This window comes from Loxodonta africana, chromosome 18 (assembly GCF_030014295.1).
Source record: "Loxodonta africana isolate mLoxAfr1 chromosome 18, mLoxAfr1.hap2, whole genome shotgun sequence".
Classification (NCBI taxonomy): Eukaryota; Metazoa; Chordata; class Mammalia; order Proboscidea; family Elephantidae; genus Loxodonta; species Loxodonta africana.
The window spans coordinates 51046130-51188988 of record NC_087359.1 but is presented as its reverse complement, the minus strand read 5'-3'; the positions used below and the strand labels follow the sequence as shown (position 1 = coordinate 51188988).

Sequence of the window (142859 nt, the reverse complement as noted above, 5' to 3'; positions counted from 1 at the left end):
CCACATTTGTCCTCCCTGACCCCCTCCTTCCACACTTTCCTTGGCCTGGCTGTGAATTCTGATGAGTCCATCAGAGTAATTATTAATTGGATTATTTTATTACTTTTTATTTGACTTTTTTTTTTTTCTTTTTGGTCTTTCCATATTTGCCTTTTATGAGGACGGAGATGGGGTGGAAATGAGGTATCTCTGTATTCAGGGACTCCACCCTCTGCCTTTCTTCTGAGAGGCTGGGGTATGAGAAGTGAAATGATGGGGATTTGGCTGGACCACCTGGATCTGTTAGAGTCCAGGGGCAGAGGGAAGCAGGGGCCATGAATGGCTTTCCTGGGAGATTCAAACCGGTAGTGGAGAGATAGGAAGAAGGAAGTGCTGGGCACAGAGTGATTTCCTGACCTTGAGGTGGCATGGGAAGGAGCCCGTCAGGGTCTCTGACAGAAGCCGGTGTGTGCGCACACAGATGCCCACAAGCCCTCACACAGTTCAAGATTGGGGCAGGGGGACATCTGCCATCACATACAGATGCAGGCCTGGCCCCACCCAGGAGGTAAGCAGAGCAGCCAGGGCTTAGAGGAGGCTGTTCCTCTCCCTGCCGGGCCCCCAAGGAGATATGAATACTAAGATGACCCCTTGCTCCCACTCACACTCGCTTGCACAAACACACACAGACACACACACACCTAGGACTTCAGGGAGACCTGTCACCCTTCCGATCACGCTGACCCCAAGAAGAAGCCTTGACCTTCCCTACCCTGGAGTGTGGGGACGGGGGGAGGTGAGGGAAGTGTCCCCCGTCTGCAGAGTCGGGCGGCGCGGGGGCAGTGAGGGAGGCGCGGACGCGCACACAAGACGCCTCTGTGAGGAGCTGCCGACGCATGGGGGAGACAGATCCTTATGCAGGAACGTGTGAGGCAGGCTCTCACCGCCTTTCACATACCCCGCCCACCCTTCAAGGCCCAGTCCCTATAGACGGAGGGACAAGCACACATAGAAGGGCCGGCGGCTGGATTCCAGCCCAGCGCAGGGGCGGCTTTAGGGGTGCGCGCCCGCGCTCCTGCTGTGTGGCTGCTGGTCGTGGTGCTGAAACTGGGGCTTTCTAGGCACTGAGGAAAAGGGGCTGCGGAGCTTCCAGCCTGGCGTGACTGGTTCAGCCCACTTGGGTGGGCTTGTGTTTATTTCTTCCCAGCTAAGCTGAATGATTTGTGCTTCTCCTCCTTTGGGGTTTCTGAAGTTTGCCTGTCTCGATTCTCCCTGCCATCCCTGTCAGGTCGAAGCTGCCCCAGAGTGAGTACCATGCCTCCTTAATAAAACTGGAGGATCTGTCACGCTGATCACACTGGCATTCCCTGAGGCCAAGGAGTCTGTCTCCTCCAGCAGTTCTGGTGCTCCCTGGGGGTAAGGTCTGGCCATTCCCATCAGAGGGGCCTTCTTCAGACCACGCTGTTACTCTCATCAGACCGAAATCTCTCCCAAGGCAGACTTTGTCTCCATTAGACCTGGAGTTTACTTACAACAGGGGTTATGTATCCCTTACCAGATTTAGAGCTGTCCTGGGTCAACAGTTTGTCTCCACCATCAAACTGGGAGCCCCCCACCCCCCAGGACAAAGACTGTGTCTCTTCTATCAGATTGGAGTTTCCTCCAGGGCAGGGGCTCAGTCTTCCCAACCAGACTAGAAGCCTTCCCCACCCCCATCAGAGACTAGGTTTCTCCCATAAGACTGAAATACCTCCCAGACCAGGGACTGAACCCTGTCATTAAACTGGGGGTCCCTATAGTAATGAATATGACTCTTCCATCAGATGGGGGGCCTAAAGGACAGTGGTTCCCCCACCAGGCCAGACTGTAAGCTCCTCTCAGATGATGAGCCAAGTCTCTCCATAAGACTGGGGGCAGGGACTTGATTCCTTCATCAGATTGGGGGTTCCTCAAGGGCAGAAGTTTCCTCTACACTCCTATACACCAGGTTCCCCCTGGGCAGAAAGTATGTATCCTTTGTTCAGCCCCAGTGGCTTTGCACCACGGAGAGGTGCCTGATTCCTGCTATGGCTGAATCTGACTGCACCATCTGTGAACTGGACAAAGGGGACTAACATTATCAGTCCCTCCATTTGCCATCTACAGCCCAGGCCCTTCACACCCATTATCTCATGGCCTCACCCCCATCCTGCAAGGCAGATATAGTTATCCCCTTTCTGCACATGAGATGAGACTGACCCAGCAGTCCCCCTTCAGCTCCCTCACTCCAAGCCCTGGTCTTTCATGCCACCCCCTTCCCCATGGCTCCTTCCCAACCCTGCAGATCCATTCTTATAAAAGCAGTCATGCAGGCCAACTCAAGGCCAGAACCTCAGGGCTTGAAAGAAATCAGACTTCATTAAAAGGAAAGGCTGTACACCAAGGGATATTTTCCCCTCTTCTTGGGTATTCAGGACAGTCGGCATGGGGGACAGGCATGCAGGTCACCAGGGGACTCCCATTCTCTCTAGAAGCCCCCATTAGTTCTGTGATTGTGTATGCACTGGGAAAGGAGAGGTGGATGGACAAGGAGGGTCACTGGGATAATCTTTGTAAATCAGGTTTTCTGATTCTGCTTTTCCTTTTTTTTTTCCACCAAATGACAATTTAAGACCTCTCCTCCCCCCTCCCCAAACCCAACACAGTATCTCAACATGTTGGGGTGGGAGCAGCTATTATTATGTCTGTATTATGCATTGTTTTCTGTGTTTGTAAAAAAAGAAAAACAGGTGCACCTCCTCTTCTAAAACAGAAGTAAAAATAGAGAGGGAGGGGGTGATAAACACCCTCCTCCCCCAAAAGGAAAAGCATCAACTAATTTGAAAAATATTTAAGAAACTCTGGGTCATCATCCACTCGCCTCTCCCTGCTCCATAATTACACTGCAGTGCCTGATATTTTCATGGGACATTAAACCAGGAGTCAGGTGATGGGTTCTTTCCGTCTACGCCTATCCGTTAGCCGCCAGGCCCCCGCGGACCTTGACATTATTAATAGTCCTATTCATTAAGTATTACTCTTGTAGAATGAGTAGCATAATATTGGCCTGGAGATAGGAACAGGCAGAAGGAATAAGTCAAATTAATTTTCCGGAGCAAACGCCCCGGTTCTGTAAATGACATTCTGTACTGTTAGCATTTTAAATGTGGCACGAATGGCAGGAGACACAATTTGAAAGCAAAATACTAGAAGACATGGCTCAGGGTGGAACGTGGCAGCAGGAAAATCTAAGAGCGTTGGAGACTTGGGGGTGTGAGGGTATGGCCTGTGCAGTGATGGGGAGAGGAGGATTTTTTTTTTAATGGGCATTTATTTAAAATACAGTTGAGGGAGGAGGAGAGGAGACCTGGTGGTGCAGTGGTTAAGAGCTTGGCTGCTAACCAAAAAGGTTGGCAGTTTGAATCCACCAGCTGCTCCTTGGAAACCCTATGGGGCAGTTCTACTCTTTCCTATAGGGTCGCTATGAGTCAGAATTGACCTGACAGCAAAGGGTTTGGTTTTTTCTTTCTTTTTTTGAGGGAGGAGAAGGGCAAGAGGGCAGAGAGTGAGGTCTGTGTGTAACAGTGTGTGAGTGTGTGGAGGGGTGTCATATTGACTAGGAAAGAGGAATCCATCAGAATTCTCCTTCCCTCTCTTCTTCTCCAAGGGGATGTCCTAGGGTTGGAGCTGAGGGCTTCCTGCCACTTATTCCCCTAGTGAGATGTTTTCCACCTCTTTTAAGTCTTTCTCACCAGAACTAGTGAAGGCAACTCTTGCCTTCTTACTGCATGTAATGTTTGATTTTTAGGGTAGAGAAGGACATTCATTCACTCACTCAACCCTCTATGTGACCACTCAATAACACACGCCAATTCTGGGACAAACCCTGTGTTAGGTTTTAGAGGGTGAGGCACACACAATGACTAGGAAAGGCCCATGCCCATTAGTAGCTTCGAGTCCAGTGGTTGAGCCAGGAGGAGCCCAGGTAAGTGTGGTACAATGGAGTTTGTGGTACGTACAGTGAGGGAGGGAACTACAAAGGGTTGTGGAATGTTCAGGACAGAGAGCCCTTCCCATTAGGTAAATCAGAGGACACTTTCCTGGGGGTGATGGTATTTACACCTGAGTTTTGAAGGATGAGTAGAATTTGGTCATGGAGTAGTGGAGAAGGGCAATTCAGGTGAAGGAAGCAGGATGAACCAAGGCTGGAGGTCCCTAAGGGAACAATATGATAGGGGGACATTGAGGCTATTTTCCAGCACAGAAGGCTTAGGAAGGGTAATTATTGGCGATGAGGTTGGGAAGGTCACTCTCAGAAAGTCCTATATGCAGGCATCTGAAAGTACAGAAGCTAGTCTGAGAAAATCGTGCCAGTCCATACTCATGCCTCGTTCTCCCCAAGACACACAGTCAGGTGCTTGCGGGGAGCAGGGAAGAGCGCAGTGAACTGCGAGCCATGCCTTGGATATTTTCTTATCCTGTACCAACCAGTATCCAAGCATCCCAGCCAGTGCCTTGGCCAACCAGCAGTCTGGTGAGAAATCAGATTGCATCTCAAAATACCAGGCTTGGGTGAGTGAGAAGGTGAATGTACACTCATGCTCATCTGCTCTTCCCACCACAAAGCCAGAAGAAGGACCCCAGGACTCCTTTCCATTCAATGCTCAATTACCAGTGGGGTTTTGGGGCCCAACAGCCACCACCACCTACTCAGGTACTCTCAAATGTGTCAAATATCCCAAGAGGACAGGCGGAACCTTCATCCTGGCACCCTGCCTGGAACTGGTTTCCTACATCACTGTGTTCCTGTCCTCCTCACCCTATCCTCACACAAGCTTCAGAAAGCTTCTTCCTCCTCCTGTTTGGGGAAGGCAATGTCTGAACTCACCTGGATCGTAAGTAGGGCCTGAGGCCATTCAGGACCTGAAAGAACCAAATCCCTAAGATGCAGACTCCAGAATCAATCCTTAAGGAACTTAAGAGTTGAAAAACAGATATAAATACATAAACAACTTAATGCAATGCAGTTTATGATAGGGGCCTAGGGAAGTACATATACATTGTTAAATCAACAAACCTATCATTTACATGGTAATTGCTATATGTCAGTCACTGTTCTAAATACTTTTACATATATTAATTCATTTAATTCTCACATCAATCTTATGAGCTGCTATTACCCCCACTTTACAGATGAGAAAACTGAAGCACATAAGAGTTAATTTAACTTGCCCAATGTTACACGGGTAATAAGTGTCAGGTTCAGGTAAATACAAGAAGAACCTAAAGCCCATATTCTTATACGAGGCCCTAGGATATTGAGGGCCTAGAAGATCTGGGACCAGGGAGGTTGTCTGAAAGACTTTTGGGATCAGAAAATCCACGTATTTTGGCCTCTCAGACAGGGCTGAGTAACCAAAGAATTCCCTTTCCTCAAGCCCTGGGGAGGAGATGCGGTCTTAGGTCTGTCTGGTCAATGTTTGGCCATGGCCTGTCTGGAGCAGAGAGTTGCAGAGCCAGGATGTTGTATAGCACTTGGTTGGGAGTTAAGAGCCTAGTCCATCCCTATGGGTCCTGGAGAAGTCATGGCCCCTCTGAACCTCAACTTCTTATCCGTGAAATGAGGAACTTAAGCCAGGTGTTTTCCAAAGTATCTCTCAGATCTGACATTTTGTTGAAGGGATTCTCAACTTTGGATGCATATTGACCACCTGGGTAGCTTTTTAAAAATATCAGTTCTTGTAGCAGTTGACCTCCATGGCCACAGGGGAAATTTGGAGGGTGGTAGAACTGTTCTATGTCTTCATTTTAGTTGTGGTTACACAACTGTATGTTTGTCAAAACTCAGAACTGTACACTAAAAACGACAAAGCAAATTTTTGTGTATTAAATTACACTCTAATAAACTTGACCAAAAAAGAAAAAATAATGTATATCAATGCTTGGGCCACACCCCAGACTAACTGAATCAAAACTTTTTGGAGTATAACTCAGACACTGGCATTTTAAAAAACTCCCCCAGGTGGTTCTAATGTGCATGCATGGTTTGTAGATCCCAGGTACATTGAAGACCTAAGACTACACTTTCATTCTAGTCTAATCAGAGTTCTTCAAAACTGGGAGCCAGGTACCTGGGGAGTGGCTTACAGGAAAGGAGACAATCCCAGTGGATCCAAGAGTCTCAGAGTAGCCCCAGGCCTTGCAGAAAAGCAGTCTATCAAAAATGACTGATTAGAATCAAACCATGTTTCTGTGGGCAAGTTTCCAAGCTAGGAACCATATGGGGCCTCTTGGGACAGTGGGCCTGGCTGACCCTTTTTGCTGCTAGCATCCAGATCCTAACACCTAACATTTCCCCCATTTTGGGAGGCATATCCTCCCACAAGTTCCTCCAGAGAACTGGGGTTCCCACCATCTTCCTCCAGACCCCTGGGGCACGACATCTTTAATGAGCAGACTAAGGAGGAAGGCTTGTTCCACCCAACACCAGAAGAGGAGCCCTATCTTCCCCTTACAGGGCTGAATAAATACATTTAGCACCGCCTCTGCCTTTTTTCCCCAATTTAGTATTGTTTAATATGCATTTAATCAGGCCATTCAGTATTACAGCGGCTATGTAGCGTGACTCCCCCCGCGGGCGCGGGGGGAGGGCGTTATAGGCCATTAGGCTAAAGTAATATGTATGAGGAGTCACTTTTCCCCAGGGCGCAGTAACTATTTTTGCTCCCCAGTCGTCCCCATTAAATCATTAAACCTCATGACTATACTTTCTGAACTCTACCATGATCTTTAAAAAGCCAAGCATTAAAGGGCAGCTGTCACCCTCCACCGCCCAGGCCTCAGCCGCTTTATGTATTCACAGCATTAAGTCCTTTGTCAGTCTATACATCATTGGTGGTGGGGGCGGAGGCTACAGCGCACAAGGAGTCAACATCTAGTCCCCCAGTTCTCCCCTGGGAAGGACCCATGGGGTCTTGGAATGAGCCCCTCTCAGGAAGAAGGTGGGTTTTGCGCAGCTGATTGGACAAGAAAGGCCAATGCTGGAACTGTCCGTGGTCCTGAAACTCTGTCCTTCAGACAGACATTGTCCTACCTCTCCCTAATCAACTAAGGTTGGTTTCCTCGGCTGGCAAGTCATTTTATAACCAAACATTTCCTGCAACTCTTAACTTTTCTTCCTCTAAAGTGGGTATGATCCTGTTCAAAGTAGTAGGGGCAGTGGAAAGATCTGTGGATTAGGATTCAGAAAACTGCTGGGACAATTTGGACAAGTCTGAGCATCAATTTCTTCATTGGTAAAATGGTATTGATAATACCAATATCAGAAGGTTGTTAAGTTTCAATGATATTATGTTTGTTGACGTTATTTGCAAACCATAAGCACTTCACATAATATTTAACGTGTTGGTAAATGTTGATTTATATCAATTTTTATTATTTATGAAGGATTTCTTTTTATTGTAATTACTATTATTATGTTTTGTTTTTTTGTTGTTGCTAAGTGTTACTCAAGAACAATTTCCCAATGTCTTCCTTCTACCCTGGGAAGCCTCCCCCCATAGGGCTACCATCAGTAGAAGAAAAGAGGTGGTATGTTTTTATTTTATTCTATACTCTATGGATCAAAATAGTGAGGACCCATGAGTGCCTTCTCCCAAGACCCTGGTACCAATCCTGTGGGCAGCCTTGTCCAACCCTAGCTCCAACCCCCCAATCCTCATCCCCAGCACACAGATGCTTTCTCACTCTGCATCTCCATGTCTGCTTCACCATCAGAAGGCTGGACAGGCAAGAGTTAAACATCTCAGCAACCTCTGACAGGGTCCTCCTCACAGGCTGGGAAACAATGGAGCCATCAGTCTATATTTGACCTTTGCCCCCACAGCGTTTATGACTTATTCCTCTCCTCCACTGCCTGCTGCTATCCACCCTTCGATCTCCCACCCCTTGCCAGAGCTGAGCTGGCCTCCCCCAGCACCCTCCCCAGCTTCTTTGGCCTCCCTCCTTCTCCTTTTCTCTCCCTTCTTCCTCACGTTTCCCTGATTTCTTCCTGTCTCATTTCCCATGCTGTTTTCTTTTATTTCCTCCCTCATCTCCTACTCCCACTTCATGCTCTCCAACCTGACTTCCATTTCTCTCTCTATTTCTTTCCTTCCTGCCTTCTTTCCTTCTTTCCTCCATTCCTCCTTCCCTCTCTCTCACTCTCTTTTCTTTCTTTCCTTCTCTTCTCCTTCTTTCTCTCTCCTCAGCTTTTTTCCTTTCCCCCTTACCACACTAACTTAGCAGCTTGCATGCCAGGTTTGAATGAAGACCCTTAGAAAGTCTCAGCTTGCCCTCATCTCTCCCTCTGCCTATCCTAAACCTACTGATCTTTCCCGTGCATCTTCCATTCCCTGACACCATTGTGTCCAAGTGGTCATGAGTTGGCACAATGAAGGAGTGGGGAATGGGGAAGGTGTTGCATGCATTCAGGGGACAGGGCACCCAGGAGGTGGGAAGAATGTCACCCAGACCAGAGCAGAGATAAATTGAGGGGCTCATCAAAGAGAAGAAATTCAGGAAAAGAGAACACAGTCCTAGGTACCAGGAAAAAAAAATAAGATTCCAGTCCTAACTCACCCACCCACTAACAGAGTGACCTTGGACAAATCATTTATCCTCCTTAAGCTGCTCTTCCTTCCCTGAAAAATCATATGTAATAATGCCTGTCTTAACTTGGCTTCCAAGGTTGTTGTAAGGATCAAGAAATGTAGAATATAAAAGTGCATTGTAAACTGTAGAGGGCTATAGAAATACAAGGGGGTGGTCTGTTATTTTTTTCTTGGAGCCTCAGCTGACTGTCCTGCCACACCCACCCCACCCCACCAGCGGGATGAAGGAAGCACTGGGCCATGCAGCCATCCCACACACCTGTACCGCACCTTTCAATTTGAAAAGCATATAGACAGCTTTTTCAAACAGCCCTATCAGTGGAGGACATGTCATAAGCCCCATTTTATAGATGTGGGCACTGAGACTTAAACAGGTTTTAAGTGACTTGCCCAAGGCCATAATGTTAGTAAGTAATAAAGTCAGAACTCAAGCCTAAGTTTTCCGCCTCCAGGTTCAGTGCTCTTTCCACTATCCCCTGTGGCTTCTTGCTTTTCCCCAGGCCCTCCAGGCTGGAAAGTTATCTCACACCCTGTTACACTTCTTGCAGTGTTTCCATGTCCACCTTCCTCCAGTGATGGTGAGCTTCTGGAAGGAACTCTACTGGTGGGCTCTCAGTAAAACTGTTTGCCAAAGAAATGAATGAATGAATGAATGCCCCTGGCCACCCTATCACACAGTGCTGCCCCTGGGTCAACAACTCTTGCAGCTGCTTTCAAAGTGGGGACATCTGGGATGCAGGGGGATGTCATAGCAAGTGAGTTACAACTTCATCCTCACCCTGTAGAATTCCAGAGTGCTGCTGTGTGGTTGGAGAGTGGGCTCTGTTCTCTGACATGACAGTCTGTCCTGGGGGAAGGATCCAACATGCCACCCCCGCAACACACAGTGCTCAGTCCCTGCCCCCAGCCCTGTGACAGCAGCCTCTGTAATGAATGACTCTGCAGTGGGGCCCAGCAAAAGGACAGGAGGGCACGAGACAAATCATAGCTGCCAGGTGGTAATCTTCCCCTGGGAAAGTCACCTCCTCCCCCCTCATCCATCACCGGGCACTGGGCTGCCACCATACCCTCACACGTGCACCCGAGACAACTGCTGGGCCTGGGGATACATGTGAGAGTGCGAGGAAGGTGAGTTCCAATGTACATGTGGAAGCTCCTGCACGTGGGCAGGGTAGCCAGCACACCAACAAGGCCATGATTGCTCCACACAAGGCCCCTGCCTCAGGTCCCCCACCCCCAGAGAAAGTAAAGCCTGATGATTCAACAGAAATCCTCTGCACCATACATTTGTTTAATTACCAAAAAAAAATGCTTGTTGAGAATCTATATAAGGTAAGAAATGTTTATAGAGGACACAGAGATGAGCAGAACAGTGTCTAATCCTAGAGGAGGCCATGGCTCAGCACGAGCAGATTCAGGCCCAAAAGGGACACTGGAAGGAAAAGAACATGAATTATGGGAGAGGAGGAAGAGGGAAAATCAAGGGAGAGGTTTCTCCCAGCTGACAGTTCAGGGACAGTATCCTTGAAGGAGGACCTTGAAGGATGAGCAGAATTTGCAGACAGGATAAAAGCAGTCCAGGAACAGGGAAGAGGGTGAGCAAGAGCAGAATGTAGAAGGTGAAGGGTACATATGAGGGAGGGCAATAAGTAGTGTGTGAAGGGGAGCAACAAAAGATGAGGTTGGGACCAGTACAGCAAAGCACCTGAATGCCAGGTTTAAAATGCCAGATATTCACTCTCACTCACACATTCCCAACACACACCAGAAGGAATCCCAGCCTCATGGAAGGGAGGAGCAGGGTTTAATTTTTTTTTTTTTTTATAGGTCAGTTTCATGAGATGTGTCCAGTCACATGCATATCTCCCTAATAAGAGGTTATAGAGGCGGGACCTATTTCCATAAGCCATGTGTACAGCCACCTGTGCACAGGGTCACGCTCCTGAGCAACATTCATTGAGCACTATTCCAAGAGTGTTACATGCATCACCTCCCACTAGAATGTAAGCCCCATGGGGACAGGAGTATCAAATGTCTTCCTCGCTCTGAATCACCAGAACTCAGAGCAGTGCTTGGCACATAGTAGGTGTCCAACAAACTCGTATTGACTAAATAAATGAATGATGGATCTCATGACTTTATTTAATAGGGTTGTTACCCTGTGAGGTAGGTACAAATTTACCCCATTTTACAGAAGAGAAAACTGAGTCTTGGAGAGATTCAGTAACTTGCCCACTGATCATGCAACCACTCAGTAGAGAACCGTAGTTGTAAGCCCAGCTCCATCCCTCACCAGAGTGCAGGCTCTGTGCCACAGCACTAAGGAGCAGCAGCCCACAGTTGACTTTCATACCTCTGCGCCACTGTTAGGCCTCAGGAGGCATAATCTGAACCTACTCTTCTGGAATCTGCATAATCATGAAAAATTATAACAAGGCACTAATATATACATTTTTTTTTATAGTTATACACATTCTGTTGGCTTGTTTTAAGAAAGCTCAGTACAAACAAAAACACCCAATTTCCAAAGTAGATAAATCTAGGAGGGCTTATTTTCCTTTACAGAAAAATTCTTTGCACTATAAAAAAAGAGGACTCATCAAAGGACTTTTAAAGGAGCAGAACTTCTCAAGGCACCACAGTGTTTAACTTAAGGGCGATGGGAGACATTGTGCCTAGGGTGTGCCAGGCAACTAACAACCCTGTAGAAGAGGCATTATTATCCCCTTTTTATAGATAAGGAAACTGAGTGTCAGGTTCAACATATTCACTCATTCAAAGCATAGTTATCAAATCCTGCTCTGTGCTAAGAACCAAGCCAGACCTCAGGAATCAGATACATACAGAAAAGTCCTTACCCCCAAAGAGTGTGCACTCTAGCAGGGAGAGGTAGCTAATAAGCAAATGAATGAGCCAACAAACTTTTGAGACCACACCATGCTATGATAAATGCCATGAAGAAAATTAATAGGGTGAGAAGAGAGGGCTGGGGTGTCCAGTGCAGATATGGGGGCATTAGGAGAGGCCTCAGAATCCTCATGCAGAAGCTGACCAAGACCATCAAGGAAGAAAGGGAGAGAGGGAAGGAGGAAGGAAGGGAGAGAGGGAAGGAGAAAGGAAGGGAGAGGGGGAAGGAGGAAGGAAGGGAGAGAGGGAAGGAGGAAGGAGAAAGGAAGGGAGAGAGGGAAGGAGGGAGGAAGAAAGGCAGGAAGGCAGGGAGGAAAGGAGGAAAGAAGAAAGGGAGGGAGGGAGGAAGGAAAGGAGGGAGAGAGGGAGGAAGGAAGAAGAAAGAGAGGTGGGGGAAAGAGGGGAAGGGGATAGAAGGGAAGGAAGGAAGATAACATTCAGCCTGCTCCTTCTACCAATACTACATTGGCAGAACTCCAGGCGGGAGGCGTTGCTAGAGAAGCAAAATGTATAAGAAGCCATTGTCCACTACAGACCTATCTGAAGTTAGCTCTGAAGCCCTGGCACCAAGTCTTTGGTGGGAAAACAGGAATTTGATTTGTAAAACTTCATCTTAGGCAGCTTGGTGGAGTGCTGGAGGCAGGGAGTGTTGGGCTGTGGATGGGCAAGGTGAAGCAGGTTGAGCAAGGTGAGGCTTGACGGAGGGTTAAGAGCCAGACTAAGAAAAAAAGGTTCAAATTCTGACTCAGCTACTGTTATGGATTGAATTGTGTCCCCCCAAAAGATGTTGAAGGTCTAACCCCCCGGTACTTGTGAACATGACCTTGTTTGGAAATAGAGTCTTTGAAGATATTATCAGTAAACATGAGGATATACTGAAGTAAACCAAAAACACCTGAGTTGATTCTGACTCATGGAAACCCCATGTGTTACAGAGTAGAACTGAGCTCCATGTGGTTTTCTTGGCTGTAATCTTTATGGAACCAAATCACCAGGCCTTTCTTCCACAGTGCTGCTGGCTATGTTCAAATGGCCAACCTTTTGGCTAGCAGCCAAGAGTAAGCCATTTGAAGCACCTCTTACCTTTACCTGTTGCCGTCAAGTCGATTCCAACTCCTAGCGATCCTAAAGGACAGAGTAGAAGTGCCTCATAGGGTTTCCGAGAAGCAGCTTGTAGATTAGAACTGCTGACATTTTGGTTAGCAGCCGTAGCTCTTAACCACTATGCCACCAGAGTTTCCTTGAACTGGTTAATCCACCCCCGTGTGAGACTACAAATTTCTGTTCTTATAAACCACCCAAATTGTGATACTTTGCTAAGGCAGCCCTGGGAAAGTAATACAGCTACTTAAGGGCGTGTAGCTTCAGATTAATCAGCCTTTTTTGTACTCCAGTTTCCTCAACAGTAAAATGGGGATAATGATAGTACTTACCTCGAAGATTGTGGAGGGGATTAAATGAATCTATACATGTTCAACGCTGCAACGCTGCCTGACATACAGTAAGCAATGAAAAGGTATTAGTTGATAGTATTGGCGGAGGCATCAGAACGACACTCTAGGGACACAAATGTGGAGAAAGGGCAGGAGGAAGAACTGGGAAGAAAAAAGTGGAGGAAAGAGAGAGCAAGCATACACTCAGTTACAAGATTCCCTTCAACTTCCCCAAAGCTTAATAGATTTCTAAATGGGCTTATTATCACCACCTATGAATTCTCTTAAAGGATCTAATTATAAAACACCAAACTAGCTAATTAGGTTTCCTGAGCGCACCCTGACACAGGTGCAAACAGGCTCTCTGGATGGTGGCTCTGGCAAAGCCTGCACAGCCAGAGCCCAATCAGTCAGGGCGCTGCCATGGCCACATGATTAGGCCTGTAATTGTAGGTGCCTTTCCGCCACTGCCAGGCCACCAAGGTGCCCACTGTCTGATCTCCCTCATCCAGTGGGCAGGGCAGGGAACTACAGAACAGAGCTTCAGCTTCCCTTGGGGCCCTCCGGGCTCAGGGCTGAGGATGCAGAAGTGGGTACCCCCAGAAGCCAGCTCTGGGTGAGGTGGTCAAGGAATCAGGCCCCTAGCACTCCTCCATCCCTCTCTGGGGTAAAAATGCCCAAGGGCAGGATCCCCACCCCCTCAAGTCTGCTCAGAGAGGGGGAGCAGAGCAGAGCCATTGAGATGCTGAGAAAATGCTCTTGTCTTTCACATCTGTGGAGGGATGAGTGGCTTGGGGTAGTAAAATGGTAGAGACTTTGCCTCGCCCCCATTGAACTCTCTTGGGGAAATAGCTATCCCCCCTCCTCCCATTGGGCAGGATGGGGCTACATGAAACCCTGTCTCTACTGCAGTGATGTCCGAAAGGTGGTCCCCAGGCCCCTAGCATCAGCAACACTTGGGAACTTTCTAGAAATGCAAGTTCCCAGAACCCCCACCCCCCCACCCCACCCCAGGAAGGGCCTAGCAAACTGCTTTACCAAGTTGTCCAAGTGATTCCAAGGCAGGCTCAGGTTTGAGAACCTCTGCTCTCCTGGACCTGGGAGGAGGCCATCCATCTCTGCAGCTGCCAGTGGTGGGCTGCAGCTGAGAGGTGTGCAGAGGGGCCTGTTTCTTAAATTGAACTAAATGATGGCCATTAAGGGGGCACCCGCTGCACATAATGAATCCTCCTTTTGCTAAAAGAGGTGGGCGAGAATTGGACAGCTAACAACGATCACTCTCATTCCTCCACCACCCTTTTCGCCCCCCAGGGTCTTTCTCTTTGGGCCCCGGTACACCAGTCTGATTCTCTTTCCAGGGGTGACACCACCAGAGTCTGAGATTTATGAGCTATACCACACTCACTTCCCCAAGTTCCATACCACTATCCCTTTCTCCAAGCCAATCCCCCAGTCCTCTATAGCCATCCTAGGCACCCTGTGCTAAACCTCAGGCCAGGTTTAGTGATGGTCATTGCAATATTGGGGCCTGAAGAAGCAACACCATGATCCTCCCAGACGGAATTCTATAGTGGAATTTTCTTCCAGATGCTGAGACGAGGTTATATGTAAATCCAAACTCACTCCCCAGACACCTCCCTAGTGGGCTCATTTGTCTAGGCTGTACACCTACTGCCCAACGCAGGGGTTCTCATATTCCTTGGCTATTGGCCATTCCATCCCATGTTCCACGGCAATTGGCCATTCTACCCCATATTCCATGGCTACTAGCCATTCCATTCCATATTCCAGGGCGATTGGCCATTCCGTCCCATGTTCCATGACAATTCGCCATTCCATCCCATATTCCATGGCATTTGGCCATGCAATCCCATGTTCCATGGCAATTGGCCATTCCATTCCATGTACCATGGCAACTGGCCGTTTCATCCCATGTTCCATGGCTATTGGCCATTCCACCCCAGGAAGTTTGAGCTCAGTTTTGCATTTGCAGAAGTTTTCATCAGCCTGATTTGGAAAAAAAAAAAGAAAAAAAAAAAACCAGACAACTTGGGCTTTGCTCCCTTTTTGATCCTTCTCTTCATGATTTGGAGCCCTCGTGGCGCAATGGTTAAGAGCTCACCTGCTAACCAAAAGGGGCAGTTCTACTCTGTTCTATAGGGTTGCTATGAGTTGGAATCGACTCGATGGCAATGGGTTTGGTTTTTTTTTTTCATCGTTTATTTGTGATTAAAGGAGCCCGAGTCAGAATCAACTCGATGGCACTGGGTTAGTGGCACAGTGGTTAAGTGCTCAGCTGTTAACTAAAAGATCAGCAGTTCAAACCCACCAGCCACTCTGCGGGAGAAAGATGTGGCAATCTGCTTTCATAAAGATTTACAGCCTTGGAATCCTTATGGGACAGCTCTACTCTGCCCTGCACGGTCTCTACGAGTTGGAATAGACTTGACGGCAACAGGTTTGGCTTTTATTCATGATTACAGACAAAGGTTGAAGACCAGGAGAGGGCTGAGCTGTGGGTCAAGAATTTTGTGGGGGGAGGGGTATGCTTTGGTCACCTTGGTCTCTTGACAAACATTTGGGGTGTGATGGAAGGAAATGGGCAGGGGAACTGCCCCTGTCAGCCAAAGAGCCCTGCTGTAAACTGCCAGAAGCTCAAGTCTGGTGAGGGAGACACATTTATAACGCATCCTTAAGAAGAAGGGACAGAAGATGAGCGAGGAGACAAATTGGTGCCAGAAAATAGGGTAACTTAAGGAGACATACTTGGTTCAAATCTTGGCTTTACCATTAAGTAGCCTTGTAACTTTGTAGAAATTATTTAACTTCTCTGAGGCCCTGTTTCCTCCTCTATAAGATGGGAAAAATAGAAAGAACCTCAAAGTATAAGATTTAGAGATGTGTGGGTAAGCACCTGGCCCATTGTGGAGGTCCACAAATTGGTGGTATTATTATTCCCGAGGCATCGGATTTCCTCATCTTCCAGGGGTCCACTCTGCCTCTGCAGGGTCAGGATCTGAACAGTTCTAGGGACCCTGGGCTTTGGAGTTAACCAGATGATCCTTTAATACACAAAGAAGTCCCAATGGGCTTAACCTCATCCGAGGCACGGAGAGCCCAGCCACCCAGCTAATGCTGGCCCCGAATCCTGTTCTCCATTATTGCATCTGAAAATCCGTTAAAATTTCACACAATTTCCTGCACAGCAGTGTGCTTCATAATGCTGGGAGCCAAGCCGGCCCAGTAATTGGGACTGGAGTGGGGCAGAGTCCAAAGCAATTAATCCAGCCTCCTTCCTTGTTTGTGCCAGGATAAGCCTGATGGGGTGGAGAGTAATTGGAAAGAAGCGGCCTCCATCCCCAACTCCAAATTAATATTTTCCTGTCCTGATTTAATTCCGCCTGGGAACAGTGACACAGAGACACGCCGTGTCAAGCGCTAAGTAATCCGCCACGAGCCACCTGAGGAGGAGGAAAGGACTTTTCTTTTTCTTTGCAGTTGGTGGGGGATGGAGGGGGGGAGTCAGCTAACAAGACAGAACCTCAGAGGCAGAGGGCCTTCCAAGGATATCTGTTGTCTAACCTCCCTCCCAACGTAGGGACACACCACAAAGGAAGGAGAAAACCAGGTTCTTGGGAAGGCAAATAGGCCTGACTTCAAGTCCTGGCTTTGCCACTTGGAGGATGTATAACCCCAGGCAAGTCATTTAATCCTGCTGAGCCTCAGTTTTCTCATCTGCAAAATGGGGATAATAATACCTACTAGGAATGAATGTTGTAAGGATTCATTATTAAAAATATAAGGTGCTTAAAAAATAAATAAATATATATATATAAAAAATAAGGCACTTAGAAAACAAAACAAAAACTCAGTTGCAGTCGAGTCAATTTTGACTCCCAGTGACCCCGTGTGTATCAGAGAGGAACTGTACACCTTAGGGTTTTCAATGGCTGTGGTCTCTCAGAAGCAGATCACCAGGCTTTTCTTCTGAGGCACCTCTGGGTAGATTTGAACCACCAACCTTTCAGTTAGTAGCCAAGCTCTTAGCTGTTTGCACCATCCAGGGACTCCATAAGGCACATAGTACCTAGTTAAAAATAAAAAAAAGTTGATTCTGACTAATGGTGACCCCACGCGTTACAGAATAGAACTGCTTCATAAGGTTTTCTTGGCTGAAATCTTTACAGAAGGAGATCTCCAGGCCTTTCTTATGTGGCACTGCTGGGTGGGCTCGACTGCCGACCTTTAAGTTAAGAGTCAAGCACAAACCATTTCATAGGTGACTGAAAATGACAGTTTTTCTTCTTGTTATTCTGGCTTTTACTACTATGAGCCAAGTACAATGCTAGGCACTGAGAACACAAAGGGGAATAAAACAAGGGCCTCAGTGTTTAAGGCATTTCCATTTCTAACCCAGATATACTGAATCAGAATCTACATTTTAATAAGATCCCCAGGTAATTCTTGTATATAACTTCCTGGGAACTTGTTAGAAACGCAAATTCTCAGCAGGGGTGGGAACTGGACAAATCAATTCCAAGCCCTGGTTTAAGGTGCTTGACTTCTAGTCTCATAGATTCAGGGCTAGTACACAATAGGTGTTTAATATGTGTTAGTTCCCTGCCTTCTGCCAATGACATCTCTGGCAGGTGATCGTCTAACCTCTACTCAATCACTTTCAATCACTAAATCATCACCTGCCCCTTCTGTTGTTAAGGCATTTGCCTATGAGTCAGGCCTTCTTCTCTTCATCCCACTGGTAGGGGACCTAGCTGCCTCCCTGTAACCTCATCCCACTGGTTCTAGCTCTGCTAGGAAGAAGGGGCCTTCAGAGGAAGGGGTCCAGGTGCAGGAGTCAGGACTGTTGAGAATCTGCACGTTTCTACTGAAGGACCTCCGTGCCCTGGCCTCCACTATTGGGGAGGAGAGGTCTCAACTTGATCCTAAGTTGTGTCACCCCTGAGGGACAGGCATGTTGGGCCACCTGGAGAGCTGAAGCAGGAATAAGCTCAATTGCTCACAGTGGTATCCCTCCCAATCTCACCTCCCATCCCTTCTTGGTGTTTCTTTCACTTCCCAAATAAACCATTGCATTGGGTTCTTGTGTAGGGTCTGCTTCTATGGGACCTCAGAGTAAGACAACAAGTATTCTGTAAGCCCAGGGAGGGGGCTCAAGTAACCCTGCTATGGGAGCTCTTTAACAAAAGACAGCACCAAGGGACAGTGGATGCCTGTCTCACCACTGGACACGCTGGCACCCTGAGGGTTTCGAGGTATTGGCAAAAGTTCCTGGTAGAATGGCAGAGGTTACCCAGTAGGAGTTGTTAGGTACAAAATCAGTTCCAACTCACAGCGACCCTATGAACAACAGAACAAAACACTGCCTGGTCCTGCATCACCCTCACAATTGTTATACCTGAGCCCATTGTTTCAGCCACTGTGTCAATCCATCTCATTGAGGGTCTTCCTTTTTTTTGTCGACTCTCTACCAAGCACTATGCCGTCTCCCAGTAGGAGAGGGCAGACTTATTCATGCACACACTGAGACCTCCAGGACACTCAGAAACAATGGAAAGTCACTTGCTAGGCAGAAGGGACAAGAGCCAGGGAAATCTGGTTATGTCGCTATGAGTAGGAATCAACTCAACAGCAATGGGTTTCGGTTTTGTTTGTTTGTTTCCCCAGTGGATGGGAAGAAAACCAAGTTGAGGGTAGGGGAGGAAGAAGATGCCTCAGTGGGCTCACAACTCTCCCAAATAAAACCATCCAAGCCAAAGCAGGGAGGCATCAGGAACACCGTGTTCGACAAAACTGCAGGGAAAACACTATGCAGATGCTAACTGATGAGGAGAGGAGGGGGGAGAGGGATGGGAATAAACCAAACATTAAATCAAATCGGTAGGAGAATAATAGCTAAACTCCTTCCTACTTGTAGCACTCAATTCTGCAGTCGATATGGTCAGAAGTGAATGAACGGCTGCCGGGAGCCACATCTAAATTCAATGTATGTAGCACCTCAACCTCCACCAGGGGAGTCAGCCAGCCAGGAGCCATCCTGTCTCCACCTGCACATCTGCCTCCATAGGGGCAAATGAGCCTGGGGAGGGGACAAACACTGATGCAGCTGGGGCATGGAGGGGGGAGCTGGGCCAGTCACATCTGCTCTCTGAGCCTCAGTGTATCAACCAGGCCAGCAGGTAGAGGGTGTTGATGGGCATGGAGGGGCTCAGAGGCCTGCTGGGGACTAAGTGGTTGGCCACAGGGCAAAGATGGGAATGAAGCAGGTCTCATGGGGCCTTGGTGGGCATGTGCCAGGCAGGCTGTGGGGTGCCAGGTGGGCTGTGGGCTGTCAGGCTTTTTTTTTGTTTTTTAATTGTATTTTTGGTGAAAGCACATACAACAAAACAGGTTTCCATTCAACAATTTCTACACATAACGTTCAGTGACGTTTGTTATATTCTTCAGGGTGTCAACATCTTCTTTATTTCCATTCTAGTTGTTCCACTCCCATTAACTTAGTCTCACTCCCCTTCCCCCCAGACTTCTCATCTATGGCTCAGGTTACTACTGTCCATTTGGTCTCATATGGATACTTTTTCAAAAAGTGCAGTTCTCAAGGGTGAAATTCTTTACATTTTGAGCTAGCCTGCTATTTAGTTAGTCTTTATTATTATTATTTTTGGTGGCAATATACACAACCATCAGGCTTTTGTCTTGTGATGAGGTGGATGCTAGATGAGTGTCAGGGTTGGTTTTTTAAGACATTCTCTGGGGCTGAGGGAGACAGCTGTCTGGAAGACAGACTGAAGGGCAGAAGAGAGAAGGCCAGGGGGTAGTACGGTGAGTTTGGAGTGTGGCTTGTGATGTGATCTGCTCCCCTGTCTTCCCACGAAAACCTCAGTAAAATCCATACTATTCATCTGCACTTGGAACCGGGTACACATGTGATGCATGGGTACAGGGTGAGAGTGGGGTCGAGCGGGGGCTGGAGGGGCCCAAGCGAGTTCAGGCCCCCATGTGTAGCCACATTGCGTAGAGGACCACCGGATCAGCCCCTCCCTGTTCCTCCATTCCACAGCCATTCATGGATGGCAGACCTGCACTGGACGCGGTGCTAAGGCTGGGAGCAACCACGAATGTGATGTGGCCCTTGCCCTTGGCCAAAGACCAGAGGAGAAGACAAAAGTAGACGTTTCAGTTCAGAGCCCAGGTGAATTCTGCCTACAAGGCCAGGTGCTGGGGCCAAAGGGCAAATCAGTCCTGCCTGAGTACTCCCTGGGAGCAGGGCTGATGCCAGCACTCACTCAATCCCCAGAAACTCAGAGAGAACAGGGAAGGGCTTGGCGTCACACAGCTGGGAAGTGGTGAAGCTAGATGTGAACCCGCGTCTGACACTTTAGAGACCAACTTTGTCATTTTGTTAAAACATCACCATTCATTCTTGCTGTGTTGTTAGGTGCTGAACCAATTTCTCTAGTCACCCCATGTGACAGAGTAGAACTGCCCCATAGGATTTTCTAGGCCATAATCTTTGCAGAATCAGATGGCCAGGTCTTTCTCCAGAGGAGCCTCTGGTTGGGTTCGAACCACCAACCTTTCTGTTAGCAGTTGAGCGCTTAACCGGCATGCCACCAGGGCGCCTTCTCACCATTGATACCTATGTAGAAATAAAGATGCTGGTGGTAAAGACAGAACATGCTTTCCTTTTGCCTGGGGCAGCATGAGCATTATATTGGTGTCTCAGGGCTCCCTCTGCATGTGAAGGACCACTCACCACCAGTCTTTGGCTTTATCCAAAGTTCCAGGCATGACTTAGGACCAGAAGAGCCTCACCTACTCCTCCTTCACCCTGCCTACCACTCCTGCCCCTGACCTCAGGAACTACAGTGGACATCCATGGTTTTTATCTGCCCAGAATCTATCTCTTTTGAAATTGCACCTCAAATTTCCATTGGAGCCATTCGCCTCTCTGAGCCCATGTGGTTCTATAGGGGCAGAGCCCACTTCCTGGCTCCCGGGGATGAAATTCTCTCTCTGCCCCAGGCTACAGTGATTGCATCACGAGTGGGCATGAGATCTAAGTTGGACCAAAGAAATTCAGTCTTGGGAATTTTGGTGGTACTAGGAAAGGAGCCCTGGTGGTTAAAGTGCTCAGGTGATAAACAAAAGGCCAGCGGTTTGAACCCACCAGTGGCTCTGTGGGAGAAAGATGTGGCAGTCTGCTTCCATAAAGATATACAGCTTTGGAAACCCTATGGGGCGGTTCTACTCGGTCCTATAGGGTCACTGTGAGCCAAAATCGACTTGACTTGGGTTTTCATTTGTTTGTTTTTGGTTTTATTGGGAAGAAGATGCTACGTTTCCCTCAGACTGTTGAGCCATCAGGATGTGGATCTAGCACTACTGGCAGCCATCTTATCACTACGAGGAAAGAGCATGACTGAGAAAGAAGCCAGCCCAGAGGAAGACAGAGCCAAGAGGTGAAGACAAATCTCTGACAACACTCTTTGAACTTCCAGATCACAGTGCACCTGCAGATTCCCTTAGTCTCCTCAGTATATAAGGCAATATCTTCTTTTTGCTGAAGCCAGCTTGAGCTTGGGTTTCTATCAGCTCCTTTCTCCAAACTGAAAAGAATCAGGACTGTGGGAATTGTGCCAGTGTGTTAACCCCTGCCCATTCTAATTCCTTAGAAGGAATCTCAGAAACCATTGCGTCCAAATCCATCTTTTGACAGTGGAGGAAACTGAGCCCCAGATAAAAGAAGTCATTTACCCAAGGCCATATAGCCTATTAGAGGCAGGACTGGGATTCAAACCTTAAGACCCTTATTCCTGTGTCCTTTGTGGATCACCTTATGATCCATTTTGTCCAGCTCTGAAAAGGTTTGTATGCAGAGTGTATACATGAGTGTATGTGTGTTTCTGTGTCCCCAGATAGACAACAAGATCCCCAAGGGCCAGGCTGTGCCATTGACATCTCTGACATCTCCCCAACCAAGTGAGTACAGAGCCCCGCCCCCCACCACCAAGTGATCCCGGACATCAAGCATAAAAGGGCAGTAACATGGTTCTGGGAGTGACATGCTGTGTATCCAGGGGAAAGGGTCAACGCTTCTGAGACTCAGGCTGATGCGAGGTTGAACATGAAAGGAATAGTGTCAGCCAAAGAGAACTCACAAGAAAATGAGGCACTGGCTAAAAAGAAAGCTACCCAGTGTGGTCCACTTGGAGTCCCTGCGTGGCACAAACAGTTAACGTGTTTGGTTGCTAACTGATCAGCTGCTAACTGAAAGATTGGTGGTTCATGTTCACCCAGAGGTGCCTTGGAAGAAACATCTGGTGACATACTTCCCCAAAAATCAGCCATTGAAAGTCCTATGGAGCATACTTCTACTCAGTCACACGTGGGGTCACCATGAGTCAGAGTCATCCATATGGCGAGTGGTGAGTTTCTGGCAGTCTACTTTAAGAAAATCTAACACACAAAACCTAAATTTGCCTTCTGAATTTAGAGGATAAAGGACAGTTTTACAAAATGATTCCAATTGCAACAGCAGTTCCACTGAGGACCCAGGCAGTTGTTTACAGGCCTCCCTGGCATGGAGGCAGAGATGGGAAGATCAAAGATGCTTGGAGCCAAAGGGCTGAAGCTGTGGCCACCGAAGACCCCCAGAGGACAGCCAGAATCTCCGAGGAGGTAGAGGAAGAAATCAGGGGGCAATTGGCCTGGAGACATATAATGGTGTAAAGAGGGCACACCTGGGTGAACTAATGGAGCTGGGCCAAACCCCCCTGGTCCACCCAAACAAGACCCTGCACCCCAAATTCTGGGGCAGGCTGGACCCAGGCCCAAGGCCTGGAGTGTGTGGTACAGTGACTTACAATATTCGCTGCCCCCTCTCCCGACCCCTCTCTGTACGAGGAGTGTACTCCCAGCTCCACTGACAGTGAGCTTGATGATATGACTCCTTTTGGCTAATGAAGTAGGAACAGAAGTGACATATGTCACACCCCAGCAAAAACTTTAGGACCATCACACGTTTCCACCAGCTTTCTTGCTCTTTTCCCTCTGCCACTGGAATAACATGGCTCAGATTAGGGCTGCCTTGACAGCCTGAATCCCAGGATCAAGAGGTGGAGCACAGCCACGACCAACCCACAGCAGATATGTAGCGTGACCGAGTTATTTACTCTTGTTGTGTAAGTCATTGAGATTTTGGAATTGTTTCTTACAGCACCATGAACCAGTGAAAGCTAATGCAGAGGGCAACGTTCACATCTTCAAGGCCACCTCTGACAACCCAATGGGTAAGTGGCTTAGATGTGTCTCTTCAGATCAGTGGGTGCGGCAGTTTACAATAGACCGTGCACAGGAGTCACGTGGGAAGCAACATGTAAGAGAAACCCATTGCACTGCAGAGAGCTAACATTTATTGAGCAGCTTCATTCTGGGGAGTTTTTACTATGCTGCAGGCATTGCTGTAAGTTTTAGACAAATCTTACGTAATCTTCACGAAACCCAAAGCCAGGAGATAGATTCTATTACAATTCCCATTTTACAGATGAGGGAATGGAGGAACAGACAGGTTGGGTAACTTGCATACGATCACATAGCTAGTAAAAGTGGCAGAGTCTGGATATAAACCCAGGTATTCAGTCTGACTCCGGATGTTAAGCACTTAAACTCTCTAAGCCTAAGAATCAAAAGATGTAATGTAAGAGAAAGCATTTTGAAATTCAAGTGCTTTAGACATGCCAGTCTAAACAATAAACCTGAAGATTTATTAAAAAAAAAAAAAAGTAAAGGAAGAAAGAAAAAGAGGGTCACATGGGAGACATTAAAATGCAGAGATCTCAAGGTGGCTTGCCTTAGATCCCCTCTCTGAGATTTGGAGCCAATTCATCTAAGTGTAGAATCAGTAGTTTTGACAAGCTCTGTCAACAGACTACACTTGGAGAAACCCTGACCTAGTGAGTCCCATCTTTTTGTTTGCCAGAATGATGCCCAAAGAGGCACAGCAACATGGCCAAGGTCACACAGCAAACTGGAAACAGAACTTCAACTCTTTTCCCTCAAGCACACTCTTCCTTCCCAGAGAAACAGGGGAAGACTGAAGGGAAAAGAGAAACTTGAAGTTTGAAATTGCAGCCCCAGAGCCAGAGAGAGACCAGCTGAGACAAAGGGGTTCAAGTTGAGTCAGGATCCAGGTTCCAAAGGGAAGAAGGGGCTGCCCTGCGGGTGTGGGACTAGCTGGCCCCGTGGGGCCTTCCCTGAAGGAGCAGGTGGTGAGGGAACAGTCAGCTTACAGAGCAGGGAGGCCAGAGGAAAGAGAAAGAAAAAAATAAAAACAGAAGGGGGAAAAAAACCCAAAAAACTCCCACAGCCCTGGTAAGCCCAAACGGCCCCAGCATCGCTGCAGGAGCCGCCCCAGCCCTCTTCGATTTTGATGTACAGTTTGAAACAAATCAATAGCGGTATAATAATACTCAGCACGCTGTGTAATTTTTATATCATTAGTTTTCATTTTCTGCTCCCCATGCATCAAAAAACTTACAACGGGCTCGTAAAGTTTATTTAGTATTCTATGAATTCCTAATCAGTTTCATTTCATAATGATTCAGGAGCCGCCCGCTGCCTAGGCCCCCGTGTCAAAAAATCGATAAAACCAACACAGTTTTCCTGATGGCAGCTGCAAAAGGATCTATTGTAGGGGAATTATGATTTATGCCCCGACCTGAACCATGAGCAGCAGCCTCCACCCGGCAGCTCAGGGCTGAGGTCTTCGCCAATAATGATTTATGCACCTTCTGACGGCCCCACCCTAGCTCCCTCCCTGCCCCCGGCTGGCCCCTGACACTGGGGGGAGGGGGGAGGGCCCAGCCAGGAGGGAAAGAAGGAAGAAGGAGGTGTAAGGGGGATCCCCAGCAGATGCATGGGCCCGGCATCTGCCTCTAAGACCACCCAACTCAGGGAGGCCTGGGTGGAGAAATGAAGTGTTTGGAGAGCCCCACCTGGCCCCAAAGGCACTGCAGAGAGAACAGGACTGGGACAGGTATATATGGGTGGGGCAAGGGTGACCCTGGCTCTCCAACTGCAACCCTGGCTCCAGTCCAGCCGCCCTTCCTGGCCTCCTGCCCTCTTACCCATGTAGTTACTTCTACTCGCTCCCTGGCCCTGCCCCCAGAGGCTCCAGGGAACTTAAGCGGGTAAGGGATCCCCAGGGTCATGAGGGCCAAAAGGCATCAGCTGGACCCAATGGGATACAGTCACAGCAGGCCCCCAGGAATTCTAAGGCTAGAATGGAAATTTCTAAGACTCCCCAAGAGGGAGCAAAGGTGGGCTTGAGTATCTCAGGCCCCTCCTCTATGCCAGGAGGCAGCTAGGCTTCGTTTTTATGACCCCCATCCTCACCCTCCCATTCCGGTCCTCCACTTGGCATGATTAATAGGTCTAGGAGACATGTTAATGGGATGGGCATTAAGTCCAACAACTGATTTAATTAACAGCAACTAACCCAGCCCCCAGATAGAGAGATCTCAGGGTAGCTTCATAGAGGATGGGACCCCCTGGTGTGACAGGCAGTCACCAGGATTGGGGCCCACCGGTTTGTATTCCCCCACCCACCACCTACCAGCCAGGTCTCTTGGCCTGTATATGGTATCTCTGGGGAAGAGTGGGGGATCTCATTTAGGTGGGCTGAGAGGGGCAGAAATTGGGGTCTGGGTCCCTGCAGGGACTCTGTCCTGCCAAAGTTGGCACTCCAGTCTTAGACCCAAGCTAGAAGAAGTGGGTTTCTGCCTCACACCTTCATTTGCTTTCTCATTCATTCACTCAACAAACATCCGGGAGACACCCTACAGCCACTTGTTTTGTATGTGGCTCAGAGAGGAAAAGGTATTTGCCCATGTCACACAGCTGGAGAGTGGCAAAGCCAGGATACCAACCCAGGCCTTCTGGTTCTGAGGACATGGGGTGTCTGCTTACCTGCCCATGGCACCCCGGCAATCCTCTCACCTCCTGGCCTGTGTTCCTCTCCCCAGGCCTAGTCTGAAGGGCAGGGGGAGCAGGGTATGGCAGGCAGCTGCATCCCTCCATTTCCATTCCTAACCTCATGCACCCAGCAGAATGGAAAGAGCCCAGACTTTGGGACCAGACCTGGATTCAAATCATGTTTCCACCACTCACTGGTTGAGTGACCTTGGGCAATTTAATTAACCTTTCTGAATCTGGCTTTCCTCGTGTGTAAAATTAGAGTAATAATTTCTGCCCCATAGACCAGGGAGGAGTCAAAGGGATGGCCTATATAAAATACCCATCCCCAAGAGACCCCTGCTAAATGTCTCCTGCCCTTGCCCCCTCCTCCATGCCTCTCAGCTTCATGTCTCCCCAGAAAGTCATCTGTGTGGTGTTGGGGATGAAAAGGGAACCTGGGTCTCTCCCCATTCCTCCAGAATAATCAGGAAACCACAAACCAGACAGGACCTGACATCGGTGGGCTCACGCCTGTGGCCACTATTTACTGAATGTGGCTGGAGGGGATGAGTCCAGCCTCATCTTCGTGACTATGAGCCAAGGCCCCTGCCAGGGCCTCAGTTTACCGATCTGTAAGACAAAGGGGTGATTCCTTCTAAGGCCAAAGCCCGACATGTTCTAGGAACCAACAGCTTCTCCTTTGTCAGGAGCCAGAGGGTGGGAGGGGCTGCGATGAGGAGTCAAGATGGGCCCCAGATTTGGATGGGAGAAAGAGGGACCCTAGCCTGGAGAAGCCCTGCCTGCCCCTCTCTTTCCCCCAAAGGGCCATGAGAAGAAGTTGGACCTTCTCCCTGTGCAGCACAGTCCACCCCTGCACCACTTAAATCACCCACAAGAATCCAAGTTCTGAAACAGAGCACGAGCCCAGCTACTACTCTAAAGACACGAGCAGGACCTGTAGCTCCAGGCCAGGCTGCCACTGGTCTTCCTGGCCTCTCTCCCCGTCTCTGTCTGCCCCAGTGTGTTTCCTATCCTTTTGCCTCTCCTTCTCCCCTCTGCCACCCACTTCACCCACTGGGGAAGATCAACAGTTCACTTCAAAAGGCCAGAGGCACTCTAACACCGCCTCCGCCCAACTGGCAGTGCTAAAAGCCCTGAGATTTCAAGGGATCAACTTCTCTCCCCTGCTCTCCTTTCTCCTGCCAGGTGCCCCCTTTGTCCTCTTAGCTGTTCTATCACCCCTGGCCTGAGTGAGAGCCCTTCTGGGTAGGTAGCAAAGTGGGGCAGGGCGCTGATCAAGACTGGCCCAGGCCCAGAGCTGGACAACCACCAGCTGGCACTGCAGGGTGGATGCCAGCCTGGTCCAGCAGCTGAGGGATGGGGACAAAAACATCAGCCCCTTCTTCAACCAGCAGCAGTTGCCATCAGTCCTGACCCCATGTGTGTCAGAGTAGAACTGGGCTCCACAGGGTTTTTGATGGCTGATTTTTCAGAAGTAGGTTGCCAGGCCTTTCTTCCAAGACACCTCTGGGTGGACTTGAACTTCCAACCTTTTAGTTACCAGCCAAGTTCAATAACCATTTGTACCATTTGTACTACCCAGGGACCCTGCCTCTTCTTTGTTGTTGCTATTGGTAGGTGCCATGGAGTCATTCTGGGTCACAGCGACCTATGTGACAGAGTAGAGCTGCCCCATAGGGCTTTCTAGGCTGTAATTTTTACAGGAGCAGATCGTAAGGATTGCCCCTTCTTTGGATCCCCACAAACACAAGTACACTCCTCAACTTCAAGGGACCAGGTCTGCATTTGAGCTTTGCTCCCTCCACTCTCTCCCAAACCCAAAACCAAACTCATTGTCATTGAGTTGATTTCAACTCAGAGACTTTATAGCACTGAGTAGACCTGTCCCATAGGGCCTCCAAGGCTGTAATTTTTATGAAGCAGACTGCCACATCTTTCCCCTGTGGGGCAGCTGGTGGGTTCAAACCACCAACCTTTCAGTTAGCAGCCAAGTGCTTAACCACTGTGCCACTGGAACTCTATTCTCTGCCTTTCCCTGCACTCGCCTCTCATTCTACACAGACCAGAACCCACCAGGCCCATCCTGGGCCCAGGTTAGGGCCTTGGTCTCAGCTGCTCCAACTCCTTGATGAAAGGGCCCAACTCAGGCTCTCTGAACATCAGTAGTTTCATCTGTGAAATGAACTCAGTGAAGCTTTCCTTGTCAAAGGTGGGCCAAACTAAAACCAAATCCACTGCTGTCCAGTCAATTTAGACTCATAGACACCCTATAGGACAGAGTACAAACTGCCCCATAGAGTTTCCAAGGCAGTAATCTTTACAGAAGCAGACTGCCACATATTTCTCCCACTGAGCTGCTGGTGGGTTCGAACCACCAACCTCCCAGTTAGCAGCTCAGCACTTAACCACTGCACCACCAGGGCTCCTTTTAATGCTCATACCAGCGCTCAAGACCCCACGGAAGAGCCCAGGCTTTGCAGTCAGCTGGATCTGGGCTCCTGCTCTGGCTCTGCACTCCTTAACTATGTGACACTGAGCATGGAAGTTCAGTTTCCTGAGCCTCGGTTTCCTGGTCTGTAAAATGGGACCAATTATTCTTATTATTGTGAGGATGAGAGACCACAATGGGCTGGAAGTTCTGAGCACAGCATTCCTGGGGCACAACAAACATTGATTTCCTCCCCCCCATCCTGGGATTTCAGGCATTTTGTCCCCTCCAAACAGCCCTCCATGATTGCTCCCTGTTGGGGAGGGCAAAAGCAGCAGATGTGTTACCATCCCTCCTTTCCTGCAGGCCTAGGTGGGGGCCAGGGAGGGTAAAGTTTGTTCCCACAGTGTGTGTGTCAGGGGGAGGGTAGAGTTGGGAGGCACAGACACAGAATGTCTAGATAGGGAGAGAGAGAGGCTGGAGAAGGGGATGAAAGAGAGAACAAAGAGAGACCAGGAGCCTGTAGCCCCAACACTTATTCCCCAGCCTCTATGTCCTATATCCTATGGGGCCCATCAGAAGTTATTGGGGTGCAGAGGGTGAACCATTTTCTGTGGAAAAGAAAACATCTGGGTGTTTCTCAACTACTCCTGAAAACCATTTGAATGGGACTTGTGAAAAGTGAGGTTACTGGCTGCCAGGCACCATGTGTGGCACACCCCATGGGGCACCATACTCCATCTTCTCCACATCCACATGAGGCAGAGATTATTACAGATGATGACCAAGGCCCAGAAGGGAAATGACTTACCTAAGGTCACACAGTGAGTAAGAGTCAGGGTTGGGACTCAGGCCTCTTTGCAGGTTGTTGGAGGCTGGAGTGGAGTCCCAGGGGGTTCCCCAGCACTGATTCCCCACCCCCCATTCTCCCAGGCCTGCCAAGGGCTCTGGTGCAGACACACAGTATGTCACATGCAAGAGGTCGTAGACCATTTGCCCCTCCACTTTACAGATGAGGAAGCCGAGGCCTGGTGAGGATAAAAGGCTCAGCCTAGGACACACAGCCGAATCCACCAGCCTGCCTCAGTTAAAAGGAACTAAACTACTTAATGGTCTGACTGAGACTGGAAGGACTCCAGAGGTCATGGCCCCTGGACTCTCTGTTAGCCCAAAACTAAAACCATTCCCGAAGCCAGCTCCTCAGACAAAGATTAGACTGGACTATAAGACATAAAACAATACTGGTGAGGAGTGAGCTTCTTAGCTCAAGTAGACACATGGGACTGTGTGGGCAACTCCTGTCTGGAGGCGAGATGAGAGGGCAGAGGGAGACAGGAGCTGGTTGAATGGACACGGGAAATACAAGGTGGAGAGGAGTATGCTGTCACATTGCAGGGAGAGCAGCTAAGGTCATATAACAACGTTCGTATAAGTTTTTGTATGAGAAACTGTCTTGAGTCGTAAACTTCACTTAAAGCACAATTAAAAAAAAAAAAAAAGGAAACTAAATTATCCTGCTTCCTGCATCAGATAGACCTTCGCTTTCTGGCACATGAAGACAAACTCCTTGTCCTGCCAGTCTGAGCTGGTTGGCATTTCGGAGGGCCAGACTTTTGACCTCAAACCCTAAGCCAGCCATCACTAAAACTGTCCCTCCTTGGGGGTGTCCCTCCTCGGGGGTGTCCCCAGGGCAGAGCCTCCTTCAGGTTGGGCCTTGCAGAGGGAGCCACACATTCGATTGCTTCCGTGTCCACACAGCGGCAGAATAAATCTCATTACATCAAAGCCATTAACAAAAGTCCCGGTGTCACCAATATATTGCCCAAACCAGTCCAGGAGACACGTAACTAGATCAAATACCACCTCCTTAAAGTATGGGGCAGAATGGTGATTTTCATGTTGCCATTTCACAAATGAGGAAACTGAGGTTCAGAGAGTGTAAAAACGGCCTCGGGCGGGGGCGGGGGCAGATTGTATGACCTTCTCTAACTCCCAAGGGGAAAGGAGAATCAAAATCAACAGCCCAAAACTGATTCCTACGAAGCAGGGTGGTCAGACGTGCCTCCTCTCTCTGCTGTCTTTACTAATTCTGACACCATTCATCTCTCCCACAGCACTTTACTTCTCTGCTGAGTTCGATAATTCATTGCAATGGCCACACAGAACTCACAAACCATACTCACAGTTACGGGGTTTATTAGGGAAGTAACAGCTTACAGTTCAGGCTCAGGAACACTCAAGGATACAGATCTTGCATCAAGACCGCCTCTTCCCAGAGATGCTCAAAGGCAAGCCTCTCCCTGGCCCTCAGTCTCTGCCCAAAGGCGTGCAGCTTTCTCACTCCATGGGCTGGGAAGCCCACTGCTCTGTCTCCTGTGGGTCTGTCCTGTGGGTCTGTCCTTCCTTGGTGGTGGTAGGCTCTTCTCTTTCCCACCTCTGGGGTGGCTCATTTCAAGACAAGTGGGATAGCAAAACTGACCAATCCCTTTGGTGGGCCACAATTATCCTATTACACAGTCCCTGCTCAATCACTTGGGTAGAAATTACAAGACCATGTCTAGAAAGGCCACACAGAAGCAATCCATTACACTGCACAGAGGGAGGAGTGAATGGTCCCTGTGTGTCCTGCCACAAAGACTTCCAAGCTCTTTCCACGCCCCAGACCTTCCTGACCCAGGTACCTGGTGCAAATGCATTTGACTCTCCCTGAGAGGGACACACATAAGGGATGCTCTTGCTTATGCACTGGGCACATGCCTGTGACACTGTGCCTCCACCATACACATGCAGGTGGAAAGTGAACACACCCAGACGCACATGCACACATATGCACAAGCACACACAGACCTTAGGGCAGCAGCCCTCAACCCTGGATGCACACTGGAGTCACCTGGGAACTTTTAAACTCAACTGTGCCCAGCCCCACCCCCAGAGATGCTGATGGAAGAATGTGTATCTGTTATGTATTGCTGCATAGCGAATTCCGCCCCCCAAAAATTAGCACCTTAAAACAAGAAGCATTTATTATCTCATGAGGTTTCTGAAGGTCAGAAATTCAGGAGCAGCTTAGCCAGATGGTTCTGATGCAAGATTTCTCATGAGGTTGTAGTTAAGATGTCAGCCAGGGCCTCAGTCATCTGAAGGCTTGACTGGGGCTGGAGGATCTGCTTCTGAGGTGGCTCACTTACCTGGATGTTGGCAGGTGGCCTCAGTTCCTTACCACATAAGCCTCTCCACAGGGGAGATGTCCTCATGACACAGCAGCTGGCTTCTCCCAGAGCGAGTGATCCAAGAAAGAGCAAAGATGAAGCCACAGTGCCTTTTATAACCTAGTATCCCAAATCACACGCTGTCACTGCAGTTTTCTTTTTGTTGTTGTTGTTTATTTGTTTGTTAAAAGAAGCCCACATTCAAGGGGAAAGGAGTTAGATTCCACCTCTAGAAAGGAGCGGTATCAAGAATTTGTGGACATATTTTAAAACCACCCCAGGTTATGAGGTAGGGCTAAGCCACTGGAATGTTTTAACAATCCCCAAGTGACTCCAGTGTACAGCCAGGGCTAAGAGTCACTGAGTTAGAAAGGCATCGGCTGGAGGGGGCTGAGGGTGAAGATTCAGCAAGACATGACTTCAGGGCTGAGCCAGCCCCCAAATCCCCCTTCCCCAGGGAAGCCCTCATCTATGGCCTCAGTCTGGGCCCTAGGGAGCCAGGTAACATGCTCCCCGACCCCTCCCTCACCCCTTCCAATTTACCTGCCCCTGGCGGCCTTCTCAGAGATGCCAAGCACAGGCTCCAGGCCTGGCCCCAGCCCAGTGTCATCCCTCCTCTGGCTGCCCCTAGGGCTGACTTCAGGTCTGTGCAAGTGTATGGGATTGTGTGTGGACACGTGTGTGCACATGTGTATGAATGTACTCACACATGCCCATCTGCTCACAGACCAGGGGCTCCCTGACAGGATGACCCAGCCTCTCTCTTTCTCCTCACCCTTCCTCTATCTTTCTCTCTTCCTCTTCTCTCTCTTTTTGCTCTTGACTTATCTCTTCTGTCTTTCTCCATTTCTCTCTCCCCTCTCTGAGCCAGTGGTCTCCATGCCTTCTCCTTCTTGCCATCATGAGGCCCAGCGGCTCGTCTATGAATATTGTGATTATGTAGCCAGCACAGAAGCAGCCCAGAGCGACTAGGGACTGGACCAGGGCTTCCCTGCTGACCTCCAGGAACTCTCTGTGCCCCCTCTGCAAAGTCCACCAGCTCCAACCAGCCACTCCTCCAGGCAGGGGCAAATTAACCAGTAAGTAAGGTATGCACAGCCTTACTTGTGCTTACTCACTAATCCGTAGTGCACAATTTCACCCGTTTTTCATCACATCCCGTGTGTACCTTGCTTACTGGGTAACAGTTTGGAAATGGACATGGCGCTAGTGCCGACTTCTTTCCTGGCTCCTGCCCGCCACCCGTCAGCTATGCCCCTCATCCCCAGGATAATGCAGGAAAGAAAGCCCTCCACCTCAGACCCCAGAGTGGCCTGCAGGCATTATCCCAGGGATGAGGGCCACAGCTCAGGCGTGGTGGGCAGGAGCCAGGAAAGCAGTCGGCACTGGGGCCAGGTCCATTTCCAAATTATTCCCTTCTCTCTCACCCAGACTAGCTGCCTGTTCAGTGTGGGCCTGACCTGCTGGCCTCTCAGACCCCAAAGCCTTTCTTCCTCTCCATATTCTCTTTCTGTCTGTCTTTGTCTGTCTCTCCTTTTCTGTCTCTCTGGCTCTCTCGGAGAGGAACAGGTTTTGGCCACAGCTCTGAAGGTTGTGGAAATGAGAAAGAAGGCTGCCCCTCATGATGACAGTAGTTCTGCCCCAGTAATGAGGAGGAAAGAGAACTCTTCTCGGGAATTAATGAGACCACCAAGAACAAAAGAGGCGACCAGCAGAGGCCGGAGAGGCGGGGCCCGGTTAAGCCGTCCCCGCAGAACTGAGGCAATAATAGAGTGAGGAAAAATGGAGTCGAGATCCCTGTGGTAAAAACTATTAGAGGAGGCGAATTATAAAACTATTAACCAGAATGTAACTCCCAATTAAAAGATGATTTAACACTGGAACCTGATGGATGAATTTTGATTAAATGGAGAACTATTAGGAGCCCAGGGATAAGGCTGCTCCTGCCAGTTCTAAAAGTTAAAAGGCAGTTTGATATAAAAATTTATAAATTAAGGTTAATTACTTTAAATAACATGGCTGGAAGCAATGAAAGGAAATTTGTCAGAATCTCCAGAGTTTGGGGCAAGACGGATACAGATGTCCAGGCAGGCCCCAGGGAAGCCAGAGGTCAAGGCCAGGACGGTGGACGCCAGGAGGAGGGCAGGTGATGTCAGTGCTGCCCACACAGAAGACAGGGCCTGCTTGAGGCACCAGGGTGGGGATACTCCTGACACATACCCTCCACCTAAACTCAGCCCTCATCGCCCCCACCCTGAGGCCACAGCAAGAGACATTGATTCTCAGAAAGGGGTGGAAAGGACTCAGGTACCGGACTCAGGTACCCAGCCCTTATCTTAAGGAGCTAGTCTGTTGGAGGGGACCTAGCCAGGAGTCTCCAGTTCATGCCCCAACATTTACAGAGCACTTACTATTCAGGCAGCAGGTAGTAGACAAATCTCACCCCAGCTGACGTGGCGTCACCAGCAACCCCATGCAAGACCAACCACCCTGCTCAGCACCTCCTATCCCCATGAGGCCTGCCTGGCAGGATGGGGCCCTGCAAGGGGACCCTGCAAGGTCCAGGCTACTCTTGCCTGACACCCAGGGTGGTTGGGCTATAGCCACACCACAGGGTCCCCTGTTCCATGGCTCTGGAACTTCTCTGGGGCTGAAGGACTGAGCTTCTAGAAGGTGGGGGGCACTTCCCACACCCAGGGCTCTCTGAACCCTCTGCCACCCAGCGGTCTCCCTCGCTTGCTGCTCTGTGGTCAGCTGCTGCCCAGAACCCATACCCCCATTCCCGGGGGGATTTTCCAGCTTGCCAAGGGGGTCAGCCTGTGAAGTACTGTGTTCTGCCCTTGGCCCCAGCAGAGGAGGGTACACAGCTCACAGTCACAGCCAGAACTTAGGAGGCTTTGAAAGAACATGGCCCAGGAGGAGTTAATATAAGGCTTGCCCAATGGTTAAGAATGCAGGCACCCAAGTCAAATTTCTTGGGTTCAAGCTCCACCTACAACATTTACCAACATTTTGCCTGTGAAATTGAGATAATAATCTCTTCTTGCAGGATTGTCATGTGGATGAGAAGTAGAGCCTTAAAACATAGTTGGTGCTCAATAAAAGGCAGCGATTCTCATCTCATGTCCATGATATCTCATCTTAGTAAGAAATGTAGCTATCTGGCAATTCTTCACTGAGAGCTTCGGGCGTGTTGTAAACACTTTACAGGTATAAGGTAAAAATGCCTTATTTAATCCTCCTAACGCCCTTTGAGGAAACCCTGGTGGCCTAGTGGTTAAGTACTACGGCTGCTAACCAAAAGGTCAGCAGTTCAAATCCACCAGGTGTTCCTTGGAAACTCTATGGGGCAGTTCTACTCTGTCCTATAGGGTTGCTATGAGCCAGAATCGACTTAATGGCAATGGGTTTTTGTTTTTTTGGTAACACACTTTGAAGTTGGTCCTGTTATTATTTTCATTCCACTTGTAAGGAAATCAAGGCACAGAAGGGTTCAGTTATAGGCTCCAGGCCTGACAGCTGGCAATGGCCAAGGGACAGGGCTTTCTGCTCCTGACTTTCACCTCATGCTGCCTCCCAGGGCACTGATATTGAAGGCTTTTACATTCACTCTTGCTGTGTCTCTTACTATAAACCTTAAATAGTATTCACAAGTAGAATCAATAGGAAAGGAAAGGGGGGGGGGGTAGAGGAAAAAAAGGAAGGAAGGAGGGAAGAAAGGAGGGATGGGGGAGGAAGACAGGTTTATGGGCTTATTTTTTAAATAAATCTCTATTGGGTTAGAAGTCAAAAAAAAGAGAAAACAAACCCATTGCCATTGAGTTGTTTCTGACTCACAGAAAGCCTATAGGACAGAGTAGAACTACCCTATAGGGTTTCCAAGGCTATAATGTTTACAGAAGCAGACTGCCACAACTTTCTCCCACAGAGCAGCTGGTGGGTTCGAACTGTTGACTCCTCAGTTAGCAGCCAAGCACTTAACCACTGTGCTACCAGGGCTCCTTTTGTTAGAAGTCAAAAGTGCTTAACCCTGGGGGAGGGGGAGACTGGGAGGGTTCACAAGAGTATCCTGGAAGCAGGGTGCTGGGGATATTCTGTCCTGATATGGGTGCTGATTACACCGGTGTTTTTCCTTTGTAAAAATTCATCACTCTATACTGATGATTTGTGCTCTTTTATGTTAAAAAAATTAATTACAATAAGTAATTTCAAAATGAATGCAATAATGGGTGATTTATGGTATGTAAACTATACTTCCATAAAGCTATTTTTTTAATGAATGTGGTACCCCAAAGAAACCTCTTACATTGCACTGAGCATAATACAAACTAGATAGTATAAGACTAAGAGTTACCCAAAGCAGCTAAGTGGCCCTGGGAGGGCTCGTCAGGGAGGTTTCTCAGAAGAAGAGTCAGAATCTGTGGCGGCAAGAGCTGTGGAAGAGGAGGCAGGAGACACGGGATCCTGGCCTCACCACATGCCCCAGGTACTTTACACTCGAGTTTCCCTCATTTCTCTCAGGAACGACGCTGGGAAGGAGGGGAAGGGAAGGGCAACTCACAGCTCAGGCAAAGTCTTGGGGGTCAGAGCAGAAGAGCTCCAGGTACAATGAACAGTGAGCCCCTACAGGCTTGAACTGCCCCTGAGCTCAAGAGAGGAATTAGGCTTTTGGATTGAGCAAGGAGAGAATGGGGAAGGGAAAACTTCTGAAAAAGCTTCAAAAAAAAGCATGAGCAGAAAAAATCATTTAGATTGAGACAAAGCTAATAATGATAGTGACCTCTTTCGCGGTGTTACCATTATTGTCATTGACATCACTGTTATTGTTAGGGAAATAGCAGGGTGAAGTACAGTGTTTCCCAAAATGAATTCGAAGGGAACGCTTCTCCCACAAGACTCTCCTCAACAAACTTTTTCACAGTGAAGAAGTTTTGGTTAATACCACTTACTCTGTAATTAGCCAAAAAGAAAACCCATTTCCACTGAGTCAATTCCAGCTCAGAATCACCCTATAGGACAGAGTCGAACTGCGCCATAGGATTTTCAAGGCTATGATCTTTATGGATGCAGGCTGCCACATCTTTCTCCCACAGAGTGGCTGGTGCGTTCAAACAGCCCACTTTTCCAGTTAGCCAAGCATTTAACCATTGTACCAACAGGCCTCCTCAATGCCCATTAGTGTAATAAAGTCTCTGAGAAGTCTTGCAGCAAAGAACCTATTTACCTTTGTTGAAAACAGCCTTCCCCAAACAGAATTGACCACAGAATCCTTCCCCCCCACCCCCACCCCCACCACATAACACCTATCAACACTCTCAGGAACAGGCTTTGAGAAATGAGGGAGAGTGGAGAACACATAAGCCCAGAATCAGATAGACTGAGTTCCATTTGCCTGTTTCAGTGTGGGTAATTTGCTTAACCCCTCTGTGCCTCGACTTTCCCAACTGTAAGGTGGAAAGATTAATGCCAACCTTATAAGAGTATGATGAGGTTTAAATTAGATGTGGCACATGATAGGTACTCAACAAATGTTTGTCCACCAATTTTGCAGATGAGCTGCCCAAGAACACACAAGCAGTCGGCAGCAGCCAGGGCTGAGACTCAAATCTAGGTTTGCTGTTTGCTGGAAAGGGAAGGGGCCCCTGCCTAGTGTTGGCATGTAGGGTAAATGAGGTCCTGTTAGCTAAGGAGTCACGCCCTGAAGCATAAGGAATTCAGGATTACTTTCTGAGAAGATAGCGCAGTACAAGCTCTGGAATCCGGCTGTCTGGGATTGAGTTGTGTCTCCACCACTTAGGAGCTCTGTGACCACGCAAAAGTCACTTACTTGTTCTGGTTTCTGTACCTACAAAGCGGGCATAAAAAGAGTACCCTCTACATAGAGGTGTTGTGAGTCAGAAATGAGTTCATACAGGTAAAATGCTTAGACTAGAGGTTGACACAGGGACCAAAAAAAAAGACCAAACCTGTTGCCGTTGAGTTGATTCTGACTCATGGCGACCCGATAGGACAGAGTAGAACTGCCCCATGGAGTTTCCAAGGCTGTAAATCTTTATGGAAGCAGACTGCCACATCTTTCTCCTGCGGAGCAGCTCATGGGTTTGAACTGCCAACCTGTTGGTTAACATCCGAGTACTTAACCACTGCGCCACCAGGACTCCTTATTGTACCACCAGGGTCCCTTTATCGGGTATATCAGCACACAGTTGTTGCCATCCAGTTTGTTCCTTGAGGAGCTTATGGTGATTAGGAACTAACCTGAAACAATTAGACAACGTGAGAACCTGAGCTGTATTTAGCAGACACTCTTTCTGGAAAGAGTGGTCAGGGGATGTATTTCAGAGAGGGAAGGGCTTGAGCTGGGTCTTCCTCCCAAAAAAACAGGATGAATAGGCATTTGACTAAGGAATGAATGAGGGCATTTCTGGAAGGACACCCTGAATCTGCAGAGGAGCAGACAAGAAAATGCACAAAGTAGCGTGTTTACTGCTTCTACTTCCTAGTTTGCTGTGTAGTGCCTGGAGTCTTAAAAAAGCTTGCAAGTGGCCATCCAAGGCACAATTGGTCTCTATTTGCCTGGGGCAACAGAGGAAGGAAAGTCAGGAATAGGAGGGGACATGGAGTGTGTGACTAATTGCCTCCATGAACAACTGCATCCTTTGCCACGAGACCAGAAGAGCTGGATGGTGCCTGGCTATCGTTACTGAACATTTTGATCGAAGATTCTACAGAAGAATCCTGATCAAAAGGGGGGAAATACAGAACAGAATTTGAGATTCTCATAGACTCTAGACTTTCTGGAAACCATGGAGGGTAGATGAACCCCTGAAACTATTGGCCTGAGATAACCTTTAATCCTTAAACCAAAAATATCTCCTGAAGTCATCTTAAAACTGAGCAATAGTTTAGCTTAACTAGTAAAAAAGGTCTGCCTTGAGCATATGCTCTTTTAAGAACTATCTATATGAGATCAAATTGAAAAGATTAGATAAGAATCTTAGGGGGCAGTGAGTTTACGTTAATGAGGGAGGAACAACTCAGAAAAGGAGGATGAGAATGGCTGCACAACTTGAAGAACGTAATTGATGTCATTAAATTGTATGTGTAGAAACAGTTGAATTGATGTATGTTTCCCTGTGTGTATCCCCAACAAGAAAATAAATAAAATTTAGGAAAAAAAAAAAGGTGCACAAAGAACAGACAACTTGGAGCTGGAGACATTGAGAGAGACAAGGCCAGAGAGACAGACTAGGGTCAGGTCACCTAGGGTTTTGAGAGCAGGCCAGCCAATCTGGGCTGTAACCCCTGAGTAGTGGGGACCCATGCAAGGTTTCTAAGCAGAGGAATAAAGTCAAATCTAAACTGTGGGCAGCTAGCTGGTGGCTAGTGGAGGAAGGGAGGCAAGCAGGGCTGAATACTGCAGAGGCCCAGGTGAGGGCACCGAAGGCCTGCCGGGGGCAGGGGTTGTAGGGCTGGCAGTGAAGGGCTGGGTCCATGTGCTGGCAGTGACAGTCAGGGACAGAGGTGGGGAAAGGAAGGAGGGCCTGGTTCTAGGTGAGGGCTTCCTCCCCAAGCCTGTATCTCTTACTGCTCCTGCCCACCTCCCCTCTGTTAACCTCAGTGGCCCCAATTTCTCTGTCCTTTTCTAACGTCCACAGGCTAAAATGTCTCCAGGAGACAATTTATCTGCTCCTCCTATCTCCCATCCTTTCCTTTGTGACCCCAGGAACCAGCTGGAAGCTTCTCTTCTCACCAAGCCCCCCACTTACTGTTTCCTGCTCTTGAAAGCACGAGGAATTTCTCAAAAGTCACAGGTTCCCTGGCCGTTGGAGTTGGTCATCAAGTGCTGCCCCTCCAGGTCACATGGGGAAACAGCCTAAGTGGACTCAGAGGCAAATAAAGCCAGTTTACAAGAGTTCAGGGGTTAGAGTATGGGCTTTGGAGTCAGAGTGACTATGTCTGAATTCCGGCCCTACCAGCTGCTAGTCGTGTGACCTTAGACAAGTTGATTGACCTCCCAGACCATCTGTAAACCGGGGACGATGGCGGTATCTACCTCCTAGGGCTGTCTTAAGGACTGAATGAGTTAATAACATGTAGCACATTTAGCACACTGTCAGGTACACAGTAAGTACTCAACAAATATTGACTTAGTTTTATATAGCAGGTCCTATGGAGCCCTGGTGGTGCAATGGTTAAGAGTTCGGCTGCTAACCAAAAGGCTGGCAGTTTATAATTTGCCAGCCACTTCTTGGAAACCCTATGGGGGCAGTTCTACTCTGTCCTAGAGGGCCACTATTAGCCGAATCAACTCAATGGCAATGGGGTTTTTTTGGGTTTTTTTATGATAGATATTAGGGAGGCACAGATGTCCCTGCTTTCACAGGGCTAACAGAATATGCAAAGAAATCAATGCCTTTCGGTCTGGAGCAAAAGGCAAAAGAAATAGAAGATAGCACTTAAGGGTATCTTAAGTCTGGGGGTGGTGCTCAGTCTCTGCCTTTCCAAAGCTCAGGGTCTCCTCTTATGTGTCTCATGGAGATACGATCCCCCCCAACCAGGGAGCTTCCAAGCTGCTGGGGAGCCATGGACCTTCGTACAATGAGGTCTCTCCTCCTGGGCTACTCTTTCCCATTTGATCATCTGGAGAACACCTCCTCTTTCCTCAGACATCATCTCCTCTGGGAAGCCTTCTTTGATCCCCACCAGATACAGGGAGTCTCTGGTCTTCAATGCTTCCAGAGCACTTTGTCCCCTCTTCCATCAGAGCTTTACACCCTGCACTGGAGAAGATTTTGTGTGTGTGTGTGTGTTGTTCAGGTATTTGTTTTCAGATCACCTGCCCTTCAAACCCCCACATTTGTGAAGGTGGAGTAAGAGTCCTGTAGTAAGAGTCCTGGCAGGTAACAGGTGCTGAGTAAGTGTTTGATGGCTAGGTGACCGAATGAATGGATGGACTGGCTCACAATGGAGACACAGTCTGGAGACACTGGATACTAGAGGAGACAGACACCAGGCCAAACCACATTCTCTTTGACTTGGAAACAGGATGACAATAACCTCTCCAGGGCCTCAAAGAAGGTCTAGGGAGGCAAGAGCAACAGAGGTTCCAGAGAGCACCCCTGCTTGCCCTCTCCATACAATGCCAGCCTGCCCTCGATGACCCACCCCAGATAATCAGCAGCAGCACCCTCCCTCCCGGGGCTGGCGGTCTTCCCACCTGGGCAGCATGCCCTGAAAAAACAACTGCAAATGTAATATGTGTTTTGTGTTACCAAACAGAAAAGTGGGGGCACATAAACAGAAAAAATCACAGTGTGTCCCAAGCCCTCTCATGGCGGCCTGGGACCTCTCTGCTCATCCTCCGATGGTTTGTGCAGGCCAAGCCAATAGCAAAGCAGGTGTCCCAAATGTGCTGGACATGTAATGATCTGAGGACCCAGAGGGTAGAGAGCTGGCTGTACTCTCTTCCTCCGAAAGGAACTTCTCCCAAGAGCCCAAAGGATAGCCTATGGAAGTGTTGGATTCATGTCCTACCAGCTACATGATCTTGGACAAGATATTTGGCCTCTTTGAGCCTCAGCTTGCTAAGCTGGAAAATGGGTATAATCACCACCAGGCACAGAGCTGCAGTGAAAACAAAATGTGAGCTCGCATTTGGAAGAGCTTTGTGAAGGCTAAAGGCTGCCCAAACAATAGGCTTGAACCATTTGAATTGTTTTAATTAGTAGAGTGGACGAGCAGAAACTCCAGAGAGGCACCTCTACCTTCCACCCAAGCTGTGGCCTCCTGAGGGCTCCCCAGCATCTGCTCTGGGCTGGATTGTCAGGTCCAAGATCTACCCCACGTATGGGACAACTGACAAGAGGAAAGAAGGGTACATACGTGTGTGAGTGTGTTTATGCCCACGTAAGTATGTGTCCATAAGTGTGTATATGTGAGTCTGTGTGTGTGTTCCTGAGTGCGTATGAGTGTGTGTGCTTGTTTAAGTGTGTGTACACGAGCATGTGTGTGCCTGTGTATGTGTGTGAACGTGTAAGTGCACCTGTGTACATGAGCTGTGTCTGTGTGTGTATACATGAGCATGCGTGAGTGTGTGTATGTGCATGACCATGTGTGAGAGAGAGAGAGAGTGTTTGTGTGTGTGTGTGTGTCTGCCCAGGATGGGGGGAACAGGGCAGAGGAAAGAAGTGAGAACCGAGAAGAAAAGAAGAAAAGGACAGGGAAGAGGAGGACTGAGGTATTCGGTTACATGATCTAAATTCTAATCAAACATCATTTAAAGCGTGTTTTATTTCAGCCTCGGGAGAGCCGGTCCCTCCTGGCTGCTCACCATGGCAACGGGCCGCTCATTTCAGAAGTGTCATGCCACATTATCGTCCTGCCGCCTCACACGCTCCCACCGCCTGACAACTTCGCTCTGCCCCTTGCGACAACCGTCCCTGCTCCACCGGTTTATTTTTGGTGTCAGCCACCTTCTCCCCCTGCCCCCTCCCCGTCATCAGCGGATTGAAAGGCAACCTCGGCCCTCCAGCTGGTAAGCATCGAAGCCTGTTTGGTGATAAGAGATAATTTGAGAAGATATTTGCTTACATGTGTATGAACAATTTGCTGCATTAAGACAATTCCACCTGGTGCGTGGGGATGGAGAGGAGGTGGCCAGTGCTCAAGCTGACAACGTCCCAGGAAAGAGGAGAGGGGGGACGCTCCTTACTCCTCAGGGCCCCTCCACACTGGGGGCCCTGTGAGATTCTCATCTGGCTGCTTCCTCAGCATCATCAAAAGATGATCCCACTAACTTGCTGTGTGACCTTGTGCAAGTCACTCTCCTTCTCTGTTCCTCCAATTCTTTATCTGTCAACAAAGCGGGTTGGACAGGCTGCAATCCCAGATCCCTGCCAACTGTGGAATGGGGTGAGTCAATGATTCTAAGCCGAGGATCCAGAAAAAGGACAGTCACCTTGTCCAGTCACCAGTGTGAAGATGGACGAATGGAGAAAGGTTAACCTGATCCAGTCCACCTACATCCATGACTGTGTCAGCTCAGAAATAGCAGGTAGGGGTGGTGGGGGGGGGTCCTGCATCTCCCCACTCTAGTGGAGACCGGGAAGACCCCAGACCTAGGGTCAGACTCTGTCCTGGGAGGGGCTCTTCTGGGAGACCCTTTCCTGCACCCTGCCTGATGACCTCCTCCTTCACAGGACGAGAAATGTCCCGGAACCCCCCCCCCACATGCTCATACATGTACACACACACACACACACATACACACATGCTGCCATGTGCATCTCCCCCAGACGAAGGGCCAGAATAGAGGTGCAAAGGCAGATTCAGGAAAAACTGAGAGCCCTGAGACCCCAGGAAGGAAGATGGGATCCTGGCTCTCAAAGCTGAGCACAGAGGTAAGGCACTGATAGACAAGGTGGCCCCATCCCAAAGCCTCCATTGACTAAAAAGTCAAGAATAATAGGAGCTGCCACCTGCTGAGGACTTCCTGATGCTGGGCCTGTGCTGAGATTAAAAGGGTTTGGGGCCCCCTCTCTAGACACTGGTGATAGGAAACAGGCCTGGGAGCGAGCTAATCTGAGGGAAATCTCTGTTCACTCATCTGTCAAATGGGATTAATAATAGTTCCTAATGCATTGGGTGGTTGTGAGGATTAAAAGAAGGCTGAGCACAGCCCTGAACACATAGTAGGTGTCCAGTAAATGTCAAATATTAGAAGTTGTCATAGTAATAGGGTCTGAGGACCTAGGGCTTTCTGTTTAGTGGGCCTTACTCCTCCACCACCTCAGCCTGCTGTGCACCTGGGTGCTGTGGTTGGGTTGGCTCCCTGGGCCCTGTCTTAAGGACCATGGGCTTCCCTGGGATGTCTATACCTGCCTCCCACTCTACTTGGTTTCCTTGGCCCCTCCAGGAATGTTTCAGACCGTGAAAGGTGATCTCTTTCCCACCCTAGACCCCACTTCAGAGCCCACAGCCCCTCAGGCCACAGTCCACAGAGCAACCCTCTTCTTCTGTCTGCCTTTGCCTCCTCCATCTGCTCAGGGCTGGGGGTAACCATCGGTCAGGAACCCACAGAGTCCCTGAAGCCATAAAGCCAGCTGAGAGCTCAGACCTCTGCTTACCTCTCCTGGGTACCCTCACCCTACCCTTTGGCCTGACCCAGGGCCCCACCCAGACTCCTCAGAACTGTTCCAGGGAAAACCACAGTAGGGAGGCAAATGCCTGCCTCCACTGCCATCGAGCTCTGGGCAGGGCTTTCCCAGGACACAGACAGTGGGGTGGGAAAACAGGGGCTGCAGGGGGAAAGCTTTCTTTAGGGGCAGTGGAACTTGGGTTCAATCCCAGCTCCACTGATAAAATGGGGATAACAACACCTACTTCATAGGGTTACTGGGATGATCAGAGATACACCTAGCACATAGTGGGTGCCCAATAAAACACGGCTAAAATTGTGAATAATAATGAACAAAGATGCCCCAAGTGGAATCAGGGAGCCATTTTCTTCCCCCTGCTGAAGGCCTCAGTGTAGATGGGCAGGGGCTGGAGGCATCCCTGGCCAGGGCCTTGTGCGCTGGGCTTACTCTTCCCCTGCCTCCTCCCTATCCACCCTGCCCTACAGCTCTCCCAGAGCCTGGGAGGGGACACGCTGGAGGGGGGACACTCTGGGGGTGGGAACAGCTGTCCTGCTGCTTTATGCCTCCACTCAGGCAATGCACGCGTGCCCCAGCACATCTCTCTTTTTCCCTCTCTTCCTCAGCAAAATAAAAAGTGAATCAAATTACTCATCTCAACATTCCATTCACATTTGACTGACTCAGAACCGGGAGGGTTCAGGGGACCCAATACCAAATGGGAGGGGCAAAGGCAAGGGTGTCAGTAAAGGAAGGTTTGGCCTAAAGGAAGAAAGGGCAGATTGAGGGTTATCAGATCACACTCATAGTTCTGTATTTTTTTTTTTTTTTAATATTACCAGCATGTATATTTATTATTTTTATAACCAGGACTTCCACACAAAAGCAAGGTGAGGTTTGCTGGAGGCCACCATCTTCTAGCACCCACAAGCACCCCACTGCCACCCAGACCCCAAGTTTCTTGGAGGCAGTACAGTAGGGGGGCACCATGCCCTGGTTTCTCTACCTCTTTCAGCCATGTGGCCATCAGCAAATCCCTAGACCTCCTGAGTCTCAGTGTCCATCTCTGCACTGTGGGGATAGTGGCAGGCCCTGCCTCCACAGCCCTGTCAGGAGTAAAGTGGATGATGTGAGTGTACTCCCTGCGCAGTACCTGGCACTCGGGGGAGCCTCCCACCCATCCACTTGGGACAGAAGCAAACTGCCCGGGAAGTGCCAGCTTTAAGCTTTGGCTTCTCAAGACGTCTTTCCTGAAGCAGCTTTGGGAGGAGGCAAGAGCGACGGGGAGGTGGGAGAAAAGAGCCCCCACATAGGAGGGCCTTCCCCAGACCGGGCGCCAGCCCTCCCCGCTGCAGGCATTGTTGGGCGGGGGGTGAGGTGGAAGGAGACGTTGCGGAAGCTCCCCACCCCGCCCGCCCCCTGCAGGGCCTTGGGGGAAGGGAAGGGGCGGGCGCCTCCCGCTCACCTTCTGACGGTGAAATGTGGCCATTTACCTTCACGCTCGGATGCCAGCCCTAAATCACTGTCTCCGCGCCGGCGCTCAAGGTTGCCCCGCAGCCGGCCGCCAACAAAGCCTCCGTGGCCGCCGCCTGGGACTATGGTCGCGCGCCTGGACCCCCACCCCATGAAAAGACCAGGGAGGACGATCTCTGGCCTCCTCTGCAGCGCCCCTTTCGCTTGCCTTCGTCTTCCCCTTCCCTGCCTTCTTTTTCATTCTTTCTCTTTTTTGGTCCCAAGGACCTATCTCAGGGAGCAGAGCAGGGCAGCACCCGGCCCACGCGCACCAAGAGCCTAAAGTTAAGGTTCCTATCCCAGAATAAGGCTATAAGGACAACCGGCTGGAGTGGAGAAGGCGTTTGTAAAACTTGGGGTACTCGGGGTACCCAGTGTAATGCCTGGAGTACACGAACCATACATTAATATTTTTTTAACCCAGTAACTACCTTGTGAGTAACACTTTGATGTATAATTGTGTGTTTGTGTTGAAAGAGCTAAATAGTAGATGAAAAATAATTATCCCATCTCTGTGACCCTGTTTTGGCGTTTCTTCCTTAGGTCCTGGCTCTTTCACTCACCTCATTTTCTTTCCTCCTCCTCCCCCCCATCTTTCTCTTTTGTCTCCCTCAGAGATCCCCACTTATCATCCTTGCAGAGAGGAGGAGAGAAGGGAAGGGGGCACAGAAGAGGCCCCAGTCCCCAAGGACTACCCTGGTCACCCAGGGCACTGGGGGCCTCTTTGGAAACAGAGGAGCAAGACAGGGGCCGTTGGCATTGAGAGGCAAGGAGGGTGTCTCAGTCCCTGCCCAGGCCTGAGGTATCCCCACTAGCCAAGCTGTGGGAGAAGGTCAGCCTGGGGACAAAAAAGAGAATATCCCCTAGGAAGGGAGTCCCAGACTGTGGTCAGAAACCTCCCAGTCTGGCCCAGTGATGCTGTAACACCAGGGGCTGAGTTCCACCCTCACCCTCTGAGCACACTATTTGCAGTGTCTGTTTGCTCTGTTGTGTCTCATTCATTTGCACCTTAATTCCACGTCTCCTCCATCTGATTGAGGGTTTCCTCTGGACAAGGGGCTGTGTCTTCCTTATCAGACTGGAGACCCCCTGCAGCAGGGTTTGTATCTCCCCATCAGGTTGGATGCTCCCCAGGACAGGGCCTGTGCCCCTCACCCCCATTTGACTGGGAGCTTCTCCTTGGCAGAGGCTCTGTCACTCCATTAGACTCGGGGCTCTCCCAGTGCAGGAGCTGTGTCTTCCCCATCAGACTGCGGTCTCCCCAGGTCAAGGACTGTGTCAGACCAGGAGCTCCACCAGGACTCTGTTTGACGTAGTGACCCCAGGTCCTTCCCCACTCTCAGGCACTATGGTTCTAGGAAACCTCTGGTCTGGATGCAAATCCGGCTTTATCATGTCTTAGCTTTGTGACCTTGGACAAGTCACACAACCTCTGAAGATAATACTGCTATAACTGAGGAGCTTGTGAGGCTCTGGTGAGGCAGCATGTGGTGAAAGGCCTAGCCCAGGGTCCAGCAAATAGTAGGTGCTCAGTTAGTGCTGCCCTCATTTCCTTCCCCTCGTTAGTCTGACAAGTATATTCCAAGCCTGCTCTTCCAGCTTGGGCTGAGAAGGCAGAGGGGAACCAAAGTTGGAAAAGAGCACCCACAAAACACACACACACACACGCACATGCACACACACACTGATCCCAAGCAACTGGGTAGCGGCCTCCTTCATTAGGGGATAGGGCGGTGGCAAGGAGTTAAATGTATTAAGCAATTTACAATTAATATAGAAGTCATTCCAGAGATAGCTACTAGAAAGAGTACAACAGGGCAATTAACCCACTAATACACTAGGCTATTACATCGCTATGTCTCTTATTTTAGCCCGAGGTGATTTGAAACGCATTGGATTAGAGGATATTACAGGAGATAGCATGAAAAATAGCTTAATGTAATGAGCCATCCCGTGATGTCTGCTATTAAAGATGATTTGCAGTTGAAAACTACAACATACAGTAGTTCAGCTATTTGAGGACCAAGGGGGTGGGGGCTGGGTGGTGCTGTTAACCCTTCCCTCCTTCCAGCTGCCCCCACCCCCACCAGGCCCTCCACTACCTCCGTGCCAAGATTATCAAGTGCATCTTATTAGGTAACAATGGCTTCATTGGGAGATTGGAGCCCGAGGTTGATAAAGAACCAATAATCTGCTAATAACCTTTAAAAAATAGATTCCCCCAGGGAGCTATACTAATGGGCTGAAGCTGGGGAGGTAGGTTGATTGGCAACTGGGCAGCTGATGTGGAAAAGGGTGTGGGATTAAGGTGGGGGAGAGGCTTCCCTGGATAGGGGAAGGTCAGGGTGGCCCCTTCACCCTGGCTCCCCAGAGTGAGAAGGCAGGAAGATGCTTAGGAGGTGTGCTTAGGTATATGTGTGTGAATAATTACAATACACAAAATTTAATTTTGTCTGTTTAAAGGATTTTTCACATGCATTAGTTCTTTTAACTTTACATACATCTTTAGAGAGGTAGGAGGAGCCCCGGTGGCACAGTGGTCAAGTGTTCAGCTGCTAACTGAAATGTCGGCCGTTGGAACCCAACAGCCACTCCATGGGAGAAAGACGTGGCAGTCTGTTTCTGTAAAGATTACAGCCTTGAAAACTCTATGGAGCAGTTCTACTCTGTCCTATGGGGTCACTATGAGTCGGAATCAACTCAAAGGCAATGAGAGGTAGGTGGTCTTCTATCTTCATTATATAATCAGGCATCTGAGCTTAGAGAAAGTAAATAACTTACCAAGGTTAACGCAGCCAGTTACATAATAAAACAGGGCTCAAAGAGAGGTTTTCTGATTTCAAAGCCTATGACTAGTTTCTACCTAAGCCTTTGCCTAAGACTGCCAAGATCTTCTATGTTTTCTTCTGGAAGTTTTATTGTTTTACATTTTATATTTAGGTCTGTGATTCAAGTTAATTTCTGTGTATGGTGTGAGGTAAGGTTTGATGGTCATCTTTTTTTTTCAACTGAATTATATGTGCATTTGGACTCCAATGTGTGTGAATTCATGTGTGTGGAGAAGGCACACACATGTGCTAGCTGCCAGGGAGAGGATGTGGTCTGACTTGGGGGCAAACATAGAGACAGTCCAATGCAGACACATGTAGAGACACACTGAAGGTCAAGGATACACCAGCACAGTGGACATGAGGAGTGAGTGTCATATGCTGACAGGGTGAATACCCAGGACAGGCATATGAATGCATACATGTGTATGTCACATGTATATGTGGTGTGTGTGTCTATCATGGGCCTGTGTGTTGGGATGTGTGTGTGAGTGTGGATATGTTCATGGGCACGTGTCAAACCGTGTCCGTGTGTGTTCACAGCTGTGGACTTTGGGCATATATGTTTGTGTTCAGCATTTGTGAGCATGTGATTGTTGTAGCCACATCAGTGTGTGTGCATGTCACCATGTGGTTGTCAGGCTGTTGCCACACGTGTTACTGTGTGTCTGTGTCTGCATCTGCGTGTGCAGAGCGTTTTTTGTGTGTGTGGGCGTGTGGCTGCATCTGTGTATACATACCACCGTGTGTGTCAGTCTTTGTGCGCGTGTGTTGGTGTGTCTACATGTGCACGTCATTGTGCCCATGTGTTGCTGTGTGTCTGTGTCTCCCCTGGTGCTGCCACTTCCGACAGCTGCAGGGCCAGCCAGGAACAGCCCCCGCGCCCCCCTCACTGCTGTCTTTTATCATCATTTGCCACGAAAGGGAGCCCAGGAGGACGGTGATAAATAAGGGCCACTTAAAATACAAGACGACCACTCTGACTTTGGGGAGTATTTCTTCTATGGAGCATCTGGTGCCGCCTCTGTCCTTGTGGAAAGGGGTCCCAGGGGCCGCCAGCCCCTGCCCAGCTTTCTCAGGCTCTCTGCTTCCTCCCATCTCCCTCTCCCCGCCCCTGCCCTGCCAGCTCTGGTCCCGGAGGCTTCAGAAGGCCTGAGAAGGCAACTGCGGAGACTACCCGAGGCCAGTGGGGCGGGGCTGGGCAGGGCAAGGGTAGCCCCAGTTCTCCTTGAGGAAGATTTTGGTATTGTAGGGGTGCCTGGAGGAAGATTTGGGTATTGTGGGGGAGAAAGCAGAAGGGGCTATGGGCCAGCAAGTGGCTGAGAGGAGATTGGAGGGTGCAGAGCCTCAACCTTGTGGGGTTCTCCTTCTGATTCCATATCCCTTCTAAACTCAGATGAGGGAATGATTGGGAAGCCCCAGCTGAGATATATGAAGAGACACACATATACCCACATAAGCCAGTCACACAGTTTTGAGCACATACTGCGTGCCAAACCCTGAGATAAAGACACAAAGACACACATCCCATGTAGAAACAATAATTGCCCACACACTACAGTTGCTATACTAAGATACACACAGATATCTAAAAGCCTTGTATAAGACTTGAGGTAACCATAAGTGCTGGGAAAAGGAGAGAGAAGAGAAGGAAATTGAAGGAAGAGCTGAGAAAAGAGGGAAGACACAATGTGGATGTGAAGGGTACACAACTACATGAGGATAGAGGTGGTCCCAGGGCAGGAGGGATGGGATGGGGGTTAGGACTGCCCTACATGGGTGTGCAGGTTGTTCACTTCACAACAGACAAAGGAGGGCTAAAGTCCAGCCTTTACTCTTCTGGGCTAGCCATGCCTTGGTGTGAGGCTGTGCCCACCGGGGGAAGGACGCCTTTTATTGTTGACAGAAAACGCCATTAACCAGCCAAGCCCTGAGTCCTCCCAGAGGAGGTACTTTTTTCTAATTCTCACAGAGGCGCTTTACGAATTCACCAGGCCCTAGAGACAGGGCCCTTCAACTATGTCTGTAAGACTCTTATTTCCTTTAAAAAAAAAAAAAAAGGAGAGTGGAAACTGAGACAGAAGAGAGTGAAAGAGAAAGGAGGGAAGGAAAAGGGAAAAGAAAGGAGGAGAAGAAGGGCAAGGAGGAGCCCGTGGAGGAGCAAGGGGAGATCAAACCACTGAGACTTTTTCTAATCAAAAAACTTGTCATTCTTTTGTATGAGAGACTGACTTGATTTGTAAACTTTCACTTAAGCACAATTGAAAAAAAAAACAACTTGTCACTCTGAGACTAGAAGGACCCCAGAGGTCATGGTCCCCAGATCTTCTGTTAGCCCAAGACAGGAGCCATTCCCAAAGCCAACTCTTCAGACAGGGATTGGACTGGACTATCGGATAGAAAATGATACTGGTGAAGAGAGAGCTTCTCGGATCAGGTAAACACATGAGACTATGTGGGCAGCTCCTGTCTGGAGGGGAGATGGGAGGGCAGAGGTCAGAAGCTGGCCGAATGGACACAAAAATAGAGAGTAGAAGGAAGGAATGTGCTGTCTCATTAGAGGGAGAGCAACTAGGAGCATATAGGTGTATATAAGTTTTTGTATGAGAGACCAACTTGGTTTGTAAACTTTCACTTAAAGCACAATAAAAAAAAAAACTTCTCACTGTCACTCTTAGTTAAGATGCCAGGACTGATCTGGGCCTACCAGCACTGGGGCGGGGGAGGGAAGGGTGGGTCAGGATTAACAGGTGACACTCACCTCCCATGCCCACCTTGTCTCCCTCCTCGGCCCATCCCACGCGGCCAGGGACCTGTCATGTCTCACTTCCTTCTCCCAGGACAAGTGATGGGGAGAGGGCAGGGGGAGGCCATCTGAGCTGCCCTTTTCTTTTTCAGTTTCCCTCCCGAGCTCCTCAGCCATCAGACACAGGCACGCTGACAACTTCATCTTCTATGACCCCCCAATGCACACAGTGCCATGTCACTCCCATCCAGGGCTGCCCCTGGGAGGAAGGGAGGGGCAGGACCAAGGTGGCCCCCACTCTCATCTAGGGCTTTCAACTCTCCAGCTCCCCAGGTGGGGCCCTAGGACCCACCCACACCCTCTCTCCCCGTGAGATCCAGACTGCTGAGGATCTCCCACTACGACCCCCCACTATCTGCTCCCCCCACCCCTGACCCCAGACCTCCCAAACATTTTCCAAGTTCCTGGAGAAAAAGAGCAGAGCTAACATTTACTGAGCACCTACCGTGTGCCAGGGACCCTGGGCGCTTCCGTTTGTAAGCATTGATGCTCACAAGAACCCTTTGAGGCAAGTTTTAACTCAGAATCTTCAATTTATAGAGGAAATTTCAAGCCAAACCCTCACCACCAATAAGTAGGGCTTCAAGAAAAGAGGCCCAGGTCTCTCCACTTTCAAATTCTGCTCTTTCCATTACAGCATCAGACTCTTTTTGATAATTCGAGGGTTTACTATAATTGCTTACCAGGTGCTATGCCAAAAATTTACTGTTTTCTCATTCAACTTCACACTGACCCATGAAATGGATTCTATTATTAGACCCCATTGCACAGATGAGGACATCGAGGCACAGAGAGGTTGAGTCACTGGCCCATTTACGCAGCCTGGGAATGGAAGAATCAGGACTCAAAATGAGTCTTCTGCCTCCTAATTAATGCATTTTGCATAATATGATGATAACACGGATTCTGCTGCTACTGCTGGCAGCCTGGGACTAGCAACAGGACCCCCAGTCCAGGCCCCTCTACCTCCCCAGGGTCAGCAGAGAGAGATTAAAGGAGTTGAGAGCAGGGGGCTCAGGCCTCATGAAGACAAACGGGAAGGAGGTATGGGGTCGAGGACTCTGAGTCCTCTACCTTCCCAGGAGCGCCGGCCCCATTGTCCCGACAAGTGCCCTCAGATTGTCAGAGCCAGGGTCTCATCTGGCCCTCAGGATATATGGCCAAAGGATAATATAACGTTTAGGGGAGGAGGGTAGCAGGTTGGGGTGGAGGGGCAAATGAAGAAGGCTTCGCACAGCCCCCAGAAGAAAACTTAATAGTCTGGGGGCTCCCTTGGGTCCTCCTCATTAAAAAAAAAAAAAAAAAAATCTCTATTTAAATGCAAATTTGTGCTGGAGCTGGATGGGGCAGCAGGAGGCAGGGAAGCATCCAGACGGGGATGGTAGGCGTAGCCATTGAACCCTGTGCCCCAGTCTTGCCTTGTAATCTGGGGCATCCTCAGGAGTTAGCTCAATCCTCAAAGAGCATCCCCCTGTCTACAAAACCTCTCAGGAAAGCCCCATCCAGCTTATCCCCCCATCTCTCTGTCTCTGTCTGTCGCTCTCTGTCTTTCTCACATACACATGCATACAAATACACACACACACTCACACTCCCTCCTACTTCTAAACAGAAATGTGCTGTGGGGTGCGAGGGGCAAGCTGTAAGCCTAGATTCCAGTTTTCTTCCTCTGTCTAGGAAGGGGGGCTTCTGAACCCACCCCCCTCTTTACACACCTTCCTTGAAGGAAAGAAGTTTGCAAAAGGAGAGGAGAACATGAAAAGCTGTGCCTCGTTTTGGCCTACCCGTCTATGTCTCCTATTTCTTCCCCAAACTAGAAAACCCTTGAGTTACACACACACACACACACACACACACACACACACACTGAGTAGGTTTTAAACCAGGTAATAGAAGACAAACCCAAACTTCAAATACAATTCTTGAAAGAAGACAGGCTTTGGGCAAGGAAAAACTAAGCCATAGCAGAACCCCTTCCTCCCCTCCTGGAACCCAGGTCAGACCTTCAGCATCACTGTGGGAAAGCAGACGTGAGGGGGTGGAAGTTGGAGCCCACACCTGCCCAGTGGCCACATCCTGTCCCTGTCCACCTACCACAGATCTCCCCCTGCTCCCCTTGCCTCAACACACCCCTAGGCCTGAGCTCCCCTCAGGACCCCCAGCCCACTCTCACCCCCACCTCTCCAAGCCCATTACCTCCAGGGATAATTATGTGGGTGATTCGGTGGCCCTGGAGAGCTCTTCAGTGGCATTAACTCAGGATGAGGGAGGGGAGGAGTGTTGCCTTGGTTACCACCCTGCTTCCCCTCTTCCTCCACCCTTTACCATTGAGGGTGCTAATTTAGGGAGTGAACACTGAGATGCTATGTAAAACCATCTAGGACCCAACTGCAAACACCTGTCCCAAAACTTTATACTTCCATTTCTGGGTTCCTCAGGGGAAACTGAGTCAAGAGCCTCACCCTGGGGGAAGAGATGATCTGATCTTCGGGTTAAGAATGCCCAACATTCTCTACTAGCCCAGCCTTAATTCTGCCCCTCCTTCCAGCTTCTTTCCTGCCTGCTCCCCCCAACTCCTGCCTTTGCAGATCCTGCACCATTATTAGTCCAGGTTGGTTGGGGTGAGCAATCTCTGCCATTACACGGTATAGAGAACCACAGGTAGAGGAGGTTCAGGATTGGGATAGGGCAGGCACCCAGGAGACCCCTTAAAGCTTCCTAAACCAAAAAAAAAAAAACCAAACCCAGTGCCGTCGAGTCGACTCATAGCGACCCTATAGGACAGAGTAGAACTGCCCCATAGAGTTTCCAAGGAGCGCCTGGCGGATTTGAACTGCCAACCCTTTGGTTAGCAGCCATAGCACTTAACCACTACGCCACCAAAGCTTCCTAGCCATGTCAAATTTCAGGCTTTTCTGGCCATGGCTTTGGCAGCTATTGAGAAGAGGGAAGAGCCAGAGTGAATTCACCCACTGCCTACTTTCCAGTGTTTGTGGCCTGCACCGTGCTCTCGCTGTGAACACCATCGTGAGGAAAGACCCCTGGCATGGAGAGTTGGCAGAGGAAATCTGGGGACCTTGAGTACCATGAGACAGAACAGGGAGGTGAGGACGGGGGAGAGACACCCCTCACGCCTACTTCTGAGAAATCCTGAGTGAAAGATAAGCAAATACCGTGGGGAGAGAAGGTAGGACTCACAGAGGTTAGGGTGAGTAGAGCCACTGAGCTGACTAGCTGAGAGAGAACTGGGGCCCAGGAAGGAAAGGAGTGTCCTTAGGTCACACAGCACAGAGGGAGAAGGTGAAAACTCTGCTGACCTCAATCCACGTGTGCAGGCAGGGTCTACAGTGTGCACCTGTCTGCATGCATTTGCACACACAAGTGAGCTGGTGTCTGAATGTGATGGTTTGTCCAACTGTGTGTCCACCTACATGTTGTGATGTTTGCGTGTGTGAGCATGTCCACGTATAAGGGGTTGGGTCACACGTGGAGGCCTTCTTGGCCACGTCTTCAGTGCCCCATATTCAGAGCATCTCCCAGGGCTGTCCCCAAGAAACAGATGATGGTGCTGGGCCTGGAGCACACCTCCCACCCCTAAACATGCCTGTGTCTTTGACCAGCCTCCTTCCAGAAGACGCTCCTGGAGATGGTGCTGCTGAGGCAGAAGGCAAGGCCATGTCCTTCTATTACAAGCCCGTGTTAATGAAGGTAGAAATAATTCACTGGAAGAGATGGCTAATAACCAAAGGAAAACACTTTTAGATATAATATTACAATCTCGCCTCACAAACCACGAGGAAATATAGTTTATCATAAACACTTTTTTAAATTTAATTATATAATCTTTGAGTTTTTTTTTTTAAAGGTGGGAGGCAGGGAGAAATGAGACTTTTAAACAACCTCATTGTACTTCTCATGTACTCACTATCAGTCAGGGCAAAGGAATGTTAATGAGAAGCTGATGGTGGAGGTCCTGGGAACAGGCCATGCCCAAAACTGTCCCTAAGTTCCCCATAAAGCACTGTCACAGTACAGGTGGTCTCAGGAACCACCAGACAGGAGAACCAGGAGGAGATACCACAAAACTAATCCATCACTTATTTCAAGGGGAGCAGAGGCCCTGGCCTACCTCAGGTGGTCCACTCCACCCACGGAATCAGTCACTCCTACTGCCCTCTGCCTCACATGCACATAGACTCACACTAAAACACACTCACACTCAACACATACACACAACCTTACATACACCATAGGCCCTGCCCTCAGGAGACCCACTCACTTGGAGAACTGAGGTGTCACACTGTGACTGACATCAGTCCTCATCCGGTAGTGCACAGAGAGGAGCCAGGCAGGCCAGACAGACACCCATATGCCAAATCCCAACCCTATAAAAGGTCCCAGAAGAAGAAGAAAAATAAGGCTCCTCCACTTGACCCCCCACATACTGCTTGGCTTTGGGCAAATTGTTGAGCTCCTTGAGGCCTCAGTTTCCCCATCTATGAACTATGGGAGGTGGGGGGAGCGGATTAGCTGGTGTCTAAGATCCTTTCTAGTTTTAAACCTCTCCACCTTAAATTGCCATCGCCAGTGCAAGCCTCCTCCTTCCTCCAGGTCTTTCCTTAGGGATAAGAAGCAGCAGTGGTGTCAGGCAAACTCCAATCGGCGCCTCCTACTCACTAGCTATGTGATGCAGGGCAAGTGGCCAAGCCTCTCCATGCCCTATTTCTCAATCTGTAAACTGGGGAGAACAACTATGCCTCCTTTGAGGACACTTATGAAAATGCTATAAGATTTCAGCCAAATCCCCTGCCCATGCTAAGTGTGGAATTCACGGTCTCTATTTTTTATCATCATTGTAACCCTAGTGGTGCAGTGGTTAAGAGCTTTGCTGCCAACCAAAAGGTCAACAGTTGGAATCCACCAGCCACTCCTTGGAAACCCTAAGGGGCAGTGCTGCTCTGTCCCATAGGGTCACTGTGAGTAGGAATTGAATCTACAGCAGGCAACAGGTTTGGTTTTTTGGTTTTATCATGCTCATTAGTCCTCATGGGAGACCATGAAAAGTCGATGAATGCTCTCCAGGGAGGAATCCAGCCAGTGCTTAGGGGATTTAGCAAACACTGGCAGGAAGCAAATTAACACACACACCCCTTTGGAGGCCCCATTCCAACTCAACCTACTGCTCAGCTGTGGCCCCTTCCACTCTCAGCCTTGTGACCATTGACCTTTACCCCACAGCCAACTCTAATCACCTCCTTATCCACCCCTTTCCCAGGTCTAAGGGCCACATCTTCCAGGCCACGGGGGCCACAAGGGCGACCATAGACACCCAGGTGCCCCTGACTCCCAGCCCAAAGTCCTGGTGCTGCCAAGATGGGGCAGTCCCAGGCCACGGGGCCACTACCACAGCAGTAAATCTCTGCACTTAGGTACTAATGCAGTAAGTCCTATCAAGACACAGTGAAACGAGGCATAATTTTTGCAGAGAACAATGCAGGTGATGTATGCCCGGGACTGGCACACAATAAAACAGTAGGAGAGCACAGAAAGAATGCACCCAGTCAATACAATAAAATCGGCACAAATACACCCAGGTAAAGCAAATAAATCTCCCAATCTGAATATTTCACAGCACGCACACCGCTGTAAAGGAAGGTGGAGGACTGTGCGTGTCTGCACCTCGCAAGTCTTCTCAGAATTCTCCATGGGAAATAAATAAAATGGCCAAGGAGCCCCTACCCCCAAATAAGTAAATAAGCAAATACGCAGGACTTGGGGGTTGGTTTGCATTTCTGGCTCAGACAGTCGTCTGGCAAGGCAACTGGGGGCTGGAGGCCCCCAAATTACCATTCATCTGGCCTTGTTGTGGAAATTTTCAAGGGATTTGCAGTAATTATATGACAAAATGCTTGCAAATCTCACTCATTGCTGAACAGAAACAGGCGGGTCAGGGATTGAACACTTTCAGCTGGGTAATTTGTAAACGTCAATCAGGCAACGGGGCAGAGAGAAAGGGAGGGAGAGAGAGTGAAAAGCCAGGAAAATACTGTGGCAACCTCAAAGCAAGAGGGCTCTTCATCATCCCGGGAGCCCGGAATGGAAAGGCTCAGGCCAGAGTCAGGCAGGAAGAGGAACAGAAGGACAGAGAGGGGGAGGGAAGAAAGAGAAAGAGGCTGAGAAGGAGAGGGAAGGAGGAAGAGGAAGAGGAAGGGAAGAAGGAGGGAGAGGAGAAGGAGGGGGAGGAAAGGGAGGAGGAGGAGGAGGAGGAAAGGGATAGAACCCCAAAACAGACACAGGAAATAGGATATGAGGGGAGGGGAAAGAGGGGGAGAAACAGGGGAGAGGGAGTTATGGATGGAGAATTGAAGAGAGTGAAGCAGGAAGAACAGTTTAAATAAAACCAGGGGAGATTAAATTAACTGATACATACATTCTAAGAGGTAGGTCGTGGGAGCAGCCATAAATACCAGCTCCCTATCTCCCCTGCTCAAGACAGCAGGGAGAGCAAAATAAAATTAAAAAGATATAACAATAAAAATTACAAATGCATCTGGAGAGCCCTGTACATGAGGTCTGCAAGGGAGGCACTGGACAGACTGAGCTTGGGGCAGGGGCCTGAGAGGCACAACCCTCACTCAGGCCAGGGTACCTGGTCAAGGTAGCAGCTGGAGGACCATTTATCTTGTTTAGCTGGTCATTCCACATCTTGTGTTTCATCCAACAGACTGCCAGAGTGTCCACTGCATGCCTGTCCAGGATTTGAGGGGTGATGGTAATCACCAGGAAACCCTGGTTGCCTAGTGGTTAAGGTCAGCAGTTCAAATCTGCCAGGCACTCCTTGGAAACTCTACGGGGCAGTTCTACTCTGTCCTATAGGGTCGCTGTGAGTCAGAATTGACTTGACGGCAATGGGTTTTTTTTAGTTTGGTAATCACCATGATGACTGATCTACCACCTTATAATTTATAAGGTTTTTTTTCTGGTCATCGCCACCCCTTGAGGGAGCTGATTTTATTCCACCCATTTTACAGCTGAGAAAATTAGGTTTGGCAAGGCTGTGATTTGATGAAAGATCACTTGCTAATGATTAGTGGATAGAGCAAGGATTTGAACCCAGGCCCCTGACTCCACACCCTTTCCACCACTGCCTTCAAGAACCTTATTCCTATCTGTCTCGTCTGAGAAACCAAACACACTTTCTGAGCACGTACACATCACACTGCCACCACACCATGTGAGAAAGTAACCCGACAGATTGAGAGCAGGCCCAGATAATGCCTTCCAAAGCAGGAGTGTCCAACTCTCCAGATTCTAAAGATCTTTAACATCTATACTCAACACCCCTGCCAGCCACATGCACACACACACACACACATGCACGCGTGCACACACGACTGGTTGTACCTCTAACTTCTACAGATTGAGGAAATGCCTAATGACCCAAAGCTACAATAAATCCAGACACATTTTTAAAGGAATTTTAATTTTATGCATTACCATATTCTTGGGGTGGGGGCAGACATAGAGTCTCTGTTTTTTTCCAAGCAATGCTAGACACACTTGGAGGGGGGTCAGAGAACCCCCTTGCAATAACTCTGGGCCTCCTCCCTGGCCAGAGTCCACAGCCCAAGTATGTCTGGTTGAGACTGAGCCTTTGAGCAACAGCGTCAGGGGGTGATGGGGGTTGGCACGGTTAGTCCAGGAGGATTCGCTGAGCAGCCAAGTCCTGAGAAGGGCTAGAAGGGAAGCAGGGTAGCAGCAGCAAGGCCCAAGGAAGGCAACAGTTGGAGAGGGGGTAGTTCAGGATGTGCATGGCACTTTGGCCTCACAGCCACCAAAGGCCCCAACTTAAACCCATTGCTATCAAGTCAATTCCAACTCATAGCGACCCTATAGAACTGAGCAGAACTGCCCCATGGAGTTTCCAAGGAGTGGCTGGTAGATTTGAACCAGCAGCTTTTTGGTTAGCAGCCATAGCTTGATGTAGCTCTTAGCCGCTGCACCACAAGGGCCCCTACTTACGCTTTTGTTGTGATCCCCAATGAGGTTATGTTGACAGCCACAGGGACATCCCAACAAGGTTAAAAGAAGGCATTTCTCCTATAGCTTTAAACCTGAGTCTCACTTGGGCCACACTCCCTCAGATAGCAGCAGAGATGTTTGGGTCACCTGCGTGTGCCAAGCAAGCACTGCTCGAGACACTGGAGCTACAGCAGTGAGCAGAACAAGGGGAGGACACCTGCCCGTATGGGACTTATCTTACACTCATCATTTTCTACATCCTGAAATGATTTTGTGAGCAGCACAATCATATGCATTGTCTTTTGCAAGTTAAAAGTGGTTTAACTTGTAGAATGAAATCAGGTGACATTTTTGCAACCCTGTTTGGTATTTTTTCATTTTTAAGTATACAGGAGCCTCAAATAGAAGAGGCCTAGAATTTTCTCAGGCCCCTGGGAAGCTCTGAGCAGGGTCTTCGAGTCATTAAAGTCATCCATGCAACCCTGCCAGATGCCAGAGGTCCTGAGGATGACAGAGATGCTAGTGGGGAGCACTGACACCCATCATCCTCTCCACCTTAAATCTGGAATAACCCCTCTCTGAGCCTCAGTTTCCCCATCTGTAAAATGGGAAGGTTGAACTGGGTGATCTGGAAGTGGAAACTGAGACAGAAGAGAAGGTGGTCTGGAAGTGTCGCTGGTTCTAGGAATTAGTGTTGGAAAGAATGAGACAGGAAGTCAGGGAAGGAGCCCAGGACAAGCTCAGATCAGACACTGCTGGTAACCAAGGATGGATGAGTGGGGATGGAGCTCTGCCTGGGAAACAGCCAGGAAGCTCCCCGGCAGATTCTCCTGGAAATCTCACACTGCAGATGAGAAAACCAAGCCAAGATCACCCCAGAAAGCCATCACCACCCCCCACCAGTCACTAAAAGGCCCAAGTCCTGAGGGAGCGGGGGATGCGGAGGATGGCACCTCACCTGCTCACCTGCCATCTTGGAATCGGGTACCCGCTTCTGTCATTAGCTCCACCCTCAGCTGAATTTAATGAATCTGAGAAAAATTATGAAGTCCCATAAAGCCACAAGTATCATAAAAAGTATAATAAAATTGAGAAAAGCTATTAAGTTATAAATACAACCAATGCATGCAACATCACTCAGTCGGGGAGGAAGTCGCTATAAAATAAAGTCATTCCACAGTGACTAAATCTCTTAATTCACAAGGCATCCGCCCCCCTTACAGCCCCCAAGCCCACTGTCGCCACCAGGAGTTTGTGTAACGTGAACTTCCCGTGGTAGAGAGAGACAGGGAGACAAAGAGAGAGAGACAGAGGAAGACAACCCAGACACAGACCCAGAGCGAGTCCCCAGACGCTCAGTAGGACCCAGGAGGCACAGCCGCAGGGTGGGTGAGCAGGGCCGGGAGTAGGAAGGGCTGCGGAGTCCGCCCTGTGCGGCGGGACAATCTCTAGATCCCAAATCACTGACCAGGTCCTTTCCGACAGCGGAAGGGAAAGGAAAGGGGAACAGCACAGAACGGAAGTTTGTGGCCAGGCTTTTGGTTTGTGGACTCTCGGGAACGCTGGGTCCATCTTCCTCGCGCCACCACCCTGGAAGCCAGCGCCTCGCCCGGGTCCAAGACAAGCCCTTGCGCCCGCCCCCTCCTTCCCCGACCCCGCGCCTCCAGTCCTTGGGGGTCTCTCCCCCGGACGTCCCTCAGCCGAGAGCCGCCTCCGCGCAATGAATATTCATAGCCGTAATTAGAGAGCGCGCCCGGCGCCTATTACGGTTATTGTGCGTCCAATAAAAACAAACACGTTAATGAGGAGCTTTAATGCCAGGCGGGTGGCGCGGGTGGCGCCGACGCGTGAGCTACCCTCGCGGCCCGAAAAGGTGCGGGGATGTGAAGAGGAAAGAGAGCGATCCTAGAGAAAGAGGCAAGAGAGAGGGAGCAAAGAAGGCCCAGGGGAGAGTGCGAGGGCCAAGACTCCCCGGCGCACAGCGCGTTGATGGAGGCCGAGCCTGTGCAGTGAGGTCTCCGCCGGTTTCACACTGGGCAGAGAGAACAGGACGCTCTCCCCTTCGAGAGGTCTTGGCATTAAGCGGAGGCTCCCGAAACACCGGGGAGTGGAGGTTTACAGGTCCCACACCCGTCTGGGACGCACCCTGGATCTGGCCGGATTGGATCTGGTGGCTCCAAAAGATCTTGCATGTTCAAAGATTTTTGCATGTGGCCTATGGCCTACAGTGCCCCAGGCCTGGCCCTGCTCCTGAGAAGGGTAAGTGGGAAAGCCAGGAGTGCTGTGGGGTGCAGGCCGGGGAGACAGCAGTACAACGGTGTTGGAGGTGAGCTGCGAACGAGAGGAGGTGGTAGTGGGTTCCAGGGAATGAAGTGGGGGACCTGGGGCCAAGGAAGGGGGGTGACAAGTGATAGGACGGTATGTAAAAGTGGGGAGATTTCAATTGACCTACTGGGAAAGAATATCTGCCTTCATCATTGTGCTCTTTTAAGAACTACAAAAAAAAAACCTACCTATATGGGATCAAATTGACAACAGCAACTTGAAACATTAGCTAGGAAACTTCGAGGGGTTATGAGTTTATGTTAGTGGGGAAGGAACGTGGGGAAAAGGGGGGTGAGAATGGTTGTACAACTTGAAGAATGTAATCAATGCCACTGAACTGTACATGTAGAAACTGCTGAATTGCTGTATGTTCTGCTGTGTGTATTCTTAACAAAAAATAAATGAAATAAACTGAAAAAAAAAAGTGACCTACTGTGTACCCAAAACTGCCTCAGTGGAGAAGGAACGGGGAGAGAAGGGGAAGCCTGGCAGAAGGGAGAAGTGGTAGGGTTGGATAAGGGGAGGGTGGGGATATGTGCACCACCAAGTGGTGCTCCAAGTATTCCGAAAGGTCAGCATTATCACATCCACCTTACCAGCAGAGAAAACCGAGGTGCTCAGAGGCTAGGGAACTGTCCCAAAACACACGGGAGCCTGTGGGTTTAGTGCCAGATGTGTGACTCCAAGCCCTCTGGGCCTGCAGACCTGCTTGGTTCATCTAGTGTGCTTGTTAAAGAGGTAGATTCCCACAGAGAGTCTGGGTGAATGGGTGAAGCTGGGGCCCAGGGACATTTTCACAAGCCTGGGTGACTGAGAGGAGCCCAGGTGGTGCGGTGGTTATGTGCTCGGCTGCTAACTGAAAGGTCTGTGGTTCAGATCCACCAGCAGCTCTGCAGGAGAAAGATGTGGCAGTCTGCTTCTGTAAAGATTACAGCCTTGGAAACCCTATAGAACAGTTCTATTCTCTCCTATAGGGTCGCTATGAGTTGGAATCAACTCGACAGCAATGGGTTTGGTTTGGTTTCAGTTTGGTGACCAAGGTGGGGGTCTGAGGCTAGCTCTTCAGGAAAATGGGAGAGAAGGTGGGAAACACCAAGACTATGCTCCTCTTAGCTGGTGTGCTTACCCAAACCTGGACCTGGCACACAGTAGGTGCTGCATTAATGTTTGTTGAAGGGATGAAAGAGGAAAGAGACTGATGGGAACTGGATATAAGGAGATGGAAGAGTAAAGGAAAGATCTAGAAGGGAAAAGGGGGAATGGGGCCTAGAGCAGTGGTTTTCCAAATTTAGCATGATCAGATTAAAACACAGATTTCTGATATTAAGACTTGTGCATGAATTTTTACAGCAGTATTATTCATAATATTCAAGAAGTAGAAACTACCCAGATGTCCATCAAGTAATGAAGAGATATACAAAATGCGGTATATCCAGAGACAGATTAACCACTAAGGTATGCATGGGTTTGATTGTGGTTACTTATCTGTAGTGCCCAACTGCACATGGGTTTCACCACATCTTTGGTGAGAAGAACAGGTGAAATTGGGCACTACAGATTAGTAAGTAAACACAGGTAATCCCATTGCATACCTTGCTTATTGAGTGATCTGTCCACATAGTGGAATACTGTTCAGCAGTAGGACTAAACTGTTGATACATTGTTACAACATGAGTGAACCTTGAAAACATTATGCTAAGTGAGAGTCGCAAAGGACTACCTATTGTGTGATTCCATTTATGTGGAATGTCTAGAATAGGTAAATCTATAGAGGCAGAAAATAGATTAGTGGTTGGCTAGGGCTTGGGGGTAATAAAGGCTGTGGGGGATGACAGCTAAGGGGTGCAGTGTTTTGGGGGGATATGAAAATGTTCTAAAATTGATTGTGGTGATGGTTATAGAACTCTGTGAATACACTAAAACCCATTGAATTGTACTCTTTAAATGGTTGGATTGTATGATACGTGAATTATATCTCAGTAAGGCTATTAATAAGACAAAACATTATGCTAAATGATAGAAGCCTGACTCAAAAGACCATGCAGAAAAGACAAATCTATAGAGACGGAAAGTAGATTAGTGGTTGCCTAGGGCTGGGGAGGAAACCCTGGTAGTGTAGTGGTTAAGAGCTATGGCTGTTAACCAAAACGTCGGCAGTTTGAATCCACCAGGCATTCCTTCGAAACTCTAAGGGGCAGTTCTAGTCTGTCCAGAGGGGGGAAGGGTCACTATGAGTCCGGTCAATGGCAACGAGTTCAGTTAGAGTTTGAGAGGGCTCGGGAGTGGGGGTGGGAGATAGGCAGGGGATTAACTGTAAACAGACACCAGGCATCTTATTGGGGTGAGAGGAATGTTCTAAAACTGGATTGTGGTGATGGTTGCCCAATTTGGTAAATTTACTAAAAAATCATTGAATTGTACACTTAAAATGGGTGAATTTTATGGTATGTAAATTACACCTCAATCAAGTCATTTTTAAAAAACACATATTTGCTAGTTCCTAGCCCCAGAGTTTGATTCTGTAGGTCTGGGGTGGCTGGAGAATTGAAATTTCTAACAAGTTCCCTGGTGGCACTGGTGCCAGGGCACCACTCTTGAAGAACCTCTAGTCTAAAGATGGGAAAGGCAGAAGCCAAGAAGAGGGAAGGGCCCTCTTTGAAAAACAAACAAGCACTTTGGGCACCAACTCTCACAGCCACCCACCCACGCATCCACTTTACCAGTGTAACCCGGGCGGGATAACAGGGTCAGAGGCTGTACTGAGCCGCAGGGAGGTGGCCCCATCCGCGCCTGAGGGACGTTCCTGCGCATCAGGCAACAGTCCAGTTCTTTCCGAGGCAGCCTCTCCACCATCAACCAAAATTGGCAGCGTTAATAGGAACCACTGTTCATTTGCCACTTACCTCTGTCTTGTTCCGCTTAAATACTGAGGGGAAACCGGAGCCATTAGGGTCAGAAGAAAATTACAAACCCGCAGCGTCGCTGTGGGTGGGTGAAAATGATATTAGAGATGGGGGGGGCAGCAGAAAAATAAATAGAGGAAGAAAAGAGGGAGGGTGGGGAGAAGAGGGAAAAAAACGCCTTGCACCAACAGAGCATGAAATAAAATAAAATTAAATAAAGATCTGTTTGGTGGGTGGGAATCTTCCTCCCAGGAAATATGGGTGGAGTTTGGGGGACTAGAGAGGAGGGTTTCTCTGGAGTGGTTTTTAAAGCCAGAGCTGGAAATGCAAATTCTGATTTCTGTTTTCTGGCCTGATGAGCAAGGCTGGGACTGCTTCTCTTTCTCTCTGTCACCAGTAAATGGGTCCAGGGAGTGGATAAAAGACAAAAGCCACCATCAGCCCCACCTTGGGGGAATCTCTGCCACCTCCCAGGGGCTCACACCCAGGGGCTGCCTCCTTCCCCGTCTGCCTGCCCCCACCCTAGCAGCATTAATTGGAGGCAAGAGAAGCACCACCTTTACTACCTACACCCCCACACACACTAAATCTTGTGGCAATGCTTCTAAAAGTCAATAAAACCAGAAGGAAGATGCGATAAAATTAAGGTGGAAAGTGCGATGGGGACAGGAAATAGGAATCTTCTTTTTAATTTAGCTTTAATTTTAATTTTTTGTCACCTCTCCAAGCAGCCTGCGTGCTGCTGCAGTGAAGAAGGAGCGGGGGGAGGGGCTGGCTCAGCTTTGTAAAGACTGGACTAGGCTGTACTCTGGGCTGAGTCTTGGGGGCTAGGTCTTGTGGGGAACAAAGCTGGGAGTGTGCATGGGGGTGACTGACTGTCAAAATCCTACTCATCCAGTGGGAGACACCCCTTCTTTGTGCTCCCAGAGCATATTGTCCAGACTGAAGGGCTTATTGCAGCTGATTTTAGTCATATATGGTAGTCATCTGAGTCATCATCTCTTTTTCCACAGTGCAGGGCAGGTAACAGGAATAGTAACAGTAATGATGATGATGATGGTGATGATGGTGATGATAGCTAACGGTTATTTAGCACCTACTGTGTCCCAAGTACTGTTCTAAGTACTTTACATTTACTACTCTTATTTCTCACATTAACTCTATGAGATGGGTCCCATTATAATAGCCTATTTTACAGATAAGAACATTGAGGACAGGTAGGAGAAGCACCTTGTCCATGGTCACATAGCAACTAGATATTGGGAATGCTACTCATTAAGTAGATTTTTTAAAAAGCCATTCTCATCTGTCAAGTGAATGAATGAAAATAGCTTAAGAATACTAATGAATAATGGGGGGAGGAACGATTTGGAAAAGGAGGGTGAGAATGGTTGCACCACTGGGAGAATGTACAGTCATGTACCACAAAATGTCCCTTCTGGCAACCTCCGACCGCATGTATGTCCATGGTCCCATAAGGTTAAACTCTTTATTCCCTACATAGCAATGAATAATAAGAGGTCTGGGATTCTAATCTTTGTTCTATCATGAGTGTGTTGTGTGACAAAGGCCTTCCTGGGTCTCTTTCCTCTGCACAAGGAAGGGGCTGGGCTGGACGACTGCCCGACATCCTCCAAGGCTCCAAAACCTGAACCAGGAGCTCATGCAAGACTGAAGGCCTGCTCACCCCAGGTGGGTGGGCCCCCTGGTGTGGGTTTGGCTTTTAAGGATGTGAGGGTGGTGGGGCTGGACTACCCTCCAGTCCCTCTAGGGCATCACCACCCCCAAGCCTGCAAGTACCCCTCCCATCCATGTCAAAGCCTGGGGGTGGGGAGGGGTGTGTGTGTGTTCCTGAATGGAGGCGCAGTCACCATTACCGGTAGGTGCACGGTTTGGGGCTCAGGAATCAGGCTTCAGTGCCTAGAGGTGGAGTCACAGGAGCTGCAGCCACAGGAGCACCGTTGTTGACACAATGTCCAAATCACATAACATCCTATTTCATAGAACGTACCTACCGATCAAGGACTGCAGTGGTTAAGAGCTCGGCTGCTAACCAAAAGGTCAGCAATTCAAATCCACCAGCCTGATCCTTGGAAACCCTATTGGGCAGTTCTACTCTGTCCTATAGGGTCGCTATGAGTTGGAATCCACTAGATGGTCAAGAGTTTTTTTATCGTGGATGTTAAGTGCCCCATGACTGTAATCAATGTCATTGAATTATACATGTACAAGTTATTGAATTGGTATATGTTCTGCTGTGTATATTCTTGACAACAAAAACACATAAAATAAATTTAAAAAAAAAAAGGATACTAACAAATTAGCAAGCAGGTAAATGCCAGTGATCCTATGGGGGGCTGCCTCCATTAGTCTGTGAGTTCTGGGGGGTGCCAGTGGTGCAGAGGTGGAGGGAGGTGGGCCTAATCAGAGGCAGAGCTTTGTGGATCTGAGCCTTTGGGATTGGGTCAACATTCCCTGTCCTGTGATTTCTTTCCCATTTTTATGAAGGATGAAGTAATAATCCCTCATCTTCATCAAACCAGAAGATGGTCTCTCCAGAGTGGCCCAGCCATGAAGCAGAGAGTCTGTGGCTTCAGTTGTAACCTCTTCCACTAGGACAGGGCCCCTGAGGCATCAGCATTGTTGACCTTCCCTTATTCTGACACCAGCCAGATGCCTGGAAGGCCCACGACAGGACCCAGCTTGGACTATCAGAGAAGTTGGAGTTCTGAGCCGGAAGCTCTAAGGATGCTCAGAAACTGCCTAGTTCAGCTCTGTAATTTACACATAAGGAAAACAAGACCCTACGAGAGGATGGAACTTCCCTCCCTCCAGCCACGCAGGCTATCAGTGGGAAACCTGGTCTTTTGCCCCCTCCGTCCATAATCCTGATGTTTGCTCTGTCTCCTATTTGAAGAGAGCTTCACAGTCAAAGTTTTTAAACTTCCAGAGTGGACTTGTAGCTCAGTTCTCGGTGGCGTCCCTTCAGGAAGTGGGCAAGAGGTAGGGACTCTTTCCTCTACATAGCATGGGAAAACCGAGGCTCAGAAGGGTTCAGAATGCCTCCAGGGCCACATACTAGCACTGGCATTGGGTCCTAGTTGTCTCCAGTGAAAAATTCTGAATTTTGTCTTGAAAGTATCAGAAGATAGTTTCCTTCATCAAGCTCAGGATGGAAAGCAGCCCTGCCCCCTTCTTTGCCTGACTTCCTGATCTGAAGGGGTCCATTGAGCTACCCCACCCCACCCCAGCACCACCCACACATGGCCCTGAAGATTCCCAACCTCTCTCCAAACTGGAGGAGGCAGAAAAAGATGGACTTCTTTCTAATGGGTCCCCTTTCCCCAAAATAATGTTCCCCTCATTAAAAAAAATCATATTCTCAAAGAGCATTTAATTCCATGGAGAAGCGCATGTGACATGTTTGTAAGTGAGGGGGGCAAAAAAGCTATCAAATAACATGTAGAATATAATCCCAATTATGTTTCGTTTTTTAAAATATAGTCTATGGTTATGTTCATGTGTACATAGAAGAAAAGATTAGAAGAATATACACCAAAGGGTTTACAGCCATTTTGTTTTCTTCCTATGTATTTCTGAATATAAACATTTAGAAATTCAAGTTCCAATTTTCTGCCATGAGCATGTATAATTTTATTAAAAAAAAATTGTAAGTGAATTTTAAGATTCTTCTTTTTAGGTTTAATAAAGACAAGTAAATAAATGCTGTTAATGACACCCCTCTCCCCAACCTCCCAGCTTGCTGACTCTACCACCTCGTAAGCAGCAGCAAGAACAGCTCATGTTGGGGGGGGCAACTCCCCATCCTCCCCCAGTGACTGCTGTTCATCATAACCAGGACAATTAACCACCTCCTTATTATTCACACGTCATGATTACTAATCACCCTTATTAATATCCATGCTTTGCAAAACCAGGAGGCAGCTTGGCTCAGATGCTTGGAACTCCACAGGATCCAATCCTGACCCAAGGCACGTCCCTTCCTGCTCTGGGCCTTCCCCTTTCCCGGAGCAGGAGGATCTGTCCCTTCTTCATCCTCCGCAGTGACCCAGGCCTTCTGCTTCTCTTCTTCCCCAGCTCATGAGAGCCTCACACTCCCAGAGGCCATCTCAGCTCCCAACCCAGTCCACTACCTTAACCACCTACCTCCCTCCACAGAAACTGAAATAATGGTCTGTTCTGTACTTGAAGGATCCCTGGAGACACAAATGGTTAAGAGCTTAGCTGCTAACTGAAGGGTTGGCAGATTGAACCTACCTGATGGTTCAAACCTACCCGGCCAGTGGTTCAAACCCACGCAGCAGCTCCATGGAGAAACCTCCAGCCAGGAAAATACTATGGGGCAGTTCTACTCTGTCACTTGGGGTCACTGTGAGTCAAAATATATTCGGACGGCACCCAGCAACAACTTTTAGTTGATCCCTTTTCTTGAACCACTCATTTGGTTTATCAAATGTGCACTTTATGCCCAGCAGACATGTTATGGCCAAAGGTCAGTCTGTGGTTTGTACCATTTACCATGTTCAATCTCTAAATCTTGTTATCTGTTTTGGGAAATGCATTAGCAGTTCTGTGCTAAAGTAGCTAATGGTAACATTAGCCATTTGGCTAATACAAAATTCCTTGACTCATGTTTGATGTAGATTAATACTCTGGGTCATTTCAGCCCTCAATGTTGTTGTATAGTGGCTCCAAGTAATGCCGAGATTGGCCATGTTATGTGTCACTTAGGTGGGTCCAGGTTTTGACACATGTGCACACACAAGATTTACAGCATTATCAATATGCCAACCCTAAAGGGGATCTGCTAGCCCCTTCTGGGCATAGAGCTCTGTAGACCTGAGGCTTCTCAGTGTTGCTGGGGAAGTCATTGGGATCTGGTCAGTGTTCCCTTCATGTGATTTCTTTCCCATTTTTAGGAAGGGTGAAATAACAATCAATCCCAAATCAGCCACAAGAGATGGCTGCCATCATCTCTGTATTGATCATGGCTTTTTGATCAAGATACCAGGGACAGGCCACCACCCAACACGTCCCAGCTAGAGGCAGAGCCCCGAGTTCTAGTCCTGAACCTACTCATGGAACGTACTGGTGAGGAAGAAGACAGTGAAAGCAATTTGTATCAAATACTCAGTCATTGCATATATTATAGCAAGAAATTAGACACCTCTCACATACCCAACTACCAGGGAGTGACCAAACAAATGACGATCCATCAACATGATGGAATGCCATGTGGCCATTAAAATGACAAGACAGAGGGCTCTGCCACCTGAAAATGTCTGCTGGAGTTGACATTAGGTGGAAGCAGTAAACCCAGAAGATGGGGAGGTGCACCTGAGGCAAAGCACTGGAGCCAGAGCCCTGCACCAGTGCAATGAAGAACTGAGTTCAAATCCAGACTGAGCAGTCCGTAAGTCTCTGTTCTCACCTTGGTACAAGGAGAACAACTCTCCTACTCCCAGTACTTTGGGGTGAGATCAGGGCACAGATGGGAAAGCCGACGCACAGTGCTGAAGACCCATCAGATACTCCGCAACTGCTCCTGAGGGCAGTAAAAAATCCAGAAAGAACTTATCAGAATATTTAGAAGTGGAAGTTCTAAATACTCACTGTCACTGATAAGCTGAGGGAGAAGGGGAGGAAGAAGGGGAAGGGGTGCTCTTTGTGGGACATTTTCCTTCACTGGTTGTTTTTAAGAGAAGGAGGAGGGAAAAGGAGGCAGGCCATCTTGAGGGAGCAGAGCAAATTTGGGGACTTGAAAGAACATTTTAGAGATTTTCAAAATACTTTAGCCTCCTACTCTTCTCTTAACATATCCCACTTTTGCTTTAATAATCCAAGAATCTGAAACTCCCGCCTTTTCCCTTGGAACTCACTTTCCTTTGCTCAAGGAAAGCAGCCTATTTGCAGTTTCTAGGATGTACGCCCAGCTTTCCCACCTTCAGGCCCGTGTCTGTGCTGTCCCTTCCACCAGGCATCCCCCCTCCCTGCCCCATCTGTAAAAGTCTGAGGGAGCCTCCCTGAGAAACTGAGTTTAACACCGCTCAACAGTCAGGAGGGTTTCTTGCAATCTCCCAGCCAGAAGTGCTCTTTCTCTTCTATCCTGCAAAGAAAATATGTTGTTGTTAGGTTGTGTGGAGTTGATTTCAACTCATAGCAGCCCCATCTGAAAAACCAGAACTGTCCCATAGCGTTTTCTAGGTGTAATCTTCGGAAGCAGATCACCAGGTCTTTCTCTCAAAGAGCCGCTGGGTGAGTTCCAACAGCCAACCTTTCTCACTTACCAGCTGAGCACTTAACCATTGCACCACCAGAGCTCCTTAAAGGAAATATACTCTGGAGTTTTCCACTCCAATCCTATCCTCCAACTGGATGGCATCCTACCCGAGGACAGGAGCTGTGTCTTGCTCATCTCTCATGATGCCTTTCACATAATCAATCAATGAACGACCTGAGAAAAACAGTTGCGTTGGGAGGGGGTATGGGAGGCCACAAAATTGCCTACATCCCAGTTAACTGACCCTATAGATGGGGCTTACAATTCATAGTCTGAGGCACCTCCCATGGGTTATCCCATGAAGGCTGCCTATCAACCAACAGAGTAGGTTGATCCCATCATGCCTGGGACACCCTGACTACAAGGGATTTGAACCCAGGCTGGTTGACCCATGCTCATGCTTTTCCTACTTTGCCACACTGCCTCCTACTGCCCTTTCCTGGGGCAGAGGAAGGTTAGAAATGGGTATATGGCTGCCACTGCCACCAATCCTAATCCTCGAGATGGGAACCTCTTTCCTGGTTCTCTGCTTTCTTCAGCTGAACCACACAGGGCTCCACTACTCATCCACTGGTTGGGTGGACAGGTCAGGGTCCCAAGCACTAAAGAGCACCGATGGAGGTGAGCAGGCACCTTCTACTCCTCAGCATGAGGAGCCAGGAGGCCCAGACATCGAAACCTCTGGAAGAGAGTCTGACTGTATTATTTTCCCCTGGGTTGGTCTGTAGCTTGGCAGCAGGAATTAGGCCTGGTGGGGGAGGGGGTCTGTGGGGAGAGGACGCTCAGAGAGGGGAGAGAGGACATCTGACTTCTGCAGACAGCCCTGCCCAGCTCCCAGCCCAGAGTTGGGAAGGTGAAGAGGGGAGCGCTGATCCCATCTCAGTCTCTGAGATTTATTTCTTGACTTCCCTAAAGCCTTTGGAGAAACACTGCAACTCTCACCCTGGCCCTCATCTCCAAACCTCCACCAGCGCCTCCATTCCAGCCCCAGGGCTCCAGGAGCAGAAGTCCTGACATGAATTGTCCAGGCTGTCACAGGTCCATCTGATAACTTACCTGAGCTCAGGTGGCCTGAGGAAAGATGGAGCAAAAATGTTCCATCTTTGATGCACACACACACCCCAAACCATTTAAATCACCCCTTCCTATCTGTGTATTGATGTAGTTTCAAAGCCCTTACCCATGCATTATCTCAATTGGTTTTAAGCCTCAGAGCAGGGTCCTGTGAAGGTAGGCAGACAGGTGTTATGAACCCATTGCTCAGGTGAGAAACCCGAGGTTCAAGGAAGGTGAGGGATTTGCTCAAGGCCACACTCCCCAAAGCACAAATCCAGGCTCGGTATTGGGATAATAGTGACAACAACCCCGGCAGCTCGCATTTAGTAAATGACAGGCCTGGTGCTAATGTTCACAACAGTCCCATGAGAGAGATATTACTATTACTCCCATTTTACAGATGAAGAAACAGGGACATAGAGAGGTTAGTCCATTTACAGAAGCCACTTGGACTCAGGCCCCAACCACAGTCTCCTCTACCAGAGGGAAGGATAGGGCCTTCTCAAGAGTGGAGACCTTATCTGTCTAGGTCTCGTTGAGTACCCAGCACCTAATACAGGTCCTAGTCCACATTAGGTGCTCAATAAACATTTGTAGAATGGTTGTCAGCTGAATAAGGCTGCTCCCATTACCCCTTCCCTTGACTTACTTGTCCCAGATCTTTTCTGTCTCTCTCCAAACTCCTTCCAGGTCCCCAGTCAACCAACCAACATCTGCCCCAGGAGTTCAGGGTACCAGGCTCTCTCAAGCCCCCCAAGGAGGCTAGGAAGTCAATTTACCACCTAACTTCCACACCTACCAGCATTCAGGGATTTGTGATTTGTCCCCAAGACTCTCCTTTGCCTCAGTTTCCCCACTGTGCCAGATATGAGGGAATAGGCAAGCAGACTGTTGGAAAAGAGGCCCTGGGGTAAGTCTGCCTCTTTACTTCCTTCTTCCGCAAGGGAGTCCTGCAGGTCCCTTTCCTCTAGATCCCCCAGAACCCCAGATACGGAGAGAGGCCTACAAGGGGCAAGATTCAGGACAGACATGTGGAGTGGTCAGGCCAGCTCCAAGATGTGTATTTTCAAAAAGGGAAAATGCTAAATAAATTCTGAGCGCAGGAGTCTTTCAAGGATGGTCCCTTATGGGGTGAGATTTTGGAGGTCCCTTTGGGATGCTGTCAACTCCAGCTGCCTCCAACCCCAGGCGTTAATCAGTCAACAGCACTGAGTACTTGCCGTGACCTGCGGGCGGCGAAGAGAAGCAAGCTGCCTTTTTTGCGAACAGACAGAACATGGAAAGACACCTCATGTTTGGCATACTGAGTGCCTCCATGCACATGATCTCATTTAAGTTTCCCAACAACTCTGACAGATGATATTATTATCTCCATTTCACAAAGAATGAAGCTTGGTGACTTGCCCAAGGGCACGAGGCTAGGACACAGCTAAACAGGGGCAAGAATCTGAGGCCTCTGAGTCCTGCACCTGTGTCCCGCCCTTATAACCAGGCTGTTACCTTACCAACAGCCCCCAGGGCCTCCATTAATAATAGCTGGAGGCATTACAGGTAAGCTCCTTGAGCTTCTTATCTCCCTCTCCCACCACCGCGACCCCAGCCCACTCACACCACCCCTAGGCGACTCCGGGTTTAGAACTCTGGGCTTCAGTGGTCGGTGAGATGACAACTTCCTCATGCCCTCACCCAGCTCAGGGCACCCACACAGTGCTGGGCTGCTCGGCCCTGCCCTGCCATTGTGGCCCCACCTTCACCTCTATCCACCCCCCGTCCAGGCCCTCTGTTCTCTCTCTCCCTCCCACAGCTACTGTTTCAGCCCCCACCGTTCAGGCCCCATTAATGACCAGGAGGAGATGGCACATACCTGGTCACAGTTGGAAGGGGCAGTGCCCTGCTTACCAGCCTGGCTTCTAACACCTCCACTGCCCCTTCGCCTAACCCTGGTGTCAGGTCCCTGCTTCCCCTCAAAGCCGCTCCCCGTCCTGCCCTCTGGCCACAGCACACCCAAGTGCTGGGAGGATTGGCCAATGTCAGAGCGCCACCTAGTGTGCCTGACGGGCACCCTGAGCCCTTTCCTGGCCTGCCCTGTCCATTCACTTTATCAGAGGCAGAGCCTCTTATAGGGGGAAGGGGTACAGTAAAGGGGGATATCTAGCCCAGGACTATTATTCACAAAGGACCTGAGATCTAGACACCTGACTTTCTTTCCAGATGATGCTATTCCCCCAGTCACAGAGAAATCCCAGAACCCAGGGAGTACAGTCCTCTCCTTTTGAAAGCTTCTTGCCATCACAGGACCACACTACCTGTAGGGCCCAGACTTGATCATTTGTCGGGCTTAAAATGACTTTTCAAATAGCCCAATCACATCGCATTATTTTGTGTTCATTGATGACACATAAACTCTCCAAATTGGCCACAATTTTTGTAACCCCTCTTTGGCAAATCTTCATTTTAAATAAGAGTCTCAATTGACAAATAATGGCTAAGGCCCTGGTCAACCAGGAAGAGGCCCTACCCTATGCCTTGCCCAACCAGGGTTTTCTATCCCTCCCTCCATCTTTCCAGTCTTCACCCAGCAGGCAGCCTGATGAAATTCAAAACGCAGGGCTTGGAGGTTAGGAAGCCTGGGTTTGAATCCTTGTTCCATACCAGTTTTAAGACAATGAGAAATTCACCTAATCTTTTGAGTCTTCATTTCCTCACCTGTAATATGGGGTTGTAATGAATATCCCGTGAGATAACAAATGGGAAGTGCTCAGCAGAGCATACCGGCGGTTTAGTAGAGGGTCAGCAACTGCCAGCCTTGCCCTCCTCCTCCCCGTTGGGGCCTCTATCGTGGGGTATGACCTCAGAGCACCTCCTGCTGGGTCTCTGTTGTTTTCCTGGTATCTCAGAGCACTGGCCACACTGCGTCTTGCATCTCTGGTTTTTGTGGCTACGTCCACCTCCCCCCAGCCTGGATTCTGAGGCTCCTGGAGGTCCTGTCACTTCTTAACCCTCTGGAAGCCCACCCCAGTGCTGAGCCCACAGTGAGTGGCTGAACAGAACATACATCTTAGTTGCCGGGGCCTCAGCTTTCTCACCTATAAAATGGTATTGAAGGTCCTAAATTGCACAACTGCTATAGGGATGAAAGGATGGACACTTTTGAAGAGTCTAGTCAAGGATATAACAGACAGTACCACCAGTTGCTGCCCCATTGACTCTGACTCATAATGCCTCATGTGTGTTAGGGCAGAACTGTGCTCTGTAGGGTTTTCAATAGCTGATTTTTAGGAAGTAGATTGTCAGGACTTTCTTCCGAGGGTAGACCCAAACCTCCAACTTTTTAGTTACCAGTTAAGTGCGTTAACCATTTGTACCACCCAAGGACTCCGTAACATACAATGGATAGAATTTATCATTACAAGAGCTGTGAGGTCCAGTTGGTATTCAAAACTATGTCCAGGGAAGATAGGGAAGACGGTATTACCTCAGTTGGGCAGCGTCAGCAAAGACATTGGGGCAATGGGGCAGAAGACAGATGGGAGGGCAAGAGATGGTAAAAATTGGTAAAAATAAAAACCATTCAGTCTCAGTTGACAATGAAGAGTAAGGCATACCACAGGCCAGGGATAGAAGGGTGGGGGAAGCCTTTCTTTCCCCCAGGTGGGGATGGGAAACAGGCCAAGCAGGGTGGGGGACAAAGGGACAAACAGCTTCTTTATTAACATGATTATTTTATTTGCCAAAAGGTAATCATCCTAAGTGAGGTCAATGGCGGCTGGCATGGGGAATGGCCCTGCAGGGCGGCTGGCCCTCGTTGCCATGGCAACGGAGCCAGATCACTTTTAGCAGCTGCAAGGGCTGGAGACGCCTGAGGGAGACCCCCAGATCTCTCTTCTTCCCCCAAAGAGGAGTTGAATGAGACATTCAGATGTTTGTATTCTCCCTCCCAGATCCCAAGAGACAGGCTAAAAGCCTTTGGGGCCCAGGTCTGCAGGGGGTCCATCATAGCCAAGAAGGGGTTCTGCATCCATCCTCTCATTTCATCCCACAATAACCCTGTGCAGATGAACAAGCCACTGCCTGACCATTTTACACAAAGCTGTGCTCAGAGGGGTTAGTGACCTGTCCCCAGAAACTGTACATGGGGACTTAGGGCTCGGGTCCTAAGCCTGAGGCCCTATCTACAGCTTCCTCAGAGCCAGGGGCTGTGACAATGACAGGGAGGGGTTAGAACAAGCTCTTGCATGATCAAAAACACCAGTGTGGAGGAAAAATGCTAACCGGGAAGTCAGAGAGTCCTGGGTTGGAATCCTGTCCCCCTCAGCAAATTTGCTCTCTCTGAGCCTCGGTTTATCCAATGCATTCTGCTCCGGTGGCTTGCCAGGCCTTGTAGAATACAGCAATGATCAAGACATGTTTTCCTATCTATAAAATGAACCGATTAAGCCCTGCTCTGGAGACCTCGAGGACATCACTGGTGCTGCGTAAACTCATTGCACTGTACAAATGTTAAGAGGTTAGTTCTGTAATTTTCACCCAAATCTCAAAGTGTCTCAGCTTTGCAGAGAAGAGGACAAAACATGCCCTCCAGCTCTGAAGTCCAGCGGTGAGGACACCAGGCTGGAAGTCCAGAGCCAGCACAGTGGAGAGGCAGGCCACAGGAGGGATGCAGCCAATCCTGATTTCCACTTTGTCCCCACAGTGTCTATCACCCTCTCGTGGAGGAGTCTGACACAGACACAGGGGACCACAGTGCAGCCAGAGGGAATCAGATGGGGGTGGGGAGGCACTGGGAAGTCTTTGGGAGGTAGTGAGACTTGAGCTGGGCTTCCCAGAGGGTAAGGTGGATGTGGGAATGGGAGCAGGCGGAAAGGCACTCCTGGCGGTGAAAACTACTCCAATAAAAGCCTGCAGACTCTTGGGTACTGACGCAATATGGGAACAGGGCGTTGTTTTGTGGGTAGAGCAAAGGGGCTTTGAGAGGCCCAAGAGGAAGTAGGGACCAGATTGGAGCAGACTGTGGACAACTTAGACCATGAGGCTAAGAAGTCTACTTTATTCTGGAGGCAATGGGGAGCCATCAAAGGTTTCTGAGCAGGGGCATGGTGTGATCTGATTCACATTTCAGGCATATTGTTTGAGCGGGGAGATACTGGAGGCAATGGCCGCTGTAACGGCTCCTCATCCCGGCACATTGCTGATCATTAACAGCAACACCTGGGCGGCTTGTGGGCTGACTGAGACTTTATGAAGCCCTTTTCCTTACCACTGCACACCAAGCCCCAAGCTGGGTCCATTCTCTGCTGAAGGCAGGTTGGCGTGAGGAGAGGGGGAGATCTAGGCTATGGCTCCTGCCCCCAACTTCCTTCCTGTCACATGGCCCAAACATTGGTTAAAAAGGTACGCAAGGGCGCTGAGAGATGGAGGGGGTTGAGAGGTAGTAAGGAGTAGGGAGGGACCCCCATACTCTGGGGGCCTATTCAGGGCCTGGCCCTTAACCTGAGGTCCTGGTGACCCTGGAGGACAAGGACCCTGAAGTAATGATCCCTGTGCCACAAGGAAGAAACAACACAGGAATAACCCAGGGCCCCCAGGTCTGTCCAGCTCCAAAGCTCTTCCCTGGAGGCAGAAGAGAAACTGAAGCAACCTCCACCCCAACCTCCTCTTAGAAGGAGGACCACTCTGGCCCAGATGCCACAGGGAGGCATTCTGGAGTGCCCTGTCCCTCTCCAGGACCCCACCCAGCAGTCCTCTCCACCACCTACAGCAGGGTCCCCAGCCTCTCGCCACACACACACTCGTGCTTTGAGAGATCTGGGGTATCGAAGACATTCACAAAGAAGCACCTCATCCAACTTCCCACTTTAGACTCATTAACCTCATATGAGATTGCCAGTCTCTGTCCGGTGGCCAGATGACATTGAGCAAAGCAGGACATGGCAAGGGGCTGCTCAGGATAGGGTTCATAGAGTTGGCAGACCCCACCTTCTTCCTTGGGGGACTCAGGTGGGGAGACCCAGCAGGGGGACTTCTGAGGACAGGGTGGGCGTAGTGGGGAGAGTCCTTGTGGAGTCACTCCCTCCCCCTAGCTAGTCACATAGAGCTCCCCACCCAGGGTGGGCTCCTGAAGGGTGACAAGGACTGCAGGCCTGGGATGGGGAGGAGGTTAGTGAAAACACAAGACAGAATCAGAGACAGGGTGAGAGACAGAGACAGGGAGGGGATGGTACTAGTTTTTCAGCTCAAGCCACATGGTCCAAATGCTCTTGGCTCACTGGTAATAGCGTCAGTTTCAACCTAAACTTTAATCTGTGGATCTAAGGCTTGGCTATAATCAGCAGCAGGAAAGATTAGCAGAGGATTGGGAGGGAAGGAGGGAGGAAAATGTCTGGCCAAGGAAGGGTGTGTGGGGTATCTTTTGGAGGTCAGAGTGGGGGGGCTTTCAACACCCCTTCCTGCAAGGCATGAAGTGGGAATTGGAGGTGGGAGTCAGACTGAGCTAAGCCAACATCAAGGGAACAAATTTGGCCCACTGAAGCTCAGCTAAGGAGCCCTGGTGGTACAGTGGTTAAGCACTCAGCTGCTAACTGAAAGGTCAATGGTTCAAACTCACCAGTAGCTCCGAGGGAGAAAGATGTGAGTCTGCTTCTGTAAAGATTAAAGCCTTGGAAACCCTATGGGGCAGTTCTACTCTGTCTTATAGGGTCACTATGAGTCAGAACCAACTCGAAGGCAACGATTCTGGTTTTGAGGCTCAATTAGACCCTAAAACTCAGCCTCCAGTCCTCTCTCTCCAATCCCAACGAGCCTCAAGTGAAACACCAAGAACTTACTGAGCAGCAAGACCCCAGAATACCTAAGGGGGGCGTGGCTCAAGGTGTTCAAGCCATCCTTAGTTGGGGTGGGGGAAGTATCAGCATTAGAGCTGTAGCACCCCCATCCTCCCCTTCAGGCCAGGCTGTACACAGGGATGTGTACATCCCACCCCCCAAGCTCTCAGAGAGACGGTGGAAAGAGGGAGGCAAAAAACCTATATCACAGGCCCACATAACTTATTAGCATCCAGGCGAGATTAATCAAGCCCAGAAACCTCGAACAGACCCCTAATTAGTTGCTGCTGATAACTATATTTGTCATGCTCTCCAATTATTCCACTGTAAATTTCAGAGTTTAATTGCACCTTGTTCTTCATTGAAGTGTCACTGTTTGCACACGCTCCCCTAATTCTTTAGCAAATTTGACAAAATTCAGCATTAAATATAGATTATCTTTAGATTTCCATAATTAACACAACCACACTGTCTCAGGCCTAAATATTTCTCCCAGGGCCATAAATCTGGCCTGTCCCCGGAACACGGAGAGCCACTTCCAGCTCCCCAGCAGAGGCCACAGGGAGAACACTCAAGCACATGCATGAACTTACATGATGGGCCTATGCAAGGCTAGGGCAGGAGCTGGTAAGGGAGGCTTCACCGAGGGCACACCCTTCACCCCCAAATTTGTAAGAGACCCCATGAAGACAGACCCCTGGGGCACGGGACATCTCAGCAGTGTCCCAAGGCTTTGAAGGGCACAACGCCAGCCTCCAGCCCTGGTAAGTGAGCTAGAGGCAGGTGGATCTGCTTACAGTAAGGCTGTAAGCCTCCCCACACCATAAAGGCCAAAAGATCCCTCTTTGTGACTTTTTTCTCATTAAGACTGACTCGATGTTTGACATTTACCCCAGGAACATAGCCCAGGCAGACACTAGTACCCCCCACCCCCTCCCTCCACAATACTATCCCCTCCAAGGCACTACTCACTGCCACTCCTCTCTCTTTACTTGGTCTCCTCAGGCTCACAAGGTCAGCACTTATGTTCATAAAACTCTAAACATACCCACCTGGGACTCTTGTTTCAGACTGGGGACAGGAAAGGAATTCATGCTTTCCCCCACACCCACCCCATCAGATTTTGGAATCTTTTCTACAAGCTTCCAAAACCCCAAACCCAACACCTCGACAAAGTCAGTAGGGTGTCCCATTGCCAAGATGACATAGGAGCAGGAGCAGGTGGGAGGTGGCAGAAAGCCTGTGCCCGTTTCAGAGCCCTCCCCAGCCCTTGGCCCCTGGAGGAGAACCATATCTTGTGTGTATCCCAAGTCAAGCCCCTTCCCCAAGCTGGCTGTTTATTGGCAGCAGAGCAACCAGAGTTCAAGTGCTGGCCATGTCCCCACCTCTCCCTGCATTCACACAGACACACTGACACACATGTAGACACACTTACACTCACAGACACACCAGACACCCACAAACTCAGTCACATGTACAGACACACGCACACAGATAGAGACATACATACACACGGAGACACACCACAGATACCCCTAGACAAACACAAAGCCACACATATAGACACGCTTACACACACAGATACAGACATATACATACACGCAGACACCCATGGACCAGTGCATAGATATACTTACACACACAAATACAGAGATACAGAGACACACACATACACACCACTCAAATGCAGAGCCACATATGTAAACACACACAAAGACATGCAGAAACACGACTCACCCAGACACTACACAGACTCATGTAAACACAAAACTGACACTCAAAAGACAGACACACACACACCCCTCTGCCCAAGCCCTGAAGATGGGGGCAGCCAGAAAGGAAAATACTCACTCCCTCAGAAACCAGCAGAATATCTACGGTCTTGCCATGCTGAAGGGCCAGAGCAGGCTGAGGGCTTCGGTCCCTGCCAGGGGCAGACAGTTCCCCTGGCCCCCCTTGCCCACCACTGCCTGCCAGCCCCAGTCAGCTCTCTATTTCCCTGGCAAAGCTGCAGTGGTGGTTGTGGGGTGAAGGTGGGAGTTTCAAAGTGTATTCATAGCAAATTTGGAAGAAAATCAATGGCCTTTAATGAAATTTGATTTTCCTCCACAATAGGCTGGGCTGGGCTGGGCTGGGCTGAGCCAGGGCTGGGTGGGGGTTCTCTGGCTGCAATGTTCAAGAAGATGAACCAGGGTGTGGGATGCAGGGCAGGAAGGGGCTGAGCAACCAGGAATGAGGAAGCTCCAGGGTCAGCAGCGCAGGGACCGGTAGAGACAAACAAGGGACAAGACATCAGGCTGACATCCAGCCCCACCCACCAGACCCAGTAAGGCGCTTGAGTGTCTACAGAGGCTGGACTGGGTTCTCGATCCAGGAGTCTGGACTCTCAGTCCTCAGAAAGAGATGAATGGCTGAGGTCCAACCAGGTCAGAGGGGCTGGAAGGGGCCAAGAGCAATGAGCAGGAGTCACCCAGGGTTTGCTCAGGGAAAGGACCCTCTTGGGGTCATTGGCTTCAGAGGGTGGTGAGAGGCAATTGCCAGGGAGCTAATTCTGATCACTACAGTTCCTGAGCACCTGCTAGGTGCCAGGCATCTGTTATTGTCATTCTGCTGAAAACCCTGCAAGAGAGACAACCGTCCCTTGCTAACCAGTTGCCATGGAGTCGATTCCGACTCATGGTGACCCTATGTGTGTAAGAAGAGGACTGGGCTCCCTAGGGTTTTCGGTGGCTGATTTTTCAGAATTAGATTGCCAGGGCTTTCTTCCAAGGCACCTCTGGGTAGACACGAACCTCTAAACTTTTCGTTAGCAGCCAAGGATGTTAACTCTTTTGTCCCACCCAGGGACTCCTGGTCCCTTGCTAGACAAGGAAAAAGAAAATCAGGGAAGTTAAAGAAATTGCCCCAAACCACACAGCTGGTGAGTGGAGGAGTTAACACCTGAACCCAGGTCTGCCAGGCTCAAAAATCTGTTTGCTACATTCTCTCCGCAAGCAGCCCCCGGCAAGTAATGAAGAAGCCCACGTATTTTCATCTCCCCTCTCTCTCTCTTCCCAACGAGGTCTCTAATCCACAGGCAGCTGGGCCAGGGCTTGGGGTGACCTGGAGCTCAGCAGACTCTCCTCCATGGCTAGGCCCCGAAGCACAAGACTTCCCCAGGCACAGAGAAGGGGACAGCTGTCAGCTGCAGTCCTGCCCACCCACCTCACCTACTGAAACTTTACGCCCCTCCTTCCTTACAGAATCATATAAGAAATCAATTGTAACACTTGTTACAATTGATGAACCAATATTGATGCGTGATTATTAACTAAAGGACACAGTTTACATTAGGGGTCACTCAGTGTTGCACAGTTCTATGTTGTTGTGTGCCATGGAGTCGATTCCAACTCATAGTGACCCTATAGGACAGATTAGAGCTACCCCATAGGGTTTCTTAGGCTGTAATCTTTATGGGAGCAGATTGTCAGGTCTTTTCTCCTGTACTGCAGCTGTGGCTGGAGGGTTTGAACTGCCAACCTTTCAGTTAGCAGCCAAACACTTTACCATTGCACTGCAGTATGCCTGGCTGGTACATAGTAGGAACTCAATAAATATCTGTTGAACAATGGCGTGACCTAAGCCTTGGCCATCTCCTGTTCTCAGAAGCGCTCAGCCCTATCCTCCACTTCCATCCCCAGGGGGTCTGTGGCTTTAAGGATTCGCATTCCCATTAGGTGGGGAGAGGGGGCCCTTCTCACCCTGCAGCCCCAGGCTCCCCGACTGCCACTCCACCCGGCCTGGGCACCAATTCTGTTCAATACCCGCCTGCAGCAGCCACACTTGAACGCCCACTCAATCAATAACCAGCAGCCGCCATCGATCAGCCCCTGAGATATCAGGAGCCAGGAGAGGGGCACAGAGCAGAGGAGGGATGTGAAGACACAGCTCCAGAAAGGGGAGCAGCAGCAGGCAGCCCCAGAGACCTGGCCAAGGCAGGCAGACAGGCCTGAGATCATCAGAACACAAAGCCTGAGATGAGAGGGAGAGGAGACCCACAGCCCAACATAGGAAGAGAAAGGAGGCAGACACAAAGCCCCTGAGGAAGAGAGAGGGAAGAGACAGGCCACAGAGAGTTGCTGAGGGCCTACTATGTGCCAAGGGCATCTTATTTCAAGCCCCCGCATGACCCTGAGAGAAAGCAGTTATTGACACCATTTTACAGGAGGAACCTGAAGCTCAGAGGTTAAGAGACTTGTCCAAGACCTGAGACTTTCAACTTGGGAGCAGAGTCAGAATTTGAACCCAAGTCTGGGAGTCTGGGCTCTTTGAAGCATCCCACAGTAGCCCCTGCTGTCATCTCTGGCCCATGCTGGGTCCCTCCCAGCCTGGGCATACGACCCATAGCAGAGCAGGAAGTTGGGTGGAGGTACCCCCACACCCCTCCGCTGGGATGCCCCACTTAGAGTTTGGGATGGTCAAGAGTTTAGGGAGGGATGTAGAAGTAGAGGGATGAAGTGCGGGTGCTGCACAGGGGAGGGTGTGCACGTGTGGGTGGGTGTGTGCAGATCTGACTTGGCTTCAGCACCAGGCCTCCTAGCTAGCGCTCAGCTGGAGGGTCTCTTCTTCCAAACCCCTGCTCCCTACCATCTTTCCTCCCTCCCAAGCCCTTCTGATTGCCACAACATGGCCTGAATCCCTCTGAGCCTCAGGTTCCTATCTGTACCTGCCCTGAAGCATCATTTTAAAAAGTAAATGAGATAATACCTGTGAAACTGTTAGCACATGGTAAGTACATAATAAATGTCAGCATCATCAACACGTTGCTCTTCGTCCTGCTCCAAACACACGTCTTCCAGATCCTACCCCCACAAAGGTATGTTGTGAGTGTGTGTGTCAGTCCTGAGGCTCTGTCTTCCTCCTCTAGAAAGTAAGCTCCACAAGGGCAGGGGCCTTGGCTGACACTCTCACTGCTGTATCCCTTACATAAGATCCAGCCCCTTGCACAGTACCTGACCCTCAATGGGTCCTCCATCTATAGAAGGGGCCAGCTGGCTATGCCAAGCCTGGATGGGGGAGGGAGGGTGAGCAGAGCTGAGGGTGCAAAGGAGTCTACAGAGCAGACCCCTGACCCTCAATTACCTCCCTGGTTCCAGGGAATCGAAAGCTGCAAACAAGTAACCCAGTCCACATTTCCCTCTGGCTGGGAGGCCATTTGCCACGGGCCTCCTCTGAAGCTGCCTAAAAGTGGAAGGTCAGGACTGGCTGGAAAGGTTCTGAGGAATTTGCCCCTACAGGGAGAGGATGTCCCCCTAGGCTGTTAGTCCCCAACCTCAGGACTCCTTCAGTCAAGGGTTATTCAACACCGGTATGTGCCTGGCCCTGAGCTGGGAGACAAAACTGAGTAAGGCTAATTCCTGCCTGGTAGGCTACAGGGTAAGGGGTCCTGGTGGTGCAGTGGTTAAGTACTTGGCTGCTAACCAAAAGGTCAGCGTTTCCAACCCACTAGCCAGTTCGAGGGAGAGCAACGTGGCAATCCTCTTCCGTTAAGATTACAGCTTTGAAACCCTATGGGGCAGTTCTACTCTGTCCTATAGGATTGTTATGAGTCGAAATTGACTCAACAACAGCTAAAGGGGGAGGGGAGACTAGAGGGTAGGAGGGGCTTAAGTATTCACAGAGGCCTAGGGGAGCCGATGGACTTCACTTAGTTGTAGGGGGCAGGGGGCCTGTAAGACTCCTTGCTACCTCCCTCACTCCCTGACCTTGAGTTCTTTTTAAAGGAAACTAGTTGTTCAGTTCATGAAATTTATTTTTTGGAGGTTGCAGATAAACCACAGAAAGTACCCCTTTTCATGGAGTCTCCCTTCTGACAGCTGCAAACCTCAGGGGGAAAAAGCAGTCACAAGCCAGAGAGGCAGAGGGGGGTTGCAGAGATCTCCGGGGGAAGCGGAAGGGGCCAAGTTCAGCCAGCCAAGGAGCAGGCGGGGAGGGCCCCACAGCTGGTGAAGGGTGTCCTCTGAAATGGAATATTGTGACCGAGAGGGCCTGGGGCAGGTGGAGGACAGGCACGTCCATAAGAGCCTTTTTGGAGTGTAGTGGAGAGGAACCTTGCTTAGAAGGAGCCTTTGCAGAGCCCAAGGTACAAATCTCTTGGCACTAATTCAATGACCAGCCCCACTCCCTTTCCCAATCTGGGAAAGAAGCTGGGAATATTAACTGGGGACAGAGCAGTCATCCTTTCTGTGTCTCTGAAAGTCTTTGGACTTCTGGCCCCCGCTCCCCCTCTACCCACCCTAGCTGGCTAATTAAGCTCCTGCCCTCTCCTGATAATCCTCAGAGCAGTTGTTTTGACTGTAAAATAACAGCAATAATGGCTGCCAATTACTGACAGTTTACAATTTGTCAAGCCCTGTGCAGGTCCCTGGGTGGCACAAATGGTTTGCACTCAGCTGTTAACCAAATGGTTGGTGGTTTGAACCCATCCAGTGGTGCTGCGGATGAAATGTCTGGCAATATATGCTTCCATAAAGATTAAATCCACTGCCATTGAATCAATTTTGATTCATAATGACCTTAGAGGACACAGTAGAGCTGCCCCATAGGGTTTCCAAGGCTGTGATCTTTACAGAAGTAGACTGTCACATCTTTCTCCTGAGGAGCTGCTGGTGGGTTTGAACCACTGGCCTTCCAGTTAGCAGCCAAACACGCAGCCACTGAACAATTAAGGCTCCTTCTGTAAAGATTACAACCAAGAAAATCCTCTGGAGCCGTTCTACTTTGTAACACATGGGATCACCAAGAGTCCATATCAACTTGACGGCAGTGGGTTTGGTTTTTTGGTTTTGGTACTACTCTCTGTGACATATGGCATCCCTACATTGCAGAAGAGGCAACTGAATATCCTCGAGCATAAGGGACTAGCCTTAGGTCATCCAGCTAGGAAGAGTTGTGTCAAGCTGGGTTCTCTAGAGAAACAAAACCAGTAAAGTGTATAAATATATATATAGATATATACAGGAACACTGGTGGCACAGTGGCTAAGAGAGCTCAGCTGCTAAAGGAAAGGGCAGCAGTTGGAATCCACCAGCTGCTCCTTGGAAACCCTATAGGGCTGTTCTACTCTGTCTGGGGTCGCTGTGAGTTGGAATCGACTTGACAGCAGCAGGTTTGGTTTTTTGGTCAGCTCACATGGTTGTAGAGGCTGGAACATGGGTCAGGCTGTAGGCTTCTCCTGATTCACATAGGCACAGGGGCTGGCGAACATGTAGCCACAGGGTCTGGCAAACCAAAGACCAGCAGGTCAGAGAGCAGGCCTCCTGCTCACGGGCTGCAAAGACCAAGGAATCCGAAGATCAGCAGGCAAGACAGAAGGTAAGCTCCTAGCTCAAGTCCCAAGAACCAGAGGTCAGAAGAACAGGAGGCAGCTGCAAGATCCAGTGCCAGCAAAAGCCCACGAGCCTCGCCAGAAAGTCCACACACCCAGGGAAACTATTTCAACCGACTAGCTAGCTACTCACAGCAGATCGCATCATGGAGGTGATCACATTATATCAACTCTCATCATGGAAATGATTATATCACTATATGACTGCCAAACTACATCATAGCTGCCAAACTACGGAGAATCATGGCCCAGCCAAGTTGACACACAACCCTAATGATCACAAGGTGAAAGGACAGAATTAGAACCCAAGACTATGCCTGTTCTCAGAGCCCCAGGAATCAAAAGGCCAGGCTAGGATGCAGTTGGGTGGGGAAAGTAGGACCTATAGGTAAGAGTTTGTGGGGCGAGGGTAAAGAAAGGGGCATCCCCAGATGCTATGACCCCCAACAAAACCCTAGGATTCTGGGTAGGGGGCAGTGACTGCCTCCTGGTCAGTGGCTACCTCTACTCCACATAAAACCCCCTCCATGTACATCTGGAGCAAGGCCTGGGAGTAGGGAGCACTGAGCTCTGAGCTGGGTAGGAGGCAGTTAGAACTTTCTGGAGCACCTCCCCCAGCAGGATGAGCTTAAGACCACCAGGGAGGTGTTAATGAAACACGGAAGCTGCGAACAGACTCAGGAACTATTCCAATCTGACACCTCTACCCCAGCCCCCACTAGTAATGAGCTGGGACCTGCCCTTCTCCCCAGAGAGGGGAGTGAAGGGAGAAGTACTTGGGCATCTTTGCAGCTTCCGATGCCTTCTTTCTTTATTATTATCATTGCAATGAAGAGTTCACATTTATTGAGTGCCTACTGTGTTCCACACACTGTGCTAAATCCTTTTCATACAGCCCATCCTTTAACCCTCTTCACAACCTATGGGGTAGGTACTCTTCTAATCTTCATTTTACAGATAAAGAAACTGAGGCTCTATCAGGTGTTTCCCATAAGCAGAGTTAACATTTGGACCCTGGTCTGTCTGACCCGGAGGTCTGTGTTCTTAAGACTTTTCATACTGTGCTCCTGGCCTGGGCCCACTGAGGTCCTCAGGAGAAAGGTGAGTGGGACGGAAATGTTCCCCAGTCTGTGGGTAGATAGGGCACAGAGCCCTTGGAGGCACTGGAGAAGGGGCCCATGTACATGTGGCTCCTGGACCAGGGTGGTGAATAGGGCAGTGTGCCCACTGCATGTTCTGGAAGTTCCAGAACTGGGAAGAAAAAAGGAAGAGCAGGATTCCAGCCCCACCACCAAGCCTGGTCGTTTCTGTCCGTTCTCTTTGGGTTTGATTTCCATGTGTACAGAGCCAGGGTCTCTAAGGAGACCCACTGCCTGAGGAAGGGGATGGGGAGGGGTTTTGCCTGAGAAGGCTTGAAGAATAGGAGGGAGGCCTGGGAAGAGCCCTGCCTCCCAGCCCCCGGAGGGAGGGGTTGAGCAGCTAGGCAGTGGAGCGCTGGGTCCTGTGTTTGTAAACACTATTAATCAGGGATTAGCAGATGGGCATGCTAATTGCACCTGTGGAAGCGAGAGCTCAAGGTTGATTACATTTACAAACTGTGGGGCTCCCCAGAACCAGGCCCTGCAGGGGTGGAGGGGAGGGTATGGGGGGAGGGTACTACTAGTTTAGGACCTCAGCCTAAGGACATGGCATTTTAACCTCCTGCCAAAAAAGATTCCAGTCAAGGCCCTGGAGGAGGAGAGGGCACAGGGGAGGGGCGCTGGCCACGATTCAGACACTCTGGGAATCCTGAATTGGTGGTAATCCTGAGATGGTGCTGCGAATCCTTCTGAAACCCTTCTGCTCTCAGCCAAGGAGCACAGACAGGAGAGGATCCTGTAGGGTCACTCCATTCGCCTCCTCTCCCCAGCTGTTCTCAGGGGTAAATCAGCATGTGGCAGCTCAAAAGGCCTTAGTCTACAGAGAAACTGTGACCAGGTGGGTAGCAGAGCAGAGCCCAGTGCCCTAACCTCCAGGTCTGCCCCCAGGTGCTGCAAGGAACAGCTGCCATCCTTCGCCAGGCATGGAGCTCAGGGCTTTACGTGGATTCTCTCATTGAATCCTTCCCACAATCCTCTGAGGTGGGTGCTGTTGTTATTCCCATTTTACAGATGAGGAAAACTAAGGCTTGGAAGTTAACGGACACGTCCGCCTTTATTGCCAGCAAGTCATAGAATTGGAACTCAAACCAAGCACTGCTTAGCAGTGAGGATCATGCTCTTAACCACCACTGTTGTCTCCTCTGGCTTCATCCCAGCCATGCTCTGCATCCAGCCCCATCCAGCCCCTTTATACCCATGGCCACAGCCACCCAGCTCCTGTGTATTCAACGAACAGTTACAGAGTAGCGTGTCTACATCAGATGCAGCACTAGGTGCCAAAGGCCACTCAGGGGAATCGGAGTCATCCTTGTCCTTAGGACCTCAAGCATTTGTCTAGGGAATGCCTGGTTTGCATAACATAGCTCTGTGCGTGTGTCTCTGTGTCTGTGTCTGTGCATGCTAATATACCACCCCAATTCCCTTTGGTTCAAGTGAACCTGTTTTCCAGAAGCCAGCCAGCCGCCTGATGGGTGTGGCAGGAAGAAGCCCCCTAGGGTGAGACCCTGTGCCTGGTTACTAGTCCAGGAGTGAACCCCCCTTCCATGACCTAGACCACTGGGACCCAGAAAGTTGATGAACAGCAGGGTGGAGCAGATTAAGCAGGCTTCAAGTCACCATGAAGGAGTGTGTGGGCAGGAAAGGGAGCTCCAGACCTGAAATACCCACTACCCCAACTTCTAGAGTCCATGCTGGGCTTGGTTCCAGAGAGCAGACTCAACTCTGTACCCCTGTGTGGAGGGAGCACAGCGACATCTGCATTTGTTTTCCTCAAGGCTTATGTTATCGGGTGCTAATCCTGGGGGTGCATGGTCTTGCAGTTACTGATATTCTCTCCTTTTATCTTGCCAGCTTCCCTGATGGGGAGCAGGTCGGTAGAGCAGACATTACCTCCATTTTACAGATGAGGAGACTGAGACACCATCGGCTAGGAAGTCATGGAGCCAGGGCTGGAACCAGCACCTTTTGAAGAAACTTAGGAACAGATGAAAGCGGGTTTCCCCTGGCCCACACTTTTAGGCATGAGCTCAAAAGCACAGGTGTGTGGCTCTGCAGCAGTTTCTTGGACATAAGCGGGTGGCTCAGAGGTCAGTGATTCTGGAACTTGGCTGCACCCTGGAAGGAGCTGGGAGATTTAAGAACTACTGATATCTGGCCCCAGGGATTCTGAGTTAACTGGTCTGGATGCCTCTGGGCATGGGGAGTCACTTCCTGGTGAGGTCAAAAACCACTGCACTGGGCTCTTGGCCAAGAGTGTCTCAGGGGTGGTAGAGGCAGCATACTGCAGCCAAGGCTGACCGACTCAGCTGTGGCAGACCCTTGTGGCAGCCTGGGGGCCAAGAGCTCACAGGGACCATGTTAGAGTTTACAAAGGAGTTTCATCCTCCTTCTTGACTTTAAAGAGACCTTGTTGTTGGGTGCTGTCGAGCCTATTTTTAACTCAGAGCAACCCCATGTGACAAGCAGAATTGCCGCATAGGATTTTCTAGGCTATTAATCTTTACGGGAACAGATCACTAGGTTTTCTCTTTCAGAGCCACTGTCTGGGTTCGAACCACCAACCTTTCCATTAGTAGATAAAGAGCTTGACCATTGTGCTACCAGGGCTCCTTAAAGAGATCTTAGCCTCTTTTAAAATAAATTGGAACGTTTTTCTAAATTGACTTAATTCTTAGAATGCCAGAAGAAATCTATTCCAGAGAAAAAGGGGATACTGTGTACTGTGTAAGGCACTGAATTGCTATTACCCTCTTTATCCTCCCAGCAACCCAGGAAGATAGGTTATCCCCATTTCACAGAGGAGCGGACTGAGGCTCAGGTGGGTAAGGAACTTGACCAAGGTCACACAGCCTCTGAAGGTTTAACTTGGGGCTGCTGTCTTCTAATCCACACCCCACAGTAGTGGTTCTTAACCAGGGACATTTGGCAATGTCTGGAGACATTTCTGGTTGTCGAAATGTGGGGAAGGAGGTGCTATAGGCACTGAGTGGGTAGAGGCCAGGGGCTGCGAAACATCCTAGAATGTACAGAACGGCCCCCAACAACAAAGAATTATTTGGCCCAAAATGCCCATAGTGCTGAGGGTGAGAAACCCTGCTGTGGTGGTTGTCAGCCTTGGCTACATATTGGAACCTTCTGGGGAGCTTATAAATAAATACTCTGATGCCCAGGTGGCACCCAGACCAATTACATCAGACTGGGGTGGGTCCCTGCTGTCTGGGTTTTTTTGCCTTTCTCCAAGCTTGCAAGGTGGTTCCAATGAGCAGCCAAGGTTGAGTACCACTGCTCTAAACTACTTACACCACTGGCTTGTGCTCCCATCACAGGGCCCTTGGGAAGGGGTGCCAAGCCTGTCTGGGTTGTAAAATAAACAACAGTCCTGTCCTCACCACCTCACAGAATCAAAGGTGAGGGCTTTGGTTCACCGGTTCCTTCAATTGAGATGGATTGACTGGCGAGCACCGGGGGGCCACTCAAGTGCCTGGGTGGGGTGGGAGGTGTTTTTACTCTTTCCTTTCCTCTCCTGGGGCAGCAGGGCAGCCAGGAGCCTTCCCAGGTGCCTCTGAAAGCTTCCTGGAGAGGCTGTGGACCAAAGAGCAAGGCTGCCACCTAATGGAAGAATTGGACAGAATGCCACACTTACACTGAGTGCCTAGCGGATGGTGTTTTATTTGATCTTCACAACCCTGTGAGGTAGGTGCAAACAAGGCCCCTGAGGCACCAAATGAAGCTGTGTGCGAAAGGCCCAACAGGGTGTCAGTGCTGGAGGCCTAGATCTGCACCCAGGTCTGCCTACTCCACAGAAAGCCTCACCTTCCCCCTATATTCTCACAACCACATGCGATACAGTAGACAACTGGTTCAAGAGGAAGAGGTCCCTGGACTGGGTTGCCCACTGCCCTCTTCCCTCCTGATATCTAGACTTCCCTTCAACTTCCAGGAAGATCCAGGGAGGACAGAGACCCTCTCTTCTAGTCCCTGCTGGAAATTAACAAGTTTCATCTCCAACTGCAAGTTCAACATCAAAACAGGAAACTGAACTTCTGGTCTCCACAGCAAAGGCCCCCAAGGCAGTGGTCAATAAGGGCCAGGGTACATACTCAGCAGAGACTCGGATGCGTGCGAGTGTGTGGATGTCTGTACTATGCCCATCCTCTGCCCTCCAGCACATATGCACTACGGGCAGTCCAAATCAGCCCCCATTCTGCCTCTCTTTTTCTAATCCTGAAGACAGTCCTGGGTGCTGAGCCACTCTGGGCTCTTTGAATGTGGTTGAGAACTCTGGGGGATCTTGGAGAAGTTGCTCTCTTTCTCTCTCTGCAGCGACACCCTTCCTCTGGCTGCAGATGGAGTGAAGAAGAATTCCTGCACCAACAGACAGAAGGACGAAGGGAAGAGAGAGAGGAAAGGCCATGTACAGAGCTCCTGCCATGTGTCAGGCACTCCCCCATAACCTCCTCAACAAGTATTATTTCCCCCATAAAGCAACTGAGGTACAGAAAGCTTAAGTAACTTGTTTAGGATGAAACAGCCAGAAAGCGGGACTGGAGACAAGCTATGCCTGTGCGATTAGAAAGGGAAGCAGCAGACTCACCTGCAGCCACGGAGACGTTCAAGGACTCGAGTCCAGGAGGCAGCTGCCGCCGGGGCAGGATGGTGAGGAGAAGCTGGCAGGAGGCCTGCACCTCTTGGGACAGGCCTGAGCCCTCATTCCCTGCAGGGCAGGGGGGGAGGGGGTTAGGGACACCCCTAGCTGGACACCTAGGTGCTCACATGCATATCTTAGCACAGAAAAGCTGGGACTCTACCCACCTAACACCAGGAGAGTGGGCCGGTCCCAAAGGAACTCCAAGCAGCTAATGACAGGGATCTGGGAGGAGTGAGGAATCTCAGGCCCCGGGCACCCCACTGTGCCAGCCACCAGCCAGCCCTGCCGGGCCTTCGCCTGCAAGCAGAGAGAAGAAATCATGTTTAAGCTCACCAAACCTTCATCAAAGCCCTGGTCCAAGAGAGCCCAGCCTTGCCCACATATTCATTCACTTGCTAAGCCATTCAACTCAATCAATGGCTATTACGCACCTAAAATGGGTCTGATTCTTTCTGTTTTGGTCACTGGGGATAGGGCGGTGAACAAAACAGGCCAAAATCCAGTCCCATGAATGGACGGTCTGGGAAGGCCTCCCTGAAGCGGCCTTTGAGTGTAAGCCTGAAGGGAGCACCTACACTCGGAAGTGGGAGTCACCATCCAGTCCGGGGAAGCAGGTCGGGAGCTGCCAAACACAGGGCAATACTGCCCCCTTGTGTGCAGTAAGGGAAGCACTGCTGAAGATAGCGGCAAAGACGCGTTTCCTGAGCTTAATGATAGACTCTTTAGGTTTCAAAGTTTTGTTTTCTTTTTTTCGAGAGGGGGGATGTAAGCGGAAGAGAATATAAAGGACTCCTTGGTCAGGGAGGCTTTCAAGCTGAGGCCCTGCTCAAGGAACCTAGGACTCCTATCCACCGGCTCTCCACGGTGAATGGAATGACACGGTGAATGGAATGAAGCTAGGGAATCCCTAATTTCAGAAGTGATGCTTCACTTCCTAGGGCCTTCTAAATCCCTTTGGGAAGGGGGTGGTCCCGGAGATTTTAAAACCACAAAGGGAGCAGTATCTGAAATTAGAGATTCCCTAGCTTCATTCCCTTTACCGTTGGAGAGCCGGTGGATAGGAGGCCTAGGTTCCTTGGCGCTCCTTGGAAACTCTACGGGGCAGTTCTACTCCATCCTATAGGGTCGCTGTAAGTCGGAATGGATTCGCTCGACGGCACTGGGTGGGTTTAGGAAGTGATACATACCAACATACTCCCTTTTCCCGCCCTCCCATCAGCTGCAGGCTGAGTCCCTTGGAAAGGCTGGGCTGGGATCATTACCTGCATAAAACCGGTCAGGTCATCAGTGGAGAATACATCCATCACCTCCACAGCCCCCGCGCTGGCCTTGCTGACTACTGGGGTGAGCGGGCAGCTGCAAAATTTCCCCATTGCCCGCATCAGGCCGGGCAATCCCGAGCCCGGTGCCCTCCCCCAATTCCCAAGGGTTAGGGGTGAGAGAGTTCGGGCGATGAGGAGGCCTGGTTGAGGGATTACCCAGGGAGCCCGATGCTCAGGAACCCAGATGCACCTCTAAGTTGGGGTACATGGGAATAAGGGGGGTTCGTGCCTGTTTCTCCGGCTAATGATGATCTTATCCACTCCGAGGAAGTGAGCAGAGCGCAGCACCGCCCCAAGATTCCGGGGATCCTGGAGCCCCTCCAGAACGAGCCATAGCTGCTGAGCGTCGTCGCCTGGCCTTGCCTCCCCGGACTCAGTCCAGGGCCGGAGGCGCAGCGGGCTCACCTCCATGCACACGCCCTGGTGGACCTGGTGGCGGCTAAGGGCGTCCAGTTTCTGCCGTCGGGGCCGCACAACTGGGATGCCCCGCTCCTCCGCCGCCCGGAGCAACTCGGCCCGCTCCCCCTGCAGCCCAGCCCTGCCGGCCTGGAGCAGGAGCCGGGCCACACGACGGCGGGCGGCCCGCAGGGCCAGGAGACACGGAGACAGGCCAAACAGGAGTTCCAGTCTCCCAGCAGACCGCCGGCCTACCGCCAGGTCGTCGAGCCGCAGGCGGCTTAGCTCCTCCCCGCCGGGCCGCACCGCCTGGGAGAGATGACAGACGAGGCGACCGGAGCAACACCAGGTCGCGCCCCCGACAAACGCAAGCAACCTCATGGTGGGGCTGCGCTGGGGACCTGATGTCCCTTGCTGCGTCCCGGGAGCAGTCACCACCGCCGGGGCCCGCTTCCAGGCACCCAACACAGGGCTAAAGGGGACCCCGACGGCCGCCCTAACTACACTCGCTCAGACAGGAACGAACAGCCGCGACACCGGCTCCGCGGCTCCCAGATTACCCGAAACTGGACAGCCACATCAGGGCCGCCCACCGCCCGGCGCCCACGTGGGCCGCTCCGCTTCCGGGTTCGCGCGGCCCCGCCCCGTGCCCGGCGAAGCACTGCGCATGCCCCGCCGCCCGGCCGTCCCCACACCGCCTCCTGCGCGGCTGGCTGAGTGGCCGCGTCTCCTGCGCGGCGGCCGGCCAGGAGGCGGTGCTCCAAGCCTGCTGACCCTGCGCGCAGCTCCACTGTCACTTCTCCCTTGCCCGGCAGGCCCTCGGCCCGCCACCTGCGCGCTCAGCCAGACCTCCTGAAACGGCCAGGGATGCGAAGGGCTCCTGTGCCCTTGGAGTTCCTAGGAGGCTGAGAGGCCACATTTACCCAGACTTCAGCAAAGGACACTTTAAGGGAATGTATTACTTTTCCTGTTCAACCAAGCCAGTCTGGTGCTTCTCTCCCCACATCCAAGCCACCACCAAGTGCTGGAGATTTTCCTCAGAATCCTCTCCTGCACTCAGCTCCTCCCTCCCTACTGCCCTGTCAGACCCTCACCACCAGTCAGCAGGACCCCAGCAATAACTTCCTGTCCCATAGCTGTTGATTCTTTTCCTAAGTGACAGCTCTGCTCCTGTTGCACCCTTGCTGACAAACCAACTCATGCCTTTGGCCCATAGGTAAAGGCCAGCCTCCCTTGCTCAGCGTTCAAACCCTTAGTGATCTAATCAAGAGCTACCCTTCCAGCCCCATTTTACTCCTGCATTAAGTTCTGTGCTGTTCCCACAACATTGCATGCTCTTCCCTGCCTCCTAGTCTTGCACACAGTTTGTCTTTTTTTCTGACTGGCAAATGCCTACCCCTTTCAAGACCCAACCCAAACCCACTCCTGCCACCTAATCAGTAATCCCCACTCCGGGAGTGATGCCCCAAATCCACCCGCCTTCCCCCTCACCTGGAAGAAATTCTGAGACATGATCACCCCTGATCACAGAAAAGAGGAAAGAATTAAAAGACACTCTGAAGTCAATATAAGTTGCTTGGAATTTTTCTTTTAATTTTCACAGTGAAATCCACTTGGGAGCTAGGCCCTGGTGTTCTGTTGCCATAGTCAGTGTGATGAGCCCACCCAGGCTGAGAAGCCAAGACTGGGCTGGAGAGCTGGGAAGGGGGAGAGGAGAAGCAGAGCATGGAGGGGAGAAAGCCTGAAGCCCTGGATAACCATTCAGATATAAGGTTAGGGCTTCTCTCTGCCACCCCAACCCTGAGGGGCAGGAGTTGGGGTACAAGAAGGTTGGGGGGAAGCCCTCCTTTTGGCCACAGCCCCTTTCCCAGGTCAAAGGGAAGATACTGAGGAGAGTAAAGGCCAAGGAGCCCAAGAAGGGGACCAAGAACAAGTTAACAGGTAAAACAATAAGGGATACCCTCTTCTCTCCTTAGCCCATTTTTCACATTTGCAATGGAAACAATTTGACAATATTAAAAACCGCCAACAAATTTTCTAGCCCCTGGGAGTAGAAAAGGGAAGTGGAATCCAGAGGTCTAAAAATCAACATCTAAAATCCAGAGGCAGGAGCCAAGCCGTGGGGTATGGGAGGGAAAGAGGAACTCCCCACAGGACACTAGGTCACCTGCTCCGTGGGCCTCATCTGGATGTCTCCGACCTGCAGAAGGCACAAGGCTTGAGGCAGCCAGGGCACACTCCCCACCCCCTTAAGGCCTCCCTGCTCCCGTCCTCTGGGGATGGTTAAGCTCCTCCAGGGGGTAGACAGTCAAGGTCAGACTCACCTGGACGTGTGGGGGGGTGCTGAGGACGTAGATGACAGCATCGGCCACATCCTCAGGTTTGAGACACTGAGAGTATGGGGGAAAGTGTTGGAAACAGAATGGACTCAAGGTCCCTCCCCCATTGAGGCCCTCTCTAGCATCCACATTCCCACCCCAACCCTCCAGGAAGGGTGACAGGCTGGCTAGAAGGGTGGGGGTCTGAAGACCAGGGGTCCCTCCGCCTATACTTAGGGAGTGGCTTCACCAGGCCCAGAGGGAGGCCCCACCTTCATGTGCTCATATGTGGCAGCTGCCTTCTCAGGGTCCTTGTCATGAAGTTTGAAGGCGAACTGTGTCTCCACCACCCCTGGAGAGATACACTGGGCCAACAGAGAGGGCCTGTTCAAGGGCTGAGCTTTGCCCGAACCCTGCCCCAACCAGAGGTCAGGCCTTCAGGGAGGTTGGGACAAAAGGATAGAGGTCATAGCTTCACAGAGATGGCTGTCCAATGTCCAGCAGCCACCTCCTCCCTCCAAAGCTGCCACTGGCAATGATCACAATAATTCCTGCCATCTACTGAGCCCTTTTTTTTTTACTGAGCCCTTACGATATGCTAGGTAAATATTTTACAAAGTGGTGTCCCTTAAAGCCTCATAATTAGATAAGTATCATCATCTACATCTTACAAACGAGAAGACTAAGGGTTGGAGAGGTTGAGTGACTTGCCCAAGGTCATGTGGCCTTCAAGGAGAAGAGCCCAGAATGATTTCAACCACTGCACAGCTGGTCTCCCATAATCCTCTGCTTTCCCTTAGTCTCACCCCACTGCATTTCTCTCAGGTCAGCCCCTCCCACCTCAAAGTCTAAGCCTGGTAATTGGCTCCTGGACTGGTGAAATGGGGAAATGCAAGTACTGAACAGGGGCATGAAAGTATCAGCAGCACCCAGGAGTTCCGTACCTGGTCCACTCCCAGCACACCCTGGACTTGGGCTTCCTGTGTGGTGTGTGAGGGGTGGGGAAGAGGTCCTGTGCCCACCCCCATCCCTGCCAGGGCTAGGCCAGGCCCTCACTGTGGCTCGGATGTGGGTCTGGGCCTCCCGAAGCTCATGCCTCAGTCCCTCTGTCAGGGCAGTAACGGCATACTTGGTTGCACTGTAGAAATGGATTACCGACTGGGGTTCCACTCGGTGGCCAGACATGCTGGGTAGAGGGGAAAGAAGAGGGAGTGAGGCACCTGGGAGACTGGCAGGGACCCCTGTTGTACTAGTCAAGTCTCCCACCCCTACCCGATCAGATCACAAACTCGGTACCCATTCGCTGACAGGGATGCCTTTTAAAGGGAACCTCTAATGGCCATCTCCATGGCCCACCAGTCTAGCTTCTGTTATTCAGACAGCTCCTGAAGGCCCTCCTCTTCCTAGGGAGTCCTCCCTACGCTGACCATGCAACCTTTTCTCCTGGTCACACAAGATGTCGAAGCATCTCAACTCCATCTGTGGGTTCACTGACATGGTTATGTTGGGAGAACTCTGGGGACAGGGGCCATGTCTTCCCCATCAGACTGGGCACTCCTGAAGACAGAGACTGTACATCCTTCTTTTTACCACAGGTGGGGTTTGGCCGAGGGCCTGTGGAAAGGAGAATCTCAGTCCCAGGAGAGTTCCCAGGCTTCAGCTGCAAAGCGAAGGGGCTGAGCTACCCATTCTACCCTCTATGGGCTGGCACTTGACATACACCATTCTTGCTCCCATGCTAATCGTGCTGTTTTACCACCAAGGAAACTAAGTTCCAAAAAGGTCAAGTGAGCTGCCTCAGAGCACCCAGTGTGGAAGATGAGTGATAATCTAGACTCTACCCATTGGCCACCTGCCTTCACCTGTTGATGTTAATGATGTGTCCGTCGTCCACCTTCCGCTCCTTCATAGACTGGTAGGCTTCCCGTGTGCAGATGCTGAGGGCCAGCACATTCACCTGTAGGCCGGGGAGGGGAATGGAGTGTCTCCAGCTTGGGCCCATCTGGGCAGATGATAGAGCCACAGAGCACCCTGGGGGGTAGAGGTAGAGTGTCTAGGTTCTACCAGAGGCCAATAATGGGTCCAGGCACCCTGCCTTCTACACGAGGTGACCCTTCCCTGAAAGCTACCAGCTCTAGCTGACAGCAGAGGCAGCTCTTCTTCCTGGGTGACCCCTACCCCCAAGTCCCTGCAAACAGGAACAAAACTTCTAACTCCACCAATGACCCAGAAGACTCTATGTTGGCTATGTCCTCTGCAAAAGGTAGAATCTCTGTATTAAGGAATCACCTCCTTTTCTTCCCTAAATACTCTATGCACCTCTTCTCTGGGACAGTGTCCTTGGCCCTGCCCTCTACTGAACAGCCTAAAATCCCTCTAGAACAGCTTAAAAATCTCTCCTCAAGCACAGACTCTGGAAGAAGTACACCCAGAATGCTCATTAGAAGTGAGGATAGTGAGACTTTGTCTCACATACTTTGGACATGTTATCAGGAGGGAACAGTCCCTGGAGAAGGACATCATGCTTGGTAAAGTAGAAGGTCAGCAAAAAAGAGGAATACCCTCAACAAGATGGATTGACACAGTGGCTGCAATAATGGGCTCAAACATAACAATTTTGAGGATGGTGCAAGACCAGGCACTGTTTTGTTCTGTTGTACACAGAGTCACTATGAGTTGGAACGAACTCGACAGCACCCAACAACAGGCACAGACTCTAGTCTCTCCCCACCTTACTCACCTGCTCTCTTTCCCATCCCCTCCCTTGAGACTAGAATGGAGAAGAGAAGGCTTGACCCTCCTCCCTTTTATGTCTTCCTTTAACCTGCATTCCATCTACAAGACTAGGCCCAGAGACTCTTTAGAGGGCAGGATAACTTGTCACAGGGATGGTAGGGGAGCTCCCAAGGGCATAGGGGTTCTTGCCTTCCTTGGCCCCTGCCCACCTATCTTTGACTCACTCTGGCAGAGGTGATCCCAAATCCCCAGCCTTCATGGAACAGAGGCCTGAAGAAACGTCTCTGCTATAAAGCTCCTGCCCATGCCCAGCCTCTCTGCCTCACCCACCAGGACAAGGAGAGATAAACCTGTCAGCCAGTCTTCACTCTCTCCTCTTGGGAAGACAGGGAACCAGTTGGGAGATTAGATGTTTCTCTTTATCGGTGTCAGAGAGCCAGGCATTGAGAACAGAACACCCTCCGTGTGAACTTGCCTTGGCATTCACAACAGTGGGAGGGAGAGACATGCACCAGAAGGGCAGGGGAGGTCTTCTGGCCGTCTTAGCAATGTGGGTTTATGGAGCAGAAAACTCAGCTCCTGAGAGCAGATGGATTAAGAGAAACAGAACCTCCGGGACCAGGTAAGTGGACCTCCTAGGTCTGGAGGCCAGGGGTGGAGATGGAGGTGGAGAAGATGCTTTATAAGATAGTCCTAATAGAATCAGATAAGGTTCAAGCAGAAAGGGGCCTTAGAGATTTAATATAATTCCCTCATTTTACAGATGGACAAGTTGAGGTCCAGGTTTAGAGACCCATTTGCTGCAGATGAGGAACATGACTCTGATCTCCCAGAAGGCTCTCTGAGGGCAGGGGCGGTGCTGTCTCATTCACTGCGTCATTTCCAGGACCAAGCACCTGTTTTTGTTGTTGTTGCTATTGTTAGCTGCCAGGAGTCGGCCCCTGACTTATGCAATCCCATGTGTTACAACATAGAACTGCTCCATAGGATTTTCCGTACAGAAGCAGTTTGCCAGGCCTTTCTTCCATAGACCTTTAGGCTTAAACCACCAACCTTTAGGTTAGCAGCCAATTGCAAACCACTTGCACCACCCAGGCTCCTTGCCCAAGCACCTACGGGGTGCTAAATCTACTGTTAGCAGAAAGGAAAAGGATTGTGGGAGAAAAGAACCATTATATTCACACACTGGTTTTTAACTTCTCCAAATACCTTCATACTCTAACATCCCCCTATAATACAGTCCAGAAGTTGAAAATTCATGTCCTGAAGGCTGCATTGGGCCTGTACACTGTCTTAAGTCATTATAGTTTGTGACATGTATTAGAAGATTTCATTCACTCAGTAAATACCCATTGAGTATTTATGGGCCGAGATTCTATCAAAGAAAAAACAGACAAAATCCTTGCCCTCATGGAGCTGACATTTTACTATTACATTTAGGTGTTTAGTGAACACTCCAGCCCTCACATAAAAATCCAGATTCCCCACTTCTTACAAAGAAATCGTAACATCCGGCCACACTGGGCTCACACTGCTGTTTACAGCAACGATGCTAGACTTTAGCAGCAGCCACCCCTTTAGATGGCCGCGTGTTCTTCCATTCACTGCAGACTCCACTTAACCTCCTCACTCATTAGTGCAGCCTACTTGGCCCCACGGGACACTTGAGTTTGCAACTTCAGCTATTGATGGTGTGGGTGGGGTCATCCCAGTTAAAAGTGACAAGACTGAAGCGCAGAGAAGGTACCTAAATTGCCTAAAATCGCACCATTACCTGCAGGCCTGAGTGAGAACATCATTTCTTGTCTCCCAGGCCCTTTTCTTCCGTCAGACCATGTTCCCAAACACTCAGCTCAGTGATAACACGTGGGGGACAGTCAATCAATAGTTCTCTCCCCTACCAATCTTTTACCCAACAGAAGGCAACCAGCCTAGACTTTAAGAACTAACTGTGGTGGCTTAATGGAACAAAGGACTGAAATGACAGAGCCATTCATGCACTCAGCCACCCTCTGGAAGAGAAAGAAGCAAGGGCAAGGCAAAAGCCAAAATGCCCCAGGTAGGAACCTGAAGTTCTTTCTTCCTAGTTGACCTATCCCCAGCAGGGGTTCACAAACCCCTGGCTCCCCGCTCTCCTCCCAAGCGCCCACACCCCGCCTAGAGCCTTACGTTGAACATGTCCTTCCATCCGCTGGTGCTGCCTGAGAGCAGGGGGTCAGGCCGGGCCAGCCCGGCATTGTTGATGCAGATGTCCACACCGCTGTGCTGTGAGCGGACAGCCGAGAACATGGAGAGAATGTCTTCCTCATTTGACAGGTCGCATCTGTAGGGGATCAAAGTCCCGGGGTAGCCTGCACTCTTACATTCAGCAGCCAGCTCCTATGAAACCCAACAGGGGTCTGACTGGGGTGAGCTATTCGCTCCCACACCTCCCCGTCCAGAGACAGACTTCCTTCCCCATCATGGCTCACAGAACTCTCTCAAGTGGCAGCCTTCTTTCTGCCACCTAGATGTTAGGACTGCCCATCCCCAAAGCTTGTCCCTTTTGATCAAAGTCCAGGGGATGAGTACTCCCTGAGTGACGGCAGGGGAAAAGCTGAGGAGAGTAATGAAAAAAAATTGGGTTGTAGTGTTAAGTTTCAGGAACCTCACGTACAAACGAGAATCTTCCATTCTAAGAAGGGAGAAAGGCCAGGACTGTGAGGGGGTCAGAAAAGAGAGCCAGGGATCCTGGGAAAGGAGTGACATCCCTTTTCACCTCTTCTCCCACAGGAACAAACATCTCTTCTGTCTCTATATAGGTAAGAAGCACCTTTCACCCTGTGCTGAGAGTCACTGAGCTGGTCACCTGGTCACCTCAAGGCCTCGATTCTCTCATCCTCCATCACCTCACCCAATCTCTCCTAGAAGGACTCACCTCTGAACTCTCTGAAGGGAGCACACACACTCACCCCCATCTGTAGCTAGTTGGCTCTGGAGTTCTGACACATACCTTTCAATCAAGCCCAAATGACAATCTGCCCTCTCCCTAACTATAGGAAGGGTCAGGAAGTCAGGACAGATTCTTTTTCTGTGTGCCCTGGTGTACCACCCTCCACCCCAAGGCTTCTCTCCCTGAGAAACACCTGAGAAAGGAGAGCCACAGAGAGATGGCCGTGATCCAAGCTGACATCCAGAAGCAGGAAAAAAACAAGCTGTGTGGTCTTGGAGGCCAGTGGCTGGGCCCTTGAGCCTTGTGAAGGTGACTGTCTAGTCATGTGTATGGGTGGGGGTGCGGGGTGCCCTACAGGAAGGCTAGCTTGGCTAGTTGCCCTGGCCTGGAGCCCCTTCCTCCCCCAAAGCCAAGCTGGGAAGAAAGGGCTAGATCAAATGATTTAGGACATTCTTCTGTGCTTTAACTTTCTGTGAGTTCAAAAGGTATAATCTTCTAGGGCTCAGAAACTCCCTCTCACCAATGTCACCCACTCACCTCAGGAAATGGGACTTCCGTCTCTAGGAAGCCAGAGCCCAAACTCTACATTCATATCAATGAATCAATCAACTGACTGTGAGCAAGGAGGCCTGGCATATATAACTTCACCTTTCCTCCCCCAGATTCTAAGTCCCCCCTTGGGAAAGCCAGAATAGAGGGACTAAGAATATATTTCTCCGTCAGTACGTTCTCATTGCCCGACCTGTGCCACCTGGACCAACTCTCCACCTACCCTCAAAAATGACTTGAAATCATTTCAGTTCCCTCACAGCAGAGGCATTCTCCCCTCATTGCAGGCAGTCAACCTGGGGCTGAGTGATCAGCCTGGGGATCCTCCTGGGGTTCAGGGACCCTCTTTTCTAGCTGGTTTGGGGTAGGGGAGTAGGAAGAGAAGGTCAGCGTGGCTTTAGAATTAGGAGATCCAGTCCTCCCATCTCTAGCCTGATCTTCTGGGCCCTGAGCTCCTCAGAACAGGGGAGAGGGAGGGGCAAAGTGGGTCTGTAGTAGAGCCAGATGACCTTGAGATTATCTGGAAAGCTATAAAGTGTACCTTTGGTCAGCAGTAAGGGAGGGGACAAGCCTCCTTACCCTTTCTCTGCCTGGGGACTTTGAGCAATGGGGAGATAAAGACAGGGATATAAAACCCTGCAGTTAAGCACCAGACCAAACCCTGAGAGTGATTTTGCCAAGGGCAAATCGGAAGATGATCTATGATGGAAATTTTTCTTGTCTCTTTTCTCCCTGCTCCAACATGGCCAACTTAGTTTCATCTTTCTTTAAGTTCTTGCAGTTTACAACTATGAGAACTCCCAACCCCACATTAAGAGAAAACCAAGAGTCCCACATCCACACTTTGTCCCCTTGGGGTTCACATGTTCAGTGCCTGATTTCACTTACTGAGTCTCACCTAGGACAGTGAAATTTGAGAAAGATCTCCTATGAATATTCCATTCATACCTTACGCCCCTAAGGTATGGGTTAACCCTCAGATTTAGGGGTCTGGGCTGAACTTTTTCAGAGAAACTCCACTTCCAACCCCACCCTAAGCCCAAGCCTGTTGCTGTGTTATAGGAGCCCTATAGGACAGAGTAGAACTGCCCCATAGGGTTTCCAAGGAGCAGCTGGTGGATTTGAACTGCAGAGCTTCTGGTTAGTAGCTGGGGTCTTAAACACTGCACCACCAGGGATTCCCACCCTATGTAGTAGTAGGTCAAAAATTTAAATGATCAAAACCTCTAGACCCTGCTCATCTGGCTGGGCCGACAAATATTGCCTGGCTCGGTGCCTGGGGTGTGGGGAACAGAGGAAGCGATCCAGGAGCCAACCTAGCCACTGAGGCCAGAAAGCTTTCTTTCCTTCTCCCTGGCTACCTAGCTAGCTGGTGGTGTAGTGGTTAAGAGCTACAGCTGCTAACCAAAACGTCGGCAGTTTGAAACCCCCAGGAGCTCCTTGCGAAACCGTACGGGGCAGTTCTACGCTGTCCTTTTGGGTCGCTATGAGTCGGAATCAATTCGACGGCAATGGGTTTTTGGCTACCACCTAGCTAGCCCCTGATCCTCGGCAGGTAGGTGATGGGGGGGAAAGATGCTGGGAGTTAACAGATTTGGTACACACTAGAGCAGGGGCTGTCAAGAGAAAATGGCTCCTTAAAAGACGGGACTTAAAGGAGCGAAGGTTAGAGGCCTCCCTACCACGTATCCATTCCTTCTGCCCCAGAGCCCGTTGCAAATGGCCCTGGGGCGGCAGACAAGTAAGGGCAGCGTCACCGCCTGGCCCCGGCCACTCTCCCTCCCCGACCCGGAGCCCTACTGGGGCGGAAACGACGCCTCCCGGAGCGTCCCCGCTCCCGGCCGGGCCTCACCTCGATGCTGCCGACGGTGCGGGCACAACCCACCACCTTCAGCCCCTGCTGGACTAGGGCACGGGCCACCGCCGCGCCAATGCCCCCCGAGGCGCCCGTCACCAGCGCCAGCCGGTCGCGCCACCGCTCCATGCCGGCCCTGGCCATGGTGCCAAGCCGCCCGGCCACCTCGCTCCGCGAGCCGGACACTGGGATCGGGGAGCTCCGGCCCGGGTCGGAGAGGCCCGGCCGCTCTCTTTTCACCGCCGCCGCAGCCACCGCGGACCTGCCGGCCTCGGAGCCGCGCCTCGACCCTCCCCCATCCTGGGCCGCCTCTGGGCGGGGCTCCACCCCCCGCTCGTCCGCGCCGAGCCACATCCCCCGGCCGCCACGCCCCGGCAGGCCCCGCCCCTTCCGGTACCGCCCCCTCGCCCCGGGGAGCCGCCCCTCCCCTGACTAAGGAAGCCGTACCAGCCGCGGTGCAGAGCGGCGCGGGAGGGGGCTTGGGAGTGTGCAGTCCCTGCTTTCCTGGTGAGCTCTTCCCCTTGGGGCCGGGAGACCGAATTTCGATGGGTGATTGCTCCAGCCCCAAGGTTGCACATACTCTTGCCTCTTGCTCAGTCTCCCTTCCGAGTTCCTGACCCCTAAGACCACCCACTGCTGTCTAGTGGGTTCTGACTTACAGCGACTCTATAGGACATAGTGCAACTGCGCCCATAGGGTTTCTAAGGCTGTAAATCTTTACAGAAACAGACTGTCACATCTTTCTCCCAGAGGCTGGTGCGTTGGAACCGCTGACCTGGTTAGCAGCCAAGCGCTCTAACCACTGCAGCACCAGGGCTCTTACAGAGTTGGCAACGGTGGGATTCCAACTCACGTCTTGCAAAGACTCCACCTTAGTTAAGGCTCCACCTTAATCCAGCGCGGTGGACCGCTGGGCCACGTTACCGCACATGCTGGCATCTCCTAAGATCACGATGAGAAGTTAAGAGCACTTAAGTCGGAATGAACTCCATGGCAACAGGTTTGGTTTTTGGAAGGTGACTTCAGGAGCCCTGGTGGCGCAGTAGTTAAAGCGCTCGGCTGCCAACCTAAAGGTTGGTGGTTTGAACCTAAACGTTGGTGGGAGAAAGATCACAGCAGTTCTAACCGTATTGGGCAATTCTACCCTGTCCTTTAGCGTTGCTATGTGGTGGAATTGACTCAACTGCAAAGGGTTTTAAGGTGACTTCAAAGCCCTCCCCAACCAGCCTGTGGCTACGTGGAAGGCTTCAGCCCAGAAAAGGCAGTGTCTCTGCCATCAACACTGGGTGACCTGGGGAAGGGCTCTTCACACCCTACCTGACCAACCCCTCCACTTTACTAGCCAAGGAGAGTAGTAGAATGATTAAAAATGGAAATACCCATGTACCAGTGTATTGGCAGACTCTGTCCCTAAATGGCCTGCCCCTCTCCAACTATCCTAGGCCATTTCCACCCCCGACTCCATTAGAGCAAATGTTATCACCATGTATTCCAAAGCTTAAAGCAATAACTAACATTTATTGAGCACTTACTGTTTTGACAGGCACTTTTAAGCAATTTACATATATTAACTAATTTAATTTGCACAACCACCCTTGACAAACCAAACTCGTTGCCACTGAGTTGATTCTAACTCATAGCAACCCTATGGGACAAAGTAGGGTTTCCAAAGAGCAGCTGCTGGATTCAAACTGCCAGTCTTTTGCTTAGCAGCTGTTGCCCTTAACCACTGCGCCACCAGGGCTCTACCAACCTATGAGATAGGTACTAAAATTATCTTTATTTTAAAAATGATCATCCTGAGACAGAAACTGGTGAAGCATGGTTTGGACCACAGGCAGTTAAGTCTTAGGCCAGGGATGTGCTTCTACACTGCCTTCAAAATCCCATTAGCTCTGGGAAGAACAACTCAAAAAGGAGTGTGAGAATGGTTACACAACTCAAAGAATGTAATCAATGTCACTAAATTGTACATATAGAAATGGTTGAATTGGTATATGTTTTGCTGTGTATATTCTCAAAAAAAAAAAAAAAACCAAAACCATTAGCCCTTTTGCCTCTTCCTGGGTTGTTGCCTTTGTTCAGAGTGGAGCTCACTTTGCTCTCTGACCACTCAGGATGTTTCATTGAAATGCTGAAAACTGCCTCTCTTCTGCATCCATAATATATCCATCCTTCCAAAGAAAAAGCATCTCTGAATAACCACTGGAATCCCTGCCCAGCAAGCAATAAAGTAGTGAATGCAGTTGGTTTATTAATTCAAAAAGCATTCATTTACTATCATGTGTTAGGCCCCAAGGGCAAAGATCAAAACAAAACCAGCCCTTGCCCTTAGGGAGTCTCAAGAGAATACTTGGCTGTAATAGGCGGTGGAAGAGGGGCTTGGCCTCAGAGCCAAGGAGCATGGGAGACCCTTAGTCATTTTTTTATGAATTCCAGGATAAGTGAAAGTCAACAAGGATCAGAGATGAATCATGACTCATCTTACCTCTGCCCCAATCCCTACACCCTTAGATTTGAAAAGACAATTTAGGAGGTGCATCAAAGAAATATCACCAAATACAAAATTTAAATCTCACTGAGCTTCTGCTGTTGTCCACTATAAGTCTAATTAAGTGGCCAAAAGCCCATAAAATTCACTCCATTTCCACTGCGTAACACTATTGACTGTCCATGGCTTGTCTGCTGCTCACCAAGTATCATCAACGTGCCGACACAAAGTTCCAACCATATGTGTTTATTGAGCTATTGACTCAGCCTTTTAAATGGCAGCCAAGTGCTACTCCTTGGGGAATCCCTCTCCTTTAGTGCTCACACAGACAGCCTGCGACAGCAGTAAACTGTAATGCCATAGTGACTTTATTGTTGGAAACCAGATAAGGCTAAAAAGTGCACTTATGCAGACCACGGTGTGGTTAGCTATCCGCACAGCCTTCTGATCCCCCTTTTAAATGCTGAGTAATTATCAGGCAACCCTTAGTTGAAATTCTGCCAAGTTTTGTTTGCATTTTTCTGGGTCAATACGAACCTCCGAATTTAAGGTGCTCTGTGTTATCAGGGGAGTCCTGGTGGCACAGTGGTTAAAGCACTTGGTTGCTAACCGAAAGGGAGGTGGTTTGAGCCCACCAGCCACTCCGCGGAAGAAAGATGCTTCTGTAAAGATAACAGCCTTGGAAACTCTATGGGCAGTTCTGCTCCGTCCTACAGGATTGCTGAGTTGGAATCAACTTGATGGCAATAGGTTTGGTTTTTTGTTTTGTGTTATCAGGAGGATCCCTGGTAGTGCAGTGGTTAAGTGCTTGGCTGCTAATGAAAAGGTCAGTGGTTTGAACCAAGCTGCTCCACAGACCTAAGATGTGACAGTCTGCTTGTGTCAAGATTTACAGGCTTGGAAACTCTATGGGGCAGAGTTCCACTCCATCCTGTAGGGCCACTGTAAGTGGGAATCAACTCGAAGGCAATGAGTTTTGTGTTAGCAGGGAATTTTTAATAACAGCAAGTCTTGAGAAATTAAGGTGCTAGCCAGTATTTAAAGGTATCGCGCAAATTAACTCTTTTAAGACAAATGACTGGAGACTGCTTTTCCAGGTCAACTCTGATCAAGGGAAGAATTTTATCTTCTGTTTAATATGTACCTTTGTCCTCATTTGCTCTTTATTCTCTCTAACATCAACACTGGCCAAATACCAAGTCCACAAGTGGCAAATATTAAAATACTGCCACACACTGAGTAGAAACATGTACACCAAATTTTACTATGCATATTAATAAATATTCTTTATTTTAAATTTTGCACATTGAGCTTTAACATTATATCCAAACATTTCGCAAGTGGATGTCTACTTTGTAAAACCATATATTCAGCTCATTGTCATTTCTGTACAGAAGTATAAGTACAACATTACTTTTTGCCACTAGGTTGCTTTAGTAAGTTTCACAGGAAGAGAAACATTTCATGAAAAGAGATGGCTTAAATCATATGGCAGGCCTGTGCAGCCACGCAACTAAAGACACAAGCCTGAAGAAAGAACAAACTAATGAGGGTACCTCCACCGTCTCCCAAAATAGGAAAGAATCACATTGATTTAAGATAAAATTTTGCCGTAAGTCACTAAATTAAGAGTTTTTTGAAAGAGAAGGCGCAGTAGTCATCTTGAGTGTTTCACTGAAAGACAGAGCTATTTTATTTATTTAATTTGCTCCAGCCGTTGTCAACCAGCCACTACAAATGGGCCTCTTGTGATCATTTAAGCGGCAGTATTTATTAAACTTCTCCTTCAGATGCTGTCGGTATTGTTCTCTATTGCTGTAGAAAGACTGGTTATTAGCCATAAATGACTGTATTTCATCTTGTGAGATAAAGATTTCCTCATCTGAAGTACATTCAGACTCATCCTGCAAATTAAAGCAGTAGTTCAGATTATGATTTAAATTAAGGCTAGCTTTTTAGCTTCAATTTAGTCACATAAAGCCTTTAATTGGCGTGTTTACAGCATAAGCTGCATGTCATTCTGCAAAGGATTTGATTCCATTAGGACCCTGTAGCTAAGAATAAGACACCAGCCTTCTCCCCTCTCGTCGCTGGCACCACACACACTATGCATGGGGTCACCTGGAATCAAGTATAACTGATTGAGTCTCAGGAACTGACGTCAATTATAGAAGATATCCCAAGTTCAGTTATTCTTTAATCCTACGTGACACCTAAAGAAGTAACCTAGAAGGTGGACTATAGTTCAGGTTCTATAGTCCTTCCTAGTTTAAAAGGGTGGCTACCATAAATTGTCACTCAGGAAGTGGGGGTTTGTTTATAATAACCCTCCTTCAAGGAGGCAGACTCCGGGACACAGTGCTATCTCTATTGCCCTCTCCCAACTAGTCTCTTCCACTTTCAAGACAAAGGACAAGGAAATGTCCTCTAGAGTAGTTGCATAAGCCATGAGTGGAAGAGCAGAAATGAAGATATCAAAGAACAGTGAAATACCGCCCTTAATTTCTTCCCCTTACCTCCAACAAATACTGCCCCTCCTGCCACTACCTACTGAGCAAACAGCTGTCCACAATAAGACACTATGGGTTACTTACAAGGAGTTCAACTAAGCTCTTGGCACCTTTTCCAGAATCAGGACCAAATGACGTTTCTGTAGGTTCTGCAAACTGTGGTACATTTTTCCTATGCTCAAACCAAGGCAGTGGCTGCCCAGCCTTTTCAGAGCTGCAACAGCTTTCAGGATGTGCATCTTTGGTCTTGTCACGGTGAAACACTGTGTGCACGGTATTTCCTGAGGTCTCTCGATGACCTGGATCTGTCATACAGCTCCCAAGCTTTTGGATCTGAAACCACAGTAAAGGATTTCTCAGGTAAAAATGCAGGGAATAACTGCAATTATTCTTTAAAGAAAAAAAAAAAAAATCCTGTAAGAGAGTTAAACCTTTAGAAGGAATAATGAATGGCAGCAGAAACAGCATTTACTGGGCACTTAATCTGTACTAGACGATATACAAACATATCAATATAATCTCACTTCATCTTCAGAGAACCTAATCTGATAGGGATTATTATCCCAATATTACATACAAGAAAACTAAGATTAAGTAAACTGCTCAAGATTACCTAGCTACTAAATAAAACAGTATTATGAAAAGAACGAACTGGATTTATGACAATGGACTGTGGGACACATCAAACACACATAAAAATCAAGATGTGCCATCAATGAAACTGTATAAAATACTCAATCTAAAAAAAAAAATCCTAGAAGCTAAACTGTGCACATGCAACTCCAAGGAAAATGGGTTGTTCTCATCTCAACAGTATGGGTTTATGACACTTACATGTTCATCACATTTCAACATTTTGCTTTTCTTTTTCTTCTTTTTATTTTTTCCTTTTGTGTTGTTCTCTTCAGAATTTGCCCAACATTCAACACAACTATCGCCATCATCCTCCTTATCTTCACAGTGATGAACACAGGAGTCATCAACTGCAGAAAGCAATAACCCCTGTTACTTATTTATGCTCTAAAATCAATCATGTAGCAGAAATAATTGGGAAACTCAACCTGAACCTACCATGTTCATCATGATTACAAATGCCTTCAGTGCAGGCTACATCCGAACCTTCCCGAGAACCTGTTTCACTCCCTTCCATGCTAGATGAATATCCACAATCACTACCATTACAGTGTGCAGATAAGCCTGAGAACAAATCAAGTGAAAGTTACACAGAGCTGCAATCAACATACCAATAAAAATATTGAGACAAAGGCTGAGCCACCTGGGGACCACAGAAAAGTTTCAAAATTGACGACTTACTGACAGTAGAAACTAAATTAAATAATGAAAATATTATCAGGGATATAACTGTTTTTTGTTTTTGTCAGATAACAACAAATCAAAGATCATAAAGACAAAGGAAATATTGGTTATTTGATTAAATTACATGATATCCTTGGGGCTATAAGGCAGTTCCTAAATTCTAAAATCTCTAAAAGCTTTTACATTTATAACTAAAAATAGCCTTTAAGAGTTAATTTTAAAAATAAATTGCATTTTCTTACCTTTCTTCATTTTAGGGGACCCCAAAAGGTTGCCACTGCTAGGACAGGTACATGATGTATTTTCATTGGTAACAATTACTTCTACGCAACTATTGCCATCTTCAGTGCTGCCACAAGCTTTGCAGCTATTTTCTATGAAGTCTGTTTCCTATAAGGATCAACATTAAGAGACTGTATAAAAATATTTACCTACAGTTGTTACATTCTAATTTTCTTAGCATTAACCAATTAGGTAAGAGTTATGAGGATAACAATCGAAAAAACTATTCTCATGAAAAATGACCAATTCAAGACTGAACCAACTAAAATCATATTAAGAGTTAATGATATCAGGTAAGTCTAGGATACCAAAACCCATTGCCGTCCAGCCAATTCTGACTCACAGGCACCCCACAGGACAGGGTAGAACCGCCCCATGGGGTTTCCAAGGCTGTAATCTTTACAGGAGCAGACTGCTACATCTTTCTCCTTGGAGTAACTGGTGGGTTCGAACTGTCAACCTTTTGGTTAACGGCCAAGCAATTTAACCACCGTACCAACAGGGCTTCTGTCGTCTAGGATGATTAAAGAAACAAAAAACCAAACCCGTTGCCATCGAGTCAATTCTGACTCATAGTGACTCAAAGAACTGCCCCATGGAGTTTCCAAGGAATGCCTGGTGGATTCAAACTGCTGACCTTTTGGTTAGCAGCCGTGGCTCTTAAACAGTATGTGACCAGGGTTTCCAAGTCTAGGATAGCAGTTCTCAAAGTGCGGTTTCTGACTATGGAAGTGTGCAAGGTCAAAAGTATTTTCGTATTTATATTAAGATATTAATTGCCTCTTTCACTGTGTTGACGTTTACACTGGTGGGGAAAGTTGCTGGTCCCTTCACATAAGCAGTGTCACTAAACTGTACTAACAGTCATTATATTTTTCACTTGTCAAACACTCTTGGGGGGAAAAAGCATGTTTCATTTATGAATGCCCTTGATAAAGTGGTAAAAATCATTAATTCCATTTAATATCAACCTCTGAATATCCTATGTGAATTTTCTGATGAGATCTATGGTGATATTAACTTATTTGGTACTGTACAATGCAATGTCAGTATCTGGACGATCTCCACAACTCAGTGAACCAGTATCTTTCAGATGGTCAGTGCATGCTGTTACAAAATCATGCAGGAGCAAAAGACCCATTCAAAGTGCAGGAAGGACCAATGGACTTTAATTTAACAGAGTGTGAAAAGGCCATTGATACAATATCAAAATTCTACATTGTAGCTAATCTTTAAGAAGCTACCCGTTGTCCAGCTGTAGTATCAAAGAACATCTGCAGCTATCTGAAAAGGCTTATGTTAAAATAGTCCTCCGTTGTCCTACCATATATTTATCTCAGTGAGGCCAGGTTTTCTTCATGTGCTTCAACATGGGAAAACAGATTGAACGGAAAAGCAGATGTGAGAATCCAACTGACTCCTCTTCAGCCAAACATTAAAAAGATTTGCAAAAATATAAAATAATGCCTCCTTCTACTGTCATTTTTTGTTTGTTTTGGAAAATAGTTATTTTTCAAAAATATGTTAACATATAATGGGCTATTATCATGCTTAAATGAATCGGTTAATTAAAACATTTCTTGGTTTCAATTTCTACTGTAGTAATTATTGATAAATATAACCCAGCTCATTGGGTACCTTAGTTTTTAAAAATGTAAAGGGGTCCTGGGACAGAAAAGTTGAAAACTGCTGCTCTAGATCATGTACAGAGGTAACTTTTCACATTTTGACTTTGACCCTAACAGCACACTAACATCAGGTAAAGAAGAAACCACCCAATAAATACATGACATTAAAAATCCTGGCTTACACAGACTACAGTAGGAAAAAAGCCAATATTCAAACTATAGGAGCTCACATCTGGAAAAGTACAGTAAAAAAAGTCCAAAGCTAGCAAAAAATTATCCTCTCTAAAGCAATACTATATAAGCTGATATTAAGGAATACTACCTTCTCTTGGCTTACTTCCTTTTCTTCTGATGTTTGTAAAGGAGCAGGAATATCACACACACACTTATTTTTTCGCCTATTCTTCCGTTTTTGGCGTTTCTTTTCTTGTTTGAGTTCTCTTACTCGTTCCTCCTCTGAAAATTCTTCACAAAGTTGTTCCAATCGACTTATACCCTGTACTTTTTCCACAGTCATCTATTATAAAAACAAAGTTGAAACTAAAAACTGGGCCAAACTTCTTTTATTTTCCATGGACGTTCTCATTTGTTATATTTAAATACCATCACACACAGACAACATATTTCATGGTGCAATTTTGCAAGGTAGTTCTTATAAAGAATCTTAAGTTTTAATATCTTAAATGATGCAAGTCTTAAAATCTACTCAGGAAGGCAATATACAACTAATCCCAATGGAGAATGACATACACACACCTACTGTAAACCAGCAATATTCTAGTTTCAAATCTCAGAATTTTAACACAGCAAATACTCATTCATTTCTTTACACAATGAGAAGGGTACTGAACCTGATTAGAAGATCTAGTCTCTGAAGGCACACACATACAAAGAGAAGAGGAATAAGATTAAAGAAATCTGTTCCCAAGAACTTGTACAAATCTCCCGAGGGTCCCCAGAACAGGGTGTTTAAAGTTCACAGAAGAACTTTTGGAAAAGGGGTGTATAACCTTCATCTCATTCTAAAATGGGACTGGTGACTTAAAGGGTTATAAACATGCCCTAGAATAAAACATTCACTAGCCAAAAATTTATGTTCTGAATTGAGAACCCAGATATAAATCCATCCACGTATAAGCAGCTGATATTTGACAAAGGACCAGTGTCAGTTAATTGGGGAAAAGACAGTCTTTTTAACAAATGGTGCTGGCATAACTGGATATCCATTTGCAAAAAAATGAAACAGGACCCATACCTCACACCATGCACAAAAACTAACTCCAAGTGGATCAAAGACCTAAACATAAAGACGAAAACGATAAAGATCATGGAAGAAAAATAGGGACAACCCTAGGAGCCCTAATACAAGGCACAAACAGAATACAAAACATTACCAAAAATGATGAAGAGAAACCCGATAACTGGGAGCTCCTAAAAATCAAACACCTATGCTCATCTAAAGACTTCACCAAAAGAGTGAAAAGACCACCTACTGACTGGGAAAGAATTTTCAGCTATGACATCTCAGACCAGCGCCTGATCTCTAAAATCTACATGATTCTGTCAAAACTCAACCACAAAAAGACAAACAACCCAATCAAGAAGTGGGCAAAGGATATGAACACACATTTCACTAAAGAAGATATTCAGGCAGCCAACAGATACATGAGAAAATGCTCTCGATCATTAGCCATTAGAGAAATGCAAATTAAAACTACGATGAGATTCCATCTCACACCAGCAAGGCTGGCATTAATCCAAAAAACACAAAATAATAAATGTTGGAGAGGCTGTGGAGAGATTGGAACTTTTATACACTGCTGGTGGGAATGTCAAATGGTACAACCACTTTGGAAATCTATCTGGCGTTATCTTAAACAGTTAGAAATAGAACTACCATACAACCCAGAAATCCCACTCCTCAGCATATACCCTAGAGATACAAGAGCCTTCACACAAACAGATAATATGCACACCCATGTTTATTGCAGCTCTGTTTACAAAAGCAAAAAGCTGGAAGCAACCAAGGTGTCCATCAACGGATGAATGGGTAAATAAATTGTGGTATATTCACACAATGGAATACTACGCATCGATAAAGAACAGTGACGAATCTGTGAAACATTTCATAACATGGAGGAACCTGGAAGGCATTATGCTGAGCGAAATTAGTCAGAGGCAAAAGGACAAATATTGTGTAAGACCACTATTATAAGATCTTGAGAAATAGTAAAAACTGAGAAGAACACATACTTTTGTGGTTACGAAGGGGGGAGGGAGGGAGGGAGGGAGAGGGTTTTTTATGGATTAATCAGTAGATAAGAACTGCTTTAGGTGAAGGGAAAGACAACACTCAATACATGGAAGGTCAGCTCAATTGGACTGGACCAAAAGCAAACAAGTTTCCAGGATAAAATGAATGCTTCAAAGGTCAGCGGAGCAAGGGCGGGGGTCTGGGGACCATGGTTTGAGGGGACTTCTAAGTCAATTGGCAAAATAATTCTATTATGAAATCATTCTGCATCCCACTTTGAAATGTGGCGTCTGGGGTCTTAAATGCTAACAAGCGGCCATCTAAGATGCATCAATTGGTCTCAACCCACCTGGAGCAAAGGAAAATGAAGAACACCAAGGTCACACGACAACTAAGAGCCCAAGAAACAGAAAGGGCCACATGAACCAGAGATCTACATCATCCTGAGACTAGAAGAACTAGTTGGTGCCCAGCCACAACTGATGACTGCCCTGACAGGGAGCACAACAGAGAACTCCTGAGGGAGCAGGAGATCAGTGGGATGCAGACCTCAAATTCTCATAAAAAGACCATACTTAATGGTCTGACTGAGACTAGAGGAATCCCGGCGGCCATGGTCCCCAGACCTTCTGTTGGCACAGGACAGGAACCATCCCCGAAGACAACTCATCAGACATGAAAGGGACTGGTCAGTGGGTGGGAAAGAGATGCTGATGAAGAGTGAGCTAATTATATCAGGTGGACACTTGAGATTGTGTTGGCATCTCTTGTCTGGAGGGGGGATGGGAGGATAGAGAGAGAGGGAAGCCGGCAAAATTGTCACGAAAGGAGAGACTGAAAGGGCTGACTCAATAGGGGGAGAGCAAGTGGGAGTACGGAGTAAGATGTATGTAAACTTATATGTGACAGACTGATTGGATTTGTAAACATTCACTTGAAGCTTAATAAAAGTTAATAAAAAAAAAATTTATGTTCTATAGAGTATATCTGGAAAAAAAAAAAAAGTTACCAAATCACAAGCACTAAACCCAGTATTAGCATTATAAAGAGACTTCAGTGTGCATCTAAAAAGTAATTTTTATATCATGGCTTTCAGACAGTATTACTTCATACTACTGGACATCAACAGGCAAACTGGGACTCATTAAGGTTTCTAGTTCTGTTGCATAATTTTTGGCCAGTTTTAACTTTTCATTAGTTGTGTTACATAACAGCATCTTGTTAAATAATCATTAATTTCAGCTTTCTACTCTGAAAAGTCTAAAAACCAAGGCTGAAGAATAAAAGGATTAAAAAATAAAGAGGAATTCACAAACTTCTCCTTCTAAATATCCCAGCCCCGCAAATCTCCCTTCATCCCCCAAAAGCCATGAAACTATATCACTGGATTACAGGCCTCTGAGAAAAGGCAAGACCCATGGCTTAGGTTAAGATTTAGTCCAATAACCTGGTTCAGCATTTCTGGATAATGAAGTAGCTCACTACTAAAAAAAATCAAAAACCAAACCCATTGCCATCGAGTTGAGTCCGACTCGTAGCGACCCTGTCAGACACAGTAGAACTGTCCAATAGGGTTTCTAAGGCGCAGCTGGTGGATTCAAACTGCTGACCTTTAGGTTAGCAGCTGTAGCTCTTAACCACTTTGCCTCCAGGAGCTCATCACTATTACCTCGAAACTCTTGCGTAAAGCATCGACGCCAAGATAAAAAAGCATCTGCCACGTTTGCTCTTCTGCCCGTAGCTTTTGCCAGATTCGATGCAGTCTTTCATAAAGATGAATTCCCAAGCAGGTCAGAACTTCTTCTTGAGCTATATCTATTGTCTTAGCATGTCTTTCTCTTCGCCTATAAAAGAAAATAAATCACCCATATTTCTTGATACCCTTAAATGAAACAGTAAAAGATAGTTATTTTATCTGCAAGGCCAGGTTTTTAAAACAACCTGCACATTTAATACCAACCTAATCACAAAACAGTTATACATTTACACTCAATACAAATACATAAGCACCCATGTATATAATCAATGGGAAATACACATGCACATACAGCTCAATCCTAATATTGCTAAAAATAAGGTAATTCAGGAACTGGCACTAAAAAGACAGCTTTTGGCACAGAGGCATCATATGTAAGCGTAGGCATGACAGGTCCTTTCTCCTTGCTATTATAGCAAAATGCCTACATTCTTCGTGTATTTTGTTTTATTTCTGGAGGGGGAAGTGGAAGAAGACTGATTCAATCCTAGGCAAAAGCCCTCTAGGCCAGTTGTTAGTAGAAGTGTTTATAGAATTTTAGTGATAAAAGAGATCTTTATATTCCAAATGCCTAGCGGAAAGTAGGCACTCAGATGAGGGTTGATACATAAACACAAAAGGAAAATGGATTCAATTTACTTGGCCTTTTATGATTTTCACAAGGCCAGAGATACTGTTTTAGATTTTTATATAATTTAATAATAATATAACATACACAGTTCATGAATTACATTCAATAAAGCATTTAAGCCCCTGCGGCAAAGACTTCACTTCCTAAGCAAAAACCACGTAAAATAAAATTTAAACATGGCAATGAATAGATGAAGAGGGAAAAAAAATCCCTTTCATATAATCATTTTCAAATGAAAATGATAATTTATAATAATGAAAGCCACAAAAACCCTGCTTCCCCTTAAGCAACAAGAAGCAGAGGACTGCATCAATACCACAGGGCACTTTTCTGTTTATTCACATAAATAAGAAATGCATATTTTAAAGAAAGCAACATCTTTACAGGCACATTTTATACATTTATCATATGTACTAAGGCAAAAGGTGATGGAAAAAAACTTTCAGTAATAAAATGAAGCAAAGCGCTAGATAGCCCATTCTAGCAAATTACATACTCATACCCTCCTGCGAACTCTGGCTCAGCACGCCCCAAAAGATGTGCAATAAAGTCTGTTTCACAGCAAACATGTATATGTCGTTCATGTGGACAGCACCGCAGGCCTTCATAAAGTGCAGCACAGTAGCCCTTCTCTTTGCTGCAATCAAGTTCACCAATCAGGATATTGTATGCTCGGAGGACTTTATTTTTGCAATCAGTGCAAAACCTGTTGAAAAGAAAAACCTCAAAATTAAGAACTGGCTGTGTAGTTATTGCATGTGACATATATTAGTGTACTAGAAGACTGACTTCCCTCCAATCTAGAGTACTTAAAAAAGCCTCATCACACATTCAAAACATACACATGGAAGGTAAACACAAACTGAGAGATTACATGAGTACAGCTAGATCTCCATTTGCAAATGATTTTTTAAACTAGAGAAGCATGTGGTCTAAAAGAATGAAGCAAAAATATACCTGTGAGGGATCACAACAGAGGGTCCCGGACAGAGCTGGAGAAAACGCAGAACAAAATTCTAACTCACACACACACAAAAAAAGACCAGACTTACTGGTTTGACAGAGACTAGAGAAACCCCAAGAATATGCCCCCCCCCCCAGACACTCTTATAGCTCAGTAATGAAGTCACTCCTGAGGTTCACCCTTCAGCCAAAGATTAGACAGGACCATAATACAAAACGAGACTAAAAGGGCACACCAGCCCAGGGCCAAGGATGAGAAGGCAGGAGAAGGTAGGAAAGCTGATAATGGGGAACCCAGGGTCAAGAAGGGGAGAGTGTTGACATGTCGTGGACTTGGCAGCCAATGTCACTAAAAATATGCGTATTAACTGTTTAATGAGAAATTAGTTTGCTCTGTAAACCTTCATCTAAAGTATAATAAAAAAAATTCATTAAACAAATACACCTGCCATTTCACAAAATACATGCCCAGAAAACATTAGTTGCCAAGGACTAGTGTATCTCTACCTCAAGAGCTATGTGTAAGGTCAGAAGTAAAACAACAGAGCCCACATACCAATGACTCTTAAGATCACTTTCCTTCCAGCCTCTGAAAAAGTATGTTTAACTAAAATAGTTGGTATATTCAGTTAGTAAACATTGACTCAAATTTTTCACTAGCTAAGTTTTTTTGAGGAGGTAGAATGAGAAAGTGGTTCATGTTAATTTCTCAAATGTCAAATTCTTTCTTCCAAAAAATGCCATGTCTCTCAATACACTGATAAATACATTCACTTGGAAATGTGGTTTATACTTAAGTGTATGTCATGTGCCAGCAGTATAAAAGTGTGTGTGAATGAAGACGAAATTAAAAAAAAAAAACAAATGTTACTCACTCAGAAGAAAAAAGAGAGTCAGGTTTCTTTATCTTTAAATTCCTAAAACAAGGAAGAACTTGGTCGAATGAAAAAGCCAGGCACATAGTATTAATGAATGAATGGCTCTCTGAGAAATGGGCTGTGGTAGAATAAGAAATTTTTCATCTATTTAACCTAAATTCATCTTCCTGGGGCCGGGAATGGGAGGGGAGGGTCATCTACTCCCATAGCTCTAGCCAACAAGTCTATAAAGATAACTTTAAATCCACTGCTCTATACAAGCCTCTGCTCTTACCTGAGGCCAGCCTCATATTGACAAATGGTGGGACATCTCAGATGTTCAGTAGGTAACACCTTAAACTCAGTGCCTAAAACCAAGTACAACATAGTTTTCTTCCTATGTTCCCTCCCAATCTCCGTTAAGGATATCACCATTCACACAGTTACCCAAGCTGAAAACCTCTCAGTCAATTCCAACTTCTCCCTGCCCTTATCTTTTGCCATTAAGTTGATTCCAACTCAAAGCGACCCTATATAACTTCTCCCTGTTGTTGTTAGGTGCCGTGGAGTCAGTTTGGACTCATATCGACCCTATGTACAACAGAACAAAATACTGCCTGGTCCTGCGCCATCCTCACAATCGTTACGCTTGAGCCCAACGTTGCAGCCACTGTGTCAATCCATCTTGTTGACAGTCTTCTTTTTTGGTGGCCCTCTACTTTACCAAGCATCTAGGCTCCCTTTTTTGGGGGGTGGGGAAGGAATGCAAATTGGTATCAACTCTGTATTTCTTACATCTCTTGTAGGACCCTTCAATTCCCTCTGCCCTGGTTTATGTTACCTAGACTATTAAAAAAAGCTTAATTGGCTTCCCTGCTTCCACTCGTCTAGCACGAATGCATCTCTCACACCAAAATAATTTTTCTAAAACAAAGCTGATTGTGTGTCAGCTCAAAAACCTCCCTACTGCCTAGGAATAAAGTTCAAACTCCTTTCCAAGGCATTCAATAACTTCTTTCTTACTATTTCCAGCCTTATTTCCTAAGACTCACCTTCACCCACGTTTCTTTTCACTCCACCCGGCCCCCATACACACACCACATGCACAATGGCCTACTTCTTTGAATATAGCTGTGTTCCTACTTCAAAGTCTTTTTCTTCTGCTTCCTTCTCACTCCTCTTCATGTCCTTCTCCTAAATACTGCCCATTCTTAAAGAAGCCTTCTAGAGTTCCCATAACCAGAATTCATTCTTCTGTGTTCTTATTACTCTGGTTTGTACTTCTTACTATTTATTATACCCTTAACCTGCCACGCGTTAGTATGATACACATGTCTTTCTGGCTGAACAGTAGATAACTGTATTTCTTGGAATAAATGTATGTTAGAATAGAGGTTTTTCCCTGGCCCACCTGGTAAACAGAGGTGATAATGCTGACAAGTAACATTAAATCATTATGCTTTACCAATGCCTTAAAAATGGACAAAAATAACTATAAATAGTTATATATTTTCAAAATAAGGTTCAAGAAATTATGTGAATCAGAAATAAAACTTGGATTATTTTTCCCATATTTTACTACTTTAAATCCTGAATAGTTTAATACACGCTTGATTGTACAACTATAAGCACAAAAGTAAGCAGCAATTTAAAAATATTATGTGCAAGGCATGAGAATAAAAGTGATCTTTCCCCTTTGTAAAACCAACCTTGCACAAAAACTTTAAGTTTTTTTTTTTTTTAAACACAGCAGTTTCACAGTTTCTTAACACCTCATTTCTTAATGATATATTACCTTATCCTCGATGTCTTAAAGTTCCATGGCCGCCTCTAGGATTGACATTTAGGAACTACTCCTTAAAACTAACAATTCAGTAATAATAATAGTAGCAAACATATTGGGTGCTTAATATGTGCCAGTTACTGTTCTAAGTAACTCTTACTCCCCACAACAAATTTAAATATAAAACACTGTATCAAAAACACAAAGTATCTTTAAACACTATAGGAAAACTCTCAAACATTGTCCCTGATAACCAGTAATTTATCACCAAAAAAGCTATCTTTTTATATTATAGACTTGAATACAAGGAACAATTCATACTGGGGGAGGAAGGACTCTATAATAGACCTATATATCTATATGTTCCATGCCTATACAGTCTCACCTAAACTCCAAACAACTGACACATTCTCTACTGTCTTGAGGAGCCCTGGTGGCACAGCGATTAAGAGCTATGGCTGCTAACCAAAAGGTCAGCAGTTAGAATCCACCACGCACTCCCTGAAAACCCTATGGGGCAGTTCTACTCTGTCCTATAAGGTCACTATAAGTCACAATCGACTTGATGGCAATGGGATTTTTTTGGCTTCTACTCTCTTGGGTATAACCAGCCAAAAAGACAATTAAACGAGAAAGTTTGTAATTGAAAAAAGAAAGACATCTAATAAACTTAAGTATGCAGATTAAGTCATTAGTTAGTTCACTGCCATATAATAAACACAAATCTTGATAATGCCAGTTTTTATCATTCACCTATAAATTCTTTGTAGGTGAACGGTAAGTAGTAGTGTATTATCTATCCTAAAGTCAAAAAATACACAACTACAAACCCAACATGTAATAAGTTTATATGAAAATAGAACTCCCCCCAAAAATGACATCTCTAGATAACTCCCTTACCAGTTTCCTGTCCCACTGCACTCTCCATACCTATAAATTTCCAAATGTTAATGACAAACTTAGGACAATTCCTTTGTAAAAGCAGTATTCTAAAGAGAAAAGTCTGCAATTACTTACATAGCACATAAAGCACAAGAATTCCAACTTTATTTTTAGGTTTTGACAAACAATTATAGAAAAAAATAATCGAAACTATTATTAAATGAAAAGCTCTTAATTTAATTTTGAAAATGTCATCATAAAATGATTCTACAATAAGAATAAGGACTACCAGAGTTTCCAAAGTGATTATTTATTCAGTCATTCTGGTTCCTGAAAAGAGCGGTCTGGAACCAACAGGTAAAAATTACAAAAAAGGAGATGCTGTCTATAAAGAACAATGATGAATCTGTCAAACATTTCATAACATGGAGGAATCTGGAAGGCATTATGCTGAGTGAAATTAGTCAGCTGCAAAAGGACAAATATTGTATAAGACCACTATTATAAGGACTCAAGAAGTAGTTTAAACAGAGAAGAGAATATTCTTTGATGGTTATGAGAGGGGGGAGGGAGGGAGAGGAGTTTTCACTAATTAGATAGTAGATAAGAACTATTTTAGGTGAAGGGAAAGACAACACACAATACAGGAAAGGTCAGCACAACTGGACTAACCAAAAGCAAAGAAGTTTCCTGAATAAAGTGAACTCTTCAAAGGCCAGTGTAGCAGGGGCAAGGGTTTGGGGACCATGGTTTCAGGGGACATCTAAGCCAATTAGGGTAATAAAATCTATTAAGAAAACATTCTGTGTCCCACTTTGGAGAGTGGCTTCTGGGGATCTTAAATGCTAGCAAGAGGCCATCTAAGATGCATCAATTGGTCTCAACCCACCCGGAGCAAAGGAAAATGAAGAACACCAAAGACAAAAGGTAATTATGAGCCCAAGAGGCAGAAAGGGCCACATTAAGCAGAGATTACATTAACCTGAGACCAGAAGAACTAGATGGTGCCCAGCTACAACTGATGACTGGCCTGACAGGGAACACAACAAAGAACCCCCAGGGGAGCAGGAGAGCAGTGGGATGCAGACCCCAAATTCTAGTAAAAAGACCAGACTTAATGGTCTGAGTGAGACTAGAATGATCCCAGAGGTCATGGTCCCCCAACCTTCTCTTAGCCCAAGACAGGAACCATTCCTAAAGCTAACTCTTCAGACAGGGATTGGACTGGACTATGGGACAGACAATGATACTGGTGAAGAATGAGCTTCTTGGATCAAGTAGACACATGAGACCATGTTGGCATCTCCTGTCTGTAGGGGAGATGAGAGGGTAGAGGGGGTCAGAAGTTGGCCGAAGAGACACACAAAGAGAGGGTGGTGGAAAGGAGTGTGCTGTCTCACTAGGGGGAGAGCAATTAGGAGTATATAGCAAGGTGTATACAAATTTTTATATGAGAATCCGACTTGATTTGTAAACTTTCACTTAAAGCTCAATAAAAATTAAAAAGGAAAAAAAAAAAAAATGGAGATGCTGGCTCCATACAAAGGTTAACGCTACAGGTGCACCTATAAAGGAACTGCACCTACCGTGACATTAAGCTGCCAGTAGGAGGCATTAATGAGAAAACTGGAATAGTAGTATTATACAAAGGGGGTCAGTGACAGGCCAGTCTGGATGCCTGACAGCTAAGGCACCTTTCACACTACACTGTGATGACCTTTAGACTTACTTACCTGTGCTTTCGAAGATAGGTTTCTAGTGTTTCTAAAAGGCAACTAGAGTCGATTAAAACTACTTCATCCCTGCATTCCTGGGACATTAGTTCCCATACGTCCATCCAACAACCTCTGAAGAAAGAAAGAGGTATCAATGAAAAGGAGGAATGCATAAGGGTAAAATATTAAAAAAAGAAAAAAAAAAAAAAAAGAAGAAAAGAAAGAAAAGCAAGTAAAGGATTGCATGATTTTTACCTGGCTGTTCCCTGGAAAGGTCCATAATGGAAAATGATCCTACACTTGCTGTCCTTCCTGTGGTCTTCACTACTTCTCTTATCTGTACTTAACTTCTCTGAACTGACACTGCTACTGCTCCCTTCACTGCAGTACAGTATAGTACAAAGCTTAGTGATACTGAGATAATCTGAAGGAATAATTTCTTTAGTCTAAATTAAAATCATGAACTCTTTAATACATTAAGATATCAGCAGGATAAATTGAAAATCTGTATACAGTAATTATATACTTGAACCATATTAATATTATTTAAACGTGTGCTCACTCCTTTATATAAAAGCTTCTGCGTGACTACCAAATTTAACAATACAATTTAACAACATTCAAATTTATGAAGATAACAACTGGTTAATATACTAAGCATTTTATAAGCAAATCTACTTGGAATGTTTTAAAGTCAAACAGGCTGAAAGAAATCATAAAATATTTCTATCTATTAACATGGATTAAGCTTCCACAAATTGAAAATTCTAACAATTTTTATCTACTTAATGCATTTTAAAGGAAAAGCACTCCTTTTTATAGCTAGCCCATGGCAACAAAAGTTGTCTATCTACCTTCAAATCTACAAGTAGTTGGGGGGAAAAAAATCACAGGTTAATCTAATTATAGTAAATATATTTTTACATTTACTAAAACAAAGATAGCATACTAAGGTCAACACTTTACACAGCCTTAATAAGTAATAAACACTACACAAATAATTTTTTAAAAACTTACTAAAAACTTCCCAGACTCTCCCTCCCCCATAGGTTTCAATGAGGCGTTGGTCATGCATTTTACTTTGCTGCAGATGTGCATTCCAAGAGAAATGTCTACATTCCATTCAATGATTGTCTTCTTGATTTTTCATGATTCTCAACAACTGGCTCCTGCCTGTTCTTCTGCAGGTCTCACTACAGTCCTAGAAATTCATTACCTTGGATGCTTGAGATGGAAAAATCTCTCAATCTTTAACCTACATTCTATAACAAAGTATTCTTCAACGCCCTGCCCAATATATAAGGTGATACATACAGTTCGGTTCCCAACTTCCCCTCACAAAGGGTCAGATCACAGTTGAGCTCCCCTTATTTTTGACAAGAAAACCTCAATTCCTGCTCTGCCTTCCATGTTACATCCTTCTACTCTCAACTCCCATATTTTCTTTTTCTCTAATTATGCTTCAGTGATCCATCATTTCCTGGGACTGAATAACTCTCAAACTCAAGTTCTCACAGTTGAGGAAAAGGTTCATGAAGAGAATCAAGGACTGGGGAGTGATTATTAGAATGTGACAGCATTATTCTTTAAAAAAAAAAAAATTTTTTTTTAAGATTAGAAAAAAATTCTACAAATTAGGATTTTATCTGTAATTTCTCTAAACCATATGCCTTCATATCACTCTCTCCCTTCAAGATAAAGGTTTTGGAAAAAGTGGCCTTTCCACTTTCTTGTTCTATTCCCATACTTTTCCACTCACAGCTGAACCCACCGCAACCTTCTATTGCGTCCACTTTTCTACCCATTCCAATCTGGATTCTGCTTCCACTCAACCACTAGGTCTGCTCATCAAGATGACCACCACTTATCTCAGTGTTGCTAAATCCAAAAAACACTTCTGGGTCCTTGATGACTAAGCAGCATCCAACACAACTAACCAGGACTCCTTGAAACACTCTTCCCTTGGTTTCTGCCTACCTCTCTGGCCACTCTTCCTCAAGTTTCTTTATTAGCTTCTTCTTTTCCACCATTAAATCAAATTCCTCAGCACTTTTCTCTTACTCTAGTTCTGTGGGTAATCTTTAAAAGCATTCTCTAAGATGATCCTCAATCATCAGCTACAAGGCCTACAACTCCAGCCTAGACCTTTCTTTTGGATCTCAAACTTACTTCCAAACAGACAGTAACTCGGGTTTAGAAGCATGGATACAGAAATACTCACAGGAAGGCTGAACTGGATTGCTGTTGCTATTTATTAGGCTAAAACCTAATGAAATATACTATACCTTTCTTGGAGAAAGTCTAAACAAAAAAAGGGGGGCTGAGTCAACAGTAGAAATATATAATAGTGGTGACCATCTAAAGTGGAGGCCAGGGAGTCTTGGCTGATTATCCACACAGCACACGGGACTAACTGAAGCTACCTTGACAGACGCTGCTTAAGATCAATTAACTCCATTCTGATTCCATACGCAGAAAACAACCTTCTAAACATTTGACTTCCCATCTAATGGGGCTGTAGATGGAGGGAGATGTGAAGTCAGTGGAGGTTTATGTTTTTAAGCAGAAAGATAGGAAAACACAGCTTCATCTCAATTTAGCAAAAGTAGGTTATCTGATAAACAAAGTCAATGAGAAGAAAGAGAATGGAATCCAGAGTAAAAGTGGAAGGACAGTCTTTGAAGGAAAGCAGCAAGTAGCACAAACATGTAACATGTTGGGGCACCTATTGTTTTTTAGTTCCTCAATGAAGTATATGCACAACAGAAAAAAGTCAAAATAACCAGAATGCAGGCTTTTTAGTCCTAAATACTATACCTCACTACTCTGTGCCTTCAGTCAACAGGTCATTATCAGACTGAATACTGCATTCTTTAGAGAGTCAGGAATTCTCTACTAAAGATATTGGCAAATTGGGTATGTGAAGTAACAGTTATCCTCAGATCACCACTTAGGTTGCGCAGCCCTACTGGGTTCAAAGTACTCTCAGATACGTCACCTGTGGTTCTTGTTTGGATTCTGAGTCAAAAGAACCAACATAAAAGACATTTTTAGAGACAACTGAAGAAATCTGAATATGAACTGAGTATTAGATTATTTTAGTTAATTTTGTTAGCTGTTACAACAGCACTGCAGTTATGAAAGAAAATGTCCGTATATTTAGAGATGCATGTGGAAGTATGTAGGAATCAAGCAACATGACATCTGGGACTTGCTTTAAAATACTTCAACGAAGAAAACGGGAGATAAATGAAACAGATGTGGCAAAATCTTGGTAACTATTGAATCTAGGTAAAGGTATATGGGAATTCCTTCATATTCTTCCTACTTTTGTATGTGTCTGACAGTTTCCATAATTTTTTAATTTTATCCCCAAGTATAGGGGAAAAAACTGTTAATAGATTATTAACACACTAACACCTGGTCACCAGGGCTTTTTATTTTCTAAAATACAAAGACAAAAATGTCTATATAAAAATGGTGTCAACACTAATGAAATATTAAAAAAATTAATTTTTTAAATTATTCAGAAATATAGTCCTATATCATTCTGTTCTCTCAAAAACAGAAGTTACTTCCAAAAAACTCCCTTCAAGTTCCATGACTTCTCCTTACCACCCCACCTCCAAGAAATTTAGTATGGAACAACTATGGCGCAATGCCGGGGGGTGGGGACAGAAACAGCCCTGGACATTATAGGGCCTAACCAAGAAGAAAACTGCAAATTCATTACATAAATATACACTGCCATAACTAATTCAAGATTTTTTTTTAAACCCTTGATAAATTATTAGTGAGACCTAAAGAAAAATAATTTATACATTTTTTTTTTATTGCACATAGATCAAAGAATTCTATTTTGAAAAACTTAATATTGGGTATATAAATTTCCACATAGATCTCAACCTCCCTCCTCTGAAACTCATTTAGCAATAATAATAATAAAAGACTTAAAAAAAAAAAATCCACATCTATATTGAGGCCCTACATAGTCTCAATGCAAAAAGTCCTACAGAACCAAGAGACATACTTTGAACCATACCATAGAGTGTAACCAATTAATAAAACTAGCAGTGTTTTTTCTTTTTATTAAATGCAACCAACACTTATAATCTTAACAATGACAAAGCACCTTGGTATTCAATTCTACTTACCCCAAAGGTTTTGGTTTGTGTGTATCTAAGGAGTGCAGCTGACATCTCTTGTTCTTCTTACTTTTTGGAATAGCATCTATCATGTCATTTAGTTTGGACCTAATTAAAAATGAACCATTAAAGTTTGGATAATATTTATTTTTCTTTAGAATTCTAAAGATCTTTCTGCCTTTCAGTGAGAACTATATTTAAAGTATTGTAGATAAATCATCTACCTTGAAAATTTATCACAGAAATTCTAACCCAAGAGTCTTTATACATGTCTTCCCACTCCATCCCCAGCCTGTCAAAATGTCAAGAGACTTGCTCTATTCAACGTACTCTTTCCCTCAGGCTGCATCTGTGTTGCTCACCCCTGTATCCCCACTGTATCTAGCAGTTTGCCTGGTACTGAAATATTTTAGGAATGACTGCTGCCTGACTCGAAGCCACCTTCTCTTGCTCAAACATTATTTAAACACACATAATAACCTTGATGAGGAGCCAAAACCAGAAATTTTATGCAAAGTTAGAATATGTACCACTACAACCCACACCATACATCCAATCCAGTCAGCACAGCCTGCAGTTTTTTTTTTAATTGTACTTTAAGTGAAAGTTTACAGCACAATTTTTCTTATAAAAATTTATACACATACTGTTATGTGACATTAATTGCAATCCCTACAATGTGACAGCACACTACTTCTTTCCACCCCAGGTTTCTTGCGTCCATTCAACCAGTTCCTGTCCCTTCCTGCCTTCTCATCCTGCCTCCTGACAGGAGTCGTCCATTTGGTCTCATGTAACTGACTGAACTAAGAAGCACACTCTTCCTGAATATTGTTTTATGTTTTATAATCTTTGTCTGAAAAGTGGGGTTTGGGAATGGTTTTAGTTCTGGGTTAACACAGCATCTGGGGGCCAGAGTTTTGGGGGTTCCTCCAGTCTCTGACAGACCATTAAGTCTGGTCTTTTTAGGTGAATTTGAGTTCTGCTCCACACTTTTCTCCCGCTCCATCCAGGACTTTCCGTTGTGTTCCCTGTCAGGGTGGTAGCTGGTGGTAGCTGGGTACCATCTAGTTCTTCTGGTCTCAGGTTGATGGAGTCTCTGGCTTATGTGGACCTTTTGTCTCTTGGGCTAATATTTTCTTAGTGTCTTTGGTGTCTAACTATTAAATATATCCTGAACCCAATCGCTTCTTACCATCTCCACCATTACCACCCTTGACCAACCTCCCACTATCTCTAGCTTAGTCGACTGTAATAACTGGCCTCCTTTCTTCTACCCTTTGCCCTTTCATAGTCTAGGCTCAACAGCTAGAGTGATCCTTTCAAAACATAAGTCAGATTATGTTACTTTTCTGTTCAAAAACTTTTCAAACGTTCTTTTCTCAGGCTGAGTAAAATCCAAAGCCTCTACCACCACCTCTAAATAGGAAAGCCTGTTGTTCAGTTTTTGGCCCTCTTCTCTTTTCCTATTTATACACACTCTGGTGATTTTATGTAATCTCATAGCTTTAAATACCATATACAGGCTGATTATGCAAATTTACACATCCAGGCCAGGCCTCTCTGAACTCTTACTTGGATGTCCAACTGATACCTCAAACTCAACATGTCCAAGACTGACCTCTCGATCTTTCTCCCACAACTGCAGTCTTATCCATCTCAGTAAATGGAAACCATTTGTCCTGTTCTTTAGGCCACAAATCTATGAATCATCCTTGATGCCTTCCTCTACATCCAATTTATCAGTCAACTCTATTGGCTTATTCCTCAAAATAAATCCAAAATTCGACCATTTCTCAACAACTCCATCTCAACACCTCTGTGGCCACCACCCTTATCCAAGTCACGACTAACTCTTGTCTGGATTATTAAATAGCCTTTGTTTCTCTGGTTTCACCTGTCCTTCCACCCCACTCTCTTCAGTACTCTCAACCCAACTGTCAAATAAGCCTGATAAAACTTCAAGCCAGACAACATCACTCCTCTACACAAAAGGCTCCCAAAGCTTCCCATCTCACTTAGAGTAAAAAACAAAGACCTCAAGATGACCTACAGGGCACTACAAGGACCTTTTATTACCCTTTTGACTTCATCTCTTATTACTATTCCCTTCATTCACTTGGCTGCAGCCATATGGCTTCCTTGTTGGTCCTCAAACAGGCCAGGAACACTCCAGCACCTGAACCTTTAAACTTGCTATTCCTTCTCTGCATTCCCCCAAATATCTACATGGCTTGCTCATTCACTTTATTCAAGTCTATGTTCAAATGTCGTTTTATCACAGAAGACGTCATACTAATTCTACTCACCCATTCTCTATCCCCTTTATTCTGCTTTTTCTCTGTATCATATCTGATATATTATTTGCTTACTGTCTGTTCCGCATATGACAGCAGAAACTTTACATTCACTGGCACATACAAGTCATTCAACAATAAATTCAATAAAATTGTCAGATTGAACTCAGTCTTTCCCTTGACCAAATTTAGAAAAAAAGTTGCCACTGTGACCAAGCTATTTAAAAATGTAATAAACCCACTTTTTCCTAACTGATTATACTTACCCATGTACATAAAATAACGTATAAAGCTTCTTTGCATCAGTCATGCAGCTTCGAGTTACAGACAGGACTCCCTTAGGCCCTACTGTCAGGGGTTCAAGGGCAGGGTTTCCAGATTCTACAAGCTGGGAAAAGAGGCGCTCCACACTGCGACGACAACCAACACATGGGACAAGCTGAGAAAGTGCACTCAAGACTTCACGTGATGTCACCACCATGGCAATACTGAGATCTTGTTGCTTAAGCATACTATGTCGCTGAAATAAAGAGAGAAAGAAAAATGAAGAGCTTTTAAGAAAGAATATGAAATTGTTCTTTCACTACTACTTCTGATTCCTATCCTTGTGCAATAGATACAACCTGGGCAGGGCTTATCATCTGCCTACAACTGAGTCAGAAAGGCAGGCTACTGCTGCTGTATTTAGTTTGCTCCACAAACCCCCTTGTTCTAGAATTTAGTGTGTAACAAATTCTGCTTAGGATGCCAGGCCTAGACATTGTGTGCCCCAAGCATCTGAAAAAAGAAGCCCTACATCTGCAATTTTAGGGCTTGTTGAGTATTAAGCCTAGCACTCACTTAAAAGAAAAGAAAAAATAATATAGACAACTGAGCTTTACCATGTCTTCTTCCCAACTTTTAACGACACACTATGTTTAGCTATAGGAGTCAAGTTATGATGGTGACCATGTAGAGGAGTAATTCTCAACCTGGGGGTATGGACAGGTATGTTATGCACTAGCAGAGGTTAGACCTATCTTACCTATGGAGAAGCCCACGGTGAGTAACTAACATGCTCGTGCATGTGGATGTTATCAGTTGGTTATCATAAGATACAAAAATGACTGAGAACCACAGCTGTAGAGAAATGGGCAAAACTCTAGTAACTCCTACCTGGATGAAGCTACACCACAATTAATGCCTCCAGATTTACAAAAAAAAAAAAAAACAGATAGTAAAGATAATTCCCAAAAAGCATTTTCTCACATTTGCCATTAACCCTTCATTCAAAGTTTTCTCTAAAAACAGGATGTTGCTGTTGTTAGGTGCCATCTAGTCAATTCCGACTCATAGCTACCCTATATACAACACAACAAAACACTGCCCGGTCCTGTACCATCCTCACAATCGTTATGCTTGAGTCCACTGTTGTAGCCACCGTGTCAAGCCACCTCGTTGAGGAATAGTGTTTTATTTTCTATTGCAGTTGATTTTATAATATTGTGTTTTTGATGAAAATTTACACAGCAAATTAACCTACTGCCATCAAGTTGATTCCAACTCCTAGCAACCCCACGGAAACCCTGGTGGCGTAGTGGTTAAGTGCTACAGCTGCTAACCAAAGGGTTGGCAGTTCAAATCCGCCAGGCGCTCCTTGGAAACTCTATGGGGCAGTTCTACTCTGTCCTGTAGGCGACTCGACGGCACTGGGTTTTGGTTTGTTTGGGTAGCAACTCCACAAGGTCTCCACGGTTGTAAATCTCTACTGAAGCAGACCGCCCTATCTTTCTCCCACAGAGCTGCTGGTGGTTTCGAACCAACAACGTTTCAGTTAGCAGTTCATCGCTTTAACCACTGCACCACCAGGGCACCTTTCACAGCAAATTAGGTTCCCAGTTAACAATCTCTATATGTGTTGTTCAGTGACACTGGTTACATTTTTCATAATGTATCAACATTCTCATTTCCTAAATCAATTTTTTTGTTGTTGTTAATACACACAGCAAACCATACTCCAACTGAACCATTTATACATGTACAATTAAGTTGTGCAACCATCCTCATCCTTCCTTTTCTGAGCTGTTTCTCCCCCATTAACATAAACTCACTGCCCCCTAAAGTTCCTATCTAATCGCTGCTGTTGTCACTTTGATTCCACATGGACAAGGAATAGTGTTTTGAAGTAAACTAACAATTTAGCTTTCATTATCTTGATTGTATACAAAGTATCTGTCAATGTCATATTGCTCAGAAATTAAGTAAAACATACTTAAATTCATAATACATTTTTTTTTAAAAAAAAAACAAAACCGTTACCACAGAAGAAAGCCAATTAAATTCTTAACAAAAAGTTATATTCCCTATGTTATGGATTGATCTGTATCCCCCCCCACAAAATATGTGTTTTAAATCCTAAGCCCTATACCTATGGTTAAGGAGCCCCGGTGGTACAGTGGTTAAAGTGCTCAGCTGCTAACCAAAAGTTTGGCAGTTAGAATCAACCAGCTGCTCTGTGAGAGAAAGATGTGGCAGTCTGCTTCCGTAAAGATTATAGCCTTGGAAACCCTACTGGGCAGTTCTACTTTGACCTACAGGGTCATATTATGAGTAGGAATTGACTGGATGGCAATTGTTTTAGGTTTTTTTTTTTAATGTTGTTGTTGTTGTTGTTGTTAGGTGTTATTGGTTCTGACTCACAGTGACCCTATGCACAATAGAAGAAAACACTGCCTGGGCCCGCTCCACCCTCACAATCTTTGCTATGTTTAAGCCCACTGTTGTAGTCACTGTGTCGATGCATCTCGTTAATGGTTTTCCCTTTTTCGCTCGCTACTTTCAAGCATGATGTCCTTCTCCAGGGACTAGTCCCTCCTGATAACAGGTCCAAAGTACATAAGACAAAGTCTCGCCACCCTCTCTTGTAAGGAGCATTCTGGCTGTACTTCTTCCAAGACAGATTTGTTCGTTCTTCTGGCAGTCCATGGTATATTCGATATTCATTGCCAACACAATTCAAAGGTATCAATTCTTCTTTGGTCTTCCTTATTTACTGTCTGGCCTTGTCATGAAAATACCAGGGCTTGGGTCAGGTGCACCTTAGTCCTCAAAGTGACCTGTGGTTATAATCCCGTTTGAGAATGGGTTTTCTTTGTGACATTAATAAGACAGTATTAGTGTAGGCTGTCTTTTGAGTCAATCTCTTTTGAGATATAAAAGGAGCAGGTTAAACAGGGAAGAAAAGCAGCAGAGATGGGGGAAGGTAGGTGCCATGCCACATGATGATCAGAAAGGAACCAAGAAAGAAGGACCCTCCCCCATGAGAGAGAGAGAGAAAGCCTCCCCCTAGAGCTGGCTTGGAAACCCTGGTGGCATAGTGGCTAAGAGCTACAGCCGCTAAACAAAAGGCTGGCAGTTCAAATCCACCAGGTGCTCCCTGGAAACCCTACGGGGCAGTTCTACTCTGTCCTTTAGCGTCGCTATAAGTTGGAATCAACTCGATGGCCATGGGTTGGTTGGTTGTACAGCTGACTCCCCGAATTTGGATTTCTAGCCTCCTAAACTATGAGAATGGAGCCCTGGTGACAAAGACGTTAAGAGCTCAGGCTGCTAACCAAAAGGTTGGCAGTTTGAATCCACCAGCTGCTCCCTGGAAACCCTATGAGGCAGTTCTACTCTGTACTATAGGGTCACTATGAGTCAGAATTGACTCGATGGCAACGAGTTAAACTGTGAGAAAATAAAATTCTGTTTGTTAAAGCTACCCACTTGTGGCTATAGCAGCACTAGATAACTATAGGGCTGCTATGAGTTGGAATCGACTCGACAGCAACAGGTAGATAACTAAGATGCCCTATTTAAAAAAAAAAAAAGGAAAGATGACCTGACAAAATTAGAGCCTTATGGGCACATAAAATGTTAACACGACACTACTAAATCTTTATCACATGACAGGTACATGTATCAGATATTTGAGTTTATTTACTGTAGGAATTTCGATGAAATCTTAAGACCGAGGTAAAGCGAAAGTAATACTTACAGCTAGAATTTTAAATGACTCTTTAAAACACATACACCATTTAAAATACTGATTAAAAAACTATTACCTGAATGAACTGCTTTAGTTGTGCACCATTATTCTGATGCCCATCGAGATTTAACACATTGTCAGGAAATTCCATCACCATCTTAAAATGCAAAAGAACAAAAATCAATTATTTTGTCATCTTCAAACACACAACACAAACAAGTTCATAAACTCATAGGACAAAAATAGATTTGCCCAAAGTCAGATCTGCCCCCTCGCGCCCAAAAAGTTTAAAAAAAATCCAAGTTACCCAAGTTGATTACGATCAAAGGCACTAAAGTCAGGAAGATTTAAGTTCCAACCTAGTTTTACCCTTTATAATCTATGTTATAACACTGGGCGAGTTAACCTGTCTGATTCTCAGACAGGTAGCAGTAATTTCTTATATCTACCTCTCAGAGCCACTTTGAGAATTAAACAGTATTTTAAAGTGTTTGTTGCAGTGCCCAATAATAACACTTAGTAAATGAAATAACACGAAATTTTTAGTTATTCCTCTGACAATGGACACAATAATTCTTAGACTAATTCTTAGACTAATAACTATTAAATGAATCAATACATTTAAAATACTTAAAACAGTATTTCACACACACTAAATATTAGGTCTAATTATGAACAAAAGGAATACACTGAGATACTTACTCATTTATCAGAATTCACTACCAGAGGAAAAAGATATGACGCTTAGGGATGTTTCAGTATGCCAGATAATAAAAAAAAATATAGCACATTTCACGGATCTGTGACACCACTGATCTTAAGAAGTACCATAGTTACATACCAGTAAGGAAAAAGCCATTATAATTGAAGGATGACACCAAAGTTAAGGTGCATCCCAGCCGCAGAGATGTTAAAACACGTAAAAAGTATGCCTTCAAAGCAATGAAATACAGTAACACATTTATATCTTAACTAAAAAATTCTAAATGTATCAAACATACTGTACTAGGAAAAGGAAACTCTGGTGGTGCAGTGGTTAAGAGCTACGGCTGCTAACCAAAAAGGTCAGCAGTTCAAATCCACCAGATTCTCCCTGGAAACCCTATGGGGCCAGTTCTACTCTGTCCTATAGGGTAGCTATGAGTTGGAATTGACTAGGAACAAACTTCTATTTTCAGACAACAAGGGCCACAATAGTGAAGTCAGGATAAAGAGACCCATTTAGGGCATAAATGAAAACAAGACAGAGCAGAACTTCCCTAGAGGGTTTCCAAGCAGCAGCTGATGGATTCGAACGACCGAACTTTTGGTTAGCAGCCATAGCTCTTAACCACTACACTACCAGGGTTTTCAATCCTGGTATTAGTGGTGCAGAAAAATGATAAAAGCATAGCTAATGATACAATTAACTTACATTATGTATGTTGGAATGACCACTGGGTTTAAGACACAATATAACCGTCGAATCATAAAAATGGTGTAAGAAAAGCTTTTAGAGACATGTAACTCAATAGTACACTGCAGGTCACTCCAAACCTACCATTTAAGCTACTAACACTTTGATGGCGCTTCACTTGCTTGATACAAATAGACACTATATTTCACCACCAAAACTAATTGCCACGATAAAAAAATAGAAATTAAAAAAAAAAGACAATACCTATACTATTTCAAGATCCAAACTAACGATTTAAGAAACATTTAAACAATAGTCCTTATTTAACCAAAGTCTTTACCATCTGGTTTACAGAGGGATATCCTAAATTCTAACTGCATGTAAGTAAAATATTTTTATTCTGATCAACTGTATTTTATTATTCTAACAAAGCAGACGTCAAAGAACATATCTAACACAGCAAAACCTACCAGCTCACCTTAAAAAATGATAATCTAATTATACAGATAACACTTCCTTTCGGAATGCTTTTTTAAAAGTCACACGGAACAGGATTAAAAAAGGAAAATATTCATTTCAGATCATTCCATTTTCATCTAACTAGGAAACCCTGGTTGCACAATGGTTTCCTAGTTAGAAGGCTCCTAATCAAATGGTCGGCAGTTCGAATTCACCAGGTGCTCCTTGGAAACTGTATGGGGCAGCTCTACTCTGTCTTATAGGGTCGATATAAGTCGGAATTGACTCAACGGCAACAGGTTAACGGTTAGTATAGGTCTACAAACATAAAAACCTGGTCTGTTACTGTATCTTTCCTGGGTTTTATCAGTCCAAATAAACACTGTATTTTCTCTCGTACTTATTCTATACCACCCCAGTTATAGACCCTACACTCACACTAAATAATTACTGTCCGTGTGTACCTTTCAAGTTGGAGCCCTGGTGGCTCAGTGGTTAAGTGATTAAGTAATACAACTGCCAGCCAAAAGGTTGGCAGTTTGAATCCACCAGTCAATCCCTGGAAACCCTATGGAGCAGCTCTGCTCTGTCCTATATGGTCGCTATGGGTTGGAATTGACTCCTTGGCAACAGGTATATGCCTTTCAAACACTTAGAACAATGGCCTTCTTTGTTGCTCTCAGACCAATCACTATGCCTTTTAGTATCTTTAGAGATGACAGTAAGAAAAAGGAAAACAAGAGGATGGCAGAGAAGATAAAACCAAAAACCTGTTGCCATCACGTCGATTTCAACTCACAGTGACCCTACAGGACAGAGTATAACCGCCCCACAGGGTTTCCAAGGAGAACCTGGTAGATGTGAACTGCCGATCTTTTGGTTAGCAGCAGAACACTTAACCACTATGCCACCAGGGTTTCCAGCAGAGAAGATAGCAGCACTGCTTTCCCCCATTCTCTAAAATCACTATCTAGACTTAATCTTCAGATTCTAGGTTACCTAAAGGGAGACAGTCTTGTAAAGTATTTCAGGTGTGGCTTTACAGAGGAGTCATTAGTGTTCGGCTTCATGATGAGGTTGCCTATCCACAGCTATCCAAAAATAGAACTAGTCATTGTGCTGCAATTACTGCTTTATGAAATTTATTAAATCCATTACCCACTTTCACTCTTAAGTATCTGTCCTGGTTTCGCCTGACCACAAATAATCTGTTTTTATTACATTCTCACAAGTTCTAACCAACTGTATCAGATTTGTATTTAAAAATCATTTTCACTTTAATTTTATTCATTTACTTCCTCCATCCTCACAGCTATTTGTAACATCCGTCACCCTTGATAAAATTAAATATTAAATCAAGAGTTGAAAGAAAAAATGTTAAATGCTAAACTTTTAAGAAATGCTAAACACCTAACTCCCAAGTAGATACGCTACCATTATTATCTTTTAAAGGCTCAGACTTTAAAAGCTCTTACCAGACTTCCTAGTCCATTCAGATTGGTTTGAAGTAGGACAGTAAGTTGCATTCTCCAAAAATACTGTAGCAATTTCATAATATCTATTAAGAGCTTTATAAAAAACAATTCAACTTCCAGAAGAAAAAATTGTAAAATTAAAAGGTTTATGCATTATTTATATTCCCAAATATATCCAGCAATAAAAGAATGATTGAATTATGGGATGTCACACAGAAGAATATTACACAGCCATTTAAAGTGTTTAAGAACGACAAGAGAAAAATGCTCTCGACAGCACATTCAGTGAAAAAAAGCAGGATATAAAATGGTACGGAAGACAATCAATCTCAGCTCACACCTATCTGTGTACCTATGACCGGAATTACACCAGATGCTGCCATAGCCTCAGTTATCTCTGGGAAGTAGAATTAAGGATAATTTGTTTTGTGGTTATTTATCAAGATTTGTTTTACAAAAAGTATATATTTTTAATTTATTAGTTCTTTAAAAAAATATTCAAAAAATTGTACTTTTTCAAAGATCTCTAAAATCAAACCTGTATTCTGTCCATCTAGTTTACAATTCTAGTAACACTGAACAGCATTTTAGCCACACAGCACACTATTTTCCTAAATATTCCATCAGCTTACTTATTTGGGATTTTTTTCAAATACACTTAAATCAGCACCGTGCTCAAGGGTTCAAACCCAGTAAACTACCATTGTTAGGTGCCGCTGAGTCTGTTCTGACTCATAACGACCCTATGTAACAGAATGAAACACTGCACAGCCCTGCGACATCCTCACAATCGTTGTTATGCTTGAGCCCATTGTTGCAGCCACTGTGTCAATCCATAAACTACCACACTAGTCTTTTAAACTTGATATAACATATCACATAACAGGAGCTTCTAAATTTCATTTTACAAACCCAAGCTAAAATCATGCAGTTTAAGGCTCTAGGTTTTAGAAACCGTCTGTTACTAAAATAATAAACATTTGTAACTGATTGTAAACATTATAACTAGACTGTAACATCTAGCTGCTGAGAAGATTCTAAAACTACTTGAAATAAATGATCTCTTATTTCCTGTCCCAAAGATCACACAGTTTCCTCAGTGCATTATTTAAGGACTCTAGGAACAAAAACCAAACCAAAGGTTAGCTTCAGGCACGCACCAAACTATCAATGGACAAGTGCAGAGCAGAAAGCTGCACCCTCTTCCCCTTCCCCTCTTGCTCCCTCCTCCCCAACAAGTGTTCTGCTTTGCATTCTCCCCTTAAGTAGTATTTGGTAGAATGGTCCTAAAATATACTTGTTTCCCTAATTATGGTGCATTCTTGACAAGAATTTTCACAAAACAGCATTCAATGACTGCAGGAGTCCCAACATAAAGTAATATGTGAAATGTCACATTCATTTTCTAGTGATAAAAACCAACTCCAGAGTAAAAAAGAAAAAAAAAAAAAAAACTGCGCATTTTCCTAAATAAAATGCTATTTGGAAATATTTAAATTAAGCAAGCCCAAATTTTATTTGCCTTGGTCACAAGTCCACACTACGTTAGAAGCAGAATTCAACCACCAGGTACAGTCCAATCCAGATTTGTCTGGAGAAGTAAGTACAGTACTAAATCACAGTGCAAGGTTGTATCTTTCCGTACGGAAGATTCTGTAAATTAACATCACTGTAGAAAGAACAGAGTATAAGAGCCCCCAAAAAGCTGGCCATTTCAAAGTGCTATGTGACTGATGCCATTAATGGTACATTCGCATTAAAGGTGGTTATGTGGGTATAAGGAGAAAATCAATAAATTGCTTTTAAAATTTTGTAAATACGCAAATTCATGTTGATTTCCCCTACGTTTTGGTATTATACACTTGCGACACACTTCATATCCAAAACCCATGGCATTTCATTTTACTTCAAATCCATCCTAGGACAATAAACCTAAGAGGCTAATACCAAACTATGCGCTTTAGGCAAGTGTTTATGTTGGAAAGGGAGAGAAGCAAAACAATATCAACAAACAAGCTCATATGAGTTTTCAAATTGAGAAATGCATCATATAAACTTGATCAGAGTGCTAGTTTTTTTTTTAACTATTTAAAATACAAGTCCATTATACTTTCAATGCAAAAAACACAGAAATCATAACAAGGAGTACATACAAGTAATTTCTAATGTAGCAAAATTAAACAAAAATTTTGTTTACTTTACTTCAGGCCAAATTATCTGACCTTTTCCGGGGGTGGGGGGGAGGAAGGCACTGGGTAATTATAGATATTTTCCCTTAAAAAGTTCTAACAAATCAAGCCATTCAACAGCTCTCCTAATCCTTCTAAAAGTCTTACAGCTCTATCAAGTCTTGAGACTGGCAAATAGAAAGGCAAAGAGTGACATCTCTACAATGACTTGCATTTTATTTAAAATTTGAAAAAACCTCAGTAGATATTTGCAAAAAAATTAGGGATAAAATGTCTTTGACTGGCATAAAATCAAAGATGGTAAAACAAAAAGACTCATCTACATCTTGCCAAAACAGGAAAATGTACAATCCAGATTCGACATCATCAAAATAAAGATACAAAAAGATATTCAGAAAAGGTTAATTTAATTTCTTCAGAAATAGTGGCAAGCAATTGCACCCTTTATTTCCTGTTCAGATTCAGTTCAAATTTCTGCCATTTCCTTTTAAAGGAAATAGTACAGCAACACAGGGTAGAGAATCCATAACGCTGTACAACCACTAACTCTGAAAAGGAAAACTACCCAGAACTGGGTCTTGACACTCAAAATGATCAATCAGCTCTTTACAGTACTCTTACACGTTCAACAACTTGGCTTCCTTAAAAAGAAAAAAAGGTGTGGAGGAGCTATCTGTACACTAAAGAACAACTAATGCCAAGAAAGCCCATTTTGAAGAGTCATGGCCGAGCAATACATTCATTTCAAACAGTTTTAAGGTAATTGCTAATAGAAGATTATTTACAAGGAAATCAAATCCTTTGCGTGGAATTTTTACTCTGCAAATGCACGTCACTCTGCCCTCAGTAATTATGCTCATGCAGTGAGAGCTATAATATTAAAATAGAAATATACAAGTAGCAATGCAGCTACGACATTTCCAGATAATTAAGCCTCCCTGAGGGTAGGTGGTTTCTGTAAGGGACAGGCCCTAAACGCCTAAGATTCTTCAACCACTCTCCAAGACGCGTGCTTGGGTAAAAGCGGCGTCTCCCGAAGGGAAAGGGTAAAGGTAGAGGGTTCAAAAAGGAAGGAAAACCTGGGGAGAAGGGCTCAAAGTGCGAACGGAGCGCTAGGCTTGGGGCCCGCAGAGGCTACCGAGCGACCCACTGCAAAGGCGAGTTTGTGGGGCCTGCTGGAGGGAAGGCCTCGCCTAGGAGTTGCAACACACTCTTTCTCCAGTGCGCAGCGCTCGGGCTGAGAGAGGGGGAGGAGGGGAGACAGCTGCCAGGGAGCGGCGAGCCCAGCCCGGCCCGGCCCGCTCACCGTGAGGGTGTCGTCTATGTAGAGCGGAATCTGCCTCCTCTCGAAGGGGAACTCCTCCTCCCCGTCCCTGCACACTGCCACCAGTCGCGCCATCGTCGCCGACGTTGCCGTTGCCACCGTCACCACCTCCTCCCAGCTGCTGCTGCCGCCGCTGCTGCTGCTCCTGCCGCTGCCGCCTCCTCCCAGCTCCTCCTGCCTGCAACAGCCAAACCCCGCGAGCGTAAGCACCCGCCACCGCGCAGCACATTCGCCACGGGGGGGAGGGAGCGAAGCAGGCGGGGACCGGAGAACCGGGCGGCGTTTCCCATCACCCGATTCCACACGCGCCCAGCCAATCAGCGCCGAGCAGCGCCGGGACCCGCCCCCTCGCGCCGCTCTCCCTCCCCACCCCCTCGCCGGCCTCCAGTCTGGGTCCAAAGGAGAGGCTACCCCAGCCCGTCACAGGAGTCCCGGCCCCAAGACCCCACCCCTGCTTCAGCGCCACAGCCCACTCCCCGCTTCCAGCCGCTCCGGCACCCTTAGCCCACAGCTGACCCCCTCTTCCCCATTCTTCTAGCGCCCCGCCCAATCAGTCCCCGGGCTGCAGTTGCCCAGTGCGACCCCGCCCCTGGGAGGGGTCGACCCCGCCTCAGCTCTGCGGAGGCCAAAGGGGGCCTCCGACCCTGTCCTCACCCTTCTCGGAGGAGGTCTTTCGGCTCTGACCTTCGCCGTCTCGTGGTCTCCTCCCTGACCCCCACCTCTGCTCCCCGTTACCGGCTGACGAGGCCCGCGTCAGGGCCGGCCTGGGCGGGAGCGCGGCTCCGAATGCCGTTTCCTCCCCAGGCTCAGTCAGCCGCTCGAGCCACGGGGAGTGGGGGAGGGAGGGAGGGCGCGGGACGTGGGGAGGGTGGGGCAGGGAGGAGCCGAGAACGCTGGGCGGGCCCCGCCTCCTCTCGCGAGATTGTTCACCGTCGCTTCCAGGGTGCTGATTTCGAAACGCTCGGGTAAGGGGTGGGGGTCCTTCGCAGGCAATGCCGAGCTCGTGCCCGGCGCCCTTTTTCTTCTCTAGCTACTTAAATAAATCCGAAGTAGGGCTGCTAGGAGGAGTGAGTAGACCTAAATCTCAGTCTCCCGCCGCGCGGGACCGGGAACCGCGCTCCCGGGGGCAGGTGGGCGGAGGGAACCGAGCCGACCCGGCCAACCCAGGGTCGAGGCCCGATGAGGACCTGAGGCTTTCGAGATCGGTGAGAACAGAAGGCGAGAGTGAGGGGAAGGGGAGACGAGCATCTGGCGGGTAAGAGACAAACTTTGAGCTCGGTTTCCAGGTACCTGACGCCTCTTAATCCGCTTTTCACTACGGGAAGATTGGAGGCGAAGGCCTCCGTGGCCCTAACACCCTGATTCACCCGGACCCAGCCGCATAACTGCTTTCCAGTGGAACTGCGTCGAAATCCCGCCGGGGGGACAGAAAGTAGTCAAGAGCTGACAGTTATTTTTGTGTTACACGAGAAGCAAATAGAAAACCTACCATCCCCTTTATGGACAGTGGCTTGTGTATGTGCCCTGGTCAGAGGAGCTTCTTGGGCTGGGTTAATATTAACTTAGGATTTTTCAGACTGAGGACCATTCCCTTGGGCAAGTGCTGGTACTGGCCAAAGGCTCTTCCCTCTGGCCGTCTCCTGAGAAGCTGAGCTGCTGTAAAGACAGTTCTACACTGCCCACCACGGTTTGCTTAGTTCTTACCTTGAAGTCTTTGAAAACCTGTTGTAAAGCCAAAATAGTTGGGAAGTCTTTTGCCTATGAACGTTTTGAAGATAAGGGTAAATTCACTGACCGCTTTACAACTACCTAATCCTAAAGACAAATCTATCTTTCTTGGGAGCATAGGCTAGAGCTCTGATACTGACCTTTGAAATGTATTTTGGTCATCACATGAAGTCTTAGAGATTCACGACAAAAAAACCCACCGCGCATCCTTTGCCATGTTGACTTATGACATTGTGTGGTCACTGTTAGGATAGATGACATAATAAACTGGAAGAGCCATTGTTTAGTCCCAAAGGTATGGTTATCCAGTAAGTATGTCTTTTGGCGGTGTTAGGAGATCAGGAGAACAGTGGAATCATTAGTTTAAATCCAACAGGCATGTAGGATGTGCATGCAGCTTCTGATTGCTTAGACTACATAGCCAAAACTTGGATGTTTTTAGAGAATTTCATGTTTTATGTAAAAATAGACTTAAAATTCTTGTGGCTTTTAAGGTCTAGAGGTGCTCCTATAAAGACAGTATCAGTTAATTTAATGTATCTACAGTGTACCTTTTAAACCTTGGATTATGGTTGGTAAAGACCTTGACAACAATGAGCTCAACATATAGGTGCTAATTTTAATAACTTTCATTACTGAGCATAAACTGGGTACTGCAAAGAAGAGAGCATTCACTCTTCGGATTTATATCTAAGTTAGAAAAGGCATTAGAACCCAGACATAAAATATATCAAAATGAGAGCACAGTAATCTCATCGTCTGAGGTTACTGATTTTCCCTGGTTGGGTTTTGACCTTTAGGACCTCTGTGCATGCTGCTTTAGTATTTCTGGACAATTTATCACATGTTATTGTTGGGTGCCTTCACATCGATTCCATATGATAGTGACCCCATGTGACAGAGTAGAACTGTCCCATAGGGTTTTCTTGGCTGTAATCTTGACAGGAGCAGATCACAAGCACTTTCTCCCATGGAGCCATTGGGTGGGTTTGAATTGTCAGCCTTTAGGTAAGCAACTGAGCACTTAACCATTGTGCTACCAGGGCTCCTTTCACATAGGCATTCAATAAATAAGTTATTGTAAGGCTAAAAAGGTGAATAACTTAAAGACAAGTTGCTCTTTCTCAAGGAGTTAGGCTGGGTACTACAAAGATGATAAAGTCAATATTCAAGGG

General features: G+C 47.3%; 3 protein-coding genes across 15 annotated transcripts; all 3 read right to left on the bottom strand.

Moving 5' to 3' along the window:
- Window positions 1-67528: 67528 nt before the first annotated feature.
- Window positions 67529-93831, bottom strand: MRM1 (mitochondrial rRNA methyltransferase 1). 5 transcript variants are annotated; one of them, XM_023553502.2, is made up of 6 exons: window positions 93037-93831; window positions 92748-92841; window positions 91650-91782; window positions 91432-91551; window positions 85503-85641; window positions 67529-70281 (listed from the first exon to the last, which is right to left on the bottom strand). In XM_023553502.2, exons 1-6 carry the CDS (start codon window positions 93582-93584, stop codon window positions 70230-70232), a joined length of 1086 nt encoding a protein of 361 aa, XP_023409270.1. In that variant the 5' UTR covers window positions 93585-93831; the 3' UTR covers window positions 67529-70229. The 5 variants fall into 5 exon arrangements, with proteins under 5 accessions (XP_023409270.1, XP_064127428.1, XP_023409272.1 ...); XM_064271358.1 differs by having other exon boundaries at window positions 85503-85591; XM_023553504.2 differs by lacking the exon at window positions 85503-85641 and having other exon boundaries at window positions 67531-70281.
- Window positions 93832-93982: 151 nt separating this feature from the next.
- DHRS11 (dehydrogenase/reductase 11) lies at window positions 93983-103876 on the bottom strand. 5 transcript variants are annotated; one of them, XM_064271354.1, is made up of 7 exons: window positions 103591-103876; window positions 100427-100636; window positions 97384-97478; window positions 96578-96707; window positions 95794-95886; window positions 95528-95593; window positions 94699-94900 (listed from the first exon to the last, which is right to left on the bottom strand). In XM_064271354.1, exons 1-7 carry the CDS (start codon window positions 103735-103737, stop codon window positions 94766-94768), a joined length of 876 nt encoding a protein of 291 aa, XP_064127424.1. In that variant the 5' UTR covers window positions 103738-103876; the 3' UTR covers window positions 94699-94765. The 5 variants fall into 5 exon arrangements, with proteins under 5 accessions (XP_064127426.1, XP_064127424.1, XP_064127427.1 ...); XM_064271357.1 differs by having other exon boundaries at window positions 94710-94900; window positions 100427-100580; window positions 103591-103688; XM_003414567.4 differs by having other exon boundaries at window positions 94776-95403.
- Window positions 103877-107343: 3467 nt separating this feature from the next.
- Window positions 107344-140791, bottom strand: GGNBP2 (gametogenetin binding protein 2). Of its 5 annotated transcripts, none has more exons than XM_010594263.3 (15): window positions 140611-140791; window positions 139939-140134; window positions 133190-133270; window positions 129371-129624; window positions 126817-126915; window positions 122918-123043; window positions 122681-122794; window positions 116959-117168; window positions 115745-115919; window positions 112144-112338; window positions 110154-110301; window positions 109666-109791; window positions 109429-109577; window positions 108679-108927; window positions 107344-107988 (listed from the first exon to the last, which is right to left on the bottom strand). In XM_010594263.3, exons 2-15 carry the CDS (start codon window positions 140029-140031, stop codon window positions 107785-107787), a joined length of 2223 nt encoding a protein of 740 aa, XP_010592565.2. In that variant the 5' UTR covers window positions 140032-140134; window positions 140611-140791; the 3' UTR covers window positions 107344-107784. The 5 variants fall into 5 exon arrangements, with proteins under 5 accessions (XP_010592565.2, XP_023409274.2, XP_010592566.2 ...); XM_023553506.2 differs by having other exon boundaries at window positions 112159-112338; XM_010594264.3 differs by having other exon boundaries at window positions 116965-117168.
- Between the last annotated feature and the right edge of the window lie 2068 nt (window positions 140792-142859).

Excerpts from the sequence above, each read along its gene's own strand:
- MRM1 (XM_023553502.2), bottom strand. The coding sequence starts at position 93,584 with ATGAGGTTGCTTGCGTTTGTCGGGGGCGCGACCTGGTGTTGCTCCGGT. Across the intron at positions 92,842-93,036 it reads ATCATTAGCCGGAGAAACAG|CTGCCCGCTCACCCCAGTAG; the intron begins GCACGAACCCCC and ends GAAATTTTGCAG. Across the intron at positions 70,282-85,502 it reads GTTCCAGCCTCTACAACCAT|GATAGAAGAGAAAGAGCACT; the intron begins GTGAGCTGACCA and ends TTTTCTTTGCAG.
- DHRS11 (XM_064271354.1), bottom strand. The coding sequence starts at position 103,737 with ATGGCCAGGGCCGGCATGGAGCGGTGGCGCGACCGGCTGGCGCTGGTG. Across the intron at positions 96,708-97,383 it reads CACATCATTAACATCAACAG|CATGTCTGGCCACCGAGTGG; the intron begins GTGAAGGCAGGT and ends CCCTCTACCCAG. Across the intron at positions 94,901-95,527 it reads GCACCCCCCCACACGTCCAG|CTCTCCAGCCCAGTCTTGGC; the intron begins GTGAGTCTGACC and ends CCCCCTTCCCAG.
- GGNBP2 (XM_010594263.3), bottom strand. The coding sequence starts at position 140,031 with ATGGCGCGACTGGTGGCAGTGTGCAGGGACGGGGAGGAGGAGTTCCCC. Across the intron at positions 109,578-109,665 it reads TTGTAATCATGATGAACATG|TTGATGACTCCTGTGTTCAT; the intron begins GTAGGTTCAGGT and ends TGCTTTCTGCAG. Across the intron at positions 108,928-109,428 it reads TGTTGAAATGTGATGAACAT|ATCCAAAAGCTTGGGAGCTG; the intron begins GTAAGTGTCATA and ends CTGTGGTTTCAG.